Genomic DNA, 123,151 nt, shown 5'->3' with positions numbered 1-123,151 from the left:
TTTTTAGAGCACAGGAGTAAGTTTGTTTTGAAGAGGGAGCACATATGATATTTCAATGTAGAGGCTTCTATTTGAAATTTGGCCTTTGTCACAGTTTTACATTATTCAAAGGGCAGCTACAGAAGGTTGAAAGATTTCCCTAAGTTCTTGCTATGTATGAGAAACAATAAGAACAGGTGTAATCAATGCAAAGATGCATAACTGCTGACCTAGCTTCACTAGGGATTTACGTCTTCCACAACAGCAGCACCACAGTCCTTGTGATTTCTTCAGTTCTTAGGTAGGAATTTCTGACTTACTGCACCTCCCTAGTCAGGATATTGCAGCAACTATTTGTAAAGATTTCAATTTATCCTTAATCTCTAACCTTGATATTTCAACCTCACAGATCTCAAAGCAAGGTAAAGAGAGTCATCCTTATGTAACTGATCACAAGACTTAGGAAAGATTGTAATTCAGTTTAGTGTAATTCATACAGTAAGCCTTGGACAGTCCTCTGATGGAGTCAGAAGTGGATCTAGATCTCTTCAGGACATATGCAATGTTTTGCTCACTAAAACTTCTGTTTCTTCAGTTAATAGAGTATCTTGTGTTTTGGCTGTCAAAAGCATCAGAGGTTCTATTTAGTGCCATTGATGGTTTGCAGCTGGATGGAAATGATGGAGTTCCTCCTGCCTGTTTCAGAAGTGAGACAGTTAACACAGAGGTGTTTTCTCCAAAGACAGGGAGTTTATCTTCCTACTGGCTGCACTTTATCTTGCCTTTCTGCAGTGCTGTGCCTTGACACAAATGATACCTACTATTTGATTTTTGTAAAGCTTTTAATCCTAATATCACACTCTGGAGTGTTTCCCTATTGCATATACCTGCTTTCACAGGCACAGGACTCAAATTTCTGACTTGGTAGGGTTTTAACAGAGCAGTTGTGGCCATCAGTAAGAAAACTCATCTGTGTTTTCTCCACAGTAGTTAATTTTCATCTGAGTAATATGTTACAGCTTCTCAGACAAAAGCTTGCTTGGGATTTTCCTGCTTTTCAATATAAACACTATTGACTGTGAGAGATCAAGATATATAGAGATGTTGACTAATTTGAAGCATTGCAGTTCCTGGTGAGTTGCTTCGTTTTCCTGAGGTTTAAAATATACTCTAAGGTAGCAATTTTGCCTTTAAAATCACACAGTCACTGTAATTTTGTCGGGCTGAATGCAGATCAAACAAACAACAGGCAAGGTGTGGCTGCAGTGCTTATTCACTGATGTAACTTATTTGGAAAAGAATGACCACAGAATATGATTTTGAATGAAAAAAAAAAAAATCTGATTGTATTGTTAGAGATCTATATATCTATATAGAGAGAAATTATACCATTCAGACAGAACCAGGGGCCTTGGGAATAACAAAGGATTTTAAAATCATAATTGACTTAATAATCTGTTTTTTGAATGGTAACAAATGTGAAGGGATTTTCTAAACAGAATCTCTGTTTTGTGGTTTGAGAAATGTTGAAGTTATTAAGAAGATATGCAATGCAGTTGTAATTTTTCAATAAAAGTCGATCTTAAAACTGTCTGATTTGCTTCATATGATTTTTGTGAGTTCTTTAGTTTCCTTAAGTATATGAGACAAAAGCCATACAATGTTATTCCACTCATCAAAAATAATAAGGCAAATGTTAAGGCTGCTCTTTAGTTTTAAGTGTGAATTGAAGGTAAGTTTGTCCCAACTGATGAAGAACTGCAAGTTCTGAACCTTGATCAGTTTGAATAGGGCTGTTGAGGCACTGGTACTGTGTAGAAATGCTAAAAAATAGAGAATGTAAACATCTTTCTGTGCCGTGTTTTACGTAGTTTCTGAAATTCTCATCCAACTTATACAGAGTACCCAAGAATCATAGAATCATTAAGGTTGGAAAAAAAACCTTTGAGATCATCAAGTCCAACCATAACCCAATTACCACGACCACTAAACTCTATCCCGCAGCACCACATCTTGAACACCTGCAGGGAAGGTGGCTCTGCCACCTAAGTAGCCTGTTCCAATGCCTCACCACTCTCAGTAAAGAAGTTTTTCCTAATGTCCAATCTAAACCTCCCCTAGCACAAATTAAACGGATTTCCTCTTGTCCTAGTGCTAGCTGCTTGGGAGAAGAGACCAACATCAGCCTCGCTACAACTTCCTGCTCAAGAAAGTAAACTGGAACTTTGGAATGGGTACAACAAGTAAGATAAGCTCTTGTGATAAAAAGCTTTGCTATTTGACCTGTGGATATATTTATAAAACTTATTTCTTGTAATGCAGGTCTTACTTCTAGGGATGCTTAACTTTGCACACTTTACACCAGTACAGGTTCATCTCAGTGTTTGTTAAGCGTATTTAAATCTGCACATATTTTTGTTGAATTAGAGTTCCACTTGACTGAAAAAATGTTTTCCTGTTTAAAAAAAAAGAAAAAAAGTGGAGTGAAACCAGGCCTAAAGGTGTATTGAATAGCATTGTGCATGTTTCAGCATTTTGGTGCTTGTCAGGCAAGAAATGATAGAGAGATGGTGAGAGAAGCCCTAATGGTCATATGACAGTACACTGTGGAATCAGTACCATGGAATATTTGGTGCCTGACTGCAAAAGCATTTGAAGTTTTCATAGCAAAAATTCTGTGAATATTCTTATCAGAGTCAGTTAGAACTGGGTTTCTTTGTTCAGCCACTTTTGCATTAAGCACAGTCTTTTACATTAAAAATGTTTCCTTGAAACAGAAATAAATGAGAGATTGGAGTCTTTATTTTGTGATTAAAGTAAACATATTTCATAAGAATTATTTTGTAAAGGTGTACAAGAGGAGCCTAATTCTTGATGCTGATTGCATGAATCAACACTTCCCATTCTTGGAAATGAAAGACCATCTCCTAATAAAATGATAAAATGAGATTCTGAGTCTGAGGTAGGAAAAACCACTGAAATTCATGTATTCTCTAAAATGAGCCTATGTATAATGCAGCAACATCAAACAAATTCAATGTATTTAGTACAGAATCACAGATGTTTTAAAATACACCAGAAGCTGAAGTTGAACATTGAAATATAAAATCTATAAGAATGCCATATCTTCAAGGATTTTTTTTTTCCTGATTGGATTTAGGTGAAACATAGTAATTACAAAATGCAAGCCTTTGCAGTGTAAGTACAGTAAAGCTTTTAGCACATATGTCTTTATATATCTATGCATGATACATACTTGGTAAGTATCATGTATAACATGGAGAATACCAGATGATGGGGTAGCCTGCCATTCTATTCTGTGAGTTACATATTGTTTTTCTTTTTTTTTGGTGTACCACTTTATGCTTTAGCCATAGAACTATCTCTGATTTTAACAGTATGTAACAAATTTGAGTTTGATTGCTTTAGGATAGAATGAGAACCCTTTGAGCAGGATGAGTTTTCTTAAGAACATTTTTCTTTCTAAGCTGAAGAATTTTATGTAGCAAACTAAGCATTCTTAAATTACATACTGTTTTAACAGGATAGTAGTTTAGTTTGTATGAGAACAGTTGGTTTGAGGCAGAAATTACTGTGTGAAAATTTTTGGCCTATTTTAAATGGGAAGGGGTGTGCTATGACAACGTGAGCAAAAACTCCTAAGATCATGCAGGTGGTAGGAAACAGAGAAAACCTAAGTTTAATATTTCAAGAAAGTGTAGAAAATGTTATGACAAGCAAACCAAACAAATGTAATTATAATTAATTTAACTTAGATTTACAGAAGCCTATTGTCTATGACCACAATGTAAGCTGATTTGAGGCTGCATTTGCTTTGTGTGGCATCAACAAAAGTTTGGATAATGCAGATGTATGAAACAAGCATATTTCCCTTCAGAAAAATAAACACTTGAGTGATAACTTAAACTAGGCAGGTAAAAGTGTCTCTAAAAATCAGAGTGAGAAAGGCATAAGATTTCTCATGTAAGTGTTAAGTTGGTCAGTGCTTCTTATGTCTTCTAAAGATCACATGCATTATAAATGATGTTCACCATTCAAAGCCTTGTCTTATCAAGTAGGACTTTCCACAGGCCCCAGCAAAAAAGGCCATTAATCTCAATTAAGCTGCTTCCTTTACTTTCAGGAAGGTTTCCTGCAGAGTAAGACTGCCATTCGTGCTTGTGGGCATAAGGTGAGATTATACATGAGGTACTATTTCTCTTACTGTCTCTTTGGCTGGTTCACTCTTCTGCCACACACACAGTACGGGTGACCATTAAACACACTGGCATGTTTCAAAGAGTACAGCTATGTGAGACAGCGGGGTGAGATCTCCATGTCCTGGGTTTAACAGTGGTGAACCGAAGAATCATACTTATTTTGATTACAGCAGGATTTCCAGTTTGTGGGAAAAATGTAATTTACTAATGTATCGTAACTATGACTTAATAACTCACTGTTTTAATTTGCCACTAGTGCAGCTGCAATAATTTTGTGCATTCACTTCTCTTGGTCACACTTTTAAGAAGTATATTACTTTTACCTGATTATGTTATGTTTTGGTGCTAATATATTTCTTTATACTGTTTGCATCATAATGGCTCTTCAATTATTTTACATATTTTTCAAGAGGAGGGTTGGGTTTTTTTCCCACTACAGAGGAACAAGGTTTAGTTTCTCTGCTGTAAAATACTCCTTGTTGGTGAAATATAATTGTTCTGTAAGTAAAAAAGAATTACCAGCATTATCTTCTAGTATAACGTAATACATATTCTCTTGTCTTGCCAAGGATATAAGGCCTATCTTTTTGCAAGTCACAGATTGCTAATTTGTGACCTGGTTCCTAAGCAGTGAGAATTGCCGTCAGACAGCTCCCTCTGCTTTCTTAAGTGAGTACACACAGCTTGATTGCAGCATTAGAGCTAGTGTTGCAGTTGAGAGACCAACAAAACCTTTTCCTTTTGAATGCGTCAGTTACAAAGAGCTACTAGACCTGTAATTGCTACATTTTTCCTCTCCCAAAAGCTTAATTTTAGGTTGGTGGTGTTTTGTTTTGTTTTGTTTCTTCTCCCAGAAATTCTGTGACTGTAATGTAAATAATTATGCTAAGCTGTTGTGGAATGACTTCAGAACCCATGTGGATTTTCTATACATAATGCTGCTAAGTGTACAATCACTAGTGTACTGGAAGTGGTCCAGAGGTGATATGGAGGTTCTCAGGGGAATTTGAAGACTCTTTCATTTACTCTGTATCTCAGTCCAGGACTGTTTCCATTAAGCAAAGTGGTTAAAAGAAGGAATTGAAATCACTAGATTACACCACAGAGACTTGGTTAGACACTCAGAAAAATGTACATGACTTGAATTCACAACACAAATGCCTCTTCTCACCTTTTAGCAAAACCAAGTAATTAAAAGAGCTTCAACAAATGGTCCTTACTTGGGACCATGTCCTCAGTTTGGGGTTTAGGTAGTGAACTACTAATTAATCTGTCTCTCTACCTAGATAATGTCTAAATTAGTATAATGCATATACTAAATTAGTATAATGCATATAGGCTTGCAGCAAGAACTTATTCTTCACTTACAAGAAAAGCTTTTCTTCTAGGCTACCTAGCCAGTCTTTTACACTTTTCTTTGAATGGAAGACCAGATTGAGAGTTTGTCCTAACACAAGAATACAAAACTAATCTGAACACCCTAACTTTGGTGTGATTCTCAGGTACAAATGAAAGGGAGAAGAGAGATAAAATGATTGGTGATACTATGCAAAAGAGCCACACAGGGCCAATTTCAAAACAGTAAAATTGACCAGCAGGCAAAAAGTAAATATGAACACACTTCAGGCTGAATAATTTATGAAGTGGTAAAACATCAGAAGAAGCCAAGAAATAAGTTAATAGAATCAACACTGTGATAGTCACTGCATATATTTTGAAAATACCATCTTACAGTATGTTTTGTAGGAACATATTTGACATTGAAATGTATGTGAATATCTACACCACCACCACCCCCCCCTGAATCACAGAATCACCAAGGTTGGAAGAGACCTCAAAGATCATCAAGTCCAACACGTCACCACAGACCTCATGACTAAACCATGGCACCAAGTGCCATGTCCAATCCCCTCTTGAACACCTCCAGGGATGGTAACTCCATCACCTCCCTGGGCAGCCTATTCCAATGGCCAATGACTCTCTCAGTGAAGAACTTTCTCCTCACCTTGAGCCTAAACTTCTCCTGGTGCAGCTTGAGACTGTGTCCTCTTGTTCTGGTGCTGGTTGCCTGGGAGAGGAGACCAACCCCCTCCTGTCTACAACCACCCTTCAGGTAGTTGTAGAGAACAGTAAGGTCTCCCCTGAGCCTCCTCTTCTCCAGGCTGAACAACCCCAGCTCCCTCAGCCTCTCCTCACAGGGCTTGTGCTTGAGGCCTCTCACCAGCTGCATTGCTCTTCTCTGGATACATTCAAGAGTCTCAATGTCCTTCTTAAACTGAGGGGACAGAACTGGACACAGTACTCAAGGTGTGTCCTTAACAGTGTGGAATACAGGGGCACAATGACTTCCCTGCTCCTGCTGGCCTCCCTTCTCCTATTCTTGATACATGCCAGGATGCCATTGGCCTTCTTGGCCACTTGGGCACAGTGCTGGCTCATGTTCAGACAGCTGTCAATCAGCACCCCCAGGTCCCTTTCTCTCCAGCCACTCCAATCCCAGCCTGTAGCTCTGCATGGGGTTGTTGTGGCCAAAATGCTTATTTATATAATAATAAATAAATAATAATAAATGCTTATTTATATGATTTTTTCAATGCACAGGGTTTTTCTAGTAGTAATGCTTTTTTCATTCATCCATAGGCACCTGAAGAATCACACTCTGTGAAGTACATTTTGTCATCTACATCACTCAGCGAAGGGTGCGAAGAGACATTGTGTAGAAAGGTAAACCTTTCTTCTACCCATGTTGTTTACTTATGTTTAGCTATCTTAAAGCTGACTAATTTCCCAACAGTGAGAATGCCTATTAAATTATGTGCCGATTTCCTAGGCTAAATAATGCATTTCAGTACTAAAAGCACGGTGGAAAATACATTGTATAGAAAACTGTTGCAATGACTTGCAGAAGCAAGTAATATGAGCCAGCAGATTATTCTAACTCTACATACTTTGACTCTGCTCTCTGAAAGGCAGATTCAACAATCTGGGCAGCTGCTCAGTGGTTACAACAAGGAATACCAAGGATATAGAAAAATGGAACCTTGTTGCCCTATTATACCATGAAATCAGGCTTTTACGAGCAGTTGTGATTGGGTGATGAGGTCTGGTGTGTTCTTGTCCACCAAAATGAAGTCACATTCACACTTCCACTTTTTTTTAACCAATTACTGTTTGAAAACCTTTTATGTAGCAAGCTATGCAGAATCTGTTCATGGAAAACTCTGTGTACATACGTCTCTGTGTCAGACCCAATATCTTGTCACTTGTTCTCTAAGAAGCAAAGAAAACAATCTAAAACAATGGATCTAAATCATATACATATAAAAATACATAAAATGTGTGAAAGATTTTAGTCATTGGTTTTGCTGTGGATTGTTTTTATGCACTATACAGTACAAGTAACTCTTAAACTACTTTAAAATCGAAGATCTTTCTCATGTAATTCATAGTTATCCATGCTCTATAAGCCACTTCATCTTTGTTGCCAATGGTATGAGTTGGTATTATTTGTAGGTATCTGGACTCAGTAGCATGTCAGAAGATACAGATGTTGAATTGCTTTTAGCTGTTTCAGTAATGGTTACAATTGTTTTGCAATTGACTGTAATTCCTGGGATTTAGTGGGATTGCTAGCTAAAAAACCCCTACCACCATCAGCAGAACAGGAAAACACCAATAAATTACATTCCTAATTTATGCTGTTAGGTTGTTGGCTCTCTAATATATTAAGACCTAACAGAATAAATATGGAGTTAGTTTAGGACTTAACATACAAGCAGACAAACAAAAACCAACAGTGACTTCATCCTTGTGGAATTCTATTGAAATTTAGTGAAAATTCTGAGAAAAGGGGAGTAGTCAGTTTTACTAGGAAGGGTACAAGGATAAAATTAACATAAAACTGAAATGAGTGAGGAAAACTGTAACAATGTTACATTGTATATTTTAACAGACAAAACTGACTTATATAAAGTGGGCATTTGTAATAGAAATAGTTCCACTGCCTTTGGTATTTTAATATTAAAAAATGCATCTCTAAATTTTGTGTAAAGCTCCCAGTCAGTAGATTCTGTGTTTCCCACTGGGCTTTCAGTAGTCATTGAAGAGAAGCAGTAGTTGGAGAAAAGGCAATTGGAGGGAAGGGTAGGGGAAGAAAATTGCACACGTAGGTGTCCGAGTGAGGACAGAGCTTACACTGAGACCTGGACCTGAGAATTGCTCCCAGGTAGGCTTGTGGCTGTGAGCACGTGGCTCCTTCAGCTCCTGCTGGACCTGGACCTTAGTCTGCAATTTTTGACTCCTGCAGCACTCTTTGTTCTTTTTTTCCAAAGCCATTCTGTGGCTTGCATTGAAACCAGTGGGTAAACTGCCTTTCCCCCCATCATTTCCTGGACACAGCAATTTCCTCTGTGCTTGTGTTTATTAGATTCTTTATGGTAACTGCATCTTTTCTTTTTTGTGCTGACTTAAGCAGGAAAAATCCCAAATGATCATCTGTGCTCAATTTTCTTCAGCCATTTAACTCTTTATATACTTGATGTTGCTTTGCCACATCTTTCTTACCAACTTCTCAGCCCAAATCGCTGTTCCAGCAGTGCCTGGGCTTAGGACAATATCCAAATTTGTGATAGAATTTAAAAGCCATGTGGATCATTCCATACCTCACTGGGTCTGACACCATATCAAGACAAGACACTCAAAGAAATACACTTGGTAGGTGGTATTTATCTTCATGAAAACAGATAAAACAGCTTCCAGAAACATCTTTGGAAGTCCTTTGTTCAACAGTTCTTCCTAACACATGGCAAAACACTACACCTACAAGTAGGAAAGAAGCCGCCCTCTAATGGTTAAGATTCAATGAGTGTTTCAAATACCACACTCTTCACAGTGTGCTATACTATAAAAGTTAGTCCCTCCTGCCAAAGAGGTACTCTGGTCCTTGAACTCCTCAGCTGCAATGATGATCCGTCCAGAACAGTAAAAGGAGAGTTGGTGACAACAGGAATGAGGACAGTTCCAGAAGGTGGTTGGGTCTTTCCAGCTGGTATATTACAGTAAATCACCAGTCCTGTTGATTGTAGTGACCCCTGAAAATCTCATCTCAAAATAAAGAAAACATATTCCACCACATCCCACGGGGATCCAGCTGGGCCCACCAGCGCTCATCTCCTAAACTTTGTGTTTGCTGGGAAAAGCATTCAAGCAGATGGCATTTGCAAGGACCATTCTTGTCAGCAGTGTTACTGTTCTGTGTTGTTTGGCTTTCGGTATGGTGATTCCAAATGACAAACTGCTCATTTGGTTTTAAGCTCAACACAAGTGACATTCTCTGCTGCTGCCTTTGGGATGTTGCAGAAAGTAGAGCTCGGTCTGCCTGCATTAAAATGGAAAACCAAGTGAAATGGACATAGATGTCTGTCTAGGAACAGGGCATTTTGTCTTGCACTATTTCTTAGCTTGGTTTAACACACCTAGGTAGCTTCTCTTTCTAAAGATAAATATTGCTAATTTACCCAGGAAGTCCTGTAACATTTCCTCTTTAGAAATTCTACAAAGAGCGCTCAGCTAGCAAATTAAGGAGGAATCAACCTCAGCTTCAGCCTTGGTACTTGTGAAAAGACACAAAGCCAAATTTTGGTGAAGAAAGGTCGTGTACTGCATCAGGATGACACTGCTTTGTGGCTAGGCTCATAGATCTAATTATATCCCAAGCTCTCTCTTTCTTCTTAACCAATTTTGTTTCTTTTGTTTTAAGAGAAAAGTCCTCTGGCTTTAACAAACTCTACCTACAGTACAATGTTGTCAAGTAGCATTCTTACCAAGATTTTAAGGTGATTACTTGAGGACTGCCAGAATAGAGGATTGCCAGTCCCAGGACACTTCTTGTGTTGTGTTATGTTTGTTTGATTGTATTCAAACTTCCAAATCTAATCTTGAAATAAAGTATGTTCACAAGGTCCCAGCAGAGGCATCCTGCTGTCTCAGTGATTTGATAAATAACAGCAAAAGCCTAGGCACTATTTTTACTCAGAAATTATATTTCTTTGTGGAAGATAAAAGAATCCTTCTTGACCCTTGAAGGAAAAGAAGTTATCAGCTATTGAAGCAGAAGAAAATAAATCATGGAAGACTTCTCAGGGCAAGAAGAGATAAAGGAGAAGGAGTCAAAAGTCATTTGGGTGTTTGGTTGTGGGTGTTGTTTTTTGTTTGGTTTTTTTTTTCCCCTGAAGCAGGGATTAAAAATAGTCCACAACTGTGTATTTCTTAAGCTATTTCATAGAATATGTCAGGGATGCAAACAACTCAAAATCTAACAAAGACTAAAAAGATCCTTTCCTGAGGCTAAAGCAGATTTTCTCTGAGCTAGCAATGTATTGTTTCAAGCATGGGTGGAAAGAGGCTAATGGTGTTTAGTTTGTAGCTGTCCAGAAGATAGAGGAATATGCCCTTCTGTGACTAATGAATGCATATGGGAGAGCTGTCAGAGAGCTGGAGCTCTGTGAGTGGGGAAGAGGAATATTGTGAAGAGCAAGTGTAGCCTGTGGGGTCAGATCATCCCTGTCTCAGAGTCTAAGTGCAGTATTTGTCCTGTTTATCTCAAGTTCTCCATGATAACATCTGTTTTATTCCTTCTAGAGCATCGTGTTTCTTCTTCTCTCACCATATTCACCCATCATTGGCAAGACAAAGGGATAGAAGCCCAGTAATAGCACATTTATGTTGTTTAACGTGCTATTACTGTAAATAGCGTGTATACACTATAACAGCACTTATAGACTGGATGGTTTCAGAAGGTCACTGTTCTATATTTAGGGATAGCAAAGAAAACTCCAGAACTTGTGGGAGAGGCAGCTCTCTGCTAACTGTGCCTTTGTACATAGGCAGTTAATGTTTCTTAGATCTTGTAAAACTGCTCCTGTACTCTGACAGCCAAACTTATGAAGAATAAAGCTAGAAAATGAAATATTTGGGATTAAATCATCACAGGGATTTCTTTTATCCCTGATACCCCATAATTATATTTGGCAATTCCACCTGGTCAAGTCTGTTAAGGCAAGTGTTCTTGATGTTCAGCCTGTTTGCAGTAATTCCATAAGGTCTACAGAAAAGGTCTGGACTTGCTGCTAAGAAGGGCCATGTGTTCAACCTTTGTGTCAGGTACAATAAATGGAGAACTGTTCAGAATGGGACACTAAAGGAGTTAATATATGATCTGGTTTTAAATAAAGGTATTTTTATCATAAGCCCTTCTCCAGTATTGTGTTCTTTCAGGAGAGTCCTCATCACCAGCTGTTTGAAACATCCCCCAGAAAAACCTGGAAGGCTGGTAATAGATTCAAGGTGTACATTTGTTTTCCTGTCTTACTGCCATTTTATCTTAAAGTATAAAATCTGAGTTGGGAAGCTGAGGAGTAGGCCTTTTGCAGGACTTCTTTTGTTTATGTATACCAACATCTGCGATTTACGTTTCAGTCTGAACTCTAGAAAAAGGGCTCTAAAAAAACACTAGGGAAAGCAAATGTAGTTAAAATCTTAATTTAAGATAAAAACAAAATTGAAGTTCTCTGTAGAACTATAGCTGAAATAAGTACATAGCACTGTACAAAGTACAGGACAGCCAAGGCAATGCAGAAGGGATTCTATGAATAAAATATTTTCTCTTGTTTGATTTCTTATGTTGAACAAAACAGGTTTTAGCATGCCCTTAGTAAATAAAAAGAACTGCAGCAGCAAATCCCTGACTATTATCCAAGGCTCTTACTGTAAGCAATTTCTGAAACTCTGGATTTTAGGCTAACCACTTTGGTCAAAAATAACGGACAACGCATGTGAATATCATGTAATGAAGTGGTTAGAAATTACTTAATTCATCCTCCATTATGAACCCTTCTTCTGCAGCAACCCTAGCAACAGTACTCCCAAAGCCAGCTGCTATCTACAGCTGAACAATATCAGGCCTATTAAGCCCCTTAAATACTTGCATTCTAATTCCTACATTGGGTTGGTCAGAACCTCAGCCTTCTATAATTAAGATCCTATTGATTTTTCTATTATGAACCCTGTTTTCAGCCCAACAGAATTTAAAGAGGCTTCTTTTCTTTTTTAATGGTGAAGCAAACCTATTGTCTGTGATTTCATGTACATTGTGTTGTTTTTTAGTTAATAGTCAAGTGAATCTTTGAAACATTCTGACATTTATCGTTAACTCTGTGCCCTCTCTTAACCATTCAGTAATGCATTTTCTATTGTGAATGCATGTATTTTGATGTTATTCTCCTCTATTATGCCTGCTTTTAAGTCATATGCTCTGTAAAAATGCTTAAGACTATCCTTCAGGCCAGAAAACAGGGTCTGATGGCTACACAAAATGGGAAAACATTGCAAAAAAGATTGCAAGTTTGAAGTAATAACTTCTGGAAGCAGAGGAGTGAGGACATTTACTTCACTAAACCCATTCCTGTGTTAATTTTCAACGTTTTATAGGAGCAGTTTTCTGTTTTGGAGCTTCATCTGCTGTCCCAGAGTCTCAAGTGAAAGCACCATGGCTATAGGGAGCAAGTAACTATTTCACAAAAAGCCACTCTGTCAGAAACGTGGCTGCAATGCCTTTAAGTGTCAAACCTGCGCTGCTCACAGATTTGTGTGAAAACCAGCTACCACTGTCTAACATTGCTACTGGGTCTTCAGCTTTGAGAAGACAGGCACGGTTCGCCAGTGTTACAGCCAAAACAATCACTTGTGTATGTTAGAGTAATGAAAGCTTTGGTTAATTTCCTGTGTTCTATTAATAGCACCTCTACAAATTAGCTTTGCTAAGTTTCTGGTTTCTCAAACAAAAGCCTTGATTCTGGTTTCAACTAGGGGAAGAGTGCTATATATTACCTTCACAAGCCCTGTCTCTCTGATCTGTTGATGGCATCTGTAGTTCTCCTGCAAATTACAGCAGCCAGAAGAACAGCTTGTGATAATAACCAGAGCATGACAACATTGACTACATTTCTAATACATGTCAATGCTGGGAGCTCTAGGGGAAAAGCAAAGATCAATTCTGCCAGCCACCCTTATAGAGAGGCAGCACACTAGGTCTGATTGTACTAGGGTTGTGGTCTTTCTCTCCCACTGACACAAAGAAGTTGCTTCATTTTGCTATATTATGAAGTTAGAATTTTCAGCTGAAGGCTTATTAGCTCCATCTCTGTCTCTGCTAGATACAAGTCACTACTAATTATCTCTGAAACTGCTTTCCCTCTCTTGTACGTTAGTGTAAATCAGTGATAATGCAATGAAAATTGATGGATCTTTATAGCAGTAAAAGATGTCAAACAGTCACAACTAAGCTTTCTGAGTTCAACGCGGTCTTTTTGTGCCTTGTGGAGCATAAGGGGAGAACCAGCCCTGCAGCATTCACACTGGGCAGACTATGCCTGAGAGCAACCTGTCCAAGCTAGTTCCTTCCTCCCATGCATTTCATTCACTTTTCAGCTGCACAGCAACTAATGGCCATAAAACAGTGTTGTATTTAATTAACTTTTAGAGCACCAGACTGTATTATTTAATCACAGCCTGTTGAGTTTCGGGGGGATTATTAGATCAAATCTGAGGATCACTAATGTTTGGCTTCCATTCAAAGTGCTTCACTGTTAACTTCTCTTTACATTTCAGATATGGTCTGGTCTTTTCACAGCTGTTCACAGCAGCAGGTGAAGAACATGTTCAGTCTCACACCTCTCACATTTGTACACACATTGACTATCACTACCTTGTTTTTGGTTTTTTTAAGATAATTTTGGTTCCAAACACCTACTTAAACTGGGACTGTGGAGCGGTTGAGTACTGTGGCCTAATGGATAGGTGTGAGGTTTCTGTGTCAGCAGATGTTCATTAACCATTTGTGCAAGTTAGAGCTATCTTTTTTTTGTAGAGCTGAAAGATCTGTGCTTTATGTCTTATACTAATGTGAAGTTCTAAGTGTTGAGGGTGCACAGCTAGGTGGAGGCCTTCCAAATAGTCATAGTTTGTTCCCTGCATGCTTGCAAAGGAGATAAAATATTGGGCACTGCTAACAGACTTGTTTTTAGACATACATCGAACTCTCTCTGTCTCCTTCCAACCCCAGTCCTGGTCTCCTGGGACTGGACTCAACAAGTAGATGTTCAGACCTGCAGTTCCTGATCTTGGGCAATACATTAAAAGGAGGAATGACTGAGTTAATATACTGATTAGGGGATGAAAGGTGTTACAACCAAGAACAATCTTTATGACTCACCTTCTCAGTTGCTGGACACTGCTGCTCTATTTCTGCCTATATCCTTCAGTGTTTGCTTACTGGAACAATCTCTTATATTACTCTATCCACTGGAGATGTAGGCCTTCCCATAACTCCGGCAGTATTCACTTAATTTAATTGTAAGGGCACCCATTAATTACAATTATTACATTTACCAATTCTTAATAATGCCTCAGAAGCTCTTGTTCTGGTGTATTTTTCTGTATTTGAGCTTAAGGCCATATCTCAATAAATCATAATTTTCTGCATGTCTTAGCTTCTAAATGATTTGTGTCAAACAGACTGATTTGCACACTGTGTTCCAGTAGCTCCCTTCCTGCTTACAAGTGCCTGGGTTACTCTGTCTTTGCTCCTGTTTACCCAGCACCAACAATACAGAAGGGTTTAAGCAGGGGAGAAAAACCAGCTGCTTTTCTTCAGCCATTGTATATCCTGCTCTGTGGAAGGATGCTGGTCTCTGCTGAAAGCGTTTGCAGCACGCTTTCTGCAAAGGGCTGCATGGCTGTTTCATCTCTCGCTAGCTGGATTTTAGCCAACAGCCATAGCTGACAGTTTCAAGAAGGCCACTTCCCCATCCATCTCACTCAGACAATTGTATGCAGTCTCCAAACCAATAATTCACCATTTTCACATGTGTGCCTTGTGCATCATTATTTTATTAACATATTAGAAGGGTCCTGAATTATTTATTAAATTCATTATTACTCTTATCAAATGATGACATGTTGTTATCCAGGAAGACACTCTTGCTATCTCACAACTAATTATGCCAATTAAGTTTTCACGATTCTACCACAAAGCACAGCTCGTTAACTTTAATTACTTTTTGATGCAGCTGCTGAGATACACATAGAAAAAAGAATAGGTAGGTTATATTTGTTAGTTAACTTCTACAAATGGACTTTGTTGTCATTAGGTCCTAAGTGATACTTTCAGGCAATCCTGTTCCCTGTTTCCAGGTAAGTTTTGCGTCTTTTTCACCTAAGAAGGTTCTAAATGTTGATTTTCCTTTACAGTCTAGTTTTTGCCATAGAATATTTGACCAAGTTCAAGTATATTTCTTCAGCTATATCTGGTGATTTAGTTCTGCCCTGAATAGGAATCAATGGACATTTGTAGAGAACATCTTTCTTCACTGAGGTGGAAACAACCCAGAAGGGCTGATGGCATCTTGATAGAAAGCTGAGATGCAAGGTAAGGTTCCTAAGAAAAAGCATCCCAAATTCTTTCAGCAAATGCATGTAGTTTCTGTCTCTAGAGAGGTGTTCTCAGTGAAAGAGGGGTTGGCATCATGGAGTCAGTCATCCTGGAGAACAGCTGGCTAGCATCTGCCTCATGGCTACAGAAAACCTACAAACAATTCACAAAACTGATAGCACCTATCTGGCAGTATAGGGAGAGGTTTCATACATGAGCCACTTTCCCAGAAGAGAGAAAATGCATGACTGTGGATGTTGCATGACTGTGGATGATACTTTGCCACCAGCTACAGACCCTATAGGAAAATTTGGATAAAAGAGTGGTGAACCACAGCTGCTGTCCCTGAGTCACACTGTCATCCTTCTGTCCATCACGGGCAAGAAAGATATTAATATGGCTGGGATTTTCCTCCTGAATCTCAATGGTGTGTGCATAAGATTTGCTTAAGTTGGTATAAGTTTTAGCCTTGTTCATGTGACTTTTACTTTGTCCACTTACTGTAACCTACTTCTCATACTGTATTGAGTACAGAAATTCTTGTGAGCTATAGTTTATCTACATATTATTCACTTTCCCTTCCTATTTTGTATTACTGCCTCTGGTTATTCTACAGTTGATTTTTTTTATTGTAATAGTGAGGAGAGATCCTGCGTAGGGATGTAAGCATGCCTGAACTGGCCATGCCTGACTGGCCTCCCTGAAGAAACACTGTCTGGCTGCTCCAGTGGAAACACTTGGGTGTGTTGATGTGGCCAAGGATGGGAGAGGGGGTTGGTCATCTCTATAGGCTACACTGGGGTAAATCTGAAGCACAGTGCAGAGAGGCCTTTTGTACTAACCAGTAAAATGCTATGATGATAGAGAGGTTAATTAATCCAAAAGAATCGAGGTGTGCTAATCTGAGGTTCCTTTCTGTCCTCAGTTGAAAATCTTTAAAATCGTGTTAATTTTTAAATGCTCTTTCTGCATTACTGAAAATGACCATTGGCAGCAGGTCTCTATAAAGAGGTCACTTCTCTCTGGAGATCTGTAGCACTAGACCAGGAAGCTGTGCAAAAATCTTCATCTAGGGACTTCCAGGCACAAGAGTCACCCTTAATAATCATTCAGCCCTTAGGTTCATCACACTCCCTGACAAACCACTGTCCACCTCTTCCTGCTATGCTGTGGCAATCACGTTAGCTCAAGCTGGATTTTAAGGCTAGACACGTGATGCTTTCCCCCAGGGCGCAGCTCGTCCGCACAGGGTAGCCTCAGAGCAGATCTCTGTGATGCAGGTTGATTCAAAATCCCCCTCTGGGGCATACTGGCCCATCCGGGCTGCTCTGTACCAACGCTTCCACTGGGATCCAGCTGCTCCCGCCCATCCCGAGGCCTCTCCCTGTGCTCCAAGCACTGGCTCGACGCTGTCCCGCAGACCCACCAGCATCGAGAGCTTGCTGAGGCCGCAGGTTCGTCTCTGTTGGGACAGAGAGCTGCACACTAGAAAGAGCAGCAGAAGGTATGACCTGCCCTGGCTTCCCCTGTCTGTGTTCTGTGCACCCATTTACTAGATGTTAATTACATAGCATTAAGATCCATCAGTTAACGATGCCTGCCTGGCACAGCCGCTGTTCCAGTCCCTGTGAGTTCATGCAGGCAGAGGCGCTCTTGGCAGTGCCCCTCTCAGCCGCCAGGAGAGGGCACCGCCCAGCCAAAGACGAACGGGACAGTCATGGTCTGTACCGGCCACCGTACTGCTTTCGCCTCCCTGGGATTGAACGGGTGAGCTCTCTCCTAGACGGCCACCATACGGCTTCTTCCGCCTCCTCTCGGCTGCTGGGGTCCTCGGCAGGGGGCGCTGCGGCGCGCCTCCCGGCATGCCCTGTGTGCGCCGTGGCCCGGCCCTCCGGAGCCGGGGCGGGCGAGGGGAGGAGGGAGCGATTGCCACGTCCCTGGTGAGCGGGGCTTTGTGCGGGGAGCAGCGCCGCCGCCCCCAGCCATGGGCACCTCGCAGAGCATCGAGATCCCCGGCGGGGGTACCGAGGGCTACCACGTCCTGCGGGTAAGGGTGGCGGGGAGGCGGGCGGGCGTGCTCCCCGGTGGCTATTAGGCTGGCAGCGGCCCTTGGGCCCGGCGGCCTCCCTCTCGGTGGGCCAGCTTTCGAGCGGCCCGAGGGGCTCCCCGAGCCGGGTGGCGTCGCGATGTTACCCGCTGGGAGGGGAGGCGTTTGGGCAGCTGCCGGGACTCCCGCCGCGCGTGGCTGGGGCTCCGGTGCGGCTCGTGCGCTGGTGGAACCTGCGGCGGGCCCGCGCTGCCGGAACCTGCGGCGGGCCCGCGCTGCCGGCTCCCTTTCCCGGCGGCCCTGGGAAGCTGCCGCCCCGCTCTCCGCGCCCGGGACTTAGCCTCCCAGCGCGGAGCTGCCCACGGCCTGCGCCGTGTCCCGGTCCGCGGCGGCATCCCGGACGGCTCTGAGACTCCTTGTCGGCAGGAGAGGTCTGGGTGGCCTGGACTGCGCTGTCAGGTTACACCGTTTGCGCTTCAATTCGTGAGTGGGACAGGAGTGATGCTGCTTTTTGTGAAGCCTTTGAGAGCAAGGCAGCTTCTGGTCTAGGAACTGCTGTTAGCACGCTAGCTTGCACACGTTCAAACTGTGGTTTAAGTACTGCAGCACTCTAGGTGCCTGTCTTGGATAACACGTCATGTGTTATCTTGAGCTGAACTGTGGCTGCTTGACACAAAACTGGGAGGGGTGGCTGACACCAAAGGAGGCCATGCTGCTTGCTGCTCTCCAGCATGACCTGGACAGGCAAGAGAGTTGAGCAGAGAGTAACCTTATGAATCTCAACAAGGGCAAGTGTAGGGTACTGTACCTAGGAAGGAGTAATCCCAGGTGTCAATACAAGTTAGGGGCGGCCCTGCTGGAAAGCAGATCTGGAAAAAAGCCTGGGAGTCCTGGTGGATAAGAATTTCACTATGAGCCAGCAATGTGGCTAGGAGGGCTAATGGTATCCTGGAATGAATCAAGAAAAGGAAGGTTCTCCTCCTTCTTTACTCTGCCCTGGTGAGACCTGTCTGTGGTACTGTGTCCAGTTCTGGGCTCCACAGTTCAGGGAACTGCTTGAGAGGATACAGCAAAGGACTACAAAGATGATTAGGGGACTGGAACATGTGTCTTATGAAAAAAGGCTGAAGAACTTGTGGCTTTTTAGCCTGAAGAGAAGACGACTGAGGTGGGCTCTTACTTATAAATACTTAAAAGTGGGTGTCAAGAGGATGGGGCCAGTCTTTTTCCAGTGGTGACAGAACAAGAGATAATGGGCACAAGCTTGAGCAGTGGAAGTTCTGTCTAAACATGAGGAGACAATTCTTTATGTTGAGGGATGGTTGATCACTGCCCAAACAGTTATTGAACTCTTCATGTCTCAAGTCATTCAAAGCCTGCTTGGATGCTCTGCTGTGCAACCTGCTCTAGGTAAACCTGCCCTGTTGGAAGGGTTTGACTAGATGATCTCCAGAGGTCCCTTCCAACCCCTGTGTTCAGTGATTCTTTGTGACCCCTTGACAGTAGTTCCAAGGATCAAGGTATTCAAACAACAGACATTACAGCTGCCAGAGATATGTTCATAGTAAAGGCAATGCTGCTGTTTTCCTTCTTTTCATAGTTTCTGTAGACACTGCAGACACAGAATTTTGGGTTTGTGTGCAACAAAATACTTTGGCATGCTGTGCCAAACGTCTGGTGAGCAGCCTTTCAGTGATGATGTCCTTTTATCTGATGCACTGGGTGATAACAGTAACTTTGGAGTTACTAATAGCCTTGCCTACACCACAGCACTTTTGCTGCTGTAGGTAAGAGTACCCTTACCATAGGCAATGTGCTGGGCTAGCTTTGCGTTGACATTGGACTTTCTTGGATCAACTCTGTCTAGAGCCACCCTCATATTTTAAATATGTGAAAGGGCACACCACCTCAATTCATATGAATAATATTTAGTACTTCCTTACTTGTCCTAGCTTGCTAGCAGTGAGTTACAGCTGTATGTTGTCTACCATGGTGAAGAAAGAAAAGATATCATCTTCAAGTCTTATAAAATGCTGCTTTAGTGCTTTTGAGAAGCAAACATTTAAGTTCTGATCAAACCCAGCGTACAGGCTAGAGTCATAATGGTCTGTTTTGTTTCCCTTTTCATATTACTAATATTGATCAATCCAATCTTACTAATCTATGACAACTCATTTTGTCTTTTCCCCACCAAAAAAAGTTTGGGAAAAGTGGCAGACTTTTTAGTTCACTATAGTGTAAATATCTCATGTGTTTTGCTTTTGAGAGTGTAGAAGCAGTAACTACTCTGCAGTTACAATGGCAGTTACGTTTAATTCATCATCATACTGTTTAATGAAAGCAGATTAGTAAACTGGCATGCATTTCTTTTAGGAAGTATAATTTACTATTTTTTTTTTCCCTTGTAATTGTGCTTGAATCTGGCACCTTCTATTTTTCATTTAGGCACTTTTTGGTTGTGGTGTTGTTGCTGACTTGAAGTGATGGTGTTTGATTGCCAGTCTTTGTAAACGTAGTTGGTAGGTGCACATTAAGGAAGATGATTTCTCAGAAGACAGTCATATTTACATTAAATGCAGAAATGGACCTGCTTGTTGTCTCAGACTGATGTCTCTGTTTTTCACTGCCTTGTCTTCTTGGTGATATCTTCAGATGCCATAACAAGGCATCTTAAATAGCATTATGATCCTAGTCTAGCAGGAATTATGCCTGTGCTTATATGTAGTTGGCAGTATAGATTCAGAATAGAGTATAATAGAATTAACCAGGTTGGAAAAGACCTTTGAGATCATCAAGTCCAACCTGTCACCCAGCACTATCTAATTTACTAAACTATGGCACCAAGTGCCCCATCCAGTCTCTTCTTAAACCCCTTCAGTGATGGTGACTCTACCACCTCCCTGGGCAGCCCATTCCAATGACCAATCACTCTTTCTGTGAAGAACTTCTTCCTAACATCCAGCCTAAACCTCCCTGTTGCAGCTTGAGACTGTGTCCTCTTGTTCTGGTGCTGGTTGCCTGGGAGAAGAGACCAACCCCCTCCTGGCTACAACCTCCCTTCAGGTAGTTGTAGACAGCAATAAGGTCTCCTCTGAGCCTCCTCTTCTCCAGACTAAGCAACCCCAGGTCCCTCAGCCTCTCCTCATAGGGCTTTGTGCTCCAAGCCCTCATCAGCTTTGTTGCCCTTCTCTGGACACAGTAGAGAAAAATTCTGAAATTTCACAGACATAATTTGAATAATATTGAATTACATGTGGCATGCAAGTGACTGGGCTTTTTTTCCTAGAGATTTTTCCTGATTTAATTTTCCAGTTGGAATTCTGTAGTAAGTTCTTTACACAGTCTTGTTTGGCTTATACTCTTAGAGGAGCTTTGTGTGAATGCTCTGTCTGCACGGGCTTTGGTAGAGCTTGGGCTTGAGCAGTACTAGTTTTGATTTGAGATGAGACTTTCTTTCCAAGCTCAGTATTTTAATCAGAGAAATGGAAATTCTGAAAGGAAAAGAGCAGCCATCTTTTAGATCTAATTCAGGTAAGGTTCTGTTTCTTGGATAACACCAAATTTCTGTAAACAGTATGTTACACTTGGTTTTGAGATTTCATTAGCTGATGGAAAACTACAGAAATGTGAGAAAAAAACTTTTCTAGTAAGAAATTGGGTGCTGCAGTTAATGCAAAAGGTGTTAAAAGGGCATGAAATAAATGAGTTAATGGTGTTCAGAATGACCACAGGAGCCAGGTACAAGTTGCCAGAGGAATGAGCAAACAGACTGTTGCAAGGTACAGATATCTTACAGTTAAACTTTTAGACTGTACATCCTGCTTCCCTACAAAACTGGTAGCAAGTCTCTTGCTCTGCTTGCTTCAGATAGGATCAGGACGATCCCATTATTAATTTCTGATGTAATTTTTGCAGTTTAATATTTTTGGCTGCTCCTGCAGTATTTTTAGTTGTGAGCTGTATTGTCAGTGCACTTGTAACAGGAAATAGGAACACTCCAGGACTGAAGCATTGTTGAGGGGAAGCAATTTCAGCATGTGCATACTTGACAGGAAAGGTTGCTGTAGGTCACACTGTGGAGCTGAAATGTAGCTTGACTGTTTTTTTTTTTGTTAAAGTTACAAAATCTTTTGTTGAACTAAGCCTCTTCATCGGTAGACCTAATAACCAGTCATTTGTTGGAAACGATGCTCTGGAATACATTTTTGTTAATCGTATGCGCTTTTACTGTTAAACTTAATTTACTGGTTCATGTACTCGTAAGTCTTGGGGAAGGGTGGCCAGAAAGCTGCCTGGTAGAAAAGGACCTCAGGGTGTTGTTTGACAGCTGGCTGAATATGAGGCAGCAGTGTGCTGAAGTGACCCAGGTGGCCAGTAGCATCCTGGCTGGTATCAGAAATAGTATGGCCAGCAGGACCAGGGAAATGATTGTACTTGGTTCTTGTGAGTACTGTGTTCAATTTCAGGCCCTTCATCACAGTCCAAAGAAGCTGATGAAGGACTGAGAGCGTAAGTCTTATGAGGAGTGGCTGAGGAGGTTTGGAGAAAAGGAGACTCAGAGGAGACTTTATAGCTCTCTACAACTACCTGAAAGGAGGTTGTAGTGAGGTGAGCATCAGTCTCTTCTCCTAAGAGAAGTAACAAGTCATAAGACAAGGGGAAATAGCCTTGAGTTGAGCCCAGGTAGGTTTAGGTTGAGTATTATGGAAAATTTCTTCCCCAAAGTGTTGTCAGCCATTGAAATGGGCTGCCCAGGGAAGTTGTTGAGTCACCATCCCTGGAGGTGTTTAAAAGACAAGGACATGGTTTATTGCGGTGGACTTTGCCATGCTGGGTTTACAGTTGGACCTGATGATCTGAAAGGTCTCTTCCAACCTAAACAATTCTGTGATTCTCTCACAGAATTTTTGTCAGTGAGAGTTGCATGCTACTGTGTTATGTGCTGTTCTTCCTAAAAGATCCTAAACAGTGGTGCATGAGGTTTAAATTCCTGACTTTTTACCTGAGTGCTTCAGTTTGAGTAGTAGGGATACAAACATGTTGCCATAAAGAGATGACTTAATTTTCAAGGGAGGTTCACATTTTAAAAGCTGAAGTGAAATTCTCTGTGTTAAAACAAAATTTGATGTTGTGTATAGGGAATTTATTACAAAAAGCTTATAAAGCTTTTTCTCTTGAAAACTGGGTGTTTCATAAAGAAATTCAATACTGTTACACTGTGTGATATGTTAATGTGTTACTAGCTGATGGAAATGAAATAGATTCTCTCAGACCTGCTTAGACACAATACATGATGAAATTTTATTACCCCCTATAGGGTGAGTGGAAGAACTACAAAAAAACCTCTTTACAACATTTTGTTGGTGATAAAGTAAATGTTAGAAAACATTTCTTACATGGGAAAATAAAGGCTTCAGAGCTTTTGCTCTTTGAACGTTGTGTATTTGGTCCTTGAAGCTAAGCATCTGAAAATGTAAGTGGACATTTTAAGTTATCTGACTTTTGAAAGTGATGAGAGCTTTCATCTGCTTCTGAATTTTGGGGGTTCTATGCCTCATTCCATTTACAGTATCAGTGCTTAGATTTGTGAACGTTGTTGCTGAGCAGCCTTATTACAATACATACAGGCATAGAATGATAGTGTTGGGAAGGGTGTTAAGCAGAGAGAAACTTCTTGTATTTACCAAGAAAATAATTTTTTCTAGTAATGTGGTTTAAAATTGGTGTCTTGACCTTGGAACTTTCTCCATATTTAATTCTTGACAGCGAATTAAAAGTAAAATAATTAGCATGTAATCTATGCTCAACAGCCCTACTCTCTCATCTTGATGAGAAACTGAAGTCCTGCAGTTTTGTATGAAGCTGAAAGTGTCATACAGGTCTTCTCTGCTTTCTGATGTTCATCATTCTTGACAGAGGCTTTCTCACTCACTCATAACAAGCTCTGGTGGTGGCAGTCCCACAGTTTCCTCAGGTAGTCTATTCCGTGGTGTTTCCTCTGCTGGTAGAAAGTCACAGCATTTACTCATGGGTGTCTGTGACTTACATGTCTGAAATAACAGCTGGCTTTGAGAAAATTAGGGTTCCCAAGCTGTCATGAATGTTATCTTGCCTGCAGTGGCATCTGTTGTAGATGATATTATTTGGTTATTTCTCGGTCCTTTAATTACAAGGGCAAGTTGCTGAACACCTGTTTGGGGCATACAGTAAAGCTGCACAAAGCCAGATTCTCAGGGTGCCTAGAGTTCATGTATGTATCCATGGAATCTTGATTTTCATCATTTTTGTGCCCTTGTGTTTCCTAAGGTCTCTGGTTATTCTTTGTTACTGTGGTTCCTGCAAAAGAACCACACCCATAGAGCTTTGAGAGCTGTGCTGTGCATTTGGCACTGTATGATGGTGATGCCTCTTTAAGGAGGAGGATTTTCATGTGAAACAAACTTGGAACTAATGTTTTGCATTTCTTAGACTGCCAGGCATAAAAATGCTTTTCCATCAGTGATGTTGACACCAAACAATCTAGGGAAATTGGAGACTTTTTGTGACTGAACCTGTGTTTTCCAGCATGAAGAAATGTGGTAACAGAGGGATGCAGCTACAGGTTTCTAATGTGCATGTTAGATTGATGGAGCTAAGAGCTTGGTTTCTCTCAGATACAGCTTCCTGGTAGTTTTTACACTTAAACATCTCTGCATGGTTTGTATCTAAGATTGTGATGAATTTGAGGAAAGGTGTTTGACATCTGAATGTACTTTTAACAAACTAATAATTCAGAACTTGGAAAGGCTTGCAGCCCCTTCACTGGTTTGGGCCAGACTATAAATAATTTAATTAGAATAACAAATCTATATATCCCAGGTGTCAGTGAGCTTCACATTGATGAATGCTGAATGCATGTAATCGTGAGAAAAACCCAACATTGGCAAAATGTTTCTCAGTTACTTCGCTTGAAATTATAAGCATACTTTAAGCTGCTGGGAGCAAGGTGCACCCACAGTGTGTATCCACATTGTAGCCTTGGTTGAATTATTTGAGCTGCCATGGCTGCCAAATTGCATGTATCCCTTTCTTCCAGCTTGTTGGTATATTAGTAAATCACTGGTAGTAAAGATGCCCTTTATGTCTCAAGAATGTCAGCAGGTGATGTTTAATCATGAGATAAGAACCCATGCTTACACAGATGTGACGCCTTTTCCTCTAATAAGTGTAAGATAAAACACAAGGTCCAACATCAGTACTTCAGTGACAAGATACTGCTTTTCAGCCAACTTGTCCTTTGGCTATAATCTTCTTTATTGGAATAAATATCTACAGTTTATCTAGAGCTACACTTCGCACAAATAGAAATGTAATTCTAATCTGTGCATCAACATTGGTGTGTACTTGCTGAATTCCTGTTTAATTTTGTTAGGTACAAGAAAACTCACCTGGACATAGAGCTGGACTAGAGCCATTCTTCGATTTTATCGTGTCCATTAACGGTTCAAGATTGGTAAGTGTTGCTACTTTAGAACTCTGAATGTAGTCCATGTGTTGAGAAACTTACTAGGTAAACCAATGCAGTTGTGGTTTTTTTAAATCTGTGTAAAACATTTCTCACTAGTTTAAAAAGAAAAAGCCTAACTGCATCAGAAATTAATTTCCTTCACCCTGTAGTTAGAATTCTATCAAAACTTTAGCTGGAGAGGAAGATGTGGACAGACATGCTGTTGCAGACGTTTGCACCCACTGAAGATAGCACTAATTACTGATCCATCACTAGCTGCTTGTGTTGGTGCCCCCTTAGTTCTGTCTGTAAAGCTGCTTGTGTGAGAACTTGCAAACTCATTTCGGTCAAAACAGGTTGTTGAAGCTGTTAGCTGGGCAGCAATCAAGAACGTTTTCAAGCAGATCTGTGACAAGACAACAAACTGTTACTTTGAAATCCCAGATTTTTGCCAAAGTCATACTCTAGAATTGTGGAGGGACTGGAAGCTGTGGAGACATATTCCGATAATGCACAGTGTTTGTAGCACTTTGGAGTTGAGTGGTGCTGTGGAACTGGATGCTCGCTCTGTTAAACACTAAACCAAGTTCTTTGAATGTTCGCAGAATAAAGACAATGACACTCTTAAGGATCTGTTGAAAGCAAATGTTGAAAAACCTGTAAAAATGCTGGTGTACAGCAGTAAAACACTGGAACTGAGAGAAACATCAGTGACCCCTAGCAACATGTGGGGTGGACAAGGCCTGCTGGGCGTGAGCATTCGTTTCTGCAGCTTTGATGGGGCCAATGAAAACGTATGGCATGTATTGGTATGTGTGGACTTCAAGTATTTTGCTTACTGTTAAACTAGTAATCTTTGTGCTGAAAACTAGCTTACAAGCCATGAGATCAAATTGGTATGTTTTATCTTTGTTGATTCCCCTACCCCCCCAGTTTGGAAAGGCTTTTGCATTAGAACCATGTGTCTTTGACTATATTATCAAATCTTGTACTTAAATCAGTGGATTTGTACAATACTCAGGGATCCTTCTAGTGATATCAAGCAAGACTGTCAGCTAGCCACTGTTTCACTAATTCAGTGACTATTTTAGTGTGCTGAAAACTTGACCAGTTTGTCTGACTCAGAACTTGTGTGAAGTGTGTGGTCTGTTCTGCTATGCTGACAGTTAAGTAGAGTTTTGTAACTTTCCATCTTGAAACTAGGAAGTGGAACCAAATTCTCCTGCTGCATTAGCTGGACTGAGACCTCACAGTGACTATATCATTGGAGCAGATACTGTCATGAATGAGGTAAGTATACAAAAATAATATTTTGATGAAAAAATTGTACCAGAGCAGTTTGAAACCTCCCCAGTTCCATCTCTGTTCAGTGGTAATGGAAGTAAGCTAATGCTGAGGAAGGAGCCCTGGCATACTGCCTCTTCTTTGTGCTTAAATATAGTTTTGGAAATAAAAACTGCTCTTGAGTAGCTTCATTAAGTCAGATGGAAACCTTTTTTTTTTTTTATACTTTAATATTAATATTTCAAATCTGTGTTGGACCATGTTTTCTGTGTTGTGCTGGCAAAGCCCATTTTAAAGCTGTTGTGGTGATAAAACAGCAGCACTGCAACAACTGCAACATGTCGCAGTTACTGGGTTCCGGTAGGGTAAGTTAAGGACTCGGAAGATGATTTTTCTAATGTCAAATGATAAAATAAGGACAATAAAGCCCTTACTCATCTTTCTCTCTTTTCAGTCTGAAGATCTCTTTTCCCTTATTGAATCACACGAAGCAAAGCCATTTAAACTTTACGTGTACAACACAGACACAGATAATTGTCGGGAAGTGGTGATTACTCCAAATTCTTCTTGGGGTGGAGAAGGCAGGTAAGGAAACAATATGCTACAGGGAGATGGGACAACTTTCTTAGAGCCTAAAAGCTGCTTGCTTAGGTTTTCACAAAGACAGGAAAAGAGTGTTGTTATATCAAGGGCATTTCAGCTGTAATAAATTATATATTTGCTGGGAATTCAGATGTAGTTTCTTATGGGGGGGGGTGTGTCTAAACAGGAAATGAATTAGTGTTGAAATGCATGAAGTGCAACGGTTCCTATCTGCATTAGGCTTCAGTGAGTCGTTGAGCTGTAGGATATTCTTAAAAGTACTGCATTGTAACCAGAACAGAGGACTTCAAATAACAACTGTGATTGGAAGTCCAAGCTATATGCCTGACACAGCTGCTTGGTTTAAATAACAATGAAATCTATTTTGTGCTAAATATTTATTGCTAAAAGCTACATAGTTTCCTTTCATTGGCTCATGTTGGTTATTTCTCTGTAGAAAATGAGACATTTGGAGGGGGAGTGAAAAGTTGTACAGAACTTACCTTGAAACCCGCTGGTGTATTGAGTCATTCACGCCTTGCTTCCTATGGAGTCTGTAGTTGTAAAGTCACTTTGCTGACTTTTAAATGTTCATATTTTAAAAGCCTAGGGTGCGGCATTGGCTATGGATATTTGCATAGGATACCTACACGGCCCTTTGAAGAGGGAAAGAAAATTTCTCTCCCAGGACAGTTGCCTAGGGCATCTCTCAGTCCCCTCAAAGATGGCTTCACAGAGGTAAGTTGTAGTCACTTCTTTGGCTTCGTGAAAATCAGTTGCAATGTCGTTGTGCTTTTCTGCTTCTATTGGTTCTTGTGGAAACAAACCCTAATGATGTAACATTCTTTTTGCCTTTGAATAAGGTTCAGCTGTCATCAGTTAATCCCTCAGCCACATTACCCCCTGGGCCAGCAGGCCTTGAACAGAGTCTTTCAGGACTTTCCATTAGTTCACCCACAACTACTGTCAGTAATGTTCCCAGTACAGGTCAGTATGGAAGTAAGTGACTTCTGAAATGCATGGGGTTTTGGGGTTTTGATTTTTTTGCATTCATAGATACTTCTGTCAGTTTAATAGAAGGCAGAAGAGAATAAAAAATTCTTTCTCAAACTTTTCTTAACAACTGTAATTGTGCCCTGCTTCCTCACAAAATAATTGCAAACAGCTTCTGTCAGAAATACGATGTGTATTATTTAGAATACTGTTTGTTTTCAGCAACATTTTCTGTGGTTAAGGCAAATACTAATTCTGTAAGCAATGATTTGTACTCTTTGAGGAAGAGAGCTGAAGCGTTGTATGCTTAAAATCGTTCTTTTCCTTTATGCTTCACCAGGTGTTCCAACAGTTCCGTTATTACCACCACAAGTTAGTCAGTCCCTTACCTCTTTGCCAGCAGTTAACCCAACAACTACATTACCAGGTGAGTAGGTAAAATTTCTTAAAACATTTCTGAAGCAAAAATCTTAATAAGGAGCAAGGGAAGGTAGCTGTCTTTTCCACTGCTTTTGGTGGGGGCAGCAGGGTATTGCTTCATACAACTTACACATTAAAAAAGTCTCTATACAAGTGTTACCATGTTAAGAACTTACTTATTCATCTAGAGTATATGCACAGAATGTCTGTAGCACAGAGGACTGAGTTGACAATAAAGTTTACAATCACTTGCCTTTTTGGGCTCCCTGCCCAATAGTAACACTTAGATTTCTCAGAATGTATTCGCTTTTCTATTTGCAGCACTTCTTTATCTGACACATTGTTACTTTCCATAGTTCATAAATTGTATGTTGCAAAATACTTCTCACATAGCTTCAGTTTCCCGTTTGTCCCAGACACTTCCATTAGAGAAGAAATTCTTCTCATTAGAGGGGAAATAGGCATGTCTTGCTTATTTCTGCATTTCTTTCACCTGTAAAACCTCCAGTTTAGGAAACTTCTAATACTCATCCTGATTAGAGGGCTAGCAATGCAGAACTGTGTGTTCCAGTTACTGATTTAAAAGAAAAAAAATGATTATTTTTTAAACTGACATAAGAAAAGTAAGAGTCTCTCTACAAACTGGCATGCATTTATTTCCTGCTAAGAACATCAGTTCCAGAATTGTTCGCAGTGGGTGGGATGAGGATTGCCCTGAAACTGGTGTGCTGGTACAGGACTTAGCCTGTTCCAAAACACTGAAGGAGTTGTATTTTGTTTTGTATGCTGTGAGACAAGTAGATGAAGATTTGTTCAAACATTTTAAGCAATGCATGGAAATGTGCTAACACAGAAAAAAATATGTAGTAGAGCTAAGTGCATGCAGGCGAGGGTAGGGAACCCTAATCTTGTACTACATGGAGAAAATGGCAAACTACTATGACATTCAGCTTCCATCAGTGTCCTTTTCTTCCCCAGCCCCTGTCTACCCCTTCCCCCAAATCTGCAAATGGAAATATTCTTTCCACCTTGTTCTCTAAATAGTACCATTGGTTTTTTTGAAAGCTCCATTTCTTGCAGTTTGCATATACAAGAAGTTTACAATTTGAGTGGATTTGTCTGAGGTTCAGCATTTTTCAGGTTTTAAAAAAGTCCAAGCCAAAGTTGCTTAGCTGAAAACCCTTCAAATCACATTGTGTCAGCCTTTTTGGCTAATAAATTCACAGGTGGGTAAAGATGACTTTTTCAAGTGCAATCTGTGTACAGTGGCCTTGCTTTAAGATATTTTTTTTCCCCCCTTCTGTCTTATTACTGTAGTATCAACAGCTTAATTCAGAATTGGCCTTCTCTGAGGTAAACACAATGTAGGAGTAGAGCCCTGAGCCCAGAAATGCAGCTCTTCTAAGACAGGAAATTCAGGAGCAGAAAGATACAATGATGGAACAGCATGTGTTCTGTTCATCATACGCTTCTCTTATATTTTTAGTCCTTCCCAATTTTGAAAGTTATGCTGTCTTGCCTTTTCTATATATTTTATGTGCAACTCTAGTAATGAACTAAGTAGAAAAGACTAATAATAGTCCTCCTGATCTCTGAGATTGATTACTCTACGTATTTCATCCTGTTACTATGTCCTGCCTTTCAGATTAGGAAAGGAGGGCTTCTGATACAGTGCTGCTGTGAAATACCTATCTTTGTTAAAAGCTGAACTTGGAATGCAAGCCTACTAATTCCTTGAAATAAGATTCTGCTTTCCTTAGAAAAATCTGAAAGATTTGGATTACGTATTTGCTAGTCCAACCTTCCTGCAATAGGCTTCCATTTTCTCTGTGCAACTTAAAACTTGAAACTCAGATGAATTTGCATTCTTATATGTAAAATTCACAATCAAGATACAAAGCAGTATGAAATAACTTCAAATAGTAGATCTTCAATAGATCTCAGATAAAATTAGAAAAAAAGAAAGGAAACAAAAAAAAAGCTTTCATCTCTAACTTTCCCACTCTTCTTTCAGGTCTGATGCCATTACCAGCAGGGCTTCCCAACCTGACTGATCTGTCCAAACTTAATTTACCTGCACCACACATTGTTCCAGAAATCATACAGCCTGGTATGTGCTTCTGTGAAGTGAAACACTGTAATAGTGTGTCTCTTCTTTACAATCCTTGACACTCTTAGAGCTAGCTGATGGAATCCTGAAGAGGATAAATTGAGTGTTTGCTTGAGATAGGAGTTGACAGTAGTGCCCAGATGAGGTAAACAAGGAATATGTCTTTAGATGAGATAATTCTAAACCTGTGCCTGTATTTAGTCATTACATCTTATATTACCTGATTCATCACCTCAGAATAGGTTATGCCAAGTATGAAAGTATGCAGTTTTATGGGTAGGAGAAAATGAGGTGTTCCCTTGTATGCTAGATGAGGAGATTGAAGCACCAAAATGGAATGCCAGAGTACGAGGTAATGCTAGATTTACAGCTTTGAATAAAACAAGGCTGCTGAAGGTGCACATGGAGTGAGCAAAAAAGAAATTGGATGCTTATATGGAATAAGGTTTTTGTTAACTTCTTGTTTCTGGCAGTTTCAGTGGATGCCAATATATCTAATCATCGGTATTAATGTATTAAATACCCAGTCCTCTGTGGAGATAAAAGCAAACTTGGGATTATTCTGAATTCATCAATTCTGAAATTGAAGTCTGAGAAGGACTTGAGCGTGCTGTTTGATGAGGTGCTTGATATGGGCTGGCAATGTGTGCTGGCAGCCCAAAAAGCCAGTGGTATCCTGGCCCACATGAAAAGATGCGTGGCCAGCAGGTCAAGGGAGGTGATTCTGCCCCTCTGTTCTGTTCTGCTGAGATCCAGCCTGGAGTACTGTGTCCAGGTCTGGGGTTCTCAACACAATAAGGACATGGATCTACTGGAGAGGATCCAGAGGAGGGTTACAAACATGATCAGAGGGCTGGAACACCTCTCCTAGGACAGGCTGAGGGAGCTGGGTCTGTTCAGCATGAAGAAGACTCTGGGGAGACCTTAATAGAGGCCTTCCAGTACCTGAAGGGGGCCCATGGGAAAGCTGGAGAGGAGCTATTTATGAGGGCATGTGGTGATAAGACGAGAGACAATGATTTTAAACTTGAGCAGGATCTAGGGCAGGGTGGATTTAAATTGGTCATTGGGAAGAAGTTCTTTACTATGAGGGTGGTGAGGCATTGGAACAGGTGGCCCAGAGAAGCTGTGGACTCCTCATTCCTGGAAGCGTTTAAGACCAGGCTGGTAAGGCTTTGAGCAGCTTGGTCTAAGTGGGAGGTATCCCTGCCTACAGCAGGGGGATTTGTACTAGATGATCTTTAAGGGTCCCTTCCATTCTATGATTCTATGCAGTCTGAAAAGCATCAGGCTTGAAGCTAGCCTGATGAGTCAGTGTTGCACATGTCATGCTCACACTAAGTTCCAAAAGCTTCCTCCTCTTCAAGAGCAATAGGAGGTTAGAGATGGTAACAACTCTAAGCAGACAGAGCTTCTGTCCAGATCTCCTGTGGTATGCAGCAGCTCGCTCACTTTCTTTTTTCCTTTTTTGTTCTCTCCTTAGGTTTGCCACCCCTTCCCTCCTTGCCACCTCTGAATCTAGTGGGAATAACACCTCTGTCAATGCCACCCAAATGTGTTCCTCTGGTTCCTTTGGCCACAGAGCCATCTACAGTGCCTGCAGATTTGCTTCCCTCCATTACTCAAGCTGGAAGCTTTTCCATCGACCCCGGCACTACTGTAAATGCAGAACAGACCTCTACGCTTAGCTTGGATAGCACTACCCCAACTTCTAAGGCAACTATTGTTGACAGATCAAGTGAATCTTCTACAGTTAATGAGAAAACATCTGGAGTCACAGATACACAAGCTTCTGAATCATAATTTCAGATCACTCCTGAATTGGCTTGGTATTTATTTAGCCATGGGATGCATAGTCAAAGAGCAAGCAATCGTTAATTTCATATTAGTTTGTACTTAATCTTTAGGAGTCCTGTAAATAATACGGAGGTATAATAAAAATACAAAGGGGTTTATAAAGCGTGTATGATGGGAGGGGAGGAAGAGTACTTGTATTATGTAACCAAAACCAAAAAAGTCAAGGTGGTAAGTAGAATTCCACTGCCAAACTCGGAGGTGTATGTTTTTAATATAGGCTGACAGCCTTAGCCTGCTAGGTCTGTCCTTGCTTATAATTAGCGATTTTTGCTTCTGATAGACATGAAGCGGTTCTTGCGTGTGACATTTATGTACCATAGTTCTTCTTCTTTGCAGGTATCTTGTTACTACAGTGGGGATGAGAATGCTTAGTCTGAATTGTAAATTTTAACACTGCAAAACTTCCACCTGAAGATATTTCTATTAAAGTTGCTGAGTGACCTATTCAGTGACATCTTGTTATTCAGCTTGTACACAGGTCTTCATTTCTAAGCTCTTGCGAGAAGCTCGAGCCATGTTTCGTGAGTGTCGCTGCGTCGTTTCATACGCCCACTGTAAAATGGCATTTGGAAGGGAATACAGGAAATGTTAAATGTAGCACACAATTTGGCACTTCCTGACTACTGTAAGACAAAGTAATGGATTAAGCATAGATACAGCAATAAATTCCTGGAATTTTATCCTTTGTGTGACAAAATAGCACATTTATTTGTTTAATGCTTAAATTCTCATTTAACCGCTTTTAACTCATCCTTCTAGCACAGACTTCTGAAAGGGATCCAAGAGTGAATGCTAGACTTCATGGCAGGCAGGATCAGCGCTAGCAGTTAGAACCAATGCAGCAATGAGTCATGAAGTCTGCCTCCATGTGATTCATACTTGACTTTTAAAATTGATGTTCAGGATGAAAATTGTAGATTAACTGTAGATTATACATTTGTATGAACTACTTGGTGTGCTGTACTCCAGGAGATAGTCTTTGCTGCTGGTATCAGGTACAGTTGGTGGTGTGGAAAAGTCTTCTGTACTTCTCCAGCCCTTCTATACTCCTGGGATTTCATTTTTGTGTTTGCTACAAGCATGTGCAAACTTTGGCCATATCATCAGCAGGCTGGAGCTCAAGTCTGTCTCAACATCTCCATAATCCCTTTTGGAATTACAGTGTGACTGATCACTGTCTGGAATAGCAGTTGTATCTAACTTCTGATCATAATGTCTTAAAAATGAGTTTGAGTGAAAGCCTTTTCTCTAATACCTGTTTATCCTGTCTTGTCCTTATCACTTAAGTATTTGCCTTTGCCTCACAACTGCACGTTTCCTAGCACCTGTTATGTCCAAAGGCTGTGTCAAAGAGATCCCAAATACTTTTTTTCCTTTTTTTCACACTGTGAGCAGTTTCTTTTCTCAGCTACTTGTAGTGTGAAATCTCTTCCTTGTTAAGTAGGAGGCTCACTGTTTCTTGGAATGTATTTTTTTATTTACTTTTGTAAATCTGGTGTCACATACCTCAGAATTAAACATTGGCATGGGCTGAAGGATGTCCCCTCTTTTCTTTGCTGTTTACAGAGTATGTTGGTGCTGAGCCTCATAATGCTTCATAGGTCTGACAGTCTTTCCTATAACTTCCATGTACCCTTCCACAGCTAGAGTTCTTATCATTGCTGTTTTCCTTTTCTAACTTAAGAACAGCAGAAATAGAAGTTTTGTCACATACAGTCAGCAATTGCTCTAAATCTGGTAAGAAGATGCCTTGCACTGGAATCCTTGGGTAGTTTTTTTGGTTACTATAGTATGGCACAGTGTCCTTTGGAGTAATGGTTTGAAGCTAGCTGGCATGTCTTTATGTTTTCCAAAAGCAAGCTTCAAACCTTTGCAGGCTTTGAAGCAGACAAAATAATGTGCTGTAGTCTGAAGTCATGCACTCGTGTTAGCTATTTTAAGGTCCCTTGTTGCTTTATAGATATATCTAGCAAGCAGTGGAAGTAAGGCAGTGCTTAACCGTCAGCAATTCTGCTAAAGATAACCGGACTTCAAATTAGGAGATGATTCAGTGGTGCAGATTTTAAGCTGGTGCAGATTTCCAGCCAAAAAAATCATAAAGAGGGAGAAGGCAGAAATTTACTGCTTAATCTAGAAACAAGGACCTTGAAACCATACTATTGCACTCTGTCCCTGGCTTCTAATTTGCTCTACAAGATTTAATGAAATCATATCTTAATCACTTATGACAAGAGTTTCTTAATGACTTAAGGTGGCATAAGGACTTAAGATACACTGAGGGAGTACTGTAGCCTTGCTTCCCTGAGTTCATGTATTCAGATGTTAATGAACAGTTATGAATAGGCATATTAGCTTTATTTAAAACACTGACACATGGAGTTCTTTAACACATACTGACAGCAGACAAGAAGTCAGATGTACCCTGAACATCCCCAGCCTTGCATATAGTTAAGAATGATTAACATGCATGTGACAAACAGTAAATTGAATAGGGTAATTACCCTACGTCTGCGCTGGGGCAGTGGTGTTCACGTGTGTGTTGTGAGTGCAGGGCTCTCCAGCTCTGCTGGAGAAACGCTCTGAAGAGGTGCATTCTGCAGCTTGAGGCTTTGCTGCTGCTCCAGGAAAGGGCTTCTTGAATTACAAGGTCAGGCCAGGAGTGCGGACAAAGCATTAATGGTGGATGTTTCATAGCTTCGGTGGTATCGTTCAGTGGGCTCTTTGTGAGCCCTTGACAATAATTTTTTAATCCCGTCTAACATTAAACCTCCCTGTCGGGATGGGAGCTCTGTTCGTTGCCGGGCGCTAGCTGCACCTGGCCACGAGAGGGCGTGCCATGGTTTCTTTTTGCCGAATGCCAGGCCCGGCCTCAGCAGTGAGTGGTTGGTCCCTTCCTGTCCCGCCTCCCGCTCCCCTCCCCCCCCCCGCAACCTCCCCCAGCAGCAACTGTAGTCAAATGGATGCCAGCAGGATGCTGAACGATTGTACTTTAAGAAAACGCAGATAATCGTAAAAACAATGATCTGAAGGCAGAAATAGGCTGACCTTAAGGTGTTTCTAAATAACAGAATTTTGCTGGCAGTTTGCTGACTTGAGCCAGGCTAACCATAGGGCAGGGGGAAAGTTTGTTTTGAAGAAAGCAAATCCTTACACGCAAGGACTCGTCCAAGATACTGTAATGCTGAAGGAGAGCCCTGGGTAATATTTGCAGCTTCTTGGTGATGCAAGTGCTGATTATGAAATTAAGTTGAAGGGGGCAGGATAAGGATCAGTGGTGTCTGATCATGGCACCCTGTCTTCCTCAATTATACACAGGCTTTGTCTGTACTAGTCAAATGTGCTCACAATCAGTCCCTGCCACAGAGGCCTCACTGGCACCAAGCTCAAATTCTTTGGTGGATCACTTTGACTTAGACACCTAGAATCTGTCTCATTTTAGATTTAAATGCTGTAATGGTAGGTAAGAATCAGACTACAGAAGGGTTTTCTTCCTTTGTAAGTGTTTGTAGTTCATAACTGACTCATACTTTATAGCCCTGCTCTGTGCATTCTTCATGGTAGTGCCAAAGGCCTAAGATGTATTTGCACAGCCCAGCACACAGTGTCTTGCAAAGTAGTGCACCTTCTAGTAGAAACTTTAGCTCAGAAAGCAAAAAAATTCTTCAAACTGATTTGCTTGTAACATTCATCATAGACTTTGTTTGTTTGGCAGCAGCATACTGTGGAGCCAATGCCTACCATGGCACAGTTTTATAGTGAAATACTTAAGGTGCAAGAACCAATCTAAAAAAAACCAAAACCAAAAACCCCAAACAAATAAAAAACCACCACCAATAACAACGAAAGAAACCCACCACAAAAACACAACCCAAAGCCAAGCAACCCACAGCCTCAGTGAAACAGAAAATTTAGCTCAGATGAATCTCCAACAGTTCTTTCCTGCAGTCTTGATGAAAGAGTTGAAGCATAGCAATCTGCCTTTTTACAGAATATCAAAGATATTTGCAGACAGTGGCTAGAGAGGTAGTAAGCTGAGCAAGGAACAAATACATCCTTTTCCAGAAGCCTCAATTCATGTTTATCCTTAGGCCTTGTGAATACATTATGTTGCCAGGCTGCAGCTAGCAAATCAGAATTTCATTTGGGTGGATGACTGGTGTTTCTTAGGAACAGCCTTTGCATGTTATTTCAGTTGCAAGGTCATACCAACGTGTTGGTCTTCTGCTGTGACATAGTGGGCCTGCAAAGCTTCATCAAGACTTTAGAGTTCAAAGGCAAGAGAACTGGCATGTGAAGACCTGCTCTGGCAGAGAAGGGTTAGGTTTTGTTACTGACTTGCAGGGTAAAGTGCAGTCTCATCTGTGAACTGGCCAGTCACCTGTCTCTCCACTGCCTTCTTTGCACCTAGAAAGGCAGCATTTTGTCCTAAGAGGAGGCTACAAACATTACTACCCTTTACCAACAAGCCACCTAGGGCCCTATCAAATAATCATGGTCTTAGCCTTGGAACTTTTATCCTATGAGATCAAAAGATATTTTTCATCCTTAGTTGCGCAATATAGTATTTTTATGTTCTCTGAACAATTTCCTGTGTTAATCTGTCTTAAAAACTACATTCCAGCATTGCTCAGCTCACCCACAAGAGAGAGCTTCAGAGACCACAGAGGTCAGGCTCACCTTGGGCAATGCATGGTAACAGTGAAAGCCGCTTCTGCCAACAAAACAACCCATTTTTAATAGCAGTCCTCTTGGCTGAGAGCTATTTACTCTGACAGCAAGTGGTTGCATGTTCACATACTTTGTTCATGGCCCTTGCAGCTTAAGTGAGCTATGGAATCCCTAGAAAAACTAAAAAGAAAAGAAAAGAAAACATGGTGACCTCAAGCTGCAAAGCATATAGTTGACATAGACTAGTTACATATGAAAATACTGCAGTGGAAGATTCTAATATTAGCAAAAGCAATGCAGAGCTACGAGCTGTGCCTTGTCAAGGGGCACAGGATGTAATGAGTTGATCACTCTGGACCCTCCAGTGTGCAGAATAGTACAGTATAGTGCTGCCTGGATCCTGCTTCCTGAAGACATCTCTTCCCAGCCCTCACAATTTATCGGCCAACATCCTCTGCTGGCAGCTTTGATGAACAAAAGGTTCATTTCAGTGTTCTTGCTCCTAAGTGAACAATAGTAACAAATAACAAATCTTCACCCAAACCCACTATTTTCTCACCTGGTATATGACAAATAGCTTTCAGTTCTTTGCACTGAAGAAAGAGAGGGAAAGAGTATACAGACAGCTTAATAGCTACGAGTTAGCAGTGACAATTTTGCTACCATCTCACTCTTGCCCTTCAAAATTATTTCCTCATAAATTATCACTGTCATTTTAGTCTTCAAAATAGTCTTCTTTAAAAACAAACTGAAGATTTCAAGCCTCCTATTCTTGGTGTTTCTGAGTACCAATTCTATGGGCTTGGAGTTGTGTGCATACCACATGCTGGGATTGGCATATACCATCAGGCAGTGCTTAAACAATTTAAAGAAAGAATCTGGGAAAAGAAGTTAGCTCAGAAAAATACTGCAACTTATTTGAGAAACAGAGTTCGGGGAGAAAAAGTTGAAATTTTTATAAACAGAAGCTCAACATCAATGGTTTCTAGGTATCAGTCAAGTTTTGTCACCTATGATGCTAAAAGCTAGAACTGTAAGAAAAGATACAAGAAGCCATTTCACAACACTATTTATGCCCTCAGGTGAGTTTGTTTTCACATGAAATGCAACAAAAAAGCTTGGTCCTGTTGCTTTACTAGGGCTCAGAAGTCTGACAATAGATTTTTTTTGTACATATAAACAGCACTCGAGTTAAGGCCTTTTCCAGAGCAACTACAACTGCTAAGAAAATAGAAACCAACTGGAAGTCTGTGTATTGCCAAATAACATGCTGGGCACTGGAAATGGCTGAATTTGTAAAACAATTACCTTTTGTTTCAAGGTTACATTTTAACCCATAACAGATTTCTTACCGTCTTACCGAGTTTGCCTGTTCAGAGAGAAGACAGAAAAACACCAAACAACTACACTTGCTCTCTGGGCACAAACTATTTAATAATGAAAAAGAACTTGCTGTTTCTAACCCACTTCTTGACCATTTTAGATTCTAACAACAACAACCAAAAAACCAACCAACCAACCAACCAAACACCCAAATAAAATAACATTCTTCCAAATTGCATTGTGCTTCTGTGTGTTTTTAGCCTAAAAGTACACACCATAAAGGAGTGGGAAGACTTTGAGGAATTTGAGGTGAAATATTAAGAACTGTGAGGAACTGAAACAAATACTTCTAAAATGTTCCTCACCATACATCATTCACATGGAGACCTGCTCATTCCTCCTTACCTGGCAGATTCACGTCGCCAGAGTTCAGTATAAAGGATAGTCTAGTCCAAAGTCTCTCTCCTGCTAGCAAAAGTACTTGCTTCAGCCTTAAATCCTGTCCTCATAAAGCCTACATGTCAGCCTACACACTTTTACCTCCAACAACTTGACACTATTCTTAATAGGTACATTATTTGCCCCATTCTCTAACTTGCTGCCTCTGTGGCTCCAGTACTAGAGAGGTAGTGTTTCAGGATAAGGCCTGAAGCCATCTCAGCTTCTTGTGATTTTCCTTCCATTTTTCTCTGTGCCTTAATCCCCATTTCATTTCTAGACAGGGCCTTGTAGTATCATTAAGAAAGGCTAGACAGAGTTGCTAAAAACATAGGGAGATTTCTTGTGCTGTGTTGTAAAAAGCGTGCTGTAAGAGAGCTGTTAAAGGACAGAAGCCAGATGGCTTTCTCCATACTAATCACTGCATTTGGCACTCTGCTTGGCTACTCCATAGAGCAGAGTGGTCCTATTATCACTTTTTGCCTAGGACTCCTCATTTGCCATCCTCCCACACAGAGTGCCTATGTTTTTTGAACTACTTCTTGGATCACCCAAGAAAGGACAAGTCAACACCCATGTCCACCACCTGCTGTGCTCTGCACACCCTGCTCACCACCCTTCGGCCATAGTCTGTAGTCCACCTCTGAGATCCCTGCAGCTTCACTGGAAGACGTGGGCTGGCCTGTGGGTGGAAACCGAGTAAGCTGGTGGAAGAGAATGACTGCAGACATTGCCCTTTGCCTGCCACCTGAGATACCACATCCCTTCAGGCTGATGGAACAGCAGACGTTTTCAAGAGGCAGGTTAGCAAAAATCAGCTTGCTTGCACTCACACCTGTTGCCTGCTGGAGGAAAGGCACCACACTCTCTTCAAGAAGAACTCTTCAAAAGGATTAAGAGTAATAGAAAAGTGTTGTTATTGTGCACAGGGCTGAATCTGAACAGCATCTGTGACTGAGTGTCACACTGAGAACAGCTCATGGGCACAGAGCAGTTTCAAGTGCAAGGTCTTTGCTCCTAGCCCCATGAGCCATGCAAGGGGGATACTGACTGTTGAAACAGCAGGTGCACTTCACTAGAGGAGGGTGGCTGATGAGTCCTGTACATATCTTCTTATAGAAATGTGCTTCCTGAAAGAAAGAAGTATTTAAATTGATTAGGCAAATAATAAATTATGCCCTCAGCCTTCCGTCTGCAGCAGCCTCTGAGCACTGGGCATATGGCGCCTTTCCAGACCACATGGCAGCCAATGAAGCAGAGCTGGTGATTATTATTTCACCCACCTTTGCCAGGAAATGAAACATCTGTTTAATGCTGACAGTGGGACTCCCCAGCAGTTAAGATAAGCTGGTTAAAAAGGAATATAATTGAAAATTATGTTTAAAGCAACAGAAGGCAGTGATAGACTTTTCAAATGTAGGAAGACTTCAGTCACTGATACTTTGAGAGCTGTGGGATTTTTCACTCTCATAGCCAGGCAGGACTTCTGTTTCACAGCCCAGTCAAGGAGAAATCTTGCTTTTGAAAAAGAGCACCATTTCAGCTGAGCTCAAGGGACAAATGGTTGTGGATCTGGTCTGCTCACAAGTGGAGCTGCTCTCAGTTCTTATGGTTACCAATGGTATATCTCATTGCTGTTCAACCACAAGGCAGCTGTAAATGCTTGAACACTTAGACAATTCGTATGAACATACATGTCGTTCTGTGAAATATATGAGCAGATTATGATATTTTTGGGGGTGCAGAACAACTCCTGAAATGTGAAACCAGTGGTTTTGACTATGAGTGAGTAGCCAGTGGACTGACTGAATAGCTCAGCTAGCCTGTGATGGAGGGAAAGGACAGCTGCAAGTCTCACCTTCTAGAATAGCATCGGAGCCCTAAGTGGTCAAAAGAAGCAGCCTCAAAAAGAGGTAGGTGTTATTTGCTACACATGATACAATCAGACTGGTCCAGTGAAACTGAGCAATAGGAATTTTAAACCAAATGCTTATAATAATTCTGATGTCTCAGATTAATCTGCATAATAGTCTTAGCAGGGAAGTGTTTCAAATCCCCTTCCAGAAAAGGACAAAATAAAGTCTTGGGTTCAGCAACCCAAAGAATAAGACTGTGCTGAATTACTGGAGCAAGATGAAAAGCATTTGCTGTTTTGTGGGATTCATCTCGTGCTACCCTCTGTATCCAGCAGGGCCTGCTCACAGACACCGTGGTGCTCCTCTTTGAACTGGTTTGGCTCAGTGGGTGGAAGGACATTTAGTGAGCAGTGGTCACTTTGGAGGGAAGATGGGCTGGACAATCTTTGTTCTACAGACAGTCACTGAGAACAGATTCCAGCTGGCTGCACATGCTCCCACTAGGATGTGAAGCACAGTGAAGTCTTGAGTGAATGATGCTTCTGAGCACCCTTGTCAGTCATCAAGCACAAGCACCCTGGCACACATGGCAGCATTGAAACATTGAAATGTAGAGAGTCACAGTCATCATTGGGCCACCTCTAAGGAAGCAGCTGATTTTGCAGCATTTTGCAGCAACAGATGTGGACTAAACCCTCCAAAAATTTGTATCCATTTAAGGCAGCAATACATTATATACGACAGTCTGAGTCCATCCAAACATACAACTGAAAAACAAAAGGGGATTTTGGTAAACTTGACTTTGCCTATTGCACCCACTTCTCTACTAGCTTTGACTAGGTAAAACCACCACCACCAGCACCACAAACAAACCCACAAACCACCAAAACAAACAAACAAAACCCCATGAAAACAAAACAAAACAAAAACAAACCATGCAACAAAAATATCCAGCCCCTGCTGCTGCAGGTAGCTGTTGTTCTTTTAGCTCAGTAATAAAATCAGCTATTGGAACAGAGCTGTAACAGAGGCTCCCACTCTGGTCACGGCCTTAGAGCTGCTAAGGCTCGGCAAGATCATTACAATCTTCCACCCTGGCCTGACACAAAGTGCTCACCACAAATGCCAACAAAAATTCCTGTGAGAGCTTCAAAGTCCCAGGTGAGTTGGAGCATATTTTGAGAATCATGGTGTATACCCACAACTGTGAAAACTCTGTGTTTTGTTTCTGTCACTGGAAATAGGAAGACGTGAGCTTTTCTTCCCCAGTATGGCCTTTGTAATTCTGTGTGAAATGGCATTTTTTCAAGGGTTCACCATGAAGGGAGTGCCTTGCTTGACTGTTGGCCACACATCCACAAGTATCCTTGCTGTCAGTTAATGATACTATCACAAAAGCTGCATCCCTTAAAAGGCTTCCAGCTGAATTGAAGCTCCAGGCCAGATACTTTCTCTCTGCAGGGTAACTTTTTACCATCAAATCTCACTGGAACAAAAAGGCTTTAAAATTAGGAAAAAATGAATGAGGAAACCAGTGACACCAATTATATGCCAAATGAAGATAAGTCCCTCTCTCTCATTAGCATTGTTTAATTATTCTTGGATTTAAATTCTAAATATAGTTCATAAGAATTCACAAGGGCCAGTGTTGTAATCCTCTCTGTATCTAGCTCTTCTCATTCCTATAAAAGCAACAAGTTTTAAGGACCTGTCTGCTTGAGTCATAAATAGCTGCTAACACTTCATCCATTAGAAGTGAAAAATGTCAAGTAAGCAATGGCTTATGTTTGATATTTGCATTGCTGTGGGACTCCAGAAGTCTGAGCTAATTTCTCAGCTTCCTGTGCTGGGTCTGTGTGAACATGTGGAAAAAGTCCCTGCTGTAGGGTCCTATACTCTTAATGAGGCAGAGCCAGTATATTTTCAGTATGCATGTGTATATATATTAATGTATGCATCTATCTCTATCTCTTTTTAAATGCAAAATGTCAAAGTTTGCAGGAATTTGAGTCTTATCTCCCCAGTCTCAGGCAAGCACTTAACCCAATCCATCCCTCTTTGGGGTTCACTTTAACCTCTTTACCAATTTATCACTACAAGCCTGGTGGCGAATATTATGTCTAACTATTTGAGTCAGTCCAGTTACTAGAGGATTTCAGCAGCAGCATAAAAAGCACCCCTAAAACTGGGTCTTCTACCAAGGAGTTCAGCTGGGAAAGATGGGAGACATGGCCCCAGAGGCAACTCTCACCAAGAGAAGCCTGCTCTCAGATTGTGTACATTGTACCTGTCCAAACCATCAATGAAACTCTGCACTAGCCAATGCTAAAAGTAAGGAATGGGGCAGCTCAGCAGGGAGAAGAGAAGCAAACACCCTTTTTTCCTTCCAAGCCTGGTTAGAAAAATAACAGTGCTAAGAAGCTCCATCTAAGACAAAGCTTTCCAAAACATCATCAGCATTTCTAAAAGCACAGCGAGTGCAAACATGCTGTTTGGAACGGTACTTTGCTAATCCTTTATCAGTGGTTTTGTTTGACTCATAAATACTATTAATTAATCTAACCACATAGAAATACTATTGACTGAGAATTTTACTGCCCTCAAAACTACAAGTTTATTGCACTTATGAACAAATTTTATATTTGCATCCTGGATGAGCACATATCTTGCCAAGAACAGAAGTAATTGCTTAGTCACAGTGCACACAGGCATCTGATGCTCAGTGTAGGCTCAGCTTTGGGTGTCCAAAGGATAATGAACATAGATGCAGTATTAGATATGAGCTTTAGGTGCCTGAATTAATGCAGAACCTACAGGAATAATCACTTTTGTGCCCATGGGATATGTCATAATTACAACACCAAGTTCTTTCTACATTAGTTTAGTGGGGGACGCTTAAAAAAAGACATAGGCTTTTTGTAACTCCTCTAGAGAGGCTTACGCACAAATGGCACCGAGTCTTTAAATGCTGATAGCACCCAGATCACTGTGGTGGCGTTGTTGTTTCTTGGAAATTTTGGGTCTGGGTCTCAGCAGACAGCCCAGCCCAGCGTGGTGTCTCATATACGCTGTAAAACCACTAACTTGGTCAAGTATTTGTGTGACGGTACAAAACAAACTCTAAACTAAACAGCTACTTGAGGGCACTGTGAAGGGAAGTGATGTTGACTCGCAGTGGGATGTTTCTTGCATGTCCTGCTGGTGGCTTTGCCTTCTGCTGCAGAACATGCAGAATTTGAACCCCTTACCCTCCTCTTAACACAACTGAATTTGGTCAGTGAATGAAGATAGTATACCACCCACAAGGGTAGGATTAATAGCTGTCATGTGGAGGAATGCTCATTGTTCCAAGCCCTGGCTGAGAAGTTTTCTATCAAACTGAGCAGGGACTGACAGACAACTCTGAAAGCAGGCTCTAATCTTTGGTAGTTTAGGGGAGTGTAAGGCAGACATGAAAGAACATAACTGCTGGATACCACTTGCTGCTTTAATGAGAACATGCCCTTGGGGTTTATGACAAACAAATTCCAGTTGCTGTATTGCATTGTGTCTGAATTTCCTGGTGTCATTTCAGCTGGATACTGCACACTGTTGGATCATAGCTGGAGAAGGAAGTTATTTGTGCAGCTGTGGAGAGGAGAAAATCTCTGGCAAGATGTCCACACAATGAAAACTGGAGACTATTGGAAGGGTATTCAGCCAACTGTTCCCACAAAGAAGGGTGCTCCTCCTGGGAGAAAGCCAGCACACAGAGGCCCAGCTATGAAAGTAAGCCTGCCTTAGGGGAAGTCCCTTTTCCTCCAGTCCAGAGGGAGCACAGCTAGGCATCAGGACAGCTTGAGCAAAAAGTGAAGGCCTGTCCTACGCCAAGATGCAGACATTTTCAGAAGTGTCTTTTCCCTTTTCCCCATGCCCACTGGTGCCCACACCCATTTCCCAGCTCTGGTGCCTGCACCCATGTGGCTGCTTGCAGCCTTGGGTCAACTCTTGATCCTGGCTGCGAAGTAATCCAGCCAAAAAGAATGCTGCATTTTCATCCAGGCCTGCTAGCTGGTGAGACCGAGCACATAGCTGTGGGGTTGTTGGTCTGGAGACAAGGGAAGCTGAGGGGTGAGCCCTGTCTTAGCTTACACTTGACAGTAAAAGACACCTCTGCACCTAGGAATGAAAAACTGAGTGTTGTTAAATCCTGGAGCAAGACCAAGAGCTTCACACTTCTCACACCTTTTGCAACTTCAGTTCAGTAGCCATAAACCAGCATTTTCCCCCTCCAAACACACAAATGAATGCAAACCAATATTTTCAATTACTGAGATGGAAATTTGTAACATACAACTACACCCTAGTGGAATCAACTTATGAGAAACACTCAGATAATTTTCATGTTAAATGTTTCTCCTGAGTAAGAAATACAACAAAATCCTTCACGCCAGAAGGATATTTAGTTGTCCTAAAACATAAAAGTCATGCTACTAGGATTAGTAACTACTGCATTACATTTAAGTGAAAAACTCTCTTGCAGATTATATATTGTAGTAGCTATCAATATTTCTTTCACCATGTTAGAAATTAGCTTAGAACTATCTCCTATCATTAATTCACTTTTATCAGCACAAAGTCCTGCAAATAAAGTGTTAGAAATCATAAGCAGTGACTATCACAAGCTTGAAAACAATAAAATAGTACTTTAGAAGGCTTCTAAGTTATGACTGTGTCATTTCAAATGACAGGAACAGTAGCAATAAGAATAAAGTCTGGATCAGAGAGAAGATGTCCTGCATTACAATATTTCCAACCATTTTCAATTATATTCTGTTAATTTTACCTCAAATTATTAAGTTTCAATCTATGCACTTAATAGATAAATCAGTCTAGTGTCTAGAAGTCCACAGTTTCTTAATGACAGGCTAGGGCTTAACACAAAAACTGAGGGGACAAAATTCAGAATTGTTAAAGTTCTTTTACAGATCCTTTTCTCAGGCACTGCAGCCATGAACTCCAAACAGAACTTAAGCCTCACACTGGAAACTTTGATTCTTATTGCAAGGCTCTTGCTTCAACTCAGATGGATTGTATAAACTGGTAAGTCTTCCTTTCTCCTTTGTTACAAGCTATTCCTCCTTATTTACATAAGCTATAAGAGAAACAGTTTTTTCTTAGCATTTGTCGACTGGTTAGGTAGCCATGTACAGCCAAATGCTAGTAAATACTGATATTTCATGCCATTTGCTAGGAAAGTCAGTTTAATTACTATTTAAATCCTTGTCTGCAGGAAACAGAGAAGTCCTGACTGCTTGGTCACAGTATCCCTTGCTCTGATAGTGCCATGCCCAAGCTCTGTGTCACACTGGTGTGAGGTGCAGGCTGGTGAAGTTGACGTTCTGCTGTCTGAATACAGCACCTTGCTTTGCCATCTAGTGGGTGCTGGGAAGCCATGTGCATCCTTCTGGGCTGCTGGCAAGTATGTCTGATACCTCTGTCCAGTGGCAAGTTGAGTTTTGATATACCTCTGTGATTTTTGGCCAAGGTTGATTTATAAGCAGGAAAGTGCTAGTTATAAAGTCGTGATGATTCAGGCACTGCTACTTTTCCCCTACTACTACTTTATCCCCTAGCCACTAGCTAGTACAGCAATTTACCCTAAATCCACCCAGTGCACAGTGCTGGAGTCTGGAAGTGTTCTGGATGCACAGCAAGTTCACAGAAACACAGAAGTGTCAGGGTTGGAAGGAACTTGAAGTATCATCTAGTTCCGACCCCTCTGCCATGGGCAGGGACACTTCCCACTAGATTGTTTTGCCCAGAACCACATCCAGCCTGGCCTTAAAAACATTCAGGAATGGGGCTTCCACCACCTCTTTGGGCAACTTGTTCCAGTGTCTCACCACCCTTATGGTGAAGAACTTCTTCCTAACATCTAATCTAAATGTGCTCTCCTCTAGCTTGGATCCATTCCCCCTAGTCCTATCACTATTTGACACCCTAAAAAGTCCCTCACCGGCTTTCTTGTAAGCCTCTTGTAGGCCACCTCAGTGAGCACATCTGGAGTGTCATGGTCACACCATCTCTTTGCCGCCTTACTTAGTTGACTCCTGCTTGCTTTTCTCCAATTTCAAATAGTAATGGCTCATACTGGCTTTTCTCTATGATCTCTATGTCCTGCCTGTGTTGCTCCTCAGCACAAAATGAGCAAAATCCTTTGCAAACCAAGTCATACTTTACAAAACCTGAAAGCAGAAAACATGACCTGACCCACTGAATCAAAAAGGGAGAGGCCTTCACATTGCTGCCTGATGGTAACAGAGCACACCAAAGCATGCCCCAAAATAGAAAAGCTATCTCAATGCAATTCAGCTGAATTCCTCTCCGAGACAAGCAGAAAACCAATCCAGCTTTACACTTTTCACCATTATGACCACATTTTGTTTAACATGGTACCAATATATGAAAGTTTTCATTTTACCAATATATTAATGTATTAATAAAAGTTGAAAAAGATGTTAATTAAAAACACAGAATTCCTGATTCTGACAGATGATAAAGGAAAAGAGAGAAGTAATTCTTCTATTTTACCTGTAAGAGTTTTGTTAATTGGGTGACAGGAAAATAACCTTTATGATACACTATTTTTTTCAGTTAGAATCTGTTTAGGCTCAGTAATAAAACTGTCCCGACATCTGACATCTCTAAGAAGACAATTGATGAGATCAGACTCAGCATTTGACTCTACAAAGTAACATGAGGATTTTGTGGCATTATATAAGTGTGCATGAATTGATATTTAAGCAATGAAATAAGATGCTCCACATTCACTATGGGCTCACGTGTAGTTTGCCAACTAATATGTTTCTTACCTGACTTTGCAATAGGAAGGTATTCTGGTGCTGGAATCAGTGATGAGAGCTCTGCCAGCTGCCAATGAGCCACAGCTGCAAGCCTAAAAAGAACCATTTGTGCACTAGTTAGGGTGATTATTTCTGTCACAAACAAAGTTTTCTATTATGCAAATGTACAAAACTATGAAATAACTCCTTGTGTGGCTGTTTGGAGGGACAAACCTAGGAGAATGAAAGAAGCTGCAGCTTCTCGCTAAGTCAGCTCCGTTTATGAAACCATTTAGCAGGTCTGATTCTAGTGTCATGCTCAGCTCAAGGGCAGATGAGGTAGAAATCTGGGAGTAGGGGAACCATGTTTTATTTCTCTGAATTTTCAGGTTCTTGTTAGTCCCATTGGTTTTAGTGGTAACTACAGTTCTGTCAAAGAAGGCAAGCAAAGATCTGCTGCACAAAGCCAGACAGGTCTTGGTGCTCTGCCCTGCAAAACTCTCACCAATGTTAATGGGGAGTCAGTTCCCCTTTCTAGCTTTCCTTCCAGGCCTGCTAAAATAATAAGTATGTCCCAGCAGATTAAGACACAAGAAATCATCTCTCCTATGTTTATCTTGTTCACAAACCCTATTTGCATAGCAAAATGCATCTGTCTGTATTCAAATAGTATTTCAAGTCCCTAGAAACATCATCTCACTACGACACCGATTCTTACAGGAGTGTTTTTCTATCCATTCAATTGCTAAGCATTGCTCATTTTGGGAATGCATCCTCCCTGCACCATGGACTACAGCTGCATGGTGACATACTGGAGTACTCCTGGACACAGCTGTCCAGGACCAGCTGTCACAGAAGTTGCAAGATCAATGCTTGAGGGCTCAGAGATGCATATTTAAGCATCACAAGGGATCCTTCCCTACAAGCCCCAGTTCCAGTTATTCCACTGAGTGAAAGGTGTGCAGACAAGGCAATTGGGCAATAGGAGACATATATTGCCAGGTGCTACCTAGGAACACTACAAACTGAAATATCATCTTTGCATATATTATATATGGGCCATGGACTTTGGTGTATGGCACTTTTATCCCTTCAACCAAAATCATAAAAAATAAACTTCATGCTTGTAAATTCAGCCACTGTATTTAAGATCATGTACTGCCTTTCATGAAGCCATGTACAACTGATTAGAAAAAAAAATACATCATAGCTCTCTCCTAGTGAACAACATTTAGAAGAAGCTGGTTTAAGAGTGCATAAAGACTCCTCTCCTTCTGACTTGAGCGTGACAGATCCAGAGTGATAAATATTTCAGAATGTCAGCATAAAAAATAAACTAGGATATTAATTCAGCAAGGTACTGACAGGAACTTCTGAGCACTGAAGCACTGGATTGTGCTTACGCCTCTTTGAGTTACAGCTGCTCCCAGACCTTACTGAAGTTAATGACTGCTAAGGACAGTCCTTCCAGTTGTAGTGAAGGGAGCAATACCACAACCCCTTGTGCATCAATACTAAAAGTAACAGGAAGTCAGAACCCCAGGCCACCTGCCAAACTGATTTGAACTCTCTGTATGGGTAAACAGGTTTCCCAAGAGTAACAGCAAACACAAGGGTGATGTCCAGGGACTGCTTATGCCTTTCACACTGAAAGCATCACTGCTAAACTACAGAAACACACCAGGCTCAGGGTTAAGGCCATGTCATTCTCTTCCTGGGAAACACTTGTTTCACTGGGCTGCAGGGTTGTGCTTTGCTGAATCCCATGGTACAGCTTCCATCCAAGAACAAGAAAACACTTCATTTTGCTAGCTGATCTGCTGTTCTGATGACAGCACATCCTCTGAGCATATAGCAAATATGGTTCTGATCTCTGTAATTTTTTAAAACAGAAAGTTCCTCTGTGTGTTTTAATGACACACAGAAGAAGATACCCACAGATTTGCACAAGAGGATTCTGAAATCCAAGCATCACGTAACTTCTTAATGATACATGATTAGCTCTCGAGACACTAGATATAAAAGGATATTTCTAGGGAGAGCATTTTCCCTTGATTTATGTACGGAATTTGACTGGCTTGGGAAACATGGCACAATGAAAAGATTGTAAGGTGACTCAATTACTTAAAGAGGGAACGTAATTTCTTCAACAGTAATAGTTTCCCTAACACTCTGTTAGGAGCTGAATTGCTAAAATAAATAATGCAAGAACCTCATCCGTACAGAGGATGATCTTAACTCCAAAGGATACTCAAGAAGCATGCATGAAATTCAAAATGAACCACATAGAGGCTGCACAGAAAGCAAGGCTCATATACTACATGTTGCAGGCAATTGCTCTTCATGCCACAGTGCATAGAACTGGAAACAACAGTAAGAAAGATGGGGTGCTAGGAAAAACTGTAGTAGATTGCTTGGGTAAATAATGTAGCCTCCACTGATGAGTATCTTTCAGAATAAAGTGGACAGATTTGTCAGGATATAAGTAAACTGGAACCAAACTTGGGCACTGGAAATAAGAGGACTTTTTCAGGGACCCTTGCCTAGCAAGCATTGAGGACCAAGTAAAACCTGATTTGTTTGTGGAAAGGGCACCAGGAAACACGCTGGAAACACGTCAACTTAAGGTCACAGGTATGTAATGCTAGGATCTCAGGTTGGTGGGTCAGGCAGAGCTCTGTTTTTCTAGACTCCTTAAATCAGTCTATGATCACAGAGACATGAAATTAGTGGATTATTAATTTTATATTTGAAAACATTTGCAATCTTTACCTACAAACACAAGACAACCTTCAACTCTAGAATTCATGGCTGCCTAGAACCAGGTATGCTCCAGGCCACAGGAGAGGTATTTATATCCCAAAGCCCATGGCAGGGCCAGACGTGGCAGCAAACAGACCTAGTGGGCTGAGGGCAGGCACTTCAGAAGCATGATGGTGGAAATAAGTCCATACTGCCAGGCACCCCGGACCTGTGCAACTAGCACTGAAGCAGGCTGCCCAGAGAGGTTGCAGAGTCTCCTTCTCTGGAGACTTCCAAGACCTACCTGGATACATTCCTATGCAGACTACCCAAAGTCATCCTGCTTTGGCTGGGGGGTGGGACTCAATGATCTCTGGAGGTCCCTTCCAACCTCTAACATACTGTGATTCTCCAACAACAGTTAATACATAGGAAAAAAATAAATTAAAAAGTCTACAACAGCAATTGTGAGGTTGAGTAAGTGTTCCAGACACCTAAATCAAGAGACTCCCTTACCCTTCTGCCTCCAAATGTTGAGGCCATCCTAACCCTGATGCCATGACCATGGCATGCTCTTCCCCAGGTGAGGCTCCCTGGTCCCTCTTCCCAGTGCAATGTCCCATTTCTGGAGAATACCAACAAGTCCTGGGAGCTCTTTTAAGAGAAAGAAAGGTCTTGAAGACATCTCTCACCCTTCCCGCAGCCACCTTCCAGCCAGCAGTATCCCTCAGTGATCCAGTCCTCTGCAGAAAACACGGCAGCAGGTGAAGAGAGGGTGGCTGCCACTACTTGCACAGCTGGGGGCCCTCAGCTGCAGGAGCTCCCCTGTGCTGTGACAGGCATAGCTTCAGCCCCAGCAGAGCTGAAGCCCAAAGCAAGACTGGAGCAACGGTGCTGCTGGGAACTGCTCCCCAAACCAGGTATATCATATGCTGAATAGGACATCGGTGATATGGAGAAGACAGGCCTGGCTGGGCTGATGACCCTGCCTCAGAGCCGTGGTTTCCTCAGTATTCAGGAAGACTTCAAAGCTGGAAGAGAAGAATGTGGGAGGCTTCAAATCCCAGGGCATATTTTCCTTCCCAGAGCATGCTTATTTTAAAACATGTCTTTGCCAGTCACCTGCTTAGGCCAGCAGCAGCAGCAACAGCTATCCTTGCAAGGTCCCTGCAGCGCAGAGCACCCCTCAGCAGCAGCTCAGTGCCTCGTGCACCTGTGACTCGCATACTGAGAGCTTGTGGCTTTGTGGGCTTTTGAAAGGCTAATTATGCAGCAGTTTGCTCATAGCCATAGCGTGTGTGGTCAATAGCACTTGGGCAGCTGGCCAGCAATGCGATGCCCTTCCAGTCTTCCTCTGAGTGCTAAAAAGCACTTTTTAGAAAATTAAAATATTAACTAGCCTCCATGAAAATGGAACCAATCAACTACAGTAAAGCAAGTTAAGGGTGAATAGTGTTCCACGCTGAAATCTAAACAACTTCAGTGCAAACAAACGAAATAGAACTGTGCCAAAACATGGCTGTTTTTCAGAAATAAGCCAACCATTGTTAAGTCTGGCTGCAGTGACCTGGAGCACTACAATCATCATTGGAAGTGCAGAACTTCTCTTACGGTCACCTCTGTTTCATATGTAGCTTTTTAAAATTACAAAGTTATGTAGTATTTTATCATCTTCCAGTCAATGGCAAAATTTTAAAGCATTTATAAATTTACAGGAAGCCTTTTATTGCCAAGGTTCATTAAATACACACTGATGAACTTAATTTCATTCCTTTTGTCTACCTGCTGCTAAATCAGAAGAGAGCTTAGGAAATCTAGTGATGGATGACACATGATGAAATTAGTAAAACAAGCATGAAACACAGACTGAATAACCAAGGCATGAATTACCTAGGGGTGAATCAACATTCCTACATAAGCAGCAGCAATTCAAGCTTCTAGACACATCCTCAAGAATACTTCCACCCCAAGCACAAATTGCTGAATACCAGACACCAAATGCGCCAACTCAGATGTCTTCTTGTGACTGTGCAGTAACTTCACATGGGGCTACAAAATTTTTAGCATCTTACGGTACTAACAGAAACACAGCTGTCTGTATTGAAGGTAGGTGAAAAGCTTGCAACTTTGAGTTAAAAGAGAGATGGAGACTCTCCTTTTATTCCTTGTATTTCTACACAAAACTTTCTTTGAAGCGAGTGTTTAAATTCCAAAACGTGTATTTGGTAAAGCTGGATGGAGTAAGTGCCATGCTTTCAGCCACAGCAGCCTATTCCCAGATGCTAACAACAGGAAAAACAAGTCTGCATGTAATTAGTGCAATGCATAACCCCCTTATTTTTAGGTAGCTGTAAAACTTCCAGTTACTTAAGTAGTTCTCTAGAACTTTGCCAAACTTTCCTTTGCTAGGCGTAACCATAATACATTCCAGACACATAAAAAACATTTAACACAATCCTACATCCTTTCCTTAGGCAAAAACATTCTTTGATTTAATTTCTGATACTGACACATGCAGGGTAAGTCTAGTGTGAGCCTACAGGTATGGCACATTCTCCTTGAAGAGTCTTTCACTCAGTCTCATGCTGTACAGGGTGAGAAGGATGCAGTCCCAGTACTCTGGTGTAATACGAGGCAGAAGGAGTCACCGAGTCTAACTTTATGAGCTAATTTTGTTTCATGGTTAAAGCATTCTATATGGACCCACTGAAATAGTTAAAAGTTGCTTTTGTGAGGTCTGTTCAGTGAAATTATGTTTTGGTTACTTTGTTATGACAGATGTTTAAGTTGCATGGAATCCTCCTCTTCTACCACCACTGTTACAGAAATTAATTAATCCACTATTTGCCTTCTGTTTGTAATTAAAGAGAATATGTTTTAAATAGCCAAGTGTAGTTCAGTGATACGATTCTCTGATTTGCCCTCCCTTGAAATGCAAAAACACACAATGAAACCCTTGAAATTTCAACTGTCATTGTTTATTACTGTTTTGGCTACATTCTCTACAATTTCAGCAGCATCTTAAAGAGACAGTTAATGTTTCTTTATATACAATGAAAACAAAATGGCTTGCAACATCAGAAACAAGAACAACAGTTTAACTGTACAATACTAAATGAAAACCTGTGGTAATACAGCCTCCTTTTTCTGCAACATGGACAAAATTACATATAGGTATTCAGCATCAAGAATGGGACAATAAAAGAATGGTGAATGGGAGAGAGAAACACTGTTCTGCAAAGTAAGTTTCTACCATACAAGGCAGTTAGAAAATGTTTCACATTTTAAAATATCTGTACAAGCCACAAGAAACATTTCCTTGTTGATAGGAACTTCCAGAAACAGAGAATAACCATGAGCAACTTCTACATCTAGTATCAATGCGCTCTGCCGGCTGAGAACGCAATAGACTGACTTCAAGAACTGTACTGTATATTGCCAACACAGATCTGTTTTACATGCCTGGTTAATGAATTACCTACTCTTAGTCTCTCTATCACGTACAGTTGACTTGCACCTTAAGGAGGTCATTTGATTCTTTCGCAAAAGTAAAAGCAACGTCATTTAGCAGCAATTAAAAGCGCCTTGAGGGAGACTTAAAAAAAATACAATATCCAATTAGAAAAAGCCATACTTTAAACATTTGTACAGGAGTAAGTTGCTGAAATTTAACTGAAAATGTGACAGCTGTACAACAATTTACAATAGAGCTAGAAGGGAATTTATCATTATTCCTGCATAGAACATTATACATAACCTGTTTGCATTTGGTTTCATACTGTTGCTTGCTTTTATCAGAAGCCTGGAAAGTTTCACAAGTTTCAATACCACAGCAAGTATAGTATTTTTAGCAAATTGAGCAGATTCCAAAATTAGCAATCTATTTGAGAAAGAAGTACCAGGAACTCCATATCACCCTTCCATCTAAATTCAGTGAAACATCGCCATATTTTCGGAGGTACAAGCCTGAGTTGCCAAATAAAATATTACGATTTCATCTGATGAATCTGATACAGAAGATACCTTTGACTGTCTCACACTCCTTCCTTTGGTTTCAAAACATCAACGTCTTGGAAAGATGGCAGTTTATTTAGTTTATAACCAGGCACAAAAAAATTTCCTGTGTTTTCAAATTTGCCCACTACCTTTTTTAATTTAAATAATGAAAAACTACCCTTCATGTTAGAACTTTCCAGTATGAACCAAATGTACTTTAAGTATTAAAAAGACTATTTACAGTGTTCCCCAGAAAAAACTAAAAACCTTTTCTTCAGTCTTAAACACAGTATACCTGTTAGTGTGTAACAGGCAGTGTCATCCTTCAGTGTTTAAAGGTATTTCTCAGAAGGGTACATTTATTCACAGTCCATGATCCATTCCAATCATACAAATGACACTATGTAGGACTTCGGTCTGAAAACACTGTTATCAAACTTGTCCTGTTAAAAACACTCAAATGCTTTCAAGCTCAGATCTGCATCTGGAAACTACACAAATGTATCATGCCATTCCTCGGCTGGAGAAATTTCAGTACGAAATAATGCTTGATGTTGGTGGTGTAGGGGATGCTGCTAGCCCAGTCATATGCAAGTTTCCTGAAGAATTTGATCTCCTCATATGAGGGAGAAGATAAGGATCATTAGCCAGCTGGTGGACATCAAATCTATCCTCTTTTCGGTATGCTAAACAGCGTCTGATAAAGGCCTGGAGAAGAAATGTAAGAAGTTACAATACTATTCTGCCTACAAGCAAATAAGCATGTCCTCCTGGAAAAAACTGGTTTCTAAACAAATTCTCATTCTTCTGTGATTCAATTCAAATGCCAGTGTAACATTTTACTGCTGAGTTCAATGAAAAAATGTGATGTCACAGCACAAAAAGAGTAATTCAATAAATTAGTTGGCTTCAAATAATCACACTTCTAAAAATGTGTATTGCCATGTTTAGGAATTTTATGTACAAGCAAAACATTAGCATCTCACACACTCAACTAGAATTCTGCATGTGTTATCCATGAACAGCTTAGCAAAAACTAGAAGGAAATGTCAGAGAATTAAAAAAGTAGAAAGGAGCTCTATGGAACTTCTAAAACCATTCAGCTGTGTGGTAGATGGGAGATGTAGGATAGAATTTCAAGGCTGTAGCTGACCTTTGAAAGCAGGCACTACCTGCATGTGCCATGACAGAATAGAGCAAAACGTGAAATTCGGCAACGGTGGTTGCCACATTCAGTAGGCATGAAGTAACTAATAACCTACTTAAACAACTACCTGGCTAGGTCTCCTTTCCCAGGAAAAAAACCCTCAATGTCATCCACATAAAAATGTATCATCAACTGAAAAATCTGTATCTAGCTTCAGGACTGTCCTTCAGACACTTAGCGTTATTCTGCATTTATGTCCCTAGGTTGTATGCCAATCATTTTGTGCTGAAACTTTCTGTCAAGTCTTATGTCTAGCATAGACAGAACATTTGGTCTCCTGAGAGTTTGGACTCCAACATTTAATGATAGAAAATCCTTATTGCTACAGAACTGATTAGCACATCATTACTTAATTTAGAACTTAATTTAAAAGAATTATGTATCATTTCTTTGATAAATCTGTTCAGCTGTTTGTTCTTTGCTCCAATTAAAAACTGGAGATTAAAGGAGAAAAAAGATCTGTGACAAAAGTTCTGAAGAATCATGCTAGAATATACTTCTATCAATTGATCAGGCACATCTGTTAATATATATTTATGTGTTCTTGGACATTATGGATTTTAATAAAATTCTTCAAAATAAAGCCTTCCTAACAAATGAATTGTTAAGAGGTATTTGCAAGATTATCAGAGTAACAGTTTGTGTCTAAAATGTTTGTTAAATGTTTCTGTGACATTTGTTAAATGTTTCTGTGACACTGTAGACAAACTACTGCAAAGCAAATGAGAACACTGCAGAGAACAGGAGAAAACTGGGGAGGATCAAAGGATAGCTGGGGTCTGAAAACTAACAATGTCATTCTAGGTTCCATATTTGTTTCATCTCCCCATTTTCCCAATCAGAATTTCAATTTATGAGTTGTTCTTTTACAACTGCCAGGTCAATAAATCTGAAATATAATTTGGATTCTACACAGCCATCCTAAGTGGATTCTACAAAGTCATCATAAATGGTCTGAATTTACAAGTTAGTCTGAAATTGTAGTATAGCAAATAATTTCTTGCTCTTTCTTACAGCTGTCGTGACAATGTTAGAAAAAGTGGGGAATACTGAAAGTTATAGCCTTTCAAAAAACCCCACAACAAATAGAACATGGAGTACACAAAGAATGTAAAATAAGTTGCCAACTCTCCATGCTGAACTATTCACTCTTTCCTGACATCCTCTATATAAAAACTACTAATGACAAAGAAATGCAAAGTTAAAAGCCAGGGATACAAACTGTTAACATGCAATATTATCAGTTATATGATGTGTATTTGTCAACTTCATTCAAGGGACAGATCTTTTCCAAGTGAGGGTGAAAAACGTGAAAATGAACAAAAACTCAAAACAAAAAAATCCAGGACGAGCTACAGTTCTTCAGCCAAATTTTTACAACCTTAACTGCAACCCATTCACTAACACTGATTTTAGAAAGCAGAACCAACAGAAATACACCACAAATTCAAACAGCAGGTTTACGTTCCCTAAAGGCGTACCTTTTGGGGAAGTTAACACCTCTAGAAATAGGCTTTTTTCCTTATAATCTCTAGAAATGAAATCTGAACATTCCTCTTTTTTTTTTTCCCCAGCTTGTGTCCCAAATTAAAGTATGTTTAATTAGTTGCAGAAACTTCAATAGGCCTTCTAAGATCTTGGCATTTTTTCCAACAAGCACACATCTACTGTAGCTGCTCATGCATAAACTTTTCAAAAACTGGGGCAGTTTTACCAACAATAACACATAGCTTGCATGTTCTTCCACATTCACTGAGTTGAATTTATGTTATAGATTTCCTCAGAGGCAATAATGTGGGAAAACACCTCCATCTATTTCTCAATAGCTAGTCTGTGGAGACAACTTTGATACTACAGATATTTCAACACAGTATTTTCAAAACCAGGACACATTGCCATTCATAGCTTTGTGGGAGGATGAACTGTTTTGGCAGTCTTACTGCCTGAACAGCAGCATCAATACATCTTATAGATTCTTAATCTTAAGAACTTATTTTTCTAAACCCAGCTTTGAATTAATACACATGTACTATGTATGACCTTTCAAAGGGAAAAGTGTTAGCAGGCTCCAAAGAGCTTGTTACTGTTAGCAGAGGTATTTCACAAGAACTTCTAGCAAGACAATTTGAGGAAGACACCTAAGGTCCTCTGAAAAATAGCACAGTAGACCTTTTTGAAGCACTCTATGTCAAAACCCACTCACAAATTTCTGGAATCTGTGTGTATGCATCTATCTATCTATCAATCTATATCTCGATCATGTACTTCAAAGTGCGACTATATATATATACATATACACATACACACACATACACATATGTAGTCTTTCTCTGAAGCACACAGTTTTGCCAAGTCCCAGAGTAAGTTTGCTGACAATAAAAACATCGAAATACTAGTTTGCCCTTATGTTTCCCTACATATTCAGTTACTATGTTCTGCAGCATTCTTAAGTAACAGCAATTGTACAGCTCAATCCTTTATGATGTATTATGATGTGTGTTTTAAAAGTTACTCAAGAGATCATATGAAAAGTTACCTTGGCTTCATTGCTTACAACAGGTTTGACAGGGAACTGAACTTCTGTGGCTTTTAATATTGTATTTTCTTGTAAAATATCTTGCTGTGATTGATTGTGGCCAAATGGCTGAAAAATAAGCACATGGTATTCTAAATGAGAGCTATCCAACTACTTTGATTTCATAAATGTTTATCCTATAGTGTGTTGTTGCAGTGTTAATACAAACTGATAACCATTCTGTAAATAAAAAGAAGTTTCAGTTAAAGTTTTGTACATTTCTTGCAGTATCAATGCACACTACCAAAAAGTAAGACAAGTAATTGTCCAGATATATTCATGTCTTTATGACTGGAATTCAGTCTACTGAAAACAAATATTTACATTAGACCCCCAAGACTTTCACACAACGTTTTCCTTACCTTTCTACCATAAAGGCATTGGAAAAAGATTACTCCAACTGACCATACATCAACCTTATTAGAAATCTTTGGTGGCTCTTTGCCAACTACAAAACACTCTGGAGGCAAGTACCTGGAGAACAAAACATACATCTCAGTGTCTGCAAGTAGATGCATGGCATCACTAGAACTTGGGTATCAGATTACACAAATGTAAACATCTATGGCCTTTTGACAACTCTGTGGTTTCTTTATGATTCATATTCCAACAGCCTGCACGCCCATCAAAACTGACATTACAATTTTTTTGTCACTGATCACTCAAATAGAAGTCTCTTTCATACAAGCACAAATACTCATTCTTGACTTCAATTACTAATTTTTTTTTTTAATTGGGGTCCTACGTTAAATATGAACCTTCACCATCTATCAGAGCAAAAAGATATGAAAGGCACATATAGCATTTTAAGAGAAGGCCTGGTTAGAAATCAAAGAGTATAAATTTGGCTTTAAGACCCTTTACTAAGTTTTTAATAAGAATGACAACATAAACAAGAGGCATATATGGTAGACAAAGGTGATTGCTAGCTCCATTCCTATAATCAGGAGGAAGCCATACATAAAGAGCCTTTCAGCCTCCACTTTCATTGAGGAAGTTCCTGTGCCATTCCTGAATTATGTAAGAACTGGTGAAATGAAATTGCCTTTAAAACCAGTATCAGTATGGTGGCAGTTACTGACTGTAACAACTAAAACTGAAAAAGGTATAGAAACTATCAGAACAACTACAGACAAGATGTTCTTGTATTAACAGCATAGATCACTTGGAATATATTTTCAAGGAAGAATTTGTGGAGTACTGAATAAGGAACTAGATGATCCTTGAGGTCCCTTCCAACCCTAACAATTCTATGATTCTCTAAGTATTTTCTTAGCAGAAAAAAAAGAGATAAGAATGTAACACAAATACAAATTTCACACCACATCACAGAATCTCTTCTGAAATACTTGTGTATAATTCTGATAACAACAACCAAGAAAAATGACCTTAAAGTGATGCAAAGGAATATACTGAAATGATCTGAATAATAGAGACCCTACAGTTTGGGAAAAAAAGCCCTGAAAGCTATAAAAACATCAAGGAGAAAGTGCCAGAAAGGGAAACAACCTGCTTCAGGGAGGACAGTGTTGGCACAGGAGCAAACAAGTATAAACTGGCCACAAATACACACAGCCTGTAAATTAGAGGATTAGGTTTCTAATCATCAGAGAACTGAGGTTATGGAACACACTCCAAATCAGATTACTGGGACAAAACACTAACTAAACTGAATACAAATGTCTTTAAGTTTACAAAAAAGATTATGTGACCCAACTGCACAGACAGGCAGGTAAACAGAACCAGTGACTGAGGAAATCCCTTCCATGACTATGCTACTGACAGTTTGTGAAATCTGCTCTAAACACTCATCCCCCACCTCAAACTCATTCAAAATATTTCTCTCCTTAATAAAGATTTTGGGGTCAAAGAACTGGAAACAGGAAAATTCACCATGACCTTATAATAGCTACAAACCTTTCTGCATCTCTTAGTTTACAGCACCACTAGTGCTTGTGATTAGATGAAATCCAAAGGCCAAAACTTTCTGACATACATTCCTACAATACTTAAACTGGTGTTTCATTAGAAGCATTAAAGAGTTAAAAAAGCCTAACTCTTCTAAAATGTTTCAACTTGAATAATCATCTTTTCACAGCATGTGAGCATTGGAATGCTGAGAAAGGAAAGGGCAAAAACTATTACATGCAACTTTGAAATATGGAAGAAGCTTCAGAACAAACAGGAATGACACTAGCATCTGTTTAGAGTTAGGTTTCAGCTCCTGACTCTGATCTTGCTACTGGTAGAATAAGGAGAACACGAGCAAATGAATACATAAGTAATAACCTGACCAATACAGGCTTTCTATTCCACCCATCCTAACACAGCTGCCATGCTTTCAGGCTCAAATAGCTACTGTGCATAAAGAAGCTGCATATTTAGAGAGCAAATTCTAGAAACAGCTTTTCCATAAGCAACAAAATGCTTATTGTCATTCCTCCTCCGTAGGCAGCTCTAAAACTTCATGGGTTTGGATAAGCATGCAAGTGCACACAGAAAACAACTGCTGAGCTTTAGTGAGGAAGAGTAAATACTCTTTTGTCCTAAGGACATTACCTGCTGGTAATCCCTGCTCTAAGATTTCCAAGGACTAAGCACTCACACTTAATCATCATAGCTCTGTCAAGTGTCTTTGACCACCTGCAGCCGAAGATTAAACACCTGCTTCTTCAGGGAAACTACATTTCTAACTAATAGTTATAATCTCCACATTTTTAATATATATAATTAAACATACACACACTCAGACTTTCACATCTTACTTTCAGGTTACCATTCAAACATTTTGGGGCATCGACATTCACAGTACTGCACAAAAATCTTTGTTTATCATCCATGCTGATGTTCTAAATCCTAGTTCTCCATCCAAATTAACTTTATGAGAGCATTTATGAAATCTGAACAATAACCCAAGTCTTCACAGCAAAGTTAAACCAGGCATTACCAGTACGTTCCTGCTCCCTGTGAAGTTAAATCCATTCCATCTACACCATAGCTGTCATCATCCATTATTTTGGACAGGCCAAAATCAGTAATTTTTATTTCTCCACATGCTGTTCCATCTACAAGAAGGATATTACCTATCCAGGAGAAAAAAAAAAAACCAAACTAAAAAAAAAGCTAACATATTATTTTATTTTCAAAACTAGGTTCAGTCTTCACAAACCTCTAATTTTGTGAGGGGTAAGCAACAACTTTACATAGTTTTTATATCATGAAATGTTATGTAACTTGATTATATTTCAGCACAGCCTCAGGAACTCTCTAGGTTATCATTACATCATCTGAAATGGCTCCCTCAGCTGGGAGCTGGCTGAACAGCGAGGAAATACCAAAATGTAGCAAGGAAACACCAAAAGGTAGCAGCATACTAGGCACAATGAAGTTTCACATTTTTCTGCCCAGAATAAATCCCACACTGTGGGTTTGAGGGCCTGCATACGTGACAAAATCATGCCAAGAAACTGCTTCAATACTGTGAACCTTACCCCATGTGACAAGGCTGTACAATAATTTTTTTTATATAGAAGTTATTTGATGAAGGTCCTCTAAGAGCAAAACCTAATGAGACTAAGAGTACATTCTGTACAATTCTGTAAGTTGAGAAAAATCTGTATGAACAATTTATTAAACACCAGCAAGCAAACACGTTGGAACTAAGAGTTACATTACAAAACCTCATAGTTGGACATGTAGCAGATTCTTTAATATATGAAGAATACCAGCATAACTTGTGTAAGGTAGTAAAACAAAGGCCGTGGAGTCAAGACAGACAGCACCGATCCTTATTATTAATTGTAAAGAAAACTACTGTCAAGTCCTGTTTTGACATGCTTGTACTGGGGTGCTAAAACTGACTGCTTACCCATTTTGATCCTTTACTGGCTAAGAAATACATAACAGAAAAATAATTTACACATCAGCACTCCACAGTGATCAGACAGGACTAAGTCAACTAATCATATTATTTGTTTATATTGCTATTTGCTGATGTAGGTGCCTATGTGTTATATGCTGTTTTTTTCCTACAAAATCAAATCAAAACAATACAAAGTATAAAAGTTATAAAAAACATTTTTCTGAAGACAGTAATAAAACTAGAAAGTAAAGTACACACTCTCTTTAATTGTTTACAGTAAGCCTGGCATAGAGGAGATAATTCTGAATTACAAACAAAATAAAGGATAGATAAAATCCCCATGACATTTTCAATCATAACGTTGCTCATTTACCTGGCTTAAGATCATAGTGTATAATAGGGGGCTTGATCTCATTGAGATATCGTAGTGCATTTACAATTTGCATTACAATGGACCTAGCTTCCTTCTCTGACATCAATTTATGTTGCTTGAGATAGAAATCCAAGTCATTGCCTTCACAGTATTCTAACACCGTGCAAAACCTAGGGCAGCATTTCAGAGAGACAAAATTAAGTAACATATCAAAATGCACAATCAGAGACATGACAACATAGTTTGATACTGGCAAGTTTAGGGATGGCTGCCTGAATATTAAATATTTGAAGGATATTGTTAATAGAACACACAACATAACTATTAGCTTATGAAAACTGACATCACTCAAAACACTCATACTCACCAAAGATAAAATGCATCCATGCAGAGAAGAGGGTAAGTTAAAAACCCCAAAATACTTATGTAGGCATATTTCTCAATAGAAAAAACATTCACTGTCCCTTAAGATGTGACACAAGTGGTGCAGCCCTGTGACAATGGGCTATGCTTAGGCTGGTAACACTTAGTCTTGGAAACTTGTTGAAGTTATAAGAGACTTTACGAGTTGCCCTACAGCAGCCCTTGTTCTGCCCAAAGCCACTAGAACACTGCATGTCCCTTTCACCCTCAGGACATCCTGTAGGGCTTGCTAGTCAGATGTTGCAAAACACCGTTTTCATCACTTTATAGAAGGTCTGCACCATTTAGCTGAGACCAAATTCTACAAGTAGGCTATTTTTTTAAATCCCCCTAAGGACACTCTGAATGCCTTGGCTGAAAACAAGAACATACATTTGCTCAAATACTCTTAATTTCTATTTATCTAATACACAACACTAAAATTCTTGTCAAGTTGTAGAAAACGCATCATTGTATGTACTCACGTATCTGTGTCCAGGGAGAAGTAGTCATATAGTTTAACTATTCGGGGGTGATCCAGTTCTTTGTGTATTCTATACTCTCTGCAGGCATGTCTAAAAGAAGATGGATACATTAACATTCTAGAATCAATAAAATGCTATTCAATTTAACATATGAAGCATAAGTCATTAATATTTACTTGTGGTAGTTTTCTTTCTTTTCATCCCTCCAGCTTTTGTTAAGCTGGTGAATCTTCACAGCAGCATATCTTTGTTCATAAAGATCAAAAGCCTAAAAAAGAAACCCACAAACACAGGAAAGTTATAACCGAAGATGATAAAAATAACACCCAGTAGAGGAAAAAAAACCCCTGCATCTAATTTTCAGGTCTATTGTAGTGCTACATCCCTCCACAGGTTAATCAATGTTTGCTCAACCAGCTTTTAATGAGTATAGCACATTACAATCCTTCTACTTATTTAGATTCCCTCCTCCACCAAAATGTAATGCACAAATGTACATGACTGAAACACCAGATTAAGTAGACGCAATGCTCTACCTTGTATACTTCACTGAAGCCACCTCTGCCAAGTAAATGGAGTAACAAATACCGTTCATTCAATGTAGGGTGATCTTTGAATCTCAAAAGAAGAAAAAAAAGAGTAATTGCATTTAAAATATATAAATAAGAGACTAAAATGTGAGCCTCTTACTACTCTTAGTATTACTTCTCAAATTTACAGAATGGTAGGGGTTGGAAGGGACCTCCAGAGATCATCTAGTCCAACCCTGTTGCTAATGCAGTTGTGCCTAGATCAGGCTGCACAGGAAAGTGTCCAGGCAGGTTTTGAAAGTCTCCAGAAATTAAGCCTCCACAACCTCTCTGAGCAGCCTGTTCCAGTGCTCTGTCACCCTCAAAACAAAGAAATTTTCCCTTAAGTTCTAGTGAAATCTCTTGTGTTCTAGTTTCTACCCCTTACCCCTTTGTCCTAGTACTGGCCATCACTGAAGAAAACCCAGCCCAAAATACACTGAATAGCATTACACCATGTTCAACAACTACATACATGCAGACATTAAAGTTCACCCATCTCTAAACTGGGCAAGTATTTCCTACTCTTTGTTGTGAAAGCTGGAGCCCTGAACAATTGAGTTAGCCTCCTGCTCTATTTGTGGAGGTTTGGGGAGGAGATACATGGGTAGAGAGACAGAAGGTAACGCTCCTAGAACAAGAAAGATGGCTCAGCTTTGCATCACAGCTAGAAACTGAAAACCCAGCAAGATCTGAGCCTGGACCAAACAGCGGCTTTGTGTCAGAACCCTCTTCCTTTCCAGATGGCTAGTTGCCAAGATGTGTTAGGAAAGACAATAGGGGCTATAGACCTAAATCACTTATCCACTGCTTCTGATTTCTATGTTACGAGTGTAAGCTGCAGCTTGGACACTTGGTATATATTCAAGCCTGAACTCCCACAAAAACATGAACACACAGTCTAAAGCTTTTCACTCTGCACCATAAAATGTGTCAACATTGACTGCAGAAAATGAGCAGTGAAGCTGCAGTATTCTGCTCATCTACATCCTGTTAACTGTTTTCAACCAGGACTGTAATTTTGATATTGTTCGCTGCACATATGCAGTATTTACGCAGTCAAAACCCGTCATTTTTCTGTGGCATTCACTTCTTTCTGTTGAAAGGTCCTTTTCTCAAAAATATCCCACTCTTCTAATGCAAGCAGTACTGAAGAGTGGAAAAAAAAAAAGTTGTAATTTAACCTGTGAAGAACTGCTTGTATGTATTTTTAAAATGAAACGTTCTGCCATTGAATTGTAAGCCTCAACACTATTTCTCATATCTAAAACACAACATCAATTTAGCTACCAATAAGCAGAATAGCCACATGGTAAACAAAAAATTCTCTGTATTCCTGCAGGGTAGATATGGGGACCATTAAAAGAGTTAAGCATAACTTTACCTTGTTGCTTTAATTTTTAAAAGTCTTAGTGTATACACAAAATTCTGCTGTTTCATTAATATTCACTAGTACAAAAAACCAAGTCTCATCATCTCCTTCCCCATGGCTCCTCATTCCACTGCTTTCTCTCCTTATGGCAGCAAAAGCCTTTTTCCAACTGGGGCAAAGAACTAGACCACAAAATTCATCTGGGGTTAAAATTCATCCACAAAGAGAAATCACAGGAGCTGATTTTAACTTGGATCAATTTCCAGTCTAGTCATGGGGTTTGTGGTGTCAGGTTGGACTCGATGATCCTCGAGGTCTCTTCCAACCTTGGCAATACTGTGATACTGTGACTAAAGAAATGCCATTGCAAGGGCAAGGGCTAATGGGTATAAACTACAGCACAGAAGGTGCCACCTCAACACGAGGAGGAACTTCTTCACTGTGAGGGTCACAGAGCACTGGAATAGGCTCCCCAGAGAGGTTGTGCAGTCTCCTCTGGAGACTTTCAAGATCCATCTGGATGCATCCCTGTGCAACCTGTGCTAGACTCTATGGTCCTGCTCTGGCAGGGCAGTTGGACTTGATCTCCGGAGGTCCCTTCCAACCCCAACGTCCTGTGATCCTGTTTTTCCCTCTTCTGTGCTCCCACCCCGCCCCCCCGCCACCACCCCGAAAGGAAATGAGACAAGGACATAAGTAGTCAGAGATAGGCAGAACCAGTTCCTTTCAAGCAACAGCCACAGCTTAAAGAGCTGATAAACTGTAGTGTTAGTGTTTGCATTTGTCATCACTGACTTATTTAGTTAGGTACTTATAACTTCCAAATCTACGTAGTAATAGCTAATATTATATATCAATTTAACATTGTGATATACTGCCATGCAAGCTGAAGTGGAGAGTAACATTTAACATAATATGAAAAACTGCATTTATCTTTTCCTACTAGGCACCTGTAGCTACCATGAATACAACACAGTGCAGTAAAACCACAGCTAATTTTAACTGCATCACAAAATTGCTGCTGCTGTATCAAACCTACCCACCATCTTCTTGCACATTGCCATCTAACTGAATTGCATTAGGTTCCCTCACAGGTATTGTTTTAGTCTAGTAATACAGTCTACAAGTTTTAGGTCTCTTGCACTATAAACTGTATTTGTGTTACTTCTTGAGTAGTCAATAAAATTTTTCAACAGTTCAACAAATTTTATGTAATTCTATTTTTTTTTTAAGTTTAAGTAAGTTGGTGTTAAAAATATTGAAGTTTATGAATGAGCCTCTTCCTCTGCAAGTAAAATGTGTTTCTACAGCATAATTTAAAAAAAGACATGCAAGTAAGTCTCTTACTGTGAATTATCTTCATTATTTATTCTTTTCAGTTCTCTTATGTGAAGATTCCTAACTCTTTCCAAACGTTCAAGTTCTGCTTGTATTTCAGCTTCCTCCTGCAAATGAAAAGAACAAAATATAAAAGCTCATTTACTCCCCATTTGAAAGGGATATTTTTACCCCTGCATCAATACTAGCGGTGATGGAGGAACATTACATTAAAAAACCCTGCTGAACTAGAAGAAAGCACTGCTTTTCTCTTAAAGCCAGAAAAATTCAAAAAGATAAGGCAAAAAGCCTGTTTCAAGGAACCTTTCTGTTCATGAACCCACAGGTAATGGGATGACACAGTTTTGTTCTGCATTGTAGGGATGCTATTTGAAATGAGAGGCAGCTGGGTTTTGTACCTCAGCCAAGGAGAGAAATTATCTGGGAAGCAGTCTGAAATTGATACACAAAGAAGAAAAAAACACGAGATATGTGCAGTTATAGATTTTGTACAAGCTGTCAAATTCAGAAAAGATGTCTAAACTATTTTGAGGCTAAAGTGCATATAAAAAAAGGTGCTGATACAAGGCACCAATATCAAGCTAATTAAAAAGAAGATTAAAAAAAATAATTTATCTTATTAAGATTACAAATGTAGAATGTGTATTATCTAAGATTTTGAGTGGAACTTCAAAAGAAGAATGTCAAGTAAGAGCATATTCCCTAATCAATTTCAGCACTTAAAATTATCTCATCTTTATGCTACATATTAGAGAACACTGAGATAGTCGGTTATTCAGAATATGTATCTATTCACAAAGTGAAAAACCTATGCTCATAGAAAGACACTGTAGAAAGGGTTAGAGCAGTTGAGCAATTTCAGAGTTAGAACCTCAAGAATTTGAAAGTTTAAATAAAGAGGATACAAAATCAGTTAATTCCAGAAAGCTTGTAATTATGGATTTATTCTGGCTGACACAAAAAAAAGAAGGCCTGGCATCCGATATGTGTATTTTTCAGTAGCAGTGCCCATGAAAGAAGCACCCCCACATCATTCTTTGGTTTTTTGGCACAGATTCTTGTACAGCCACATGGTGAAGCAAAATGGAAAACTAATCAATCTCTCTTCTTTTTTTTCCCTTTCCTTTTTTTAAACCAAAACAAACCGAAATAAACAAGCCTTTCAAAAAGATACATATTTGGGTGCTGGAAGAAGATAGGTCTGTCCTCCAACCCAGTTTATACTGTCATTGTACAACCTGGTGGTGCTGGTAAAAGCAAAGAGCAACAAGTTATGGCAGAAGCCAGTGGAAGAGAGAGAAAATGCTGTAAAGCACCAAATATGGTGTATCATAAAACCATGCCCTAAATCAAGAAATACATTTATATAATCTAAAGCATACATTAAATGATCGTATTTCCAATGAGTTGAAGAGCTTAATCTAGATGATTTCAGTGCATATCCGAAGTCCCCCGCAAAAAGCTAAATAAAAAAAACCTCTTAGCCCCAACCAAGACACCAGAAGAACCTCCATTCACAAAACAAGAATCAAATGCCTCACAATTTAAAACCTGGACTAAGGAACACTAATCTGCTAGGAGATCTGCATGGACCATTTGTTTTTCCTCACACAATGTCAAGGAAGTTTTTTTCCCTGTTTATGCAATGTTAAACTCTTTTTTATATACTTAGACTCATCTACAGCTCTCTTTTAAATACCCTGAAACGGCATGCAGTTCCTCATAACCCAACAGTCCTTCATAAAGAATTCCTGCCCTTCTCTCCCCACAAAAGGCCACACACTTATGCACACACAATTGTCGATGTTCTTCCCAAAGGCTGACAAAAAAAATTAAAAAAAATCCATCAGTTATGCCTCTTTTGGGCTTTTTTGTTCATATATTATGCAATTCAGTGGTTCTCAAAATGTGGTTCATAGGCCAATGTTAGTCTAAAGAGAACTGGCTGGTTGCATTGTTTCCAGCTGTTATTTAGGACACTCAGGCTGTGAATACCTTTAAGCAAGAATGAACCAGCTTAGCTGCCTCAGGTCACTGCTATATAAAAGGAAGTGAGAAAACAAGAGCCCCTCTCCAGGACCAAAGCTGCTAGCTGGAAAAGAATTTCCTGGGGAGCAGAAGGAAAAGAAAACTGGTTGTGGCAGCATGGACAGGACACCAAAAATAATAGCACTGGGAAAGCATCTGGAGATGCAGAAGGCAAGTTTAAAAAAAAACCAACAATGTAACCAGTAAAGAAATACTAAGGAATAAATACAGCTACATAAAAAGAAGATAGTGAAATTGTTTTTCTTAGTTAATGACAAATTCCATAGCACACATAAGAATTAAAATGCAAGTATGTATTTTTGTTATTATTTTCAGATATATTCAAACATGATTTGCTAAGAAATAACATTTGTTTCCCCTCTAGCATTTAGTCAAGGAAGTTCCTTTGTATAAAAAGTACCCCAGCATTAATGCTCAAGGTGAAAGAAAAAATTCAGGTATTGAACAACTTTGTAACAGTTTTCTTCATTGCATTTCAAATTTCCACTTGAAACATAAAAAAAAAAAAAAAGCAGCATGGAAAAAACCAAACAGAATTTCCTAAGAGAATCTGTGAAGTTAGTGCTACTTCTAAAGCACTAACAATGAAGAATTATGTGGGCAGTCTACTTCACTAGCGCCAACAAGTTTATATGCAGATTCCCTGCCACAGGTTCAAGTACTTTCTTAGCATATTCATTAAAAATAGCATCTGTGTTCTCAAGGGGTCCAGGTCAGTTTATTATAGTAGGATCTATAACTGGTGACTCATACATTTGAGGAGAATAGACCTGAAACTCCTGCAGCATTTCAAGGGGAAGAAACACTACGACCTGTTTCAACTGAACACCTCAAGAACTACTGCTCAGCAAATAAAGGTAGTTTCCTTTCACACTTGTTGGGGTATTTCTGCCTGCTTCAACTGTCATGCCTTTTCACAGGTTATTCCTCAAAAATTTTACTTGAGTAAGCAAGAGGTTATTAATACCATAATTATTATTCATGGTAAGTTGCACAAAAAACCCCAACAACCCAGAACCACCACGCCTGGCTTCAAAAAGTAAAATCCATTATAGGGCATAAAATTTAACAGTACTTTTAGTATTATGCTTTCTAATCAGATAGCTCTTAACAAACCTTCTTTGTCATTTTGATAGTACTAGTTTCTGTTTTTAGTCAAGGTAGAAAATAAATCAGAAAAAACATGACAGACCATATACATACCTTTTTGAGATGTCCTAATCGAAGTTTGAAAATTTCTTCTTGCTCATGATACTCTGCTAGGGTCAAACTGAACAAAACCAAACAAATTATAGCTTTTGTATGACAGTAAATAAAACAACAGCATTCTTATGTAAATACTACAAGTAAATGCAGAATCTTACATAAGTTAATTATTTACTATCACAATACTAGGACAAAACTTTTTAGCCATCTGAACATCTTTGTTTGCAATTCCAGGGTCAAAACACTTACACAATGCCTGGTGTTCTGCAATACTAACCCTCTCCCACTGGACCATTTCTATTCTCACAGATAACCTGTTAAGATTATCTGAGTACATCCTGAATCGTATCACCATCCCAGTATTTTAGCTGATGCTACTCCACTGTTTGGTTCTCAGCTCTAACACTTCATGAACCACAGGATGGAAACTCTAAAAAACAACTAGACAAGACTGGTAACACTGGATTTTTGAGCTGTAATCTCAAGAATGTAGTGCATAACATAGAATGGAATAATTTTGTTTGGAAGAGACCTTTAAGCTGAACCATTAACCCAATACTGTTAGGTCAAACCATACACTTCCAAGTTCACTAACACTACATTTTGCATGAGAATACAAATTCAGTTTTGAATTTACATGCAACTCTTTTGCTTGTTCTCTTGTCGTGTCCCTTTACAAAAAGATTCTTGGCTACAATTAATTCAGTGGTCTCACTTGTCTGTAGACTTGCTGGGAGACAGTCAGTTACCATCTAGATTGTTCGAACAGACTAGTAACTGAGAAAACCATGCAGCATCTCTCTGACAAATGATCAGAAAGGACACAGAAGACAAACCACCAAAGAAAAGAAACAAAAGACTTCAAATTCCAGAGAAGAAACCAAACATGTATAATGAAGGGGAACAGGAGATAGTGAAGGAGGAAAAGTACAGCCTCCTTGAAAGCATTCACACAAATCCCTACAAACTAACTAAAATTAAACTTTTAATTGTTTTGTCTAGATTCTTGCATGGTACAAAGGTAAAACTAATAGCACAACACAAAGTCCGTATTTTAGCAGGCTTAATTATCAACTGTCTTGGAAAGATAAGTTACACAAAGCGTTTAGATGATTATAGATGCCGTTCATATGCAAATCTAAGGAACTAGTGTCCAAAGAATCACCAGCAGTTTCCCAAGAGCTGAGAGACATAAATTAAGGTTTTTTTCTTACAGAAAATTACAAATTTGATAAAATTTGCAGAAATCTTAAAAAAAAAAAAAAAAGAGAGAGAGAGAAGAAAAAAAAAAAAAAGTCAAACAACACCACCCCCCTCCCCAACACTCAGAAACTTATTTCCTTTTAAATTTGCATAAATTTCACCACAGTTTTCAAAATTCTAAATCCTATCTTAGAAATTGTCAATAGTGAGTGCATCTTTTCAGGATAAAACCTGGTGGTTCTGAGGCTTTCACAGAATGGTAGGGCTTAGGAGGAGCTTGTGGAGATCACCTAGTTCAACTTCCTTGATTTGATAAGTAACAATTTTTGCTGCCCCTTTTCTGACTTGGCCAGGACAGATGATTGAGTTGACCACTTACACTCCATGAATATTAGTGAAAGATCTGGATTTTCCTTTTGACGGCTACACCTAAATTTCCAAGAATCTGGCAACAGCTTTATGAGACTGTCATCATTTCTCCAACCTTCTGGTCTATAATACATAGAAAACAATCAGGTGACAAAAACACCCATGACCACATCCTGCCATAATCTGAGAAAGAAGCAATCCTTTCTTTCAAGAAGCATCACATGAAGTTACCCTACATCTTTTTTATTCCCACTGGAATGAAAAGCAGCTTTGTATTTCAGTTAACAGACACCCCCAAACACTTCGAAGGCAATAGTCAGGAAATTTTCCTCTCCAAGAAAGGGAAAAGGTCCCTTAGTACCAGATTTTCAGACCAAACATTTATATTTTTCTCTGTCAGAATCTCCTCTGGGTTTAAACAATTTATGCTACACCTTAAAAAAAAGGGGCATTAAAGTCAATGTAAAATGGGATGTCTCCATAGCCAGGAAAGCTGGCAATGCATCATCTGCACAGTCCAAAAACACCAGCAAGAAACCTAAGAAAACTGCCCTGATTTCTGCTCTAATACACCTGCTAGATCTATCAGAAGTGAACATCAAAGTCACGCTAGAAAACTCACAGCAGCATCCTTGACATTTTTTCAATACTTCTGCTCAAACAGCAAACCAACATAGCTCTCAAAGCCAAAGTTTCAATGCTCAGTGTGCATTAGGTTGAATATTATTCTTTCCAGGTTTTTATCTACAGTAGAAATGACAGGTTCTTGTGTGTCCAGAAACACAGACAGTAAAGTTTGTGTTTCTCAGGAAGAAGAGTATTTAGTTCACTTAGCAAAGCTGAACCACAACTAAAATGCACTGAAAATACAGATTTTATGACATGACCTGACAGAATTTTCATTTAACACTGAGAACCCTAAAACCACAGATCCCCTGAAAAACTAACCTAATACAGGAAACCTGGTGCTTTTTATAAAACCTCAGCTATCTATGAAAAGTTATGACAAAGTGCCTAGATAGCTCCTTGCTTTTCAGAAAGTCACTCTATGTTTCCATGTTATATCCCAATAAATGACTGTTTTCCATTTTTCTATTTCCTTACAAATCTAACTCTACTGGAGGCACAGCATGATTCACAGCGATTTGAAACTGTTGTTACTGACCACCACATCCTCGAGGAAGGCATCTAAAATGCTGAAGTGCATGTATGGTCACTTTGGACTTTCTTTGCTTATTTATGAAAAAAAATTTATTCCCTCACATTCAGAAACCTCTATTTTATTAATTTTGGAAGTAGGAATATATCACTTTTTATTGATAAATACGCTGTACCACATATGAAAACAGCACACAACAAATAGTAGTAGAAGAGTGAGAGTTGTGTGCTGTTTTCTAGCTAGAGGCTACCACCTCACTTAAATCATTCAGCTTAGACAGTGCATCCCATTAGCCCATTGCCTCCCCAGCTTTTGGAGGGCAGTGGCACACTGGAGGCACCTTCTGGAAACAGAATTTAACTATGGCACATCTGCAGAGAGGATGCTCCTCCTTTACCTGAGACACACAGGTCTCATCAGATGCAGAGAGAAGAAATACTGAGAAGCACAGGAGAGGGACATCAGACAGCAACAGGTTACTGTCATCCACTAAATGAGTTTAAGTTAGATAGTCAGCCTTGAGGCTGACCTGAAAAAAATTGAGGAAAAAGAGCAGCTAGGATTAGGTTTCATAAATTAATCTGGTAACAGTCCTGACCATGATCTTTTCTGCTCAAAAATCACTGTCCAATAAATGCTGCTCTTTAATTGCCTACAACCAAATGAACAATGAATGCAATGAATTCCTGAAACTCTCCTGGAAGCACTGGATGTACTCTGTGCATGTAATGTCATTTTATTCTGACAGTGCACCTCTAAGAAAGCAGAGAACTTACCCAGGCTGAAATGGTTCATTGTCACCAATGTAAACAAGTTTTTTTTATTTAGCAAAAATAAGTTTCACAATCATTTAACTATATTTTCATAGCCAGTTTTCAAAGGCTTTGACACCAGTATGCATGAGTAGAGACATAACCAATCTTCTTGACTGAAGGAAATGGCTGAGATACTCAATACCTTCTTTGCCTCAGTCTTTAGCAGTAGGACTAGTTCTTCCCAGGATACCCAGCCCTCTGAACTGGAAGATTGGGATGAGGAGCAGGATGAAGGCCCCATAATCCAAGAGGAGATGGTTAGTGACCTGCTACACTGCTTAGACATACACAAATGTATGGGGCCAAATGGTATACATCCCAAGGGTACTGAGAAGTGCTCACCAAGCCATTAAAATAATTTATCATCAGTTCTGCCTATGCAGGGAGGTCCCAGTTGACTGGAGATTGGCAGATGTGACACCTATCTACAAGAAGGGCTAGAAGGAGGATCCAGGAACAGACCTCAGTCTGACTTCAGTACTTGGGAAGGTCAGGGAGCAGATCATCTTGAATCCCACTATGCAGTGTGTATAGGACAACCTGTCAGCACAGGTTCATGAAAGGCAGGTCCTGCATGACAAACCTGATCTCCTATGACAAAGTGACCTGCTTAGTGGGTAGGGGAAAGACTGAGGATGTTGTTTATGTGGACTTCAGTAAGGCATTTGGCACTGCCTCACTCAGCATCATTCTGGAGAAACTGGTTGCTCATGGCTTGGGTGGGTGGACACTTCACCAGGTTAAAAATTGCCTGGATGGTCATACCCAAAGAGTTCATGGAGTTAAATTCAGTTGGCGGCTGGTCACATGTGGAGTTTCCCAGAACTCAGTTTTGGGGCCAGTTCTCTTTAATACCTTCATCAATGATCTGGATAAGGGATTGAGTACACCTTCAAGAAGTTTGCAGATGACACTAAGTGGGATCTGCAGCTGATCTGCTTGAGGATAGGAATACTCTACACAGGCATCCAGACAGTCTGGATCAATGGGCTGAAGCCAGTTATATGACGTTCAAGGCCCAGTGCCAGGTCCTGCAGCTGGGTCACAACAACCCCATGCAACACTACAGGCTTGGGGAAGAGTGGCTGGAAAGGTGCCCAGCAGAGAAAGACCAGGGGGTGTTGAATATTCAGACAGTTGAATATGACCCAGCAGTGAGTCCAGATAGCCAAGGAAGCCAACAGCATTCTGGTCTGTATCAGGAATGGTGCGGCCAGCAGGATCAGGGAAGTGATTGTCCCACTGTATTCAGCACTGGTGAGGCCACACTTCAAATACTGTTTTCAGCTATGGACCTCTTGCTGAAAGAAAGACATTGAGGACCTGGAGTAGGTCCAGAGAAAGGGAATGAAGATAGTGAAGGGTCTGGAGAATGAATCTTCTGAAGAGCAGCTGAGGGAACTGGGCTTGCTTAGTTAGGAGAAGAGGAGTCTGAGTGGAGAACTTACCGCTCTCTATCTGAATGGAGGTTGGAGTGAGGTGGGTGTAAGCCCCTTCTTCTCACTAGTAACAAGGGAGATGACCTCAAGTCGGACCAGGGGAGGTCTAGATTGGGTATCAGAAGAGATTTCACTGAAAGGGTTATCAAATACTGGAATAGGTTCTGCAAGGAGGTATTTAAAAGATGCAGAGATGTTGTACTACGGGACGTGGTTTAGCACCAGACTTGGTAGAGTTACATAATGGTTGGACTCGATCTTAAATCAAATTGAAATAAATCCATGATTCCTTACCCTTCTTCCTCACAACGTCAGACAAAACCTTCTTCCATGATCAACATACTCTTACTAGTGGGCACAGACAAGATAAAACCACAAAGCAGCCATCCTCTCCTTGGATTTCACAACAATCAAGCCTGGCATATTTACAACCATCTCTCCTCCTACTTTTTCCCAGTTGAAAAATCATCCTGGATACACAGGCATAGCAGAACACAGCCATGCCCTCAAACAGCCATACACAAATCCAACATGAGGTATTTGCTACCATTTCCAAAGTGCTCCTTTTTTGGTCCAACCTTATTCTCACTCTAGTTCGTCAGGTTTCTATAAGGATGAGCAGACACTGACCAAGTCAAAGCCTTCTGTGGGGTCTTTTCACCCATTGTTTCCATGTTTGCCTTAGAAAGAGACAGCCTCAGGAAAGGAGCTGTTTTCACTTGTCCTGTAAAGCCCAGACACATTGTTGGCACTTCAGCCTGAAAAAGATTCTGAAATTGTTAAATTTTTTTTGTTCCATACAGAATAGAATGCTCCCTCTAAATGATGCATTTGTTCAGCTGTATTAGCAAATTCTGCCAGCTTCCTCTGCTCTCCTATTCCAAATCGCAAGCAGGGACAAGATGCATGCAGCCTGCCATGGAGGAACTGGGAAGCAAAGGAAGAGGTAATGGGGAATGGAATACAACTGAAGCTGCAGAGGAAGGACTGTGCCACCTAAACTAAGTAAAATCTTGTTCCTAGAAATAATTATCTAGTGAAGTAAGAGCTACTTCCAAGTGGGGACTAGCATCATAATCTCTCAAGACTCCCAAGATTTTGGAACAGATCTTTTGAACAGATTTTTCCAAGGATAAGAAGGCAACTTCAAATGAAAATACAAACGTTTCTTTTAAAAAAAATCTTTAAATGTATTTCAATGTATTCCTGTCATGCAAGAGTAATAAATTTTGTTTGCTCGATAGAAGAGAGATCTTTCAGAACTGAAACCACTGTTTAGTTTTGGCTTGGGCCACAAAACCAGAAAGAATGATGGAAAACCAGGACAATGTTTAGACTTATCTGTTACATGGCATTTAACTACCAAATCTGCAGTTCATTCATAGGCCACTGGCAGATGGCCACTTTTATACAAGTAACTTCAGTGCTAAAATTTGCTTTTACCTTTGAATCAGAGACCATAGCACATTCAGCTAAACTAAAGCAATGTCCTTATTAACACCAACACCTTCAATCCAACCATTAACACCTGTTTTCATAAAGGCTGTCAATAATACTGCTTGTTGCAACACTATAGATCAGTTTGTCTTCACTACCTACATCTGGAGACATTTTCTACAGCAAATAATACAGCAGTAGAGACACTTGCAACCCCTAGAAAGTTGTTTGTTTAAAATTAAAGATCTGACTAATCACTTGCATATATGTTGTACTGATTTACTAATGGTTCATTTCATTAATTTCAAGTGGCTCTGCATTTCCCCATGCCTCATATAAACAGAACCTCTTCCATTTGGCTGTACTAATTAAGATCATTACTTCTGAAGTAACATAGGAACAGCAATAAGCACAATGTAATAGGAAGGAATCACATAAAGCAGATGACAAGCTTACTTGAAAATGGAAGTGCACAATTAATAATAGTTTTACCAAGATACATAAAACATAGTTAATCCCATACTGAGAAGTAGAGAGATGCCAACATGTAACAGCACTATACAAAATTATAACTAATCCTGAACACAAACATTTAAAAAAAGACCTCTGAAAGCATGGTGTGTCCTAATGATTTTGTGACCTAAGGACACACAGACCTTCTCAAAGGTCTGAAACAAAATTTGAGATTATAATATAAGATTGCTTGTCTATATCTAGATCAAATTAGGATACTTAAAAGAAACCCAGTTCTGATTTAGTATCAGTTTATGTTCATGCTAGCTTCAGCTATAGAAGGGCAATTCTATAATCAGCAAGCATTTTCATGTGCCATTTAACATGCAACTAGTTAAGCCAAACAAAATGAAAATTTGTGACGCTTTTATTAATTTGGAAATTATTTAAAACTGCCTGACAACAGAAAATATTCAGAACTCCATTATCAGGAAATCATCTCGTCCTACTTAAGAGCTAGAATGTTTCTTCTATATTTTTTTCCCAAAGGTGTATTTTATCACCTCCTAAAGCAGCAATAAGATATGGATATTTAACACAAAGACGTGTCCAAAAGTTGGCAAATTAAAAGTTCTGTAATTTTTTAGGTCTTTTCCATTACTTAAATGTTACTTGTGATAACAAGAGGTACTATATTAAAACAGAAAAGTATTTGTAACACAACAATAATCTTTACCGTACTATTTTGAAGCATTATGCTTTAAGAAGAAATGTCGGTGCCAATACTAAAGAATCAATTTGAGTGATGATTCTTCAGTTCTCTACCAAAATACACAACTAACATTAATCAGGATTTGCTTACATGCCTAGTCTTACAGTTTCACAAAGTGAACTTTAAGAATTACGTGTTATGCAAAACGCGTAGTTGTCTCCAAACTGATGGTCTAAATGTTTGTGCTTTGCAGATCTACCCACAATGAATTATATACCCCCAGAGGTATAAATTGCTACTTCCTCAAGTGACAGGTAACCACGTTCAACACAGGTATTTCTGCAAGGTAACAGATTGATTTTTTGTCTTTTTAACTTTAGCTATTACTATTAATTTAAGCTGAACACTATCATCTACAGCCTCTTCACATCAAGGGCAGTAACTGGGATCTCCAGGCAACTTCTTAAAATGCTCAAATTAAATGTCTGTGCCTTGAATGATACCATTTCTGTCTGTAGGAAAAAATGTCACTTGAGAAGTGGAGAATTCTTTGATAGCTCTTGACTTTTATGTCTAAATGACAAAAAAATTCAACATTGTAAATATGTGAAATGGGATCAGTAACTTCTGACAGTTGCTCTCAGGATCTATCATTCAGAAGACAAAAAAAGCACCTTTACTTTTTCCATTTATTTTTAAACTTGTCTTCAAATACCAAAGACTGAAAAAAGTTCTTGTAACGTGAAAAACTAAATTATGTCAAACTGAAGGAGAGGCTCCTAAACCAATATGGATAAAGAAAAGTCCACTATCAAAAGTATCAGTGACATTACAAGAGGAGGAAACCAGAATGATCCTTTAGATCAGGAAAACAGAAAGAACATTGCACAAACACAGAATGGGCCTTTCTCTGGTGACTTTACCAAAAAATAAATTGGGCAATTGTACATCTTCAGAGGCAGTGGTGCAAATTTCCCTAACATCAGCAAGTCATCAGTGAGAATATAGCTGTTGAATATATTGTGTCTTTTTATGCTGTTATTTGAATAGAACTCACACAGACAATATCTGAGAATTTATGTAAAAGACTGATTGAAATGTTAAACTTACAGCTGTGGTAAATTGGGTCTAACAAAGGGATCGTTTTCTGCCCCATTCACAGCTTTATTTTTCCTCTGCTTGGGTTCAGAATTGGCAGATGGTGCCTGAGAATTATTTGTAGTTGGAGGTTTTCGCTTGGCCAGGAGCTTTCTTTGCCTTTCAATGTCTTCCCTTTGTTGATTCACCCATTCTTGCTGCCTGTAAACCCCAAAAAAAGCTTTATTAAAGTTTCACCATTTTGCAGTTTTTAAAAAACTTTTTTAACTGCTAAAGCATTGAGGAATTTTTAGAAAACAGACTGCACACATGAAAATGTTTCCTAGGAAAAAGAACACCAATATTCTTCATGAAATGAAACCATTTTGCTGGTTTTGGAACAATTTACTTTTGAAATATGTGGTGTTTCTTTTGGGGGTTGTTTTGGTTTTGAAACCCTGGGGGTGGGGGGAGAAGTATCTGAGCTAGTGGATATCTTATTTTATATCATCAAACAAAATGCAACAGTGTCAATGGAGAGTACTTCATTCTTACAGGCCAAATACTGAATTTGACAATTCCCACATAAATCATCAGTTTGATTGTATGGCAGCTTTTATCCAAAACACACATACTGTTTTTAAGATTGCCTTAACAAAAACAATGCCCTAGGCAATCACATAATGCCAAGACTTTGTATTTCCCTTCAAAAACTGAAATCTTGGTGAATTACTCTTTCATATATAGAGATCAAATTTGACTCATTATCAAAGAACATCTTTTGAGGCATCACGTAATTATTTTACTATGGTCTCTGATGATCTTCCACAGAGGTTTTCCTTGGCTCATATGTACTGAAAAACCTTTTTCAGGTGACTGCTTTCTCACATCTACCTGCACTAGACCCTACCTGAGGCTGCCAGATTTGTCACTCCTTGTTCACAGCACTGAGGAGCTGGATGCCTGAAAAAGCTGCTACAGAGATGGATGTAGCCAATCAGAACTTCATTAGACCTTACCTGCCCCAATGATCACCAGATGATACATAGTTAGCTGCTTGAAAAAAAATCAGTGCTTTAGCTTTACAATGCTTTCTACCAGCTGAGTTGAATAAATGTGCGCTGCACATTTAGTACATCCATGCTCTTCTAAGATAGTTAATATAAAGTCAAACCAAGATATTTTTCAAAGACACCCAACCTTAGGTATTCTCTCAGCTGATTAAGCAAGTTCTGTACTGTATTTGCTCTTCAAAAGGAAAAGCAAAATACAGCACATGAAAAGCGCTCTAAACCTAGAGCCTTAGTAATAAAAAAAAATCCACTAGAGGGAACTAACAATTAGTGACAACTTTAAGAACATAGCATTGACTAACTTCACAAGATTTTGAAATGCAAAGCCATCTGTCCACTGTTCAGTAAATGAAGCACCATGACGAACTGTTGTAAAATGCCCCAGGCGTAATCTGTCTTGCATGCTCTTCTCTCTGCTTGCCAGTTTTTCCTGTGTGCTCTAAGAAAACAACAAAAATTTTCATATTTAGTAATACCAAAGTGTTAAAAATTTTAATAAAACATTCAGGATTTTTTCTTCCCACACCTTTCTAAAGGAGGAATAAAAGGAAAGTAGATTAAAATATCTTTCATTACTTTTTTTCCATTTATACTAATTTCCACAGGTGCAGTTGTCAGAGTTGATACTAAGAACAATTTGTGTGCACGGTTGGACTCAGTTTTCCTATGAAGTTTGCTGTTCTTCATAATTAACAAACATTTTATTTGTAAATATAGCAACACTGTTAAAAGTATCAAGCATACAATTAAGATTATGTCTGTACATGTCTATTACACTAAATGAATCTGCTTAGATACAAGAAAGTGCAACTACTATACTTAGCCTGGAAACTCCCTTGACAGAGTATCTATGTTACTACTTGCACCAAACTGACGGAGCTCAGGAATCTCTATGTGAGAATGCACTGCAGGTACACCTAACTGCAATCAGATATTCACTTGCAGTAATACAAGCAGATACCCCTCTTATAACAAGTCATTACTACTGCAAACATTCTTGGGATGTGATAAATGAGCCTGCCCAGTTTGCTTCAGCACAAGATAAAAAAGGCAGTGTAAACATTGCTGATGGACAGAAACTTGATTGTTACAAATGATTTCTTCTTAAGAAATGCCCATAGTCCAAAATCACACATGCACATGAAAAATAAGTGAGAGTTTGACAGAATTAAGCACCTTTGTGCAAACAGACTTCTAGACTGAAAAGGATGCCTTTCAGGAAAAGTGGTGTCAAGGTGCCCACCCAGAATCATGCTCAAGAGATCTAATACATCTTTACCCTGCATTCCCTTCCTGCTGGAACTAAAAAAAAACAAACGAAAAACCAAACAACCAACCAAAGAAAACAAACCACTGCAGTAATTCATTCATGGTTTGGTAGTGAGGAAAATACCTAATGCCCTGATGGATCAGTTAGTGCCCTTGTACCTGACAGCAGCATCTAGCAGCTAGTGCTAGGGAAGACACTTAGTTGTTTACCTTGAAATTTTTTTTGTGTCCCAAGTTGTAATAAGCTGATTTTTCTCTTCAGTTTATGTTAGAATTTTTAAAAAATAAGGCTATTTTAAGGAGGGAGAGAAACAAGATATCCTTGTCTTAAGAAAATGCTGTTAGCTTAAATATAGTTGGCATCACATCTGAGGTAAGTATTTCTTTTACAGTACTATGAATGTAGATGGCTACCTTAGTTACCTTGTTTCCACCAATTCTGAGCTAACATAGTGCTTTATCATTCTACATCAAAAACCTCAGCCACTTAAGTGTCTCACCAACAGATTTTATCCATCTCCTCTCCACAACAGAAATTTTTTTAATTCACTGTCTAGAAAATTTGCCACACACCACGGTGTTACCTTTTATGATTTGCTGCATCTGAATTACTCTTAAAGGGAAAACTCCCCTTAAATTAAAAAAGGCACATTTTCCATCATCTCAAAAAGACCTATCATGACTTTTTTGCCTATTCAGGCTTACAATGAAACACTTATGCCAGACAGAAACCATGCATATGAACTTTCAGTCTCAGAGATCAAGATGAAAAAATGCAAATGAAGGAATCAAAATGGAGTTCTATAGCACCCTCACGGCATTCATCACAAACATTTTAAAAACCTACCTTTTCAATTAGAAGTTTCTTGCTCATTGAAATACATTTGTTTAACCTTTCTTTGTATTTTTCAAGTAGCTTTTGTTGTTCATCTATTTGTCTTCTAAGATCACAGTTAGCCTAATAAATATACACAAAATATGAAAACATATAATCAAAACAGTATTTTCATCAGCTGTCTCAGAAAATACAGGTATCTATAAATTTTAAAATATGTAACTATTAAGAGTCTACAAACTTACTTATTAACAAGTCACAGTGTAGAAGCAGGAAACCACCTTATGCATTTCATTTTACAGACTTCTCAGATGCTCAGAAAAAGAAATGTACAAAAATTTAAAACTTGTTTGACCCTTTAATTTAGGTTAGTTCCAGGATAATTTGTAAAAGGATTATTCAGACATTTAAAATATTTGCCTCAGATTTACTATCTGACTTTTTGAATAAGTATCTTTACCTCCTGTGTAACACTTACCCTGAGTAAGTCATCTATACGACCTTCTTTCTTTTCCAAGTCTTGATTTTTATTACTTTCTAGTGCAGCTAATTTCAGCATTGTGAGATCAGTCTAAAAAGAACAATGACAGCATTATTTTTCTCATGTTTGTTACACAGAGAAATAAACTCTTTAAAACATTCAGCAAGAGCATCGTGTCATGTTTTCATGTTTTGTGTGACATTGAAGTTTTCAACTCAAAATTCTTTTCCCTCTTCATGCAGACAACTATGAACAGTTGGCAGAAACCACTAACAGTGCCAAAAGATTTCATCACTGACTGAAGAGTTATTGTTCACAAGCAAATATATAAAATGGAGCAAGAACATCAGCTAATTACTTTAAATTCTCTCTGCTCAACAGGTGAAGTAGCCTTGTTATGACCAAGTTGTGAAAGACAAAACAGATCACATTGGAAATGGCAGACAGGATAAAACTGCTGCTTTTAGAAGTTACAGTTATCACTTGATCTTTCTGATTAACCATACCTCCTTTTTCTTTTTTTCAATACTGTATTTTAAATGGAATATGACAACAGCAGCTGTCACTTCAAATACTTGAAAGAGCACTTTCCATTTTTAAGATTACACAACAGCTAAATCTTAAGCAAGTGCCTACAAATGACATGGTCATCTAACTACTCATGAAGTGTAATGTTGGAAACAGAGCAAGTGCAGAGTACTAAACTAATCAGAGACCTAAATTACGTGCTTATGAATTTAACAGAAAAAAATGCTTTGACAGATTGTAAAAAGCAGAGATTTGAAAGCCTTTTAGAGTTCAGAAGAAGTTGAAAGACAAACCAATAAACATATCTACCAGTTTATTCTACAGGCTGAAGCGATATTGGATAGCTTTACTCAAAAATAGTTACCTGAGTAATTTTAAAAGATAACTGCTTTGGTTGCGTGATAGGGTGGTCCCCAAAAGCTAATGAAGTAGGAGAAGGACTATTCTGTCGCACCTGGAATGCATGAAAACAACAGACTTCAGATAAAGCTGTAATAGTCAATTATAAACATAGGGGAATAAGGTATTTGGTATAGAAGATACTACTTGGAGCACTGTACTAAGCGCTATCACTATGCTGTTACAAATCACTTGAAAACTAATATTGTCACTTTCGGGAAAGAGATTGAAAGATTTAAGACACCAGAAGATTGGCATAAGGTAGTATCACAGCACTACTCAGACTTATTTTTCTGATTGTAAGCTTTCACAACTCCAAAATAAAGTAACGCAAGTTATATTTTGAATGGTTATTTCCCATTGGAGAACCAGAACACAAATCCCACTAATGAAGTTTCTCAAAACCTACTAGTTTGTGTGAATGAGATGCTTATCAAGCCAAATCTCACAATCTGTATTACACTTCCTACTGTTAACAAGATAAGAGAATGCCTGAAAGCTGAGGTCTACCAGCAGAGAAAACAAGTCCTTCCTGCAGCAGGCAGAATCTGGCTATTTAGAATTTGATGTGGGTATACTTAACATTGAAATTGAGCATACGAGAAGGAAAAAGTCCAAACATTAATTAGCACGACCAACAAAGAGGACTGTAAAAGGATACAGGGTAATTAAGACCCTTGAACGTGTCCAGAGAAGGGCAACAAGGCTGGGGAGAGGCCTTGAGCACAAGCCCTATGAGGAGAGGCTGAGGGAGCTGGGATTGTTTAGCCTGGAGAAGAGGAGGCTCAGGGGTGACCTCATTGCTCTCTACAACTACCTGAAAGGTGGTTGTAGCCAGGAATGGGTTGGTCTCTTCTCTCTAGCAACCAGCACCAGAACAAGAGGACACAGTCTCAAGCTGCACCAGGGGAATTTTAGGCTGGAGGTGAGGAGAAAGTTCTTCACTGAGAGAGTTGTTCGTCATTGGAATGGGCTGCCCAGGGAGGTGGTGGAGTCACTGTCCCTGGAGGTGTTCAAGAGGGGATTGGACATGGCACTTGGTGCCACAGTTTAGTTATGAGGTCTGTGGTGACAGGTTGGACTCGATGATCTTTGAGGTCTCTTCCAACCTTAGTGATACTGTAATTAAGCTTCAGTTATTAGAAAAACCTATGATTTATCAAGAACGGAGCTTTTAAAAGTCCTGAGTTTGAGGTTCACTTTCCTTGTGAGTAACAAAAATCCTCTACATGTTTATGTGAGTCTTGTGAATAGATATCATTAGAACATTTTAATGTTAGCCAATGTTTTATTTTAACAATGTATTTTAAAATGATGCTTTAAGGAAAAAAGCCCCAGCATAAACAGAAAATTTTAGTTTTACTACTTAAATTGATTTTCTTTTTTCCTGCTCAAAGAATGAACTCCTTCCTAGGATTCCTTCCTTTGAAAACTATTCCCTTGAATATAGATTCTTTTCAACTATGCTACTTTTGGACTATGCAAGCATCTCCAAGAGTTACGAAGTTCATAAACTTACAGAAGAAGGAGCGGAATGTGAATTCTGAGGAGATCGGATTGCAGGAGGTACACCTCGCACTGGACTAGAGCCGTTTCCACCTTGGTACTGTAGAGAAGATATGGCCCTCCAATTAGTCAGTCTTCTTACAAACATACACTATACTGAATGACACAGCTTATCTGTACACAGAATTTGTAAATCAGGTTGTATTACTTTTCTAAGTGTAACCTTAAGAAAACTTAAAGAAAAGTGTAGAAGAAAATGGGTTTTGTATTTTAGCTTAATAGAGACTGCATTCCTGCTTCAAGGCTTAATAATCACATCATCAAGAGGTCTGTCCATTTCAAGCAAAAATTTTGTTAACAATTAAAGTTTGTAAATTTTAAAGCTTAAGTAAATTTTACAACTACACAAAAACCTTACCTCAAAATAGTCACTAATTTTGTGACCACGTCCCCCGATACTCTTTCCTGAAAACAAATGGGAGAATTAATTCAATAAATTACTTAAAGATGTGCCTAACGTTTTTACCTATACAGTAATTATAGCAAAGTCTTACCACTTGGTAATTGGCTTTCTTTGATGTACTAGTATGTGATCTCCCTACACAGATAATTAAGGAACTGGCATCAGCAAATACTTACATATTTCATTCATTGGTAAATCAGAAATTAACTCACACTTCAACTCTGAAAACAGATTAGTGCAGACTGATGAGTAAGCCTAGACCTCTTGCAGGTAACAGCAAACTCGTATCTCATCCTACAGGTTAAATTTTTAGCTCTAGGTCCCTCCTCTTTTCAAGCACTAATCTCACAGTTCAGCCACTTCCAAAATATCAAATTAACCAAATAAACATTATACGCTCCAGGTTAGTTATTGCGGTCAAATGTTCAGCCCAAAGATTTCCCTAAAAGCCAGTAACAGGATAAACATGGAGGATAAGTATTTCCATTCCTCCCAACCTGATTATGGCTAACTCACAAAGCTAATGAGATGAGAATGAGAGAGAGCAGAATTTCTCTTATCTTAGTCAGTATTGAGACTTCAGCAGCACCAACGTGAATTAATCTTTCTCGAGCATGAGGACTTGATCTATACATAGCCTTCAAAAGATCAAACCCAATGTCTTACCAAATGGTATAAATGTTTTACCACAGAATCGTTTGGGTTGGGCTGGAAAAGACCTTTAAGATCAAATCCAACCATTATATTCAGCTCTGAAACAACTGATAAATCTGAAAACTGTATTTGTCTGTTGTATAGGCCAGACTATATGTTAGGAGTTGTCTTGAAAACAGACCATTGTTCAAAGCTTTTTTCTTTATAGAAATTTTTGTGATAAATTAGTAGATCGTTGCCCATAGGTATGAAAACATAATTCCAAACTTTTTAGCAAAGACTTTCAAGCTTTTATATTTCTATTCCAGCATGTCTCTACATTGGCACTGCTGCATAACTTTGTCACTAAGAAATGAAGAAAAGGAAACTCTGAACAATCCTTTTGGTGTCAAACTTTTAAACAGAAATATATAAAATAATTCAAAGACTTAGAACAGCACAGAGCACTAACTCCACTAATAGTTGCCCAGTTAGTGTACAGAGCTATTCACCTCTAGCCAATTCTCTACATCAATGCTTAATTCTCATATATTGTTTTATCAAATTAAATTTTGTTTTCCTCCAAATAAATGAGACTGAGTGCATTCACTTCAGTATACAAAAATCTATTTTATGCCATGTCACAGAGCCATGCACTCAAACACATCAGATTATTTTGGCACAGCCACTTACAAATAGATTTACACTGATTTTATCTCACTTTCCAATTACCTCCATGTTCTAAACACTTCAACTCAACATTTACAGATTATTTTGCATATTCCAAAGTTAAAATCCCAGGCATGCAATATACAAGAGATGGATTGCTTTTTCCTTTTTTAAATACAATAGCAGTATTTGCTGTGCTTCAACTGTATTGTACCACTCCAACACAGTGCAGTTTCCTAGGCCAGTTCCTTGAGAATATTGCAGGGCAAACTATTTACAGTCAGCAGCAGTGAAACTGAAAGAGTAATAACACATTATGATCATACTGTCTCTGCCAAGAAGTTTCTAAAATTTCCATTATCTCTAAATTCAGCTCTCACTGGTAGTAGGAAGGATAGGTTACTAGAACAATAGAAATAGGAAATTTCATTAAAATTCTTTGAGCAAAACAGGTCTCTATGAAGTAACACAAATAAATTAATTTTACTCAAACTACACAATTGCATCATGAAGACTTCCAGATATGGAGACCATTTATATATCTGAAGTGGCATTTCCCAGTTTGGTCAGGAACCAAAGACAGCTAATACAGATGTTATCAAAACTATTTCTGCTCCTCTTTTGATGATTTCTTCTCTTAGGTGAAATTTCCATCATTCCTAACCAAAAATCACATTAAAGAGAGGAATCATAAAACCTATACTTTGCAAATATGAAATTGGAAACCAGTCTCATAGTGATTTCCCCGTCCCTCTAGATAACTATACTCCATAGAATCCATAGAAAGGGGAGAATAAAATTAAATGTTAAATATAACTGAAAAACAACCAACCAGGCAATTATAACTGGGAATCACTTTCCCTCCTTATCTACTGAAAAAACCAAAAAACAACAAACCACAAAGGTATGTTGGTTAAGAAGAGCTGCAACAATTCTTCAGTTCTTAAAAAGCATACAGAACTTCACCATAGCTGCAAGTGCTACACACGGTGCACAATCCTTATGGGCAATTACCAGGTCAATTCACATTTTACTTGCCCACCCCTTATAGTGACCAATGGTGGAGCAGAAAACACAATTTATCATCCAAACGCCAACACCTAAAACCCCAATTTTTAAAAGCCAACAGTCAAAACTTTGTGTGTTAGAATGTGATTGAATACATGCAGTAACTATCAAATTAATTTACACTTCAGTTTACCTTGGCTGCTTTCACTCTGAGTGTCTGCTTTTCTTTTTCTTCCTCTGGAAGGTTCTGACTGTTTCTTCTCTGGAGTCTACAAATAACAAAAAGACTATGATCCAACAACAGCTCTATTCATACATATTACTGTTATATTATTGTGGAAAAAAAAATTTTAAATCCTCATTCATAAAACATGATTCCACAGTTGAGCAGGGATGTAATTTCAGATCGTGGTTAAAGCAGATAACAGGATCCTTGCTCAATCAGATAAATACAAGATAGAAAAGATATTTAAGAAAGTGAGAAATAATTTTGACAATTTCCCAAAAGACATTCTACATGTTAACTGTAAAGCAAATACACATTTATATCTATTCTGGGGTTTATGAACACCCAGTTTTATTTCACTTATGGCTACATTTTACCAAGATCTTCATACTATAGTTGTGGGTGGTTTAAAGCTTAATAGTTGGTGATATAAGCTAATTCTTGATAGTGTTTTCAACACCTTGCCACAGTATGAACACAAAGGTCTAGTCCTTCAGTAAGAAGCCAATACTATTATGTGGTTTTGGAAATGCAGAAGTAATTTCCAAACTAATATAAACTAGAATCTGCTTAGAGTCTTAAAAAAAAAGTGTGAGCAATTACTCAAAATGTGGACATCTATGCACTGTGTATACACAGTGTAGCCCCCCGCTCCCCGCCCCCCCCCCTTACAGTTGTATCTCAGGGAAGTAAAAACATCAATGGTAAGTGAAAAAATATAGATATCCTAAAAACTTTTTCCAGAAGTATTATATATAGTTGCCTAGAAACTACAATCAGTATGTATAACACATAACAAGAAAGGGCTGTGATCAGAAGTATCTCTAAACTGTATTTGCTCTTCTTTGATCTGAGGATTCAGACTAGTTATAGTTTCCCCAGTGTAAGCTAAATTCTACAAGCTTCTTTGGCTCAAGAAAAAAATCCTGTGTCTATGTGTATTCAGCCTCTAAGCAGCCCCATACCAGGAAATGGACAAAGCATAGAAGCCATTACATAAACTGTTTTACTATCAAGAAATCAAAGTTCCTTAATATCCTGAACTAAATTTGAGATCAGTGTTAAAATGCTTCTGTTTTGTTAATGATGCTATAATTTCTTCATTTCATTGTATTTGGTGCTTGTACTCCAAGTATTCTTTCGCAACACTGAAAACGATACCAACATTCAAATTTGAGTCATCATGAAAAGCATTTCAAGTATGTTTACGATTCACATAGATCTTAAAAAAAAGAGAGAAGTTTCCTACAAATACACAAATACCCTAAAATCTTTATTTTGGCAAAGAACTACTTTGCATTACCTGTGATACGCAGAAAATTATCAGTCAAGAATAGTCAGGGTGAGAGAAGCCTTCATTACCTATACCATGAATTTTTTAAAGATTTAGCTCTGTGGATAGCTTCATAAAACACCTTGGCAAGTCTTGCAGTTGTAACTACAAATGAAGTTAAAACTGCACATATTTTATTTTAAATTACCAATTTCCTACCAAAATCTGCATCTTTTACAGTACTATTAACAAAATAGAACACTGATCCCTGGAAACAAAGTTATCTTAAGACTATCCTCCCGATAAGACTGCTTCCAGTCACTTCAGAGGGGTTTACGTACAGCCACGATTCACAATAAAATCCCACTTACTTCATAAGCAAGACAAAATAGTTTTGAAGCTATCCAAAGTGAAAACTGTAAAGCTATAAAGCTACCCACAGTTTGGCATGTTAGCAGAGCCTCGTACATCATGATCTTGAACGTAGTTTACCCCTCATGCTTCTCTTGAGTCTCCTCTCCACACAGAGAGTTTGAAATCTTAGGTTTTCACATCCTCTTTTACAAAATAAATATTTCTAAGTACTTAAATAATTTTTCAAAGGAGATTAACTACTTATCTGGGCGTTTTAATGTCTTTTATGTACAGTTAAACCCTTTCTACCCATTACTGCAGAACTGGTAAGAGCGTAACTCAGAATGTTAATTTTATAGAGGGGGGGAAAAAAGTGTAATAAACCCAAAGACTTCATTTTTTGTCTCCAAATGCATAACTTTCCAGCATGCTTAAAAGTTATGATTAAGCTGCTAATAATTTTCATATACATGAATTAATGGTTTTCCACCATTGTTTCATTCTAAATCCTACTCCTCAACCCAAAGCTTTACAACTACAGCAAACACACACAGCAGTGCTGTTTTCCTCTGCCACACACTATAAATTCCAATTAGGTCAAACCTTTAGTTACTTCTGAAATTACATTTATAATGAGAGCTGCAGCAACTATAATGGGAACTGCAGCAACTAAACAGTTACAAGCAAGCAGAACAAAACACTGAAATAACTAATCGAAACAGACAAATCAAGCCACAGACAAAGCTGTTGTCTTTTAAATAATTCATTATCTACAGAGAATAGAAAATTCTAGTTATAAGTAAAACAATATATTTACAACCAAAATAAGGGGGAGTAATTTACTTTAATGAGGAGTAGTGGGGAAGTGCAAAATACTGGAAGATTACTAGAAGCACTTGTTCACAACCTGAGGTAGCCACGTTAGTTTTGTTTTGTTGTTTGTTTTTTTTTTTTTTAACTATGACTAGCTAATACACACTCAAATTAAGACCTATGCACAACTGCAATGAAACATTTAATAAAAGTAATGTGTACACTTACAAAGAAACTGGAATACAGGTCTGGATATTAAGATCAAACATCCAGCAAATGGTTATTGCTCATAATGCTAAACTGAATCCACAACAAAGCCTGTTTTCAAGTTATTTTGCTGATCCAAGTTTACCTCTGTGAGGTATCTTAATTAAAATAATTATTCAGGTAAGTTTCCTCTCTTCATACATCCATTAGAGGGGAAAAGAAAAAAAAAAATCCTATGGTTGTAATAGTTGTATTTTCTCCAATCCCTTGTGCAAAAAAACCAAAACAAAACACCACACTGCAAACAAAAAAACCACAACCAAAACCAGCAGCAGCAACAAAACCACAACTCACACCAGACAAACAAAAAGGGCTGTTTGGGAAGCCTGTTTTTCTTTGAAAAATAAGTGTAAAAGACTTTCTAATAATGTGTCACTTAATGATGAAAGTGCAGAATGACGACATTAATGTATCATATAGATTTGATCAGAAACTGGCATTCTTGATAGAAATTAATTTCAATGATTCTGAGATTTGCACTTCTACTTTTTTTCCCCCCCTCACAAAAACTATTGTTATACAACTGTTCTCTCTCAACATCAAATGACGGCTCTGCTTCCCATATGAGTAAGTCTTTGTATTTCTACACTACTATGCACAAGAGGAATTCCCTATTATTATGAAACTTCCATTGTCACACCATTAAAAAAAACCCAAACACACACAACAAAAAAAAAAAAAACATAAAAATCCCACAATCTGTTTGCAATATGAAGAACTTAAGCATACTTTTTATAGGATTATAGAATGTAAGTAACCAGATGCTATTTAAAGAACAAAGTTCTTAAAAAATGATTAAAATATTTGGTATTACAATTTAATTTAAGTGAATACAACTGACAACTTCTGAAAATGGGTTAAGAAATCCTATTTCATTATTGACTGTCATTAAGACTCTTTTTTCTTTTAGAAAACAGAAGACACCTGGAGGACTGCTGGGACTTTTTGAGGAAAAAAAAGTGTATTTCTATTTTAGCATCTGAGTTTTGGAATACTCACATAAATAAAGAATACCTACCCAAAAGAATGGATTGAAGTTAAAACACTGCAGAGACTGCAAATATGGACCAAACTTTGAAAAAAAACTTGCATCCCCATCTCATGTATACAACTGGAAAATCATATTTTTTTAAAGCAGAGCTGTTATACCTATAGTCCGAGCTCTGTGATCACTCAGCTACTCACAGATCGCAGTAACTCATTGTAACCTTCAGGCTACTACCACACACTTCCATACCCATACCTCCATCTGAACTGTCTCTGCCACAATGCCTAAAGTATTTCTAGGAAAAGCCATGAAGAAAAAGAACAGGCAGACAGACTATTCTGTTAAGTAAATAGTACAATTGTAATGAAAATCCCACTGAGAAAGGCAAGGGGGGAAAAAAGCACAGCAACACGTTTTTCTGAAGAGCAAGACATGAAATCACACAGAGAGAACACTTATAAATATAAGTATCACCCTTGAGAACCAACTGAATTCACTTGCTGGTCAACCCAGTATAAAAGCAAACATCAGACAGTTTGGACACTGTAGTGACCAAGTGAATGAACAATTAGGTCCCAAAATAAAGCTTTAACATGTGAGAATAAAATCAGCAGCACATTACAAATAATTCTCCCGCCGTCATGACACAAACTCAGGTCTATGTTGGGCTATAAATCATTCTTGCTTACAATGGGTATAACCTTTTTGATTTAGTCTGTGCTGCACACAGCCAAAACCTCCCAAGAACTCATGAAGCCCAAACCAGGTAAATTATAAGAGCTGCAGTAGTGTTAACTACATCGATGCTGGTTACTAAGAGGAAAATCTACCCTGGGGAAGTCACAATGACAACTGTATCTTTTACAAATGCAGATGATAGCTACTGTCTGACCTTGAAATAAATTCCTATTTTAAAAGAAAACATAAACAACTGCTTTCTATTTTCAAAGGTGCAGCTGAAGACTAGTCGAAGTTCATCTGTGCTGATGAAAACCTTATTACTTGTGAAGGGAAAAAAAAAAGATAGCAAACTATCTTTTTTGCAAATGAAAGAAAAAAATTTCAGCTCCAAAAAATGTATGTATCCTCCCAGCATGACTACATAGATAAAAGATGCAGAAACAGCTAGTTTCATGAGCAAAAAAAATCAAAGCTATTATCATGTCTCCTCCTCCAAGAGATGGTATCTTTTAGTAATGTATGATTTTTCTTATCTAGCTGTGTATTTTGTATTTTACTTTACAAGTTTTTACATAAAATAAGGCAAAGTGGGATACCAAATTATGACACGTTAGCATTGAAGTTCTGAGGTAATAATCAATCTGCCCAATATACTTACCTCTGATTCTTTATCACTTAAAGATCCCAAGCTTCCGAAACTGTGATTTGAACTTTCGTTATTTGTTGAGGCCTACCAAGACAAATAAAATACTAAACATTACATACACATTTAAAGAACAGATAATGCACTGTTATCATTCACAGTTATAACAAGTAATAGCAATAAAACTTCATGCTTGCAAGGAAAAACTGATTAACTACAGATTTTCAAGGGGGGTAAGGTTGAAGGTGGATGTTTTGAGAGGGCAGAGTAAATTCTTTATTTCAACTGCTTTTAAGACAAGTAAAACCCTAGAATATTCAAAACCATTTCAGTCTTACTCAGGAACAGCAATACATCCAATATTTTGCAACTGAATGATTCCACAGAATTATTATATTTTTAAAAATTAAAATCACAAAGCCAGTATTGCTGAAAGTGCTGGAGACTACTACAAATTTTCTTATTTTCAAAGGAAGAGAGGGGTTTTTTTTCCCCACGACAGACACCAGACTATTGCAGAGATCATTTTTCTAATCCATTCAATGACAGAAGATTACGACCTATTGAGAATATTATTTTACATTCTTGAAACAAACCACTTCCATCAAAGTAACAAATTTTGACTAGTAAGGAGAAAAAAGAGGGGGGGAAAAAAGATAAGAAACTGTGAAATAGTACCAAGTTACAGTGTTTATTTAGAATTTTTCTAAGGTTGATTTATTCAGAGATCTTTTGAACACAGAATGGCAACAAGGACATTTTATTGAAAAAGTCTGTTCCACGTTCACATAACAAAAAATGTCAACATCAGTTGAGCTTCTTTTTATTAAAAGCAAAAGAAAAGAAAAAATCTTATGTTGTTGGACTATTCACTTCCATTTATGAAGGAAGAACAAATACATTGAAGTGAGACAACAACCAGTTCCAAGGCAAACATTCTGCTTTCTTCAAAGCATTAAATTCCAGCACGGCATCACTTTGCAGGACAGTACTGACCTGTGACATCATCTGAGTAACTAGATAGTCTCTGAATTAAAATTTCTGGAGAAATGTTAAATAAAACCAAAACACTTCCATGTGTGTTCCCTTGCAATGTCTCAGTATCTGGTCATCTGAGTCAGTTAAAAAATTATCTCAATAACCTATATCCAAATTTACACCCTTGCTTACTGAGAAAGCTTGAAGATAATCAGGCTATTTCTCCCCAGCAATTACCAAACGCTTCAGCAAAAGAGCTGGTAAGGGTAGGCTTTCAATATAGTCCAAACAAGTAAGCATCCACCTCATTCTGATTACTGGAAGACTAATGACCTAGAATGTTTTGGAAAAATAACTCTAAATGCAGCTGCAATGTTTGTATTCTTTTGTTAGTTTAGGAAAATGAGAACTTGGTACACATGGGTTTGGGTAAGTACACAAGAGGAATTCTTTTTTGGTTTTGCTTTCAAAGTGAAAGCAGAGCAATGAAGAACATATTTAACACATCTCACTTTCCCAGGTACCTCTATACATCAGATCAAAAGGGTTTACCAGTTTTTAAAAATAAAAATCAGATAACTTTCTCTCCAAATCTCCCATCAAAACTAAAGGCTATATTAACTGAAAAATGCAACCCAAACCAAACAACACAACACCAAAAAAAACCTCCAACAACCAGCATATTCCAAACACAGCCCAGATCATGTCATGTAATTGGCTTGGACACACTAAATGGTCAAAAAGAAAAGAAATATGAACTAAACTGATGCAACTGCCATTTTACTGACAGTGGGATAAATCACAGGACTAGGTATTTCACTCTACCTTCCTACCCAAACAAAAAGTTAGGCAGGAAAAAGAGATACAGCACTCTATACTGAAGATCACTTGTGGAATATTACAGGTGAAAGGTAAAAAGAACAGTGTCTTGGGTAAAGACCTGCATAGTAGTAGTAGATGATTCTGAAAACAGTTATCAAAGCGTATGACAGTACAAAAAGGCCCCACTTCATCCAGCTATCCGTTTGGAAACTAACAAATACAATTATCTGTTCAAAAAGATCTTGGAATCTGTCAAGAGACAAGAAATTTATGTTTTACATGGTAGAGTGAAAAAGGAAATTAATTGTGAGATTTTGTTTGTGGGGTTTGGCTGGTTTTTTGCGGTAGTGGTTTTTTTTGGTTTTGTGTTTGTTTGGTAGTGTGGGGGGGGTTTTGGGTTGGTTTTTGGGGGTTCTGTTTGGTTTTGTTTGCTTTTCTCCCTGGCTAATTTGGATGAACAAACTGAAAGTGGATCATAATTTAGCTAAAATGGAAGTCAGATAACAAAACACACTTGAACAGATTGAACATGGTAAGCAGCAACTCATAGGGGATCAAAGTTTAAAGAAAAGGAACCCCTAGAAACTTGATAATTACTTTTAATGACAATGTATTACACACAGAGCAGTAGACAGATTGAGGAGGAAAGACTGACAAGAAGGCAAGGGACCAACACAGCTGTATAAAAAAAAACTAATAAAAGAGTTTATAAATACACTACAAGTTAAAGCAGGGTAAAAGGTGGTACAGATCTAGTCATGAAAACGGACAAATAGCCATTTGAATTACAAGCAATTAATTTTAATGAGCTAGCAAATTCAATGACTTAAGTAGTACTCAAAGAGGATACCCAAGAAATAACCCAAGGAAGAAATAAACAAAGACAGGCCTGAATTACTGGGTTTGTCCCTATCCAGTTTCAATTGTAAGATATGACAGGCATACATTTTTGCAGTAATAATGAGAAACAATTAAATAAAAAACCATTGCATCAACCACAGTGTGTCAATCCAACCTGACTCCTCCCCCCGAGCATTTAAGTCACTTCTTGGTTCAGATGGTAGTATCAGAAGTGATATGTCAGCTTTCTTTGTGACAATTACCTTCATGTCACTCTCTAAAACAAATTACGAAGATATGATTCAAGATTACTATGCACTGAAGTCTTTACAACTTGTGAATAGTCATCAATGTATCACACACCTCCAGAAATTTCATCGACGTCTGCTATCAGTTATTATTTTGTTCCATAACCTAGACAGGTAATTAAAATGTGTAACAGGAAGTGAAAAAATACTAACCAAGCTTGTGTAAAATACTTAAAATACGAGGACACTGTAAACACTTTGGAAGTAAAATTCAAATGTACTTTTGTCATGAGGGAAATATGCAAAAAAAATTAGTATTATCTCTTTTTAGCATCAGATTATTAAGAACAGCACTTGGTAAAGAACATTGAAATGCACAAATACAAAATGGAGGACCTCTGGCTAAGCAATAGTATTGCAGAAATCTGTCTTGGAAGTTGAAGCCAGTACCCTGAATGGAATTTGTAATACAGACAAATTTATTTTGCAGCTGTATCAACTGAAGGGCAATATGTAGCATATAAAAGGCAATTAAGCCCTGCTACTTAATGCTCCTAAGCTTTTTCCTCAAGTGTTGCATCATGGTTCAGATACAAATGGAAAGACTGCAGAAAATTTACATTGAAAGAATTTGGCTTTGTTAATCTAGATGTATCACTCTTCAAACAAGTTTATCTTAAAGTTGGCTACCAGCAGAAGAAAAACAGCCACTTAAATACTGAGAAAAACTTCCCTCTGATCACACGTACACTAAACTACAGAGTCTGTATAAACCAATTCTTTGGTGTTTTTAAGAGTAATTCAATGCCTATGTCATAGATAGGTTCAGGATACACAATTCTATCTCAATGCAAACTAACAGAATAACAAGGATTTTCCTGAAAGCGTCTTCCAATCCAGTACTTTTGCAGATAAATCACATGATAACACACAGGTGAGACAGTGAGAGGTAAATTAGTATTTCAGAGATGGTAGGTAGTATATATGGATGACTGCTCTTAGAACTCACTTTAGCTCCAACACTGCAACTTCCAGTACTCCCAGTGCTGCCACTTACTACTCCCGTAAATCTTGCTTCTAACAATTCTTGTCTTCTTGGGTCCAGGCTATGAAGCTCATCCATTGCTCCTAAAAAAGATTAATAACTCATTACATTTGCAGTGGAATATTTTACAAACAAGCCAAACATACCACAGGTCTATGCAAAGGAAGGATTTATATCCTCAGCTTCGCAACGATTCACTGTTACCTAATAATGACTGCACTCAATGAATTCCAGAAACGTTAGGTAAAGTTCTATGTATTGGAATAGCCTTGTCAATTTTGGTGAAGACCAGAATCTGCTAAAGGCATGTAAGAGACATGGAGTCTGCAGCATATGATACACCAACTAGGCAATTATTTTTAGATTAGAAGTTGACAGGAACAAAATACTTTCTAGCATAAACCTTCCCAATTCTGCAATACCCTTGTTTTCCGTATTATTTAAATTGTATAGGCTATTGACATAATGTCCAAGACCAACAATAATCATAGGAAGAAAAGGAAAATCAGAAGGAAGACCACAATCCCAAACACATGCAAGGGAATGCAGGCTTATAAGGAGCTTAGAAGGGCAGAGAAGCAAGGAGTGGGATCAGCACTATCAAAGAAAAGGTTGCCACCCAGAGGGACTTGGACAATCTTGAGAGACAGGCCCAAGGCAATCTCATGAAGTTCAACAAGGCCAAGGTGCAAGGTCCTACACCTGGGTCAGGGCAATCACAAGGACAAATACAGGTTATGTGAGGGGTGGCTTGAGTGCAGTCTCAAGGAGGAGGACTTGGGGGTACCAGCTGACAGAAAACTCAACATGAGCTGGCAATGTGAACTTGTAGCCCAGAAGGCCAACCATGGCCTGGACTGCATCAAAAGAAGTGAAACCAACATGACGAGGGAGGTGATTCTCCTTTATTCTGCTGGACTACTGTACACCTGGACTCCTGTATCCAGTTTTGGTGTCCCCAGCATAAGAGAGACATTGAACTGTTGGAGTGGGTCCAGAGAAGGGCCAAGAAAACAATCAGAGGGGGCTTTAGAACCTCCCCTATGGGGACAGGCTGAGAGAGTCAGGGTTGTTCAGCCTGGATAAGAGAAGGCTCCAGGGAGACCTTATAGCAAGCAGCCTTCCAGTATCTGAAAGGGGCCTAAAGAAGGCTGGGAAGGGACGTTTTACAAGGGCTTGCTGTGATAGGGGAGAGGTTAGATTTAGAGGTAGAAGCTTGAGTAGGGTAGATTTAGACTGGATGTTAGAAATAAATTCTTTACAGTAAGGGTGTCTCACAGACACTGGAACAGGTTACCCAAGGAGGTGGTAGATTCCCCCTGTCTGGAGGTGTTCAAGGCCAGGTTTCATAAGACCTTGAGCAATCTGACTAGTGAAATGGGTCCTCGCCAATGGCAGGGTGTTTGGAACTAGATGATCTTCAAGGTCCCTTGCAACCCAAACCATCCTATGAATCCACAAGCAAGAGTAACAGAGGCTCTTACACAGGTGGTGCCTTCAACAGCACCCTGCCAAACAGGGTAAAGCAGTGCTGCTAGCATTGGTGGGGAAAGCAGGGTGGAAGGAATTGGAGTAACAAAAGGAGGCTCTGATGAGCTCAGCCTACATGAGTAGGCTTCAACATGTTGTGCAGCTTTCTAATTTATATTTAAATCATGCTGTTTAATGAGTCTGAAAGATAATCAAGTCAGTCTTCGGTATTTACACAAACTACATTCTTCGTTTTTATCTTTTCAACTACTTGAACATTCGGTTTATCTTCAATTTGAAACATTTCAGTTGCTTTAAGTAAGATATGTAATGCCAAACTCTTTACGCACTATTTTAATAGCACATCCCTGAAGTATCATATAAAGTGATATAGACTCATTCTCTTCAAGTAAGACATCACTTAACAAGTTTGTACTTTTCAGTCCCAAAGGACAACACAGCAGTTGAGAAAGGACTGCAAGTAATAACTATGTGTATTCAAATAGAGCTATGAAAAAAAGCTTTTGAAATTCCCTTTTCATGAAAGCTTATGTTTGCCAAGTTTAAATGCTCCTGTGAACTTCTATCCGTCAGTGAAGAATCTTGACAACGAAGACATCAGCACAGCTACCATTAATAGACATGAGACACTTTCTTATGCAACTCTTGCCTGTTTCAAACATTTAACATTCAGTAACTAGCCAGACCTTTCTGTACCACAAACCTTGGGTGCTCCTGGCCATACAGCTAGTCCTAAAGCGCCAACTACTATTTTGCTAGTTCAAAACAAAATTGCCCTCATACCCGCAGGAAGGCAGATGATGGTGAACGTGGTGCCAGTGCTTCTTTACTGCAGACCCCACTACCCAGACCTCCTCTGATGGAAGAAAACCACAGCAAAATGGTTGAAATTGAGACATTTGAGAATTGTGGCATTGCCAGAGGCTTCTTTTGAAAAAGCAATCCATGAGTGGCAGGTTGCAGATACCATACCACATTTTGTTTCTGGAGGCTGGGGAGTTTCCCCAAACAGCGATGTATGTAGTTGGAGGTCTCCTCTTTAGCAATGCAGGCTGGCTTGTTACCAGCAATTTTAACACCACTTCTGAACTTGTCTAGTAAAAATTCCTCCAATTTCTACATACTTTAGATTGTAAACTCTCTGAGGTAGATTATTTTGCTACATGTATGTGCAGAACAATCAGGAATTCTCTTTAAACTGTTGCTTACTAAAAATGTGTTTCTGTACTGCATCCAAGAGTTGGAAGAACAAATTGTACACTTCTCATATGCGCAAAATAATCTCTTACATTTACACATTGTACAATTGTGCAATAAAGCTTCTTCTATTTCCTTTTTTTAAAAAAAAAAAAATAAAATAGATGTGTACTGTCATACCTTTCCTACCATGCATCTAATCTACTCCTTAATGGGAAAATATTGCTCTGAAAAACCATAAGAAATTAATCATCCCAGATTTGTCAAGTTTAAATTACTGTTTTGCTTCATAAAAGTACTTAAGTGGATGTTACTCTGAGGTAATCAGTATTGGTTTACCAGAGTAACCCATTTAATGAAGCACAACTAGGAATATTTTGATTTACTAGCCAACTTGATAGTCACTGCCCACAAAAGTTCAGAGCTCACTTGAAATTACTGATGTAATTCCAGCAATTTCAAATCGTGCATATATTACAGAAACAGACACTACCATACTTTGTATTGTTTGTTTTATGAAATATGGCAAAACAATAATCACTGGCGATAGCTAAGGCTCAAAGTGCTGCAGGGTAAAATTGCTACTGCAGGTCTCATCTAATGGATCTAGATACTAATAGATCCATTACAAATAGATCATCAGCCTTGGGTTACCTTACTATTCAGAATGTCAGTTTAGCAGGTAGAGTGGTAGTCCACAGCACAGATGAAATGCAATCCGGTTTTTTTCTCCTCAGATTTTGGAGCCTATATACACTAATGGAGGCAGCGTAATATCTTCAGTATTTCTGCTGGAATGTTCTTTCATTGTTATGTTTAGAGATTCTGGGTTTTTTTGGGGGAGTGGGGGGTGTGTGTTTTGTTGGTTTGCTGGGTTTTTGTTTTGTTGTTGTTGTTTGGGGGATTTTGTTTGTTTGGTTATTGTCTGTCCTGTCCTGCCCCCCCTACTTCCTTGTTAATCAAAAAGCAACACACACTGCCATCCTTGCCATGATGTGAAGGACAAGACAAAAAAAAAAAAAGCTGGATTCAAAGCTTCTTTCAACACAGAGCAAATTCTAGTAAGATCTATTAAAGCGCCTTCCTCATTCATGCTGTAATGTAAAATAAACCATTCACTCCTAGACACAGCTGTTTTTTCAAGAACATACAGTTCTGTACAATCCTTCAAGCTTTCAGCACAAGCTACCTTTTAAAGGTACTTCATGTAAGGGACAAATACATTAAGACTTTATAAATTCTCCTTCTGACAGAACACCTTGCTGCCCACAAGGCTGACATAATTTACAGTTTTGAAAATAGACTTCTTGCTTAAACTAATTTTATTCCTATCCCTGAAAGTTAACTCACTAATTCAAAGCATAAGCAATTATGTTACACAAGTAATTACAGCATACTTACAATGACACTAAATGAAAGACAAGCATTGCTACCACCCACTGCCATTCAAACTTCTACAATCTCCTGAAAAGAATACCTGGAAGATTATCCAAAATTCACAGAAGAGATCTAAACCCCTAGTTTTCTTTGCTTCTTGTAACCACTACAGATTTTGGAATGCTCCTTCCAGTAGTTTTTTTTTAAAGTTGCCAACACTAATTGTTTTATTTTGGGGGAGTGGTGCTATCTTCCATATTCATTTCTCTTTCAGAACCATATACAACCTCTCCTCTAAAAACTGATGTAAATCACACCATTTTTTTTTCTTGTCCTGAAAAGGACTCCAAACTCTTTCGAGAACTTATGCAGTGAGTTATGCTGAAAGTCAAAGCTACAAATTCAGAGAAGCAATCTATAAGCTTTTTCCATGGCATTTGGTATAATCAGTATACACTGTACTCTTAACTTAACAAGAGATGTAAGGAATCACAAGGATTTTCCATGGTAGTTTAAATTTGTCATAACCAGTGACCAGAAAATAAGTGCAACTACACCTGTACCCACAGGACCCACATGCCCAACTATATAAATACTTGCAAAACATCCAGCTATTTAACCAAATACTAGCTCATACCTCAGCAAAATTGCCATTTTAGGAAAAAGTTTAGTAGTGTTGCAACTGCAGGTCTTCACTCCCTAAAACCGTGTCTTTCAGGATACACGCTTACTACGGTATCAGTCTCAAATACTGCCAGACTACAGAGCAGCACTGCAGACCCTAACACATGACTTGATAAATCAGACATATTTTTCTTTTCCGCTATATATGGAATCAAGCTCCAAGACTCAATCTTTATCTTTGACTCTCTTATTACCCTGAATGGATCTTGTTATCTGGCAATCAATTACAGCTTGGAGATGAAGAAAGATCAACAGCTTCACACATTGTCAGCTTTCTACAATGAAGATCAAGTTCATTATGCAGAAACCAGATTCTTAGAACAGCCCTCCAGATTAGATTGAGGCCCCCTTCTCCTGAATTCAGGGCCAGCACAAACCACCTTTCACTTAAGTGAAAGGCATACTGGTTTGGTCTGGTTTCTTTAACAGACTTATATGCATATAGCTTCTAATGCCAAAGCTACTTCAACACAGAGACCTATCTATTGAAGATAAGAAGACAGTTCAACAATAGCCCAAATGTTAATTGAATTTCCTGATGTGCTCCTTCCTAGTAGGCACTCAGATTTTATGGTAACACACATGGTTTGAGAATTGTCCAAGAAAATTACATTTTTAGGAAGACTTCACATTAACATTGGTAATATTTACCACCATGTACTCTCTCTGCTGACATAGCATCAACTCAGTACATGTAAATGATATCCAACTAAAAGGGCAAAGGATAGAAAAGGAAAACTTAAAAAAAAGTATACATTTCAAATGTCAAGAAAAGCAGCTTTTTTTATTTTAATAATCTGAAATTCCTTTAAAGGTATCAAACAATCTCTGAAGTTATGAATACCAGACTTTAAGCATAGTAACCATACCAAATATAGAAACCACTGTTTAATAGCATGGCAATGCAATCCAAGTCCTTAAGTAACTATTTATTTTAATTTTTAATATCCTAAATATGCATTTATGACATTACATTGATGTTCTAATAACAATTATGTATGACAGCTCTTGTCATTCTAGAATTCACGTGTACCTGCAGATAAAAGCTTTAAAATATCAAATGCAAAACAGACTATAGAAAATTACTAAAATTACGTATTTTAAAACCCTCAAGAAGCTGCCTAAAAAAACCTCACACAGCTACTTTTCTTCTTTCACCGACATAAAGATGCGACCTGTCTCTGCATCCACATTTCCTTAACAAGTGAGCCACTCTTTTATCTAATGTGAGGAAAATAAATCAATACAATTTTTAAAAAGCCAACAAAACCAAACCAACCATACCATGCACTCAATTTAATTATTCTTTCTTATCTTTCTGAAAAATCTAGACTTTCCCTATTGCAGAACTAACCAGAGTGGACTTCTTTGTTCTTCTGGACAACAAGGTAACAAAGCTAACATTTTTGCCTCCAAGAAAACAAACTATTTGGTAACAAGCTATTTTGTAGTTAGGCAAATGCTATCAAATCATCATCATGTGATAAAGGTCTCTTCCTATTAATAACAGAACTTCATATTTATTACAGCTTATACTTTATATATGCTTCAGTACCTTACAAAGCTAATGGAGAATAAATCAATCCAGAACGAGTTGTCAGTGAAGGAAAGTACACAGCTGTAAAATGCAAGTCTAATCAAGTGAAAAGGCATGGCAAATCAAAATACAGGAAGAGATCAAACTGTATGAACCAAACTTCTTTGGTTTTAATTGGAAAAAAAATTACTTACGTTCTACTTAAATAGAACATTTGGGCTGTGCGACTGAGAAACTAATCAAAAAAAAAACAAGCCTCCAAGTTGACCTGTGTTGCTAAACCATGTCATGAAAAGTTTTCCTCCCACAGCATGTTATGGGGAATCATAGAAAACAGAATTGGAAACAGCCTGGAAAACTACTAATGTGCTACAAAAACAAATTGAGATGCTAGTGTGGTGGCATAAAGCCAAGCAGCAGTAATTTGAGAAGAGTTCATTTCAGCAAAACCAGTCTGCCCCTAGCAGAAGGCTTTGAAGTGCATCACAGTCCACCGTGAATCACAATCCCGAGGCCATAGTCATTCAGCACTGCAGTCTCAGAAGTCAAGAAGGTTCCACTCAACTTAAATCAGCAGTCAATAGGGCAAACAGTAAGATACAACCTCTGAGATTTAAAGTAAAAGGAACAATTTCCAAAACCGTATTTAGCTCCTAACAACAGCTACAGAACCAAAGCCTAGAGGATTCTGTTTACCAAGGCCTGATGATTGTGGCTCTCCCAAAACAGTGAATAACATGGAACAACAACAAATTACAAACGGGTTTAAAGTGGGAATTTAGAAGTGCTAAAAATCACTAGCTGTCAGATGAGGAGAATTCACTTGTTTTACTGAGGAATGTATAGATATTATAACCTCTAAACAACAGGTAACATGAAAAAGTTCAGGGTACTACATTTGGGTTGAAAACCCTCACTGGAGCTGAAGCCAAATGCAGCAGCAGAGGCAACAGAAAATGCATCCCGATGTTGAAAGTGAAACTAGCTGTTTGAATAGATCTTATGGGATAAGAAATTCCTAATGAGAGAGAGACATATCTAAGACCAGGGTCAGGAAAGAACATAATCTATTTAATTAATCAAGATTCATTTTAGATGCACAGTGAAAATGCAATATTTCTTAGCACCTGAGTAACAGTGAAGCACACACCACAAAAAAAAAGAGGTATAAAACAAGTACTTCTTACTGAAGTTATCTTATTAGGAATAGTGTGACCAGCAGGAGCAGAGAGGTCATTTTGCCCCTGTACTCTGCATTGGTTAGGCTGCACCTTGAGTACTGTGTCCAGTTCTGGGCCCCTCAGTTTAGCAAGGACATCGAGACACTTGAACATGTCCAGGGAAGGGCAACAAGGCTGGGGAGAGGCCTTGAGCACAAGCCCTATGAGGAGAGGCTAAGGGAGCTGGGATTGTTTAGCCTGGAGAAGAGGAGGCTCAGGGGAGACCTCATTGCTCTCTACAACTACCTGAAAGGTGGTTGTAGTTAGGAAGGGGTTGGTCTCTTCTCTCTAGCAACCAGCACCAGAACAAGAGGACACAGTCTCAAGCTGCACCAGGGGAATTTTAGGCTGGAGGTGAGGAGAAAGTTCTTCACTGAGAGAGTCATTCATCATTGGAATGGGCTGCTCAGGGAGGTGGTGGAGTCACTGTCCCTGGAGGTGTTCAACAGGGGATTGGACTTGGCACTTGGTGCCATGGTCTAGTCATGAGGTCTGTGGTCACAGGTTGAACTCTATGATCTTTGAGGTCTCTTCCAACCGTGGTGATACTGGGATCTTCTGTTTCCTAACAAACACTCTCCCTGACACTGCTACAGTGTCTGGGTGATTTTCTTAATAATAAAAATAGAGTTTTAGTTCCACAAACAGATCCTCACAAAATTAGAAAGCCTATGTTCACAAGAATGGGCAGAGGAATGAAGGCCAAAAAAAAGATGACTACTGCTTATGGGAGGCTAGGGGTGAAAAAAGAGGGAAAAAGATGGATAATTAGCAGTCAGATCAGGCCTATGTAAAACCTGTTAGAGGGTAATAATAAAACTGGCAAACTCTGGCATAAAAAACAAAAAGCACAATTATGGTAAATCCAACAAATTATACAGAAAAACATCTTCCCTATAAAAACCAGAAGCCAGCAGTTTTGGACAGATTTTATAAAAATGGTGTCTGTCTATTGCTGTTGCAAGATCGTCAGACACAAACTTGTTAAAATGCGAAGTTGAGAACTTGTGACTGCTCTCCCATTAACCACAGAAATGATGAGGAAGCGCATTTTGGCTACCTTGTTGGGTAGTCTACCTTTCAACATTATTTGTCCTGGTGCTGAAAGCACAGGAGAATATTCCCTATGTTCCTTCTCTCCCCAAGATGCACTCTACTCTTTTTTGAAAGTCTTTTTCAGAGTTTGGGGTTTTTTTCAATAACTGATCTCCACTTTTTAAAAAATGCTGTTTGAACACTGTTTATTTCATTTTTCCCTACAGTTCAATGGTCGAAAAATTTGATCTAAAGCAAAGAAAACTGGCTATTGGATAGGTAAGTAATTTTCTGCAAATCATTCTACAACAGAAATCAATTCTTTAACACTAAAAAACTGTAGTAATCTTTAGATTTCATCTCTGTGCTGCCAGCTTTCGGATTTCAATTGTCTGGTCAACAACCTGGAAAGGAAAAGTGAATTACAGAGAAATATGTTCCTGAGGGAACCTCTACTAATGCCTTGAAGAAATACTTATGGATAAACCACTTGGGCCAGATCCAGATCAGCTAGGAGGCATTTGTGGGTATCAATTTAAGAATATTTAATTCTCCCTGCCCTTCAGCTAGATGCCCTATTCTAAGGATCTCTTGGTCATCATATGACTGTAGGCAGCACAGGCAGAGATGAATGACACATTCTTACCAATGCCTTTATTTGGCCACAAACCAAGAACATAAACTCGTATGGATATATGCCACAAGGATTGCAACTCAGAACAGCTCATTCAGAGCTCAGGGAGTGATTCATACAACACAGGACAATAGCTCCCCAAGGGTCTATATTCTATTGTAACTGGGGCTGAAGCAGGCATGCCACTATGTCCAAGGCAAGATGGTGATGCCTCATTTCTCATGAGTCCCTCTACCAAACCTATGCCCTGGAAGTACAATGGAATTGCTTGAAAGTCAAACATAGCTCAAGATGCAATGCATGTGCCTCCTGAAGCAACAAAGCTCTCATTTCTGAATGACCTTTATTTTCTCTACACATTGCATGTAAGTAATTGAACTTTCCTTCAACATCACAGTCAATGCACAGGTGTAAACACAAAACAATTGAAGTGCAGCACAGTAATGCTTATTTTTCTTAGATAATGTAGGCAATAGACTTTAGAAGACCACCAAAAAACCTATGTGACTAAGCACCCTCAAAAATTACATCTCAAAACCAAAAAATGACAATGTGCATGCCTATGACAGCTTTCAAGACTTAAGTCTAAGAACTTACGGTGCCGATGGGTCTGAAAGCTACAAAAACTATTTTACAATGTTCACTGAAACAATGCCATCATGTGTCTCACTCCAACTCTGCTCATTATAGAAAAAAGGAGTCAACATTTACAGTTATTTGGCATACATCAAAAAATCCTTAAAAACAAATTGTTTTTAAGCAAGACTTTTCTTTATGCTAAGTTTTCCTTAAGGAATTTTTCACCTATCCAATTTTTCTCATTTTGCCACAGAAATTTATCATGCCACTATTTTTGCAATGTTTTCCTCTGTATTAACAATGGGAATTACTACATATAAAATAATTAATAAACAGAATGTACAGTATAGCACAGAACATTCAATATGTCATCTACTTCTACAATTCCCAAACTACTAATATAACTCCATGTGCACCATGGACAGGAAGTGTTAGCATAGCAAATACTGCCATGAGCAACAGAATCAGGACAAGGTCCTTCCTGAGGCTGCTGAATGTTTAGCATGACAAATGAAGGGAAAAAAAGACAACTGAAAGAAATTAAATATATTACTAGTATCTTGACAGCAGTTTATCTTGGAATTGCCACTCCTCAACAGCATTAAGATGACTACCTCAACTAGACTAAACCTGAATTCAACAGATCAGTTCACCAGCATAGTAAAAGCAACATCTGTTGTGCCCAAGGGCAAAACAGTATACTTGGAGAGGAGTTTTAAGTGGGGAATTCTTCCATGTTCAGTAATCTTCCAGGCACTTAAAAACAATATTGAGTTAGTTAAGATTAGTGTACTTGTAAATCTCAAACTGCAGAATCTTTCCCCATCATGAGAGCCCTCCTACATCAATCAAAAACACTCCACAGTAAAGTACCCTCAGTGAGTAATATTCCTTCTGGAAATGTCCTCCTTAAAAAGACTCACTCTGAACTCACACAACTGAAAGCTTAAATAATAAAATATTTACTAAAAGTAAATTTCACAAATTGTTGGCTACAATACCATATGCAGAATGAGCCTAACACAACTAGTCGACACTCTGAACACCTACAAAATAGATGGATGGTAATCTGAGACATTTGTTACAAAGGATGGTACTTCTTCCTTTCAAACCTGTCACTATGTAAACCCAACTGCCATATTTCCATACTTCTTGAAAATCTGGATTACTCATGTGCAATTGTTCTCTAGATAATTCTGAACTCCCAAGAGAGATCAAAGAAGCAGCTCTGATATGGCAGAGGGATTTTGGTGGCTTTCAATACTACCATTTAATGGAGAACTGGCAAAGTGCTTCAAAGAAACAAGCAGGTTTGTTAACAGTCTTTTCACTGACCATTTTGCACTCTTTATAGCTAAAGACAGTGATACTTGAGAGAAGGTTTATTGACTAGTTGACTCTCACTGTCTAAAGTGCTGCAATTATTCAATTTAGAACAAATGTATAGATACTGAAAAACAAATTCATCTTCAGTAAAACTCTTCAGTGACAGCATCTGATTTGAACATCTGCTACAATGACAGAATAATCAGATACAAAGCACTCATTTAAAGTCCTTTTAATAAAGTTTTGTTCAAGACAACTGTCCGTTTTGGCAGCAACTGAGTAGCCAACTAATACATCCTCCTGATGTTTCTTGTCATGTCTGACCACTATAGTCTATATCTGCATAAATGTGATAGTAACCTCTCTAAACTCTCCCAAAAAGCCTTGAGCAATCATATCTAGGCACCATGCAGCTTTCTCCTGGAAAGGGAAGATTCATTACACAGTTGTAAGGCCAAAAATCAGTAACATTTATTTTTTAAAGGTTTAGGAAAAAATACACTATATGCATTGCTTTATGACTGCATGCTACCATGTTAGAAGAAAGATTAGAAGAAAATACAGTGGCATCCCTTTGGGTTGCCTTAGTCTACTGGAGATTCTCAGTCAATCAAAAGTAAAAAAGTCCTTCTTAGTATCCCATCAGGCAATATCAGTGTTGCTGTATACCACTAGTACAATTGATAAACAAATATACACAGACAGGAAGTGCATGCTAGACTTTTCTTACCTTACAGGGGAATCCTATCTATATTTTATGGAAAGCACCTACCATCTTGGCCAAGGTTACCTGACATCTGTGGCAGGAATGCTAAAAGACTATTTTTCTAGGCAACAAACATCTGTCTTGCACACATTATTTCAAGAGAAATAAAAACTAATGCAGCAGGCTCTACACATGCAGGTGATGTGCTGTCTATCTCTACCACCTCACTGTACACATGCAGGTGATGTGCTGCCTGCCTATCTCTACCACTTCACTTTTCATCTCTATGTAGCAGAATCTGCAGCAATTACTGTAAATAGTAACCAAATGGAAAGAGCAAAGTAGAATTTGTCCATTTCAGCTTGGTTTTCCCCTTCAGGGAACAGAGAACCAGCAAGGAGAAAAACACTGCAAGTTTATAGGGTAACTTGTTTGCAATGCACATAAACAGGTCACAAGATAACATCAGTTTTGAGATACTCTCTAAAAGTGCATCACACCCTGAACAAAAGCTTTCCACTCCTCTATCTTCTTCTACGTTTGTTGAAAAAGACTAAAAGCCTGGAGCAGGCCTAAAGAAGAAAATTCTACTTAGAGAAAGTACAGTCAATTTCATCTGCTGCATTCAATTATAAGGAAATAAATCAAAAGCTCTAAACACTTGAGTCCACGAAATGGCTGTTCTGCAAGAATTTAAAATGGCACAGGTCTTTTGCACGTATCAAAAATAAACAGTAGTTTCTGCTAAGAAAGGAGTGAAGAGGAAGTTAAAAGCAGAGATCATCTACCAAACAGGAAGAGAGCAAGCAATGTCCCTTCACAGGTTTTTGACTCTCTATCTCACTCCTCAGAAAAAGTAAACCATGAAGGAACAAATATGAATTGTGCCCCTTTTCCCTAGATAAATTTGTCTGCAAGTTACCTATAAGGTAGAAAGGCAGTCCAAAAGCCCTCAAAAATTTCACAGAATAATTTTTTTTTTTTCTGAGTTTAGCACGAGTCATTTGGTATCTGAAAGCTGTATTTGTGTCAATAGGAGTGTGTTTCAGTTGTTAATTCCCTGAACTTCCTGATCTCCTTACTTCTGTAGCTCCTACTGCCACTTCTGCCCTCATGATCTTCAAAATCTTGCCAGCATGTACAGCCCACTAACCCTCACCACTGAGGGAAGTGCTCTGCTTGCTGGAGCACACCAGACATAACAAACTGCCTATCACAGCATATAACTGCAACATCATTCTCATCATTCCATGGCTACAAGTAAGACATTAAAAAGAAAAATCCTGAACAAATACATGAATCTATTTCACTCATAACATGGCGATCGACTAGAGCTTCAGCCTACATACGCTTACAGAAGAGCCCACAGTTTAATAACAAACATACAAAAAGCTTATTACACCCCCAAGATTTAACTGGGACAGTAAATTAATCTTGAACTGTAAGCACAGCACTCACAAAGTATTTTGACTTTTGAGCTACTACATGTTAAAAATAAAAAATAAATTAAAATTAAACTCAAGTACCACTCAAATAACTTCCACCTTTCAAAATACCTGTATGGTGCTCACAGCATAGAAAATACTAAAACCAGAAACATTTACATTAAGAGGTTTAGACTATAAAATCACAAGTTTTTTGAGAGCCACCACACCACCCGTGCTGAGAAAGGCCATACTACCTGTGAGATGGCTATTTTTCTCTTGTAAGCACCCTTTCTAGAGGCTAAGTGGTGCTTGAAGAATCGGACAACTAGATACTGTTAGAATAGAATAGAATAGAATAAAACCAGGTTGGAAGAGACCTTCAAGATCATCATGTCCAACCTATCATCCAACACCACCTAATCAACTAAACCATGCAACCAAGCATCCTGTCAAGCCTCGCCCTGAACACCCCCAGCGACGGCGACCCCACCACCTCCTCAGGCAGCCCATTCCAATGGGCAATCACTCTCTCTGTGTAAAACTTCCTCCTAACCTCCAGCCTAAACCTTCCTTAGGTTTTTGTGGGTTTTCTTTTTTGAAATTCTACTATAAATTTACAACTCAACTGGCAGCCTCTGAACTAATGAAACAATACAAGCTTTGCTAAACTGGGGCAGAGGAGCCTCTCAATGTGGCTCTAAAATAGATATATTAGATACAAAGCTGACATTTTAATCACTACACCTACATCTTCCTCAGACCTTCCAGCACCGCTCCCATTCTATAGATAGTGGGGGAAAAAAAAAAATAGACTTGTATGAAATCACACCCGAATCAGTGCAAAAAGTTTAAGGCTAATGTGAAAAAATATGTTGTATTCATCCTTCTTACAGCGCAGCTACAAAGCCTGTTGATATCAGTATACATACATTCAGTTGCAACTTGATGTAGTGAACATTTTTAAAAATTCAGCACCCACCCAGTTCACAAAGAAACATCCTATGTAATCATCCATCAGATACTCGGGTTTAGTGGTGCTCAGCATTATCGCCAGAGAAATCTGCATTACAGCCGTTTCTCCTACCCAGCTTTCATTGCCTAATTTTAAACCAGCTTTCTTTTTTGCTATATTATCACTTTCATTCAAGTTTTAGAAGAAAGAAAGAAAAGCAATTCTCATTGCTTTAAACACAGTCCCTTCCTGAAAACTGTCCATCTTGCAGACTGAGTGAAAAACAGACTTCATGGAACAAGGTCTGTGATCACGTGAATAAAATTTCACAACGTAGATGCAGTTAAAGCCCTGAGGGCAACTTGAAATCAGGAAAGGGCAGAGTTTTAAGTCTGTAATACTTCAAATTGGGGAAAAAAAATAAAAATCAGGATGTATTCAAAACATATTTCAAGACATCAGTAAAAATACTTGCGTGCAATTAACATGACCCTTGACATAGAAGCATCTGAACACTCAGCTGCATAGTACCTGTTGCCCTACAAAGCTAACTACTTTCCTTCTTAGATAAAGGATAAAGACATTACTCTGTCTCCTATGGCCCACTCCTATGGACCTCTATGGCCATAATTTAAACAAACCCAATTGTAATTCAAGTGCTGTTCCCCAGCTGACAAGAAAATAAAGCTGAACTTCTCCTTAATACATCTCATACCATGAAATTCCTTGGATGGCTCAAGTGAGCTTCCTGGACCTACTTCCTACAGCTGATTTGACAGAGACAGAACAACCATTGATACTGGGAGGCAGCTGCACACCTTACCAATGGTTGACAAATTGGGATGTGTTTTACCTGGCATACTTTTAACCTAACTGCCCCCACATTCCTAACTTTGAAGGTAACTAAACACAAAGCTAACCACATAGAAGGTTTTTAAAAAATGAACAGATCAATGAACAAATCTTTAATGGACATAGAGAGGATCCAAACCCAAGCCAGGCTTACCTCTAGCTGTTAGAAAAGGCAGACAGTCCAAATGAGACCAGTGCCTGTACAGTCAGTAAAGACTAATGACCTGTCAAGTCTCCTGACGCATGGGGGTACCTGCCACGTGCACCACACTCTCTTCCCTGGCCCACTGCTTTAGCATGCCTTCTCAGTGACAAAAAGAACTCGTAAAAGCAACTGAAAAAAAAATCACACCAGGAAGGCGGAAGTTTCACCAACAGCTGTTCCCATGAGAAAAAAAAGTCAAGTTGGAGGCCACCCTCATCACCCTGACTGTGCCCAGCAGGAGCCACTGCCATCAGCAGAATTGTACCACCTGAATAAGCCAATATTCTTCTACATTCTCTCAAGAGACAGGTGGCTGCAAACCTCTAACTGCCCAAAGCGCTGGCCATTGCTGCTGGCACTACAGCAGTAGAGCTCCTGCACAGTGATACATCTGGACACAAGAGGAGAGATTCCCAGATACATTGTTTCATAATGATGTCACTGGGTACACCTCCACCTGAGCATGGGCAGTTGATGCTTGAACATCCAGAAGTTTCCCACTTGTACCGCATCACACTGCTCTTTTTATCAAAGATTACCCTCCCTCCAGCAAAATCAACAGCATGCACAAATGAAAACTGAGCAGGAGGGCTGTGATAGGAGGAATAAAATGGTAGAGAGGCTCAGGGAAAGAAGAAGAACAGGTTGATGGACCTGGTCTAGGAGAGAGCACACACACCCCACCTGGAGAGCCATTAGGGATGGTGGCCAAATAGCGCAACATCAGACAATCACTGTACTGATGCCTTATTGCCCTTAGAAAGATGGGATTTCAAAGTCATAACAACAATAAAAAGTAAAAATAGCAGGCTTTCTCCTTTTTTTTTGTTTTGTTTGTTTGTTTGGTCTTTTTTTTGGTGTGTTTTTTTTTTTAATGAACAAACTTGAAGAAAGAGATTTAAGAAAAACAGCAGGAAGGTGGTGTCAGATGTTGGCAGAGATCAGTGTCTGTTATTTGCACTTCTCTAGAAGAGAAAAACAAGTGAAAGGCTCAGAGAGAACAGCACGTTGCAATTTAGCCAGGAGAACAAATCAGGTCAACTTTCAATCACACGACACAGGAGGGAGGGAAAAAAAAAAGAAAGAAAGAAAGAAATCACTATTAAGGTCACTTACTGGAAATTATTTTGTTGTCACAGCTTCAATATTTCAATCTCAAATTATAGTATATTTTGAAAGTATAACAAGAGGAAAAATACAAGAGATGTTAATATATAGTCTAACACATGACCAGTCTGTTCTTTCCACAAATTCTACGTGTTTTAACTGTTTCATTGAAAAGTGAAGAGTAGTAAAAATAAGCTAATGCTCAAGATACAGCAAAACTAGAAGGTTTCATCTAGCAGCCAAATTTTGCATCATCTGCAATACTCATCAATTGTAACAAAATTAGGTATCTGGGAAAAAGAAACAAAATTTTAGAAGTATGTAATAAGAGACAAGAGGAATTCAGACCATTTTTACAAAAAGCAGCTGAAGTTTTTGTATAAGCTTAGCTTGCTTATGAGACTGCTGTGGGGGATGGGAGGTCCTAAGCACAACATTAGTATTCCTAATGACTAAACAGACAGCTCATTAAAACTTCACGCACACATTTTATGTATATATAAAAGTCTGCAAATGCATATAAAATTGCCTCTTCCTTAATATTAAACACTTGTGTGTACTGGAAGCGACAATATGTGGCAGAAAGGGGCCAAAAAGTCCCAAAATCTATGGATGCAGAATACAAAACACCATCCAACAAGGAAACAACGACCACAATATTTGCCTTTCACGGTTTGAATACTGCCGTTACCCCTCTTAGGCATTATTAGCATCACAATCATTTAATACTACAATTTCATTAGAAAGAGGTAATATGTAATTTAATTGTAGAAGTAAATTAAATAGGCAGTGACGTTCAAAAAAAGCATTCACATATTGGGGCAATACCATGCAAAGCAAAGTGCTTTTGGTATCTCTAATGAAAATTCTAAACCTGTATCTTCAGGAGTTATGACTATTTACACCCTACAGTAACTTTAAAACATGAAAATCCCACTCCTCATAATGGTTACAAAGGTACTAACATGAACCTAGCAACTACTAGCAATATACCTACTCTTAACAATCTGTAATCACAACTAAAATAAAAAGTATTACTTCACAAAGATACTGACACCACCTAGACGACCACCACTTTTCTCACCACAGTTGAAGTTCTCACCTGGCTGGTAAAGGGAACACACCATAGGGAAAACAGATGAGAAACAGAAGTGGGAAAGTTTCCTGGATATACCTTAGCAATAACAAAGGACTTTGAAAACTTCCAGGACTTTTGAGATATCTTTTAATGCAACTTTCAACAGAGCTGTTAAAAACTGATTATTATCTATTGAGACTAAAAAAACTTGCCAATAAATGAAGAGCCCCAGCATAATACCTGCAGATTTTTTCCTAAACTAGTCAGGTAATAATTTAAATTAAAAAAAAAAGAAACAACAAACAAAGCTATTCCAAAGGTTTTTTTGACCATACAAACAAATTTATTAAGAGAACTGATTTAATTACAGTCTTGTATAAGCAAATACAGTTGGTCTCTAGAATTATATCACTTCAAACAATGTAAGACTTGCTGTAAGCCATCAGTGTCAAAAAAATTGTCCTGTCTAAACAAACAAACATAGTTTAAATTACAATTTTGTATGTATTAATTTTAAAATGCACATTCCTACTGATCTTAAAGAGAATTTTAGCAATAGTGTGGATTTTATTTTCTATTTCCTTATACTGAAAACATCCATTTAAAGGACACTATGCCTCTCATCACTTTTACTATGAAGAAGCTAGGAAACAGCAAAGCCTGCAAGCTCCCAGAGGACCAAAATAGCTAGAAGGAGGGTATTAGGGCACTTTAAAAAAAAAAAAAAAAAAAGGCATTGGCTGCAATACAGCTTCAAAATTTAGGACAAAACTGTACAACTTAGGAGAACTCTGCATTAACTTGAAAAAAACCATACTTAAATAGAACTACGCAGTGTACAGGCCTGGTAAACCTAAGCCACAGAACTGAAAGAAGTATTAGAAACACTGCTGGTAGCATCATGCAAGTTTGTTTCCATAGAATCAAGAGGTGCAAGAGTTTAGTGGTGGTGAAAAGAGAAAAAAAAACACCTCTGCTGTTAAACTGTGTGATCCTAAAGGCATCAAATATCCAGTGAAAACCAGGATATAAATAATACTCTGATTTACAGGAGTTTTAAAAGCAACTTAAATGTTTATTTATATATTTATCAGTACTTTCCAGTTTGCTCTAATTCATATGTTTTAGAGGTTCTATTACTTACCTAAATAAATATTTTTTTGCAATTCACCAGAATTGTTTTGAGCTCAAGGTACAGTCATAAAATTAAGTATCTAGAAAGCTGGATGTATGTGACATCATGCAATGGATTTTTCTGAACTCATCAGTATTTCCTGTTATTCCTCATAGTTATAGGTGTATTAGAAGTTCAAAGAAAGGGAATTCAGCACTTGACAGCCTTCAAGTAGCTATGGTGAGGCTTCATTTCCTGCAAAAGGCACTCTGGATTTTCTTACCACCATCCTCATCTCTTAAAATCTGAAGTGCAAAGTGCTTTGTTCTTAAGGACATTATAAAGAAAGCACTGCAGCCTTTAAGCTTCCACCCACTTAAAACTGTGCAGATATGATGAGGCAAGATGCACTGCTTAATGCTCCTGCTGCCACTTCTCAGCAAGCGGAGGTGGTCCCAGGGAGTACCATCTTTCTCCATGATGTTCAGTTTTACATAAAGGCTCCGGTAAATTGCTTTCCATTCCGAAGTGATCAGGTTCCCGTCACAGTTGTGTAATCATCCAACAACCCCTATATTTCCCTCTAAATCCTTGGAGAACACTCTTTGGCCTCAGAGCCTTTCCAGCTAAAGCTAAAAAGGCCTTCTGAGCACAGGGGGAATCAATTTTCTTATTTGTGTATTTTAAAAATACGCTTCGATGTTAAACATGTAAGCTAAACTTAGAGTGATAAGAATCTACGGTGAGGTTTAAAGTTTATGATCTATTAAATTCATACAAGGGAAAAATACATTCAAACAATATAGACTTTATGCTCTGCTGGCAGCCAAACCATCATATCACTGGAAGCCATCAGCAAGCTGTCCAAACCAGAGCTCTGAAGCACTCAAGCAGCTTTCACCAACAACCCTTCTGCCATTTTCATTTTTCAACCACTTCAACAGTTGGTTCACTCAGAACTGCTAAAGAGTGACTGACGACTCAAAGAAGGAAAGCATGGCTTTCTTTTCCAAGTGATGAACAAGAAGGAACAGTGACTGGATTTGGTCTATTAACTCTGAATCTTGCAAGGCACAGTGACCAGAAATAACTGACTAGTTTCACAAACTACAGATAATTCTGTTTAATCTAGTTTACATGCAAAACACATTTGGCTAGATTTATTTCTTCTTATGTATCCAGCATAACTAGAATTCCTGTTATTTAGCAAATAGTTACCTAAAAGCTGTCCACAGCATGGAGAATTGTTTCTTAAACATTAAGAATCTGAGCCACACAACTACTTAAATAAATGCATATAGATGCATACCCTCCTCCTGCCTAGCAAGAGGAACGATCAAATTAGACCAATTAGAATCAACTTTTCTTTAGGAAAAATAATTAAGCACAAATGCAAAATAAAATTAAAAACAATTATTTAATCAGGATTTCCTGCTCATTGATTTAAGTCATGATTAAAATTAGTAATATAATCACTCTGACTTCAGTCAGTCCCTCCAGCACAACCCAGCCCTAAAGGCTCTTGCAGCCCCAGCCTTCCCCTGTCCATCTTCAGCATGCCCAACCTCACTTAAACTCTTCTACTCCCCTCTTCTGGGACTAAGTTTGACGAGGTCGATTAAAGCTCACCAGCATTCATGCTCCTGCCACCTACAACATCCTCCCCAGAGAACAGCTAGTTGCCAGGATTTTTCTGCTGGCATATGATGGTGCTCTGCTCAGGAATGAAAGGAAAGAGAAAGACCTTGAGAGGCAAGGTGCCTGGGAAGGAAGCAGACCCTTAGTTCCTATCACAAACAGAGCATCTCAACAAAGACGGTGTCGAGACGAAGGGAACTGTAGAATCCAAAATACCTTCTGATGCTCATTAACCCTTTTATACTGTTACCAAAACTGATTCTGAAGTACTGAACGAAGTCCAGTACTTGTCCCTTGTTATCTTCAGCAACCATTAGAAGTTTCCCACTTGTGAGTCCATTTGACAAACTAGGTTACGTTACAGTGGCCAGCTTCTTTAACAGGTCTCCAGCAACCACAACTGAAGCACTGCCACTCTCAACAGAAACCCTCTCTCTTCTGCCCACCTTCATCTCCATCTGGAGCAGCCTGGCAAAGTGAATTTCAGTTTTCCTCTTTCACAGTTCAAACACACCATGCCAAACAGAAAGAAGTTCATAAACTTCACAAAGATAAAGCTTTTCTTCTCCTGCCACCCCTTGTGTGCTTTTATGCTTTAAAGGAGCTACAGTTCAGAAAATACTCTACTGCATGAACATCACTTACTAACTTCCAACATTTTCTGGTGTTAAACCAAAAAATAAGTATGGGGGTGAGAAATTTAGTATGGGAATGATATGGTTTGGGGGCAAGTACTACTTAAAATACAACCTTATATCAAGAAATAAATTATTATTTGAGTCTGTCATATTTCCATAATCTCCAGCTTTTCAGGTAGCAAAATTCTACAGAATTAACTTTGACCATGATGCACATATACAGTAGCCTTTCCCAGGAGTCCCACTAGTATTGCGATCATTTAGGATTACCAGGCTCTAAGAAAATCCAAACAAATGTCAAGACTAACTGCAAACCAGAGTTATTAATAACAACAAAGTTTACTTCAGCTTGCTGAAGAAAAACAAAAAAATTACCTGCCAAAAGAAAAAAGCAAACAGGGGAAAAAAAAAAAGGAAAAGGAAAAACATTACAAGCTTTTTATTTGAACTGAGATAACAAATAAATACAGCCTGTCCTTAAAGATATGATTCTTCCTACATTTAAAATGGAATAGGTTAATGGAAAATTCCATTCTAGGCAAGTTAAAACAGAATTAAAATAAAACAATCACCCAAGTACTAATTTGCTTCCTTCTCTTCTTGTCTCCAATGCTTGCATTTTAGAAAGCCAGATTCAAGGGCCAATGTTAAAAAAAGGCCATCTTTTCCCATTTCTTATCTGGGCATGCTATAACATCTTGAAAGAATTGGCATAAGCATCAGCTCACTATGAGAAACACAACTGCCACAAAAACAGCAGTAATATCACAAGCTAGAATCTGTAAATATCAGTGGAACAGCAAAGTCTTACACAACACCTGATCATGCTACAGCCAGCCTAAATAATCTCCGATTGCTGTGCTCATCCCAAGTAAAAATGTACCACCATCTTTAAACACAAAGTGTTCCCATTCTTATTTGCTGCTACATAAAGTGGCTAAATCAATAAAATTATCAATCTACACTTGAATGACAAAACCCAAACTTACTGAGAACTTACTGGTTAAGCAAATAAGCTGAGTTTTTGTACTACAAGCAAACAACAGAAAAACACAACCTTGGAACTTTCAGTAAGATCAAGTAGCTTTCGTGTTCTAATAAATACACTGTATGTGGCACATGTAACACAACCTAGAAGCATTTTCTAGACTGGAAACTTAAGGAGGAATAAATTGTACCTTTATTCTCAGATGGACAACTACCATCACATTCTAGGCAACACTAAATACAAGTAACACAAATAAAGTTGAGGGTTTTTTTAAAGTCAACAACAAAATCTGCTACACCTTCAGCTTAATTCTTCAAAGTGTGTCAAATACATGTCACGAGTTTATTAACCATTTTGTCATCACAGATTAATTTGGGTTCAAATTTGAAAACTGCAGTGTACATTCCTGTTCTGGTAATCCAAAGTTGTATTTGGCATTCTGTTGTGTGCTTAGCAAAGTGCTCAAAGCCAACAGCACACAAATAACAGCCAACTTGCAAAGCATCATGCTTGACTACCAGACACTGTGGACCTGCCCTCAACCTCAGAAAAGAAACTATTTCCAGACATCATGTGTACCTCTCAAAATCTCTCCCATCTCTCTGCCTTCTCAGCAATGGACCAAACATTTCCCATTCACAAAACAGCACTTTCTAACTACATGCTTTATTCTTTTCAGTTGCATGCAAAAAGCAGTTGAAAGTCAAGAAACTTCAACCATGAAGTAGTGTGATTGCAATACGTGAGCACAAGATTTAGCCACATGATCACATACCATATGTTAATACTGCATAGCAGTCCTCCTAAATTCATGATATCATCTACTGCAGGGCTCTTGGATAAGAAACCACATATCCCACACATAAGTTACTAGCATATAAGATAACTGACAGAACTACAGACATTTACACGCGATACCAAATAGCACATGAGATATTTCTTGTACAATAAAAGTTTACAGATGCAATTGTATTCAAGACCACCTCAGTCATTTCACTTTAAAACCTTAAAACATTAATTCAAACCCTATACAGCTAAGCCACAATCATTCTGTGAGATACGGAAGACAACATCCAATGAAAAATCTTGCAGTAATGTTGCAGTGCATTTGAAAAGATTATTTTCTTTAATTTTGCCTTTACTTCCTAAGTAGTCCCCTTCTGGTACTGAGAAGACATGGTAATTTATAACTTTTTAAATTAATTATAACTTCTTAAAATACAATGTTGCAAGATAGTTCTATACGTCAGAGCTTTCCTTTCTGCTTTCTCTGTATTACAGCTTCAGAGAATATTTTTAGGACTTCCTACATAAGGGTGCTGGAGGTTTCTGTTCTTAATAAATCAGAACCTTTAAATGCCCCTGCCACAAGACACGTGGTGCACTCAGCGCTCATTTGAAGGCAGCACAGGCATAACTGTCACAGAAGCCAACCAAAGGCATCTGAATCCACAAACACGAAGGCCAAGCCAGTCCACAGGACCAGCCCAAGTGCCTTATGTACATTATCTGGAAATATTACCCTCCCTCGGAACAGGAATAGGCATCACCAGCAACGCAGCTCTGATCCAGTATGGGACAGTATCCTCATGTACAGCTCCAAAGCTCATAAACTCTGTTAACATCACAAAGTACCACAAGCTCAGAATCAACGACTGCACCAACTCCTGTAAATACACTGCCTTGCACACTTATTAGTTTCATCTGACATAATACTTTCACATATATAAGCTAATGTCTAAGAACACACAGACACTTTTATATTGCATGTTAGACATTTAATTGTAAACTGTACACACATACAGTAAGGTGTGCTGTTATCTCATGAGCATGAACACAAAATATAAACCCATGAACCGCTGGCAGCTTCTGTTGATTTTCAGACAGAACTACCTACCTAGTAAGGATGCACAATTAACATGACCCAGGAACACCATGCAAATACAGTACATTATAGTACCAAGCAAACACCAGGGTTCTGATTACTCTGTCACCTCTGATTCTGTATTAGAGGATGCAAATTACAGTACCCAGAAAAATCCAACATCATGAGTTGCAAGAAAGAAGTAAAAAGCAGCATATTAAAGATTAATTTCACCAAAATGTTCTTGTCTAAGGAACATTATTTTTCCTTAAAATAAATATATAAGTTGTGCTGCAAGCCTTTATGTCAAGTATCTGAAATACATCTAAAGCCACCTCACATATACACTCTATGTGAATACTGTATATATGCATATTCATAGCAAGTGTTTCAGTATTGAAGAAACCTACTCTTGACAATCTCAAACTACATATTCGGCCAGTAGTTGTTGTGGTTTCCCTAAGAGCTTCAGTTTCCCAGAAAAGACGAGTGCAAAATGCCTGCCGCTGTACTCAGCATCTTTAACATATACCATAATTCCTTTCCAGGTATTTTCTAGAGCATTTCATGTCAATCTACCAGCAGGAGCGTGTGCAAAAGTGACACAGAGTGATACAAGTCTGACAACTACTGGCATGGAAAATGGAGAAACACATACGACGTTATACATTTTCAGGATGATGAATCCCTGTTACCAAGTCCTCACATCGCTTATCGAGGGGAGGGGGGAAGAAGAGGAGGAGAAAAGGCAAGCGACTACAGAAAAACCTGAAAAACAATTACTCCCCATTTTCACTATGATTTCTATTTTAAGTTAGGAAGTTTCCTGCTTGGAGAATGACATTTTATAGATGCTACAAGAAACGCTACGTGTTATTCATTAAACTGGGGTAAATCGAGTAAAATTATACAACTGCCAAGTATGCAAGCATCTGTCTATAAAAGTTCTCCTCCGCCAGGAAGTAGTTATTTTCGCTAAAAGCACAGAGCAATTCACTAGCTGTATAACTGCTACATCTTGTGGCAATACATTTCAACGCAAGGAGGAAAACCAGACAATACCCGAAAGGGAATTGTGAAGGGACTTGTTTGCTCATAACCTTCACACGGATATTCCCTGCAAACACCCACAACACCCTGCTGTCGCTGTCGGTGTAACACAAGAGGGGAGGAGCAGGGGAGGGAGGAGAAAAATATTATCATCTAAGGCGTGATGGAGGACAGGAGAAAGTTGCAGTCATTCCGTGGTGGCCGTAAGGCGCTCTGTCACTTCTTCTGGCCGTAAAACCGGCCTCCCCCGAGGGCGCCTTCCCCGCGGGGACGAACCCTCCAATGTCGACCCCTCTTTCCTCCCCACCTCCATGATGCCAAAAGTGCCCGACTCCCTCCATCCAGCAACAACGGCGGCATCCTCCAGCACAGCACTTTTACTTTGCCGCTGGCGGAGGGGAACCGATTTCGGGGAGGACGCGGCGAGTAGCCGCGCGAGGAGAGCCGCCGCGGGAGGAGACACGAGCGGCGGCGGAGGGCGTACAGCCCCGGAGCGGAGGAAGCGCGGCCGATTCCCCCTCCGCGGCCCGGCGGCAGGGGGGAACAACGAGGCGCCGCCGCGCTAAGAAGCGGCGGCGGAAGACACGGGCGGGGACGGCGGGGCCCCACTCGCCCAACGCCCGAGGCTCCCCTCGCCGCCACCGGGCCCAGCGCTGACCCCGCACCATCGCCGACGAGGGCACCAGCCTCTCCCGCCGCCTGTCCCCACCAGCCCGGGACCGGCCTCCGGCGGCGGCTGCCGAGCCCCTCCCCGAGGGCCGGGCCCCCCGCGCAGCCCCGCGGCGCGCTGGTTACCTTCCTTGGGCGGCTTGCCGGGCGGCGTGCCGTGAAGCTGGGAGGCCGCCGCCGCCGAGGAGCAGCTCTGCAGGCTCGGTGGGGACGTGGAGAGCCGGGACCAAGATGGCGGCCCCTCCAAACTTCCACTGCTACTTTGGACACTCATCAAGCTACTTTCCTGGAGCCCGGCAGCCGCCGGGGGCGGCGGGGGAGGCGGCGCGGCGGGGGGACACCCAGCGCCGCGCTCATGGCCGGGGGGCCGGCCCGACACCGGCGCGGGGAGGCCGCCGGCAGGGAGCGGGCTCCGGAGGCAGGCGGGGCGCGAGAGAGACGGGGTGCGGGGCCAGCGCAACCTGCCTGCACCTCTGCACTGCGTCGCCGCCGCCGAGCAGCCGCCTGTGTCTGAGGCTAACCTTCCCCGCCGCCGCCGCTGCCGCCGGGGAGGGGAGGGCGCAGGCGGGGAGGGGTCATGCGCAAACAGGATCGCGAGCCGAGCGAGCGCCGCGCTCCGCCGGCGCCCAGTGGAGCCTAACCGTGCTGTAGCCGCCCAGGGGCGGCGTGCGGGAAGCGGCGTCCCCCGCGCACACACCTGCCCCGCGGCCCTGCGCGGCGCGGCCTGAGCATGCCGAGCGGTTTCTGCCTTCGTAGCCGCTCCTGGTCCATGCCCTGTGCCGGTCTGCAGCTGCCCGCGGACTGACCTCCCACCTTCCCCCGCACGCTTGTCCCGCGGCGGGGATTTTCCTCCCCACCCCAGCGCGCACCTTCAGCACCGTAGGCAGCGTTCCACCGGCCGACGCTGCGGGGCCGGAGATGGCTTCTCCGAGGTTCTGGCGCTTCTCTCCTTCCAGGTCTCCTGAGTGGCCCGGACCGCCCGCGCCGGAGCCTACTAGCTCCACCGCCACGGCCATGATCGCTGGAGCAAAGCCCGTACGCGTCGGGGCCGCGCCACCCGGCACAACCCCGGTGTGGGACCGCGCAGGGCGAGCCCAGCCCGCTGCTGCGGTAAGTACGGGCAGTAACAGGGGGAGTGAACGAAGCATTTCCTAGCACGGTCAAGTGAATGTTTTTGCCGCTCTTTCTCCGGGGCTGTCGAGGATCGGACGGACTGAAAGTGTTTTTCTTTTCCCGAACAGGACCATGTGGCAGCAGAGTCCTGGTGGGACCCCAAAGAAGCTCTTGTCCTGAGAAGGTGTTGCTCGCCAGCTGTCACCTGCCTTG

At 39.4% G+C, this 123,151-nt stretch overlaps 2 protein-coding genes across 4 annotated transcripts; one reads left to right on the top strand and one right to left on the bottom strand.

The window, feature by feature from the left end:
• Nucleotides 1–17,523: 17,523 nt before the first annotated feature.
• Nucleotides 17,524–33,467, top strand: GORASP2 (golgi reassembly stacking protein 2). The gene is made up of 10 exons (XM_054174664.1): nt 17,524–17,734; nt 25,146–25,226; nt 25,826–26,029; nt 26,424–26,510; nt 26,959–27,089; nt 27,692–27,824; nt 27,950–28,073; nt 28,420–28,506; nt 30,514–30,609; nt 32,093–33,467. Exons 1-10 carry the CDS (start codon nt 17,672–17,674, stop codon nt 32,410–32,412), a joined length of 1,326 nt encoding a protein of 441 aa, XP_054030639.1. The 5' UTR covers nt 17,524–17,671; the 3' UTR covers nt 32,413–33,467.
• Nucleotides 33,468–53,288: 19,821 nt separating this feature from the next.
• On the bottom strand, nt 53,289–122,798 carry TLK1 (tousled like kinase 1). Of its 3 annotated transcripts, none has more exons than XM_054174581.1 (21): nt 122,695–122,798; nt 96,422–96,540; nt 92,540–92,611; nt 87,473–87,548; nt 84,925–84,971; nt 84,520–84,606; nt 82,966–83,055; nt 82,071–82,163; nt 81,605–81,715; nt 79,791–79,927; nt 78,449–78,637; nt 69,749–69,815; nt 66,506–66,603; nt 63,754–63,835; nt 63,394–63,485; nt 63,218–63,307; nt 62,331–62,500; nt 61,043–61,178; nt 58,458–58,569; nt 58,057–58,164; nt 53,289–55,021 (listed from the first exon to the last, which is right to left on the bottom strand). In XM_054174581.1, the coding sequence occupies exons 2-21, from the start codon at nt 96,533–96,535 to the stop codon at nt 54,845–54,847; spliced, it is 2,148 nt and encodes a 715-aa protein (XP_054030556.1). In that variant the 5' UTR covers nt 96,536–96,540; nt 122,695–122,798; the 3' UTR covers nt 53,289–54,844. The 3 variants fall into 3 exon arrangements, with proteins under 3 accessions (XP_054030556.1, XP_054030549.1, XP_054030561.1); XM_054174574.1 differs by lacking the exon at nt 122,695–122,798 and adding an exon at nt 121,952–122,685; XM_054174586.1 differs by lacking the exon at nt 122,695–122,798 and adding an exon at nt 122,523–122,685.
• Between the last annotated feature and the right edge of the window lie 353 nt (nt 122,799–123,151).

This window comes from Dryobates pubescens, chromosome 2 (genome assembly GCF_014839835.1).
Source record: "Dryobates pubescens isolate bDryPub1 chromosome 2, bDryPub1.pri, whole genome shotgun sequence".
NCBI lineage: Eukaryota > Metazoa > Chordata > Aves > Piciformes > Picidae > Dryobates > Dryobates pubescens.
Note: the sequence above shows the minus strand (reverse complement) of the source record. Positions and strands in the feature narration are given on the sequence as shown.

Coding starts and splice junctions, on each gene's coding strand:
- GORASP2 (XM_054174664.1), top strand. CDS start 17,672: ATGGGCACCTCGCAGAGCATCGAGATCCCCGGCGGGGGTACCGAGGGC. Junction 26,511..26,958: donor CAGATACTGTCATGAATGAG/GTAAGTATACAA, acceptor CTCTCTTTTCAG/TCTGAAGATCTCTTTTCCCT. Junction 27,825..27,949: donor TCAAAGATGGCTTCACAGAG/GTAAGTTGTAGT, acceptor CCTTTGAATAAG/GTTCAGCTGTCATCAGTTAA.
- TLK1 (XM_054174574.1), bottom strand. CDS start 122,099: ATGAGTGTCCAAAGTAGCAGTGGAAGTTTGGAGGGGCCGCCATCTTGG. Junction 69,816..78,448: donor AGACCCAATTTACCACAGCT/GTAAGTTTAACA, acceptor GGTTTTGTTCAG/TTTGACCCTAGCAGAGTATC. Junction 63,486..63,753: donor GCTTCAGTGAAGTATACAAG/GTAGAGCATTGC, acceptor TTTCTTTTTTAG/GCTTTTGATCTTTATGAACA.